The sequence below is a fragment of the Phalacrocorax aristotelis genome, chromosome 1 (assembly GCF_949628215.1).
Source record: "Phalacrocorax aristotelis chromosome 1, bGulAri2.1, whole genome shotgun sequence".
Classification (NCBI taxonomy): domain Eukaryota; kingdom Metazoa; phylum Chordata; class Aves; order Suliformes; family Phalacrocoracidae; genus Phalacrocorax; species Phalacrocorax aristotelis.
The window spans coordinates 31,562,945-31,686,915 of record NC_134276.1 but is presented as its reverse complement, the minus strand read 5'-3'; the positions used below and the strand labels follow the sequence as shown (position 1 = coordinate 31,686,915).

The window sequence follows — 123,971 nt, the reverse complement described above, 5'->3', positions numbered from 1 at the left end:
CCACATGCAGGACTTTGCACTTCCCTTTGTTCAACTTCAGGGCATTCCTGTCAGCCTGTGCCACTGAGCTTTGCCAGTCCATCTGGAGCTGGCTCAAATATCACTGATACCATTCTGTACCGTGCCGTTTACAGTTAAAACTGCTATTTTTAAAGCAAGTTTGAATTTATTTTATGTGATTGGGTTCTTCGTAATGGGAACTCTTGTAGGGGAGAGTGCAGGGTAAGATGTAACATAATGCCTGCTGTTTTGAAGCTGGTTGCAAGAAAAATTACAGGAGAGGGAAAAAGGGAGTAACACTCAAAAACAAGGCTGGGAAGCCTCTCCCAAAATCCACTTCTAAGCTTCCATAATATGGGAACTGACTTGTCTTTCTGACCAAATTTTGAGTGTTGATTTATCAGGAAAGTTGGAAAGTTTAATGGAATATTTGCATATTTGTTTGCAATAAAATACTGCTTAAACCAATTTTTAAATAACGTGCACCATAGGTGTCCAAATCTTTTGTCTTGGGTTAATTCCGTCAAGAGGCTTTGAACTAATCTTATTTTTCATCTTTTAAAGGATCTTTTCTTAATATAGTAAGAGGATGCTTTACTGGGTTTGGAGCTATTATACAATTGTAAACATGCTATCCATCCAGCTTCCTGCTATTGTGAATGTTCAGACTGAGATAAAATAATTTGTTTTAAAGGAAGTTTCTTAAACACACAATACTTTTTTTTTTCCCTTCATCTGCATTTGGCTTCATTTACAGTTTAGTCTTGGTGTGTAGGTGCATTATATATAAAATGAAAAGTATAATTCTTACCTTCCGAGAGTTGGACTTTTTAAATCCATTCTTGACGGTGCCTGGCTCTCATGAACATAAAATAAAGCCTCACATAGGTATAGGTTAGGTGCTTGTGTACAAACTATATTTACATAGCTACGCTTTAGCATAGATGTAAGCAAGCTGGAAAATCTGGGAAAAATTTAGCTACAAACATTCAGGATGTTCCAATTGTGTGTTTGCAATGAAGGTCAAATATTTGTCAGGAAAGGGTTACTGGTGTGTACTTTGGAACCCCGTATGACGCGAGATTTGTGGTGAAGTACTTTTAAGCATGTTTCCTACCTTTTCTAGAGCGTACCGTTCCTATTTTCCGTAAATTAACATAAAACTTGCTAATTTTTAACGTTAACTCATTTGCAAAATAAAACTCAGTAAGAAATTTTGTGATCTGTGGCGTGTCCTTTAATGGAGACACCAGCAAATGAGGGTGGTGGAGAGGGGGAGATACAGATCTGTTCTTACAGAGAGGAGGTTTGTGTGATCACACTGCATGGCTGTGTCCCTGCGTTCTGTGTCCCTACATCATCCAACTTTTAAGCCTGTTGGATGGCAAAGGGAAATTCATTCTATCACTAGTGTGAAAATAATCGTGGGGAAGGAGGGAGCAACATGCACGCACTGAGGGAAAGTTCCCAGCATGCACTCGCATCTTATTGAGTGCCAGGAGTTTTGCATGGGAAGACGACCTGAAACACCCTGAGTGCAGGAAAAGCTCCCCTTGGAAGCTTCTGCCCTCTTGGAGAAAGTCAGTGAATCACGGGACACAAATCCATGGATAAAAAGAGCTCTAGGAGCTGCGTGGGCTTTCTTCCTTGTTTATTTTTAAAATAAAGAGTATAATAAACAAACATAGTTCTGCTATACCGAAGAAAAATACATTTCTAGCCCAATGAATTCCAGAAAAGGGTTAGGATAAAAATGACCTCATTGGACAATTATATTTGTAAATATTTTTAAAACTCCTTGTAAGAAGAAAATTAATCCTAATGCTGAGACACACTTCGTCACTGAAGTAGCAAAATCAAAGAAGTGTCGCTATCCTGTGCTACTGTATTTATTTAGGGGAGGGGGCTGTGTTGCTCTCTCGTGGGTCCCAAACAGCCTCTGACATTCGTTAGGGCTTTGCACATGTAAGGGTATTGTCACCAGGTGATGCGTACGATCTGGGCTTTCACAGCGTGATAAAAGCTACAAGTCTTCCCTCCTTCTCTAGTTGAAGTCTTGCAGCTTTAGTAGAGGGCCATGGGGCAAGTTTTGTCATGAAGGAAATACCAAAGGCCTGCAGGACAGAAAATACGGGAGTTTGGTCATCTGGTGCAAGAAGCAGCGGGGTTACCTGATGCAACGTGCACAGATGTGTTGCACTTGCAGAGACAAAAAGTAGGGGCCGGATTTATTTGTTTGACGAAGATTGTTTCCAGCTGAATCAGTACCGTGGAACCCAACAGAGGTTCTTCAAAGCCATCAACTGAGAGTAGTGTTGCCCTCTGGAAAGGTGGGTACGTGCTTTTGTTAGTATGAGTTGCGTGGGAGGGTGGAGGTCTGAGGTGGCTGTGTTTGCCGAAGGCTGTGGTTTAGAAATATTAGCAGAGCTGTGCTCTTACTGGCGGTGTTTTTCTAGTTGTAGGAGGATATTTTACTGTTACGGGGGAAGCAACATAAAAGAGTCTATAGCGTTGTTTTCACACTATGAGTTTTGCTGGAATACTACACACAAATGTTTTCACCTAATTAGGGTATTCCACCGTCATGCCTTGGTAAAGAATGTCATCATCTTAGGCTCACTCTTAAAAAGAAGAAAACCTGAGATTACAGGTAGATTTAATTCAGACAAATTCCTGCCTGTTCACTATAGGCTACAGTTGCTAATTTTTAATTGGTTTTCAGGTTGCCAGTTAGAATTCATTTGATTCCTGAGAACTACTTCCAGTAGAGCCTATTCTGCTTTTTGTGGGAAGAGGAGGCATGGGAAACATCCTCGCTGGGGAGACCGCCAGCAGCAGGACAGGGTGTTGCCCGTGTCAGAGCACACTTTCTCATGCGGAAAGAGGAAGCAGAACCTAGGACTGAGCAGGACGGGAAGGGAGGGTTTGCAACGGGGTCACAAATGTGGCCACGTAATTGCAAGCATCAAGAGGGTTGTGGTTTGTTTGTTTGACCTTTATTTCATGATCAGTCAACAGTACCAACCAAAATGAACCGCCCTGCAGTGGTGGCGCAGGATGGCCTGCACACACCAGTGGCAGAATGTGTCTGGGGTTAGAAGCACTTTGCCTGCTGGGGACATGGAGGATGGTACCCGTGTGACAAAGCACATGGTGTGATGCAGCTGTGCATGCAAAAGCATGTCTTACACTAATGTCCAGACATCTTCCACAAGCAAGGAAAGCTGTACCAGGAATGATTAGGTTTTTTGGATATAATTGCACTAAGGCTTCATTTGATAAACTGCATCAGTCAGGGATTTTATTTTTCAGGACCCTGGTCCTCCATGCTAGCACAAATCCAGGAGTTTGCCTGTAGGTGGCATGTACATGTAGATGTTTCTCCATCCAGCAACAAATAGTCATAGTGTACTTTCAGATCCCATTAACAATTTGGTCAGACACTTCTTCATAGGAGTTTTCTTCCTTAAACTCATCACTGCAGTATCTGAGGCTCCAGCAGTGCACTACGTAACGCTCTGAGAAGAGCAAGTCACAGAGGTGTATAAATGTGAAGTGAAAATATTACCTTTATTAATAATCATAGAATCATTAAGGTTGGAAAAGACCTCTATGATCATCAAGTCCAACTGTCAACCCAACACCACCACGTCCCCTAAACCATGCCCTGAAGTGCCATGTCGACATGCTTTTTGAACACCTCCAGGGATGGTGACTCCACCACCTCTCTGGGCAGCCCGTTCCAATACCTGACCACTCTTTCAGTGAAGAATTTCTTCTAATATCCAATCTAAACCTCTCCTGATGCAGCTTGAGGCCATTTCCTCTTGTCCTATCGCTAGTAACTTGGGAGAAGAGACCAACACCCACCTCGCTACAACCTCCTTTCAGGTAGATGTAGAGAGCAATAAGGTCTCCCCTCAGCCGCCTGCAGGCTAAACAACCCCAGTTCCCTCAGCCATTCCTCAGAAGACTTCTTCTCCAGACCCTTCACCAGCTTCGTTGCCCTTCTCTGGGCATGCTCCAGCAACTCGATGTCCTTCTTCTAATGCTTTTATGAAGACAGAAGCTTTGAACTGTTGGAGGAGGCAGCTTCTAACAAATACCTCTGTTTAGAGAGAAGTAGGTTGAGGTTTGTCCCTATAGGTTTTACATCACTGTAGAAATATTAATTTTTAGAAATGTTTTTTATCCTTCACATTTAGAACTGTGTCTCTATGTAGGATACAATGATGTTAGGGGGCAGGCTTGCCCAGAAGGGGTACAACCAGCCTGTTTCACCCCATCTCACCAGTAAACCATTTCCAGCTTCAAAGGCGGAGCTGATGCCAGTGCAATTGCAAGGCAGCATTACCAGGGGAGGTTTATCACCAGGGAGTGGAAAAGGTCCGGTTCAAACCATGGCCTTAGTGTCCCTGAGGCACTCTTCAAGGGGGATCGTCACAGAATTCTGTCTGGTGGTCCAGGTGGTGTTCCAAAAAAGTCCTTCTTACAGCCTGGGTTCTACAGGGCAGCGCTGGAGAGAAGCTGGCCCACAGGGAGCCAGGGCCGGTCCATTACCTCCTCACTCCTGTTAGCGCTTGTGCTGGGGCTTTGAGAGGGACAGCTGAGCTCCAGGTGGCACCAATGGCACAGCTCTGGTGGCTCCTGTGCAGTGCAAGGGATGTCCATGTGCAGAAAGGCTGGCCGGGGGAAGTTATGCCATCCCGTCACTTGCCCTGGTAAATTCTGCCTGTTACGGGCAGGGAAATAAATGGGGTGTAACTTGGGGAAACATTTCCATAATCTGTGAATTTTGCAGCCTATGGGCTTTATTCAAGCAAAAATTCTGCCAATATTTAGTACCTAGACTACTATCCAGAAGCTCCCAATTTAGTGGTTTTAGTACATACATTTCTGCCATACATCTCCAGAAGAACTGATTTTGTTATAATTGTAACTTCAGTGGTAGAGGTCTGTGATAATGTAGAAATAAGCAGTTAGTGTAGGCAGGTCATGAGGTGCACTTAAATGAAGTTTCCTCATAACAAATATTTCATTTTTATGAAAAATAAAAAAAGTAGCAAGCTTCTATCATATCTGAGCAGTAAGAGTCAAAATAAAAAGGCTTGGTTTCATTTCAAGGAAAGCACAACTTCTATTCCCTCTGACAATTACCATGAAACTATAGCAACAGTTTTAAGTGAAAAAATTAAGATAATACAATTACTTAAGATTGCTTAGCAGCTGGAAACAATGAGTCAGGACTGCCTGACTGGGCAATGTTTCACAAACTGCCATCTGTCTATGACCTACACTTCAAAAGCTGATTTAGCAAGATGTTTAGAAAAAAGATATTGTCAGGCCAGATGAGAAATTATCATTAATACTTTATTTGACCTTGCAGTATTTCCTTTGTCTCTTTTTTTTTTCTTCCCAGTAAGAGCTGCTTTTCTTCTTTCCTTTGTCATTTCATTCCAAGGCTCCACTTAAATGCTTTAAAATACAGGATTACAACATTCAAATCAGTATATCTAACAGTGGGGAAAAAAGATGCAGCAATATAAATGTAATTTTACACATGCACGTGCCTTTCTTTGGAAGTATGTACATACACGTGAAGTGTTCTCACTGTAGTTTAGATGTAGTTACTCCATCTGAGGCTCTGTGATGGAGGATTAAAGGTTATTGTAGCTCGATTAATCTCCTGCCTCCCTTCTTCTCCCTCCAGTTTTAACTTGAAGCATTCTGAGATTATTTTTTCATTATACCTGCTTATGGAGGGGAGCCCTAAGTGCTTTGCTTGATGAAAATGTGCATAAAATTTGACTTGAGAAGGTGCTTGGCGCACTAACAATTTTAGAAAATTAGTATTCATGCTGAGGCTGGTTGTCAACTCTTTAAAAGGATATGATGTTCCCTAAGCACTAATGCACAGGGGGTTATGAGAGCAACATAAATTCTTTTGCCTATCATTTGGATGATCTAGGGCCTGGCTCTAAAAGCATGTTGAAGCAGCTGTGAGGGAAGCTACCCAGGAGGGTGTTTCCTTCTTGCTGACAGCTGGGAGGGTCTCCACTGGCTCTGACCAAGTTTTCTGAGATGCTTTCCTCTCATTTTAAATTCTTCTGTGCTCTTAAAGCCAGTTGTGAGGGAGGGGCAACAGACTCATCTGTGCTTTAGGGTTTTAGCTTACTTTTCCAAGCTGGTAGATCTGCCTGGTTGTCTGTGGTTCAACTGCAGATGACACGCAGTCCTAGACACTGAACCTTCCACAGCATCTGGTGTCATCTGATTAGAAGTAGTATTTTAAATGTGCTTAGAGGCAGGGTAAAGTTACTGTCACAATTTTACTAGAATCATAAGGAATATCCAAATCCTGCTACAGTCTCCAACTTAAACATTTTATTTGGCGTTTATGTACCTTGCTTTGCCTCAGAAATCCAATTTGTTCTGTATTCACTTTACTGTAATTCGCTTAATTCTAGTTATGAACCAGAAAAATGGACTGTTCTCCTGTTTTTAAATAAGTTAATGAATATAAAGAAAAAGATTAAACAAGTTAATAAAGTATGTGAATCTTAAAAATACCGGTGAATTTTTATTGTATACCATAGTTGTACTCATGTTTTTTTCTTTACATCCAGAAGTTTGACAGCAACCTCACTAAAACTGGTTGCTTTACAGACAAATGATAAATATGTGCATGCATTAAGAGTCATCACATACAACGATTTTGCTTTTTCTAACAAGTTGCCATCATAAAAATCTGAAAGGAAATGTGCTAATTTGCAGCAGCGAGCTGCCTTCTAAATGTGGATATACAATTGCAGACAACAGAGGAGATTTTTAAGATCTGTGAACTGGGGCACTGGGAGTTTGAATCTCATTGGTGTATAATCCAGAAGATCCCTGAAGACCAGAGAATTTCTTACGTTAAACATAACTGTAATGCACAGTGTTAAAGCAGCATTTTAGTCAGGGCTTGGATGGACGTCGGATTGAGAGAGAGCCATAAAGGATTTGTAACCTCTGTCCTCCTGTTATCTGTGTAGTTATTTTTATATATTGGTTTATGGTTCTTCCCGTGTCACTGAGAAGATGTATCAGCTGCGTCCAGCTTGAGTACCTGAAATGTCAGAAGCAGCCGGGCGATAGTCTCCGAGGAGACTGCAGGACCCCGGCGGATCTCCAGCGCCCCGGCTGCTCATTTTGTGAGGAAGCGGCGCTGACCACCGGCCAAGGCGTCCTTCCTCCCTCCCTCCCTCCGTCACCTGCCGGCTGCGGCGGCCGGACGCCACCACTCCTTCCCTCGGCTCTGACTCACTTCGGCTGTAAAACCGACCCTCAGCAGACGAAAGCCGCCGCGACCCTCCCGCCGCCGCCTCAGAGCGCCCGGCCCGGCCCGGCCCGTCCCCGCCCCGCCCTGCCCTGCCCTGCCTTGCCCTCGCCCCGCCCGCGAGCCAACGCCCTCCCGCCGGTTGCTGGGACGCACGAAGCGGAGCCGCCTCCTATTGGTTAGCGGGGAGAAAGCAGCGCGTTCATTGGCTGAGCCGCTGGCGCGGGCAGCTTCTTCTTCCGGGTTCCTAGAGGCGCCGAACCGGTCTGTGTTTCGGGGGCGCGGTCGCCGCTCCTCGCCCGGGCGGGGGTGGGGGGGGGGAGCGGCACCCGGTCCGGAAGTGACGGCAGAGCGGCTGGCAGTGACGCAGTTTTCCCGCGGTTAGGGCGGTGGGGAGGGGAGCGTTAGCCGGTGGCCCTTCGTTACTGTCGCCCGCGGCGGGGCCTCACCGGCCGCCCTCCCGCCCGCGCACGGGCCGCCATGCCGCCCAAGCCCCCCCGCAGGGCCGCTGCCGCCAGGAGCCAACGCGCCAGCCCCGACGGCAGCTCTGCGCCGCCCGCCGCCCCTCGGTAAGCGCCGTCCTACAGGGGCCGGGAGCCGCCGGGGCGGCCGGGCGGGCCCGGGGTGCTGGTGGCGCTCCCTGCGCCCGAGGCTCCGGGTTGTGCCCTGACCCGGGCTCTCCTGAGGGGTGGGGAGGTGTCACCCCGAGGCGCCCTTCAGCAACAGGGGGTCCCTCCGAACACCGCCGTCCGGTGAGTACCGGTGTGCCGCGCCGAGACCCCGCCAGTGATGTCTTCTGCTTTTCCTAGACTCGAAATCGGGGAAGGTGATTTCGCTGCGCTCTGCGATGCTCTGAAAGTGTCGGAGAACGTGAGGGAGAAGGCTTGGAAGACGTACGAGAGCTTATCGGCTGCGGACGGAGCTCTGGTGAGTACCTGCTGCTTGTACCTCAGACCTCTGCCCTGGTACCTGCCCCGTGCCCCTGCTTAAAATATTAAACTGTAACTTTGCTGGCCTAGGGGCCAAGTGTCTCAAAGCCTGGGCTTGTGCGGTGTGACTTTCTTTTTTCCAAGTGCAGTTAGACCAAAGTTGGATGTTACTGTATGTGTGTCTATATAAACTACTTTCTGTATATCTCCCTTTTTAATAATGTTTTCCAATAAAGGTATGGACTCAAGAATTCTTTTAGATTACCAATAAATGACAGTAGAAAACAACACCATATGATCAACTAATTCTTCAAACCGCAAGTTATTTCAAATATGTCTGAGTCAGCTTTATATGGGTCAGCTCATCGTGTGTTTCTATGTATTTCTTCCTGCTGCATCCCTCTTTATGAGGCTGCAGAAAAGGTCTGGAGAAGGCTATTGCAGAGAAAGGGATGTTTGTGTGTTAAACTCTTTTGTTTTTCTACTGCCTAATCCATACGCGCTTACTGCTAAGGTATTTCCGTTCAAAATTAGTCATTGGGCATGTGTAAACAGATTAAAACATTATGCCCTTTCCTGATTTTTTTCCCTCCCTTTTCTTAGTGTATTACTGCTGTCTCAACAAGCTGACTTGGAGAACAGCTACAATACAATTAAATCCTGATGGAAGCTATGTTATACACACCTGAATTAGATTTAAAATACCTAGCTGGGTAGCCCTCACCACTGTGTGGTGTGTTTGTTGCTGCTCTCCTTATTCTGCAACTTGAGCTGGCCTGCCACAGCTATGCTGTCACTAGTAACATCCTGTCGCCTATGGCTTTTAAACCACTGTGTGGGTATACCAGCTCTTGATGTATTTGCATTTCACAGCGCAATACAGTAACAGCATGGGAGAGAGACTGTGTATGGCTCTTCTAGTAACAGATGCAATTTCTGGCCATGGATGTTCCCAGGGAACATTTACTTAAAAGCATAGTCAGGCTCCTCTATATGAGCTGAAACAGGAGTAGTCGGTTCTATTGAGTGTAAAAAAAAAAAAAAAAACCACAAAATCCAAAACAAGGCAGGTTTGAGTATAATTCTGTAAATTTCCCTTAGAGGTGAAGTTTTCTTTTCACTGATCATTAGCTAGGAGTGGCCAGATAAGGCACACAGCATTTGCAGCCCCTCTTTTCAGCATCTGAAGATGACCTCTGTTATGTATTCAGAAGAGTGTAATGACTAGATCTTCATAATGACACCTAGCTAGTATTTATTGTCTTGCAGTTAAGACCTGTGCTAGCAGCCCTTCAACGTATAGAAACAAGTCTATATTACATTGTGGTTCAATCCAAGGCATTTTCCTCAAACTTTCTGTTCTATCAGTGAGGTGTTGAAGTGAGGAAGCTGGCAAGCATGTGCCTCTGCAGGGATCTGGCAATCACTGGAGTTCCTCCAGTCCAGTGCAGGCTTCATTTGAGTGTGAAGTCAAGCAAATTAACACCCTGGATGATGGCTGCTTCTTTTTCCAGGCCAAGGTGTTGTTATGGTGAGCAGGTCTTCTCAGGGTGACTGTCTGGTTCAGGTTGTAGGGACTCAGGAGAAGGCTGTATTTGAATGCCCACTCCTTTCTCCCCTGTGGTAAAGGTTGGAGGGGCTGTCCCAGGGTTTGTCCTGGAAGTACCAGCTGTGTATGTTTTAATCACCATGGTTCAGTGCTAACCTCTTCAGTTCTGAACTGGAACAGAAGCTGGTTATGTGGCAGCTTTCTGTCCTCAAGCAAAAAGGGAAGTTGCAGGACACTGGTTGAGATACATACCTGCCAGAAGACTTCTGTATAACCCTGTAGTTTGACCTGAAGAAGGTCAAATCATCGAACTGCTGATGGAAATAGAGGATAGCATCTAATGATCCAACTCTCAAGCCATTTACAGAGCATAAAGACCTGAAACATTGCTTTCCCTGGCACATTGGTCTTGTTCTTTGTGGTTGATCCCAGAGTTGTGCCAAGCCTCTGAGGATGCGGAAGGGACTTGTAGTGCTAACTAGGAAGTGGTGTGGCCCAAACATAAGGTACTGTGGTAATTGGCAGAGATTCGGGGTGCAAATGCGGGCTTAGACATAGTCTGAACACCTGCTGTATCTTTACTCAAGATGTTTTATGAAAACATCTATTAGTACTGTACTTTTTGGGTCAATGAGGGTACATGTAATCATGTGCAAAGAGACTCTGCAAACAAGGTCTAGGCAGTTTAAAAGTATAAACTAATTATTTTTGGCACATGCACACAACAGATAGCTAGGATGTAGTGATGTATCAGCCTAAGCGTGCCTGCACTTCAGTGAGACACCTAAAGTCTTTGCTGGCCAGGCAGGCATCAGCCAGAGGAGGAGAAAGGTTGGTATCCCCTCCTCCCTGGAATGAATTCTCTGTGCTGTTACCTGCTGAAGCCACTGGCACTGCCAAAACTGGCTGATTTGTTGCTTTTTTTCCTTCAGGATGTCACACCTTTCCACAGTGATATTTTTTGTTTTGCATCTTTGAGCTACTAATGATCCTACTTCTTTCTGAAGTTTCACCTTTCTGATCTTAAACAGTTCTGCACTGCAGCTTTTCTTACAGTGCTCTCAACTTACCTGTTTCTGCAGCAGTTTGAGTCAAGGATATACAGCTATCACAGCTGGGCCTTGAATATTTGAAACAGCTGAACGCCTGTGAGAGGTGTGGAGGAGGAAGGTGACAGGAGATTGATGGTTACATAGTCTTTCTGGAAAATTGAGGCTGACTTGTAGTTGGAAAAACTAGACCTGCAGAGAGAGATTGTTCAAACCACTACAACTGTCTGTTAAATATGGTGGTAAAGTTTTCGTCTACGATAGCCAGAATTTAATTACACTCTTCTGCAATAAAATCATAACTTGAAATCTCTGAAATGAAACCCCAAACACTGGTTCCAGAAACATCATACTGAATCAGTGCGGTTGGTGTATGGTGTGAAGGAAGGTACCTGATACATGACCAGAAAGGTGTTTTATTTTAAAATTCTTTTTATATCTGGTGAACTCCTGCATGAATGTATTGTAAACACAGAATTGTATACATAAATAAGAGCTTTTGCATTAGTGTCATACAAAGACTTTTGTTCTATCATTTTCTTGTTTACAAAACCAAGCAACCTAGGTAAACAAAGTAATTTTTAGAGTTGTCCTTTTTAATCTCTTAATTTCTAAATTCTTTCATACCAACAGTTGTTGACTTAGAAAATTGGCTCTGATGCTTGCTTCTCTTGTACTCCTTATTTTTATTGTAACTGTCCTGAAATCTGTATTATGACTCAGTAGTGCCTGTAAACTCTAGATGGAGTAAATATGCTTAGTGGACTTACTAATGTACTTTGGCGAGCAGCATGTGATTGTTGGTGTAGGAAAGACTAGGAGAGGTCCTGGAAGCCATGCTAATACTGCTAGCAAAAAGTTCAGGGTGTTTCTTATTTTCTGCTAGTTTGTTTTGGTAAAGAACAACAACATTAGAACCCAAAGTAGAATATCGGGCGACATACGCACGAAAGAGAAACTTGAGTGAATTGTTGCTCCAGTTGAACTGATATGAGGAACAGATGACATGGTGACTAAACTGGAACTGAACTTCTGTAAAGAAAATTGAAGTGGTGTAGGAAATTGGTAGAAATTGGAGTCTGCCAAAGACCTTGAGGCACAGGGTCTGGTGTGCTTCAACCTCATCAGCCCAACTTGCTGTAGTATGTGGTGTGTGGGTAGGAGCTTCATTTTTTGTTTGCTGTTCAGGAAATGTGGCCCACTGTTCTCTTGCTGCTCAGTTGTTCAGACTCATGAATTCCTGAGTCACTTTTTTATCAAGGGTCTGTCTAACCCACTCTTAAAGAATTCTGATGAAGAAAGATCTACAGTCCGCATAGTTAGTCCTTCCTAGTTTAACTTTCTTTGCCCGTGATTTTTCCCCAAATACTACACTAACCTGTTTCTGTAATAAGTCAAGCCAGTGTGATTTTTCTATACCCCATGGATATGAGAACGTATTATGGCTGCCTTATTCCCCCTCAACCCCCCGAAAGACTCTAGCATATGAAGATGCTTCTGTCATCTTTTCTTGTTTCTAATTGCTAATCTTACATTCTGAAATGATCTCCAGCTGGTGACTTGCACTGGTATGGAGATACTACAGAACACTTGACTTGCACAAGACTATGTTCTTAGTGAAGAAAACTTAGAAGATGAACTGTAGCTTAAGTGGAGGAATGAAATAATGAGTTCTCTGTAACGCTCTCTATAGAGCACCCTCTATACAGGTTGCTCTGTATAGACCAAAAAGTTAGTGAGCAGGCAGTCAAATGTTCTCATTCCATAAAATTTCACATTTAAATGAAATCAGTTCCTTTTTTCTTGTAGCTTCTTATGAAAAAGAAAATGCTGTAGTTCGTAAACTGCCTTGTCCTCATGTTAAAAAGCACACAGAGGCTTCTTGCTTTTGGCAAAAGCATAAAATGCATATGAAATAATGAAGTTTTTTCTGTGTAGTTTTGGCTCTTATTTATAGAACCACAGCTAAACTGAACTTGAATCCACTGAAACTTTGGGTGGATGAGCAAAATTACAGATATTAGGATCTTCTGCTATCGAACAAAAACAAAGAGCTACTGAAAATGCTGAAGTAAACATAAATCATCACTGTGGCCTGTTGCTGGTGATATTCAGTATCTTAGTAGCAGATGCGTTGCATGTGTGTTGTGCCCTTATACTTTAAAAGCATAGCTAACTGGCATATGGTTTCTTTTTTTTAACTCCTCATCTTCCCGTCCTGGGGGAAGACTGATAGTCCTGCCAGCCTTGCTACATGCAAGAAAAGTGTAATGGAAAGTTGTCATATCAGAACTATTTTCATCAGTTCAATACTTTCCATTGACTTCCATTACTTTCAGAGGGTATTATGTTTGAGTTTGATATAATCTCCTGAGAACTAATAGTAACCTTCCATTCCAGACAATGTTCAATAGAAAATTTAAAACTGCTATTGCTGAAAAATGGAGGATCTAACTGTCTTTACACAGAACCTCTTACATGCAGACAGTGGGTACAGTGTTCACTTTCAGAATTTTTTTCCTAGGAAATCTTTCCTACAAGTTTCAATTCTGACCAGTTTTCTGTTGTGAATGCTTCTTGATTCTTTTTCCCTGCCATCTTCCCCTGCTGTAATCGTTAACATATCTCTGAATAATTCCTGTACCGTCTAGCTAGTTCTCTATATTGGTTGGGGCATTGTGGCTGAGGTTTTAGTAAGCCAAAAAGTTCCACATCTTCCCTTCCAAAAACGAGGTTTTTAGTATTTACAGTGTGACATCCTATACACCATTTGGTTCAAATACCCATCTGTGTTTGCATATTTCTCATGTACATTTCTCTTGACCTTCTTTTACACAACATAATTTGAAGTTTCTATTTCTGGATCACTTTTGTAGGCTGTCATCAAAACTGTTATCAGTGTTGGCAGAATAATAAACATCTCTAACTGCAAAATAGAACTGAGACTTCCTGTGACCATCTCCTCCTTGTGACTGGTTTAGTACTGGAGAGCCTCTTGAAGTAGAGAACAAGTTATTTCTGTTAGTGCCTTTAACACCTTGCAACAACATCTGGAAAGAAAAGAGGCAAAAATCCCATTTCACAATAGTTCAATCTGAGCATTTTAAGCCTATGACTCTTCCAGGTGGTTTTCACTAGATTTAGGTAAATTGATGATCTGCTAAAAATAGATTAAATGGTAGCAATAGCTGTTGTCCTGCCTGTTTTCTGTAGTGGTGCTGTATCAACAAAGATCTTGAGTCAGACTGTGGTCAAGAAGAAAACCCTCAGAAATTAATTTCTGGCTGTGAATTTGTCTTGCGTCCATTCCCATGCCCTCAAGTCCATCTGGGATGAATTGTCTGGCTTTGGCTATAAACAACCGTTAATTTGTGTCATAGGACTGGCTCCCCTGGAGTTATGACACTAGCAAAATAGTTGAATGGGTGATCCTGCTGCATTTTTGTTTTGCAGTCAGCTTTAACTCCAGGGCTTAGCTCCAGGAAAGACTTGAAAAATGTCTGTGATCTTTGGGAGGGGAAGGGGTGTGAGGAGGTGAATACTCAGGAGTCTGACTTGCAAGGAAGACCTCTCCCCTTTTCCTACCCATGATGTTTATATTTTATGTATTAGAATGACTAAAATCCTCATGCATGAGTATGGGCAGATCGTCTTATTTTCTGAGAAAAGTGCATTTTACCTGCATCTTTGGATGTTTTAACCAGCAGTAGCTGGTGGGATAGGCTCAATCTGGTGTTCTTGCATGTTTTCCCCTCCTCCCTCATGCAGCTGGTGCTAAGAGGCAGGCATACTCAAGAGCTGCTCACCTTTTCTTTGCCTCTAGAAAACAATCATAGTCTGTTAGTTTATCCTGGGCCAGCAGTCATCCAACATCTGTCTGGTTGAGAAGGTGCCCAAAGCATCCTGTAACACCAGGAAGAGATAACGGGGTAGTCCTGATACTAGAGTTTGACTCACAGTAATGGCTTGAATCTGGTGGATTGACAGGCTGCCTCTGAGGCTGCTGTCTTGTTTAATGGTAGAAATAAACAAGTTATTACACCAAACCATAGTGAATAAAGAGTTTAAGGATTGTTCTTGCAAAACCAAACCTCACTCTTACCAAATAAACCCTTGGTATAGCCATCAGGCATTCATCCTCCCAGGGTAGAGAGCTAGGCTTGTTTGGATAGGCAGCAAATGAGGAACAATTTCACCACTTTCTAGCACTTGGTCCTCCTGCCCTGTGAGATGTATTTACAGAACAATGTCATGGTCTGAGGTTGCAGGAGCATGAAGTGAAGGGAAGTTACTTATTAAACAAGGTCAACCAACTCCAGTGGCAGTGGAGTCCTCGGTAAGTGAGTAGTTGTCCTACTTCTTGATAGGTCAGTAGCTAGCCCTAACCTGCAAATTTTTTTCCAATTTATCGCAGACATATTAATGTAGGAAAATAGTCATCCCCATCCTACAGGACATTTTTTGTTCATATGTGCCTGGTAGCTGCTTATACCTGTCAGCAAAGGATTGTTGAGACTGGCTGAGATGGTGAGAGTGCATCTTTTAGCAGGGCCTTTCTTCTGTGCAAAACCCCCTCAAGCATTTTTTTTGCCTCATCTGTAGGTTGCTGGCGGTATACAATGGTAAATAAAATATCTAAAGAGTGAGGGTTTCCAATAAAGAGACTGACTATTTGATATTAATATCCATTCCTTTATGTATATGTTTATGTATATATCAAATGCATATCAGTCTGTTAATAGCTACTTTTAAAACAATTTTCTGTTGTACAAGGTTTCATGGTTCATAGAGACGCTCAAACAGGAATGCAGGAAAAAGAGTAACTTAAATAATGGGCAGTTACTACATTGTTGAAGGTGGCTGGTTACTTTACCATTCAAGCCTATACTATAATTTTTATCAGTTGCACAAACCAATTAAACTTTTCATTCTTTGGAGGAGGCCCCAGTCAGTCTTCATGGATGTATAAACACTGGTCCCAAGAAAGAAGCAAAGCAATTGAGGAGCAAAAATTGTTGGCAGTGTTAGTGAAAATTTTTATATAATTTATGGGCATGGCAAGCTATTTGTTATGGTTACACTGGCAAGTAAGTAAAGACGCAAGCGGGTGCTGAGGATGCAGAGCCTTTTGGGGTTGTTTTGGAAGACCACGTAAGATGGAGGGAGCTAGGTCTGGTGCAGTCTTATTCCTATTGCCTTTTGGGAGTATTTTCTAGGGTGAACTGGCCCCTGTGGTTCACATTGGTGTTGTCTGGGAGGCAGCTAGGTAGAGATATCAGGGAGGGATTAAAAAAACAGGCCAGGGAGCAGGCTAAAACTAAGCAGTGTAGAAGAGCAGGAGTTTGGTTATTTTGGCTTGCTCTCTCCTGGAATCCATTTCACTTCCATCCCCTAATGGATGTCACATCCAACCTAGAGCAGCTGAGGGATGCACTCAAATTCTGCTCTGTTGCTGAAGGGGCATTGGACACTTATTTACAAGGACACCAGATGTCCAAAGAATATTTAATGAGTTTGCAATTTTAGAAGTCTTGCAGGGCTGCACCCATGCCTGGTTCTGTCTGCAAAACAGATGTTTCTAAAACCTGTGGTATACCTGCTTGGGTTTTTTCTTCCATACTTCTACAAAACATCACTCTTCAGAGGTTTTCCATTGAGATGCTGTTTTGGTGGAAGGGTACTGGAGTTGTATCTGATGCCCAGCCGGCTGCAAGTGACTAGCTTGTGAACCATCAAGAGTGAAGTGCATGTAGATGGCATGTCTCATTGTGGGATGGCTTTTCTTTGGTAAGGGGTGATTGGTTACACCTTGTACAGAAGATGGGTACCTTAAGTGTACATGTAAGGTAGGAAAATGCCTGATAGTGCTTGTTATGGTCATCCTTTACTAAACAAATAGATGGGTTTGTGGTTCAGTTCTGATAAGTGGTTGAGATCCAGCTGGAGAATAAAGTTCATGAGCATTCATTGCCTGTCCTTGTAATGATTGTATGTTTCTTTGTCTTACGCCTACCTTCTTTCTAGGAAGGAGCAAATCCTTCTCTACTTATTCCTTAACCTTCAGTGTCTTGTTAAGGTCAAATATAGTTTATGTATGTAACTTAAAAAAACCAAAACAAAACCCAAAACAAAACCCCAACCCAACACATGGCTTCTGCCTTGCATAAACTTTCAGCGGAATCAAGGCTTCTATTTTGAAGCTTTACTGACTTTTGAGTGAAATTGATCTTGTACTTTAGGAATAAGAGTTGAAGTGCTTGGTCTTTCATCTGCAATGTAAAACATGTAAGTTTTCAGTTATCAAATAATTGGCTGTCATAGCCAAATGTTTGCCTGAGGGTGTCTTGTTTCACCATTTATAATTTAGTTTAGACAAGTTAATGCTTTCTATATATTACCCACTTTTCTTGCATAATAAAAATAAAATCCATTTTGTCTTTTTCTAAAAGGCTTATAACAAAAAGAAAAAGGAAACATGGGGAGTCTGTATCTTTATTGTAGCAATTGATCTGGATGAAATGACATTCACTTTCACAGACCTTCTGAAAAGTATAAGCTTAAGGTAAGTTAATATAAATTTCAACCATTAATAAGGCAACAAAATATTTTTAAAGCAATCTTTGTGCCTGTCAGGCTAGTTGATTTTGAAAGTGAAGGTTACTTATGGGAATTGTTGAATATTTCGATAAACTAGGTGTCTTGCTGTGATATTTCAGTTGAGGGAACAATGATACTTGTTTGATTCAACTGTGATTTGCTTTTATTGTATCACAAAGCTAATTCTTGTTCATGCTCAACCTAAAGTCTTCATCAGTTTAACATGGTTTATATTACACTTACAATATTTTCCTTTCTTTCCCTGTCTCAAGATTTTCTGTAGGAAAAAAATGGTACTCTTCAAATATTTTGCCAGCATGCTGCTCTTTTTCAAGCATTTTAATTCCAGTCTAAATTTTGTACCTTTCCGCATGCTTTTTGTGAAGGGATTGATACTGTCATATTTGTATATTCACTAAGTTTGTAATACAGAAATTAAGGTTATAGGGCAATATCTATTTTGAAGGTAAATTTAGGTGTCACCAGCAATAGGTGTATGTATGTTAGATTCTTCTAAGGAACAGGATTCCAGTGCATCTGCCTAATAACTGTGCTGTGTGTTGAAAGGCTCTGCTCCTGCACGTGCTTTGGATGCTCTAGGGCAGGAGACTAAAGCAGAGCGCCAGGCACATAGTGGTGGTAACCTCAGGCTTGGGGTTAACTATCCTTTTTTTTGTAAGTCATCAGTTATGATTAGACTTCTCCATGCCTCTCCTAACTTGCCTTGTTTCCCAGAGCAGCAGTCGGGTCCTATGCTTCAACTTAATCTCTTCAGTCTTGACTGACTTGGAACCGTGTGGATGAAATCTAATTGCAGTTGTGCAGCCATGTTCAACGTGTTCCACCTGAGTACGGACCAACTTGTGCTGCAAACTGAAAGAGACTTTTTCCCTTGGGGTTTCAAAGAGTAAGCTCTTACTCTGCCAGTTTTTATTTTAGAAATACTCAATTGCTTGTTAGCCCTGGGCTTTTTGTCATCTATAAGGTCAATCTGGCAGAGATTTCTAGCAGTCATCTTATCCTCTAGAGCCACACAGATATATTGAAAAGATTTTTCATTCCACAGTAAATGAACTCCCAGATGAACTTCTGGCTGTTTTTATATTATGTTTTTCAATCTGGCAAAGATCAAAAAACTTCCCAGAACCCTATAATCTCATAAAGGATCAAAATATATTTGATATAGTTGACATAGTTGAATATATTCGATAGCTTCCTCCTCTTTAATTTTTAGTAATCTGCTCATTTTGGTTATGAACCAAACAACAAAATGCTTTCTTGATGGCCATAATATTACATCGATGAGTAGGCAAAACTTTGCTCCTCTGTATTTCCAAAGGGTGGGGCTGTCCTTGCCCCCAGTTTGTGTTGAAAGATTTGGAATTCCATATTATTCAATGCATTCATCTCAGTTTTCATTCCTAGGTTTCTTTAGCATGGATGGAGCCAAAGTTCCTGTTCTTAAGAGTAGTAAGAACACTTCTGAAGTAGAACCTCTAGCTAGAACAGAAGAGTCGAGATGACTGTTGGATATTTGTGGTTTTACTGGCAGAGCAAGGAAGATGTGTCTAGTTAGCAAATCCTGACTTCCAAAGTCAGGATCTGTGCTAGCCAAGAAAGTTCTCTTTCTGTAGTAGAGCCCATATAGTGAGAGGTCTGTGCTACCTAGTTGAAGAGTTTTCTTACATCTGGAAAATGTAAAGGTGGTATATGGGGCTCAAGGTAAGCAAGTAGTGTTTTCCATAGCAAGGTTCTCAGTCACTGCTAGTTGTAGTAATATGCTGGAGCCTAGTGAAGTAAGGTGATGCGTTTTGGTGGGGGCTTTAAAAAGCTATTGCGTAATGGTCATTCTCACTGACATATTTTTCCTTTTTTTACAGTGTATGCACATTTTTTCAGTTTCTGAAAGAGGTGGATGTTAACATGGATACTGTAAGCACTAAAGTTGATAGCACTGTATCAAGGCTGAAAAAGAAATATGATGTATTACTTGCACTATACCACAAGTTTGAAAGGTAGTATACGTTTTTCATTTTAAAATTATGAATTCTTTATGGCTGTCAACATTTAAGTGTATAGATTTTTTCAAAATGTGTATTAGAAGAGCAGGTTTAAACTCTGTGAGCTAATATTTACAGAACAGTGAAATGGAGCTGTTTACATGCATTGAATAAATACATCTTTCATTTTATTCCACAACTATTACAATGCATTGTTAAACAGTTGCCTTGTTGCAGTACAAAAAAGAGTAAGAGCAGCATAAGTGGTTTCTTTGTTAAGCTATTTACAAATATATGGATTGGTTTACTATCTATATTTTTTTATTTAAGGGACTTCCCATTTCTCCCTGCCCTACCCCTTCCCAAATCCTGATCCAAGAGTTTTTCTAAGGAGTTCTGGAAAGAAACTCCCAGTCTCTCCCAGATCTGGAACTGAAGGCCTTTTGTTCCAGTGTCTAGGGTTGTTGCAGAGCCTGCCCTATTAGCAGTTCTCCCTTGTAATCAAGGTAAACCTTCCCAAGAGGTATAGCTGAGTGACCATACAATGAAAATTGAGGGATGTTCTCTTTGTACGGAATAAATTGAATGTGCTTATGGCAGAGTGCTAAGAGCTTTCTGTGAGTAACTTGAAAATCAGAAGATTCTCAAATGAGTCCTTTTTTTGAGTTGCTGTTACTCCAAGGTGGTAAGTTGCTGCTCTCTATGCTTTAACATGAAGACAGAGATAATGAAGGCTTTAGATCTTTTTACAGGCTAGTGTGTGCTAGCATAGATGTGTATTGGCATGATCTGATACCCTCTGAGGTATTTTTTAAACCAGTCTGTGAAATTCTCTATAGCATATACCAGTAGAAAACTGTTTCATGTTATTAAACATTGAAGCATCATTCTGATGCTCCTATTACTTGATTCTGTTGCTTCACAGTGGTGTGGTATCTTTCACCTACAGGAGTTTGAGTCACTGTAACATTTTGCCTCCCAAACAACAAAACGCTCTCAAATATACCTTAAATGACCCTTGAAGGGGGTAGCAGGTCACCCCTTGGGAGTTTATAGAATCAAGGCACAAATGTGATAAAAGTTTTGTCTTTTCAAAGCCCCATCAATCACACTTACCATTAGCTTGAATGATGTGTATATCAACATTTTTGTAAAGTTTATAGTTGCCTTAAAGCTATAAAGTTCTATGAAAGTTGTAAGTAATTTGTTTTTACCCATTGCAAGTCTTTTCTGGGCTATAAAAGTGTCGCTGCAGATTTACACAGGCATGTTTTGGTTTTTGTCCTTCCTCTAACTCTTCTTCACTTGCTTACTTTTTCAGAACTTGAATTGCAGTAACAATTTTTAAAACAGAAGGATTTGAAATTTGTGGTTTTCCCCTGTTTTCTTTTTGAATAAACTGAATTTATTTCTTGAAATGACAAATACCTAGAATAATTAGGAAGAAACGTTATGCTGCAAGGCTTGCCGTGACACTGCAGAGAGTAACAGGACATTTTAAAACCTTCATAGAGTGTTCTGGGCAGCTGTCATATATACTTTGTGTTTTACAAGCCACTGAGTAACAATGTACATACAAATTCTGGCTTCCTGGAAGAAAAAAATACAAATTTTTATTATACAGAATTAAAATTGTTCCGCTATGCGCAAACTTTGTCATAAGCATGCAGGCAACAATGTTATTTCAGGTCTGGCAGGGCTCTAGTTGGTCTGTTGTTAATCTGTTGTCCAACAGTCAACATTTTTTAAAGTTAGAATAAAGTTTTGTAAACTGGTGTATTTTTTACTACATTGAAGTCAAAGTCATTACAGAGTTTGTTTTCAGAAAAGTGTTTAAAAATAAGAATTCATTTGTATTTTCTAGGACTTGTGGCCTTATTTATCTGGAACAACCTAGTAGTGAGTAAGTTTGACTTTCCTAAATTGTGTTTGTCAAGATAAGATGTAAAACATGTCAGCATTTTTTTTAACGCATTGAGTGACCTAAGTCATAGTATGTAATGTGTTTAATTTAGATCTAGTGGGGACTTTGAATTTCAGTGAGAGATGATGAAAGCTGCAGAAGTGATATATATATTTGATCACTTCCTCTGTGAAGGATCGCCACCCAATGGCGGGTGACTCGGCATGGTGGAAATGAACATTTGGAGAGTGAGCGTCCTAATCATAGCAACAAATGAATGGATGAAAAGATGCCTTAGCAACTCCCAAATGAGCTTGGTTCATGCTGTGACTGGAGAATAGGGCATTAGTCAAAGGCACAAGAGAGAACAGCTCGTAACAGTTAAGTGAATTAAGTGAATTATCCACATTCACTTTCTTTTCCAAGGATGATATAGATATTTTCTGATTCTTGAATGGGTTTACAGAAATTTTTTTTCAAATGTGTAGTCATAATTATTTAGGGAATGGAATAATTAATAAACCTAGCTATATGGGAAGTATTGCATGTTGTCTTAAATTGTTTCATAGACAGAAGCATGTTTTCAGAAACCATAGCTTAAATTATTACAGAGCTGTTAATGCAAAGACTTTATTTTTGTGTCTCTACAGGATTTCTGCTGAACTCAGATCTGTATTAGCCCAAAAAACTTACTGGATTACTTTTTTGCTGGCAAAAGGTGAGTTTTGATTAAAAGACAGTTATTTCAATTAATATTGTTGAAGTGAGTTTATGGGTTTGTTTTGTGTCCAGTATGAGACTGGCATCCTTATTACAAATGTCCATAGTACAGGCCCAGAATGTTTTGACTGTGTGGCTTTTGTAACTACTTGGTAACATTTCTTTCTATATAATTTTGCCATTTTAACTTCTGTTACTTCCTGTGTATATAAATATATATTTTTTTAAGCTTTTAAGATTTTTGTATTTTGAAGGTTGATATTCTGTATTTGAGTCTATGCTGAGGTGCTTTATAATCTGCCAATATTTTAATAATGGATGAGTACCTGAAAAGACTGGCAGAGTTTTTAAAATAGGCTTATATATTAATAATTTGTAATTTTTATTTATAATAAATACTATTATAAGATAGTAAGTCCCTGAAATTATGTATACTACAATTCTTCCGCTTAAAGCTGAGTAATGAAACAATTACAATAGCCTATGGACTCCTGTTTCATTGTACTATTCCTACAAAAAGGAATGAATCATGTACCTTAATTGCTGCTTACTCCAGGTCTGTGCTATCAGCGAAGCATATGCACCTTTGCCATTGAAATTGGTCTTGGATCAGCTGAGCTTTGTGGAGCTTTCTCACTAGAATTCTCCAAGCATAAGCATAAAGCAAAACCCACAAAGCTTCTCTAGCCTGCCTTTTCACAGAGGAAAGCTACAATTTACCAGCAAATGGTTGAAGTCACAGGAGAGCCTGGGTGATGCTTGCTAATTCTGATAGAAAATAAATTAAAAAATCGCATGTGTAAATAGAGCACAAGCAGTGGTCTGTTAGATGTTCGGAATTGCTATTGGCTTTCCAAATTTTTCGTGGTGATGCATGCCATCTTGGACTGGCCCTGCAGATCTTCTCTGATATATGAATCATAATTTGGGAACACCTAGAAAAATGTAGTTTTCAAAGTGCTCTTCATACTAATGTTAGTGTGACTTTTAAGTCATAAATTTGACAGGCTGAGCGAACAGTGTGATAGTGTGTTTTGAGTTTCTCTTCGTTATACTAGCAACTGCTTTCTGAATATTAGCAGCTTTCACAAAGCTTGTGTAAGAACATAGAAAAGAAAGTGAGGAAGAACTGCACAGAAATAAGAGGTACATGTAGGTAGAATAGTCTATACAGTTACCTCACTATAGTAAAATGAAAAAAGTCAGGAAGGAACACTGAGAGGTAGGAATTTTGTGCACAGTATATTTATATGTATGTTGTCTCTAAAGTAACGAACCTCTTAAGAACTATGAGTTTTAAAATCAATAGGCTTTAAAGACCACTTGCATCTTGTATGATGCTTTCTGAATTCTAATTGTAGAGTTTATGAAATGACCTTCCAAATCTTTTTTTTCAAAATTACTTTTTAAATTAAGTCAAACATCTCACAAAGGTTTTCCTTACCTTTTTAAATGTTTGCAGGTAAAGTTTTGCAAGTGGAAGATGACCTAGTGATTTCTTTCCAGTTGTTGCTGTGTGTCTTAGATTATTTTATCAAACTGTCACCACCTGCTATGCTCAAGGAACCATACAGTAAGGATTTTAGTTTTTTGTTCACTAAAGTAGAAAGTAAATTGGTTAAATCTGTATTAGAGTTATGCTAACATTCATAATTAACATAGTAAAACTTCTTAAGCTTATTAAAATTGATTTTTTTGTTTTAGTTCAATTTAGGCGACAATGAACTTGAATTGAATTATAGGAATGTGGCAGCCTGTTTAATATAATACTTTTTTTTTCTATTCCTACCATCCATTTACTACATCCTCTGCTCATAGAAGTTGTTCAGCCGCTTGTTAAAATAGCAGTTTTACTTTGGCACAAGAATTCAGGTTCTGGATAGATGATGACTGAAAGCTATTTAGGTTTACTTTGAGTTACAAAAGGAAAAGATGATGCTATGACTCTGTTATTTCATTGTCATATAATAGTGTGATGACAACAGAAACATACAAGATATTGGACTATACAGACATTTAAAAAGAAATATATGGTAGATAGAAAACGTAATTGCAGTGGAAGCTCAAAATAAAACAGTAGAGGTAAAATGTAGCTAGCTTTGCTTTTATTATGTCCCCTTTGTTATTAGCGAGTGTCTCTATTTTAAGTAAAAATATAATGGGTCTTCACTATAGAAACTTCTGTTCAGCAGTAACTTCTTGTATGTTCAGTTTTTAGACCTAAAACCTGGAAAATATCACTAAAAAGGCAAAGAAAGTTAAGCACTTATGGTAACTTTCAAAGACAGAATTCTATTTTTGTTGAATATTTTCTTCTGCAAGCTATGGAATTGATATACTGAAGTATTTGGAGCCACAGTATATAGAAAACATTTTTTTGATACTAACTAGTTTATCCTCTGCTGGGTTTGGGTTTGACACTAGTATTTATAGCCTAAATCTACTTGCTTTACTTCTTTGTTTCACCACTAAATATCAACTTGGGTTTTAATGTCATAAAATAGATGATGTATTCACTGCTATATTAAATTCCATGTTTTGGAGAATATTTGTCTGACCTAGTAATTATTTTTTGCAGGGAAGAACAAATAACCTTGCTTTTATTCTAATGCCAATAGAAATAAAGGGTGGGAAAGGATGGGCCTGTGACAAGCAAATCCCTGCCCTCTTCTGGTACTATTTTGAATTAAAATTTGTCCTTCATAGTAGGACAGACATGCTACTGATTATTTCAGATGTCATAATGCAGATCTTTTTCAAAGAACCCTGAATTGAAACTACCTGGTTTTGAACTCTGTGTTCACACTGATTTATTTCTTAATGAAATTATGAAGACTAGGAGTTCATTATTAGAAACAATTTGGTTCTGTGCATTGTCTTGCAAAGAAATGCTGCCACTTCCAACTAAATTGCAAATATGGGTTTCACTGTCATAAGCGTAAAGCATTAGATTTCTGACTTGAAGCTGTGTGATACGTTCAGGTGCTGTGTAAACTGTCAAACAGTGCTTCATTCTTTTAGCAAATAACACAATGTATTGTTCAAATCCTCATGACCAGGAGGCTTCACGTTGTGCTAAATGATGTCATGCTTTATGATCTGACTAAGGCTGAGGGGATTAAGATGCAACCACTCGAGCAGTGTAGTTTGTCAGATTTTCTCAGAACAGTTATCAAATATAAATGAAGTTACAGATGAGAAGAGCATGCTGATTAGAGTGGCAGTTTTAAACCAACAATATTTAATGATATTAATATAATTCACATAGTTCAAGCTGATAATATGGAAGCCATCTACTTTGAGCTTAACAAAATGAAATATTTTTACCTCATTGAATTAAGGTTTTCTGTTAAATTCTTCCAGGTGAACTCGTTTGTTCCTACTTGTTTGCCTGGGGTTATCTGGGGAAAGGAAGAATAACTTGCAGAACCATATTCCAGGTTCCCACCAGCACTTAAGTCTTGCACTGACTTTATTAGCCTTCAGACACATAGAGTGAAGTTACTCTTTCAGCTCCTTGTTTTACACTTCTGTAAAAAATAAACAAAATAGTTACTCATCTGTGAAAAGTTAAAGCTTTCCTAGCTTTGCAAAACAGATGCTTATTCTAAGCTACTTAGAAAGGTGCTATTACATTGTGTTGAATTGCTTTTTAAAAAACAATGTCCAAATACTGATACAGGAATTTAAAAATTAGTTTTATTTTCATATGGGTTTTCTGTAATGGAGGTCTGTTACCCTGCTGAACAGGGAAATATTTAAGATGACAACCTGAAAAATCATATAAAAAATTTTCTTTTAGATTTAAAAATTTAAATCTCTTCTTTCTTAAGATGATTTTAACTCCGATGGTTCTGACTATCTTTCCAGAGTCTGCTGTGACTGCAGTGTCTGTTAATGGTTCAGCTCGAACTCCAAGAAGAGGTCAGAGCAGGAGTACACGTACTTCAAAGCAAATTGATACAGATACAAAAGTTATTGAAGTCCTTTGTAAAGAGCATGATTGTAATTTAGATGAGGTAATGCCTGTGTTTTAAAGTCTGTTAGATCTTGCTGCTAAACCCCATCTGGAATATATATTTATTTAAATGGTCTTTTCAAATCTCAATACTTGTGCTTGCTTAACTGTTCTCCCAATGTCAGTAGTGGAGGTATTCTACCATTAAACAAAACAAAAACCCCACAAAAAACCCAACCCCCCCAAAAAAACCCAAACCAATAAACCCCCCCAAAACTCAAACAAAAAACCCAAACAAAATAAAAAATACCAAACCCAGAAACAAATAAACCACAACCAAACCTTAAAACCCAAGCCCTTTGGTATGGGTGTGGGCATGGGCCAGGGAGATGGAACTGTGAAGAATGCGGTACAAAGTTATAGGCTGATCACAGCATGTAGCATGTGGATGCAGGGCTGCTTTGATGGGGATTCACAGCTGCATCCCATGATGCGAAAATGTACACAACAAGCACATGGCTTCTGTGTGGGATCTTAAAGATCACATTTCTTTTTTCCTTTGCTGATAAATCTATTCCTGTGTAAAAAGGACTGATTTCTGAATATCCAAGACAATGGACACAGAAATATGAAGTCTGGGAAGAGTGCAGTTCTTTTCCAGTTTAGTGATTTAATGTTCCAGCAATGGATAACACACTGCATGGTTACATATTATGTTTTGAATATGTAAGCAGTTTCATTTTTGCTTTATTGAAAACAAAACACACGTGCATTACAAAAGTGTCTTGTTTAGCTTATTTAAATAAAGACATGAAAGCAGTGTATGCATGGCTGCCTCTCTACATTGCTAATGTTACTTTTTTCTTCTTTTTAGGTCAAAAATGTGTATTTCACAAGCTTTATTCCTTTCTTGAGTTCTATTGGTATTGTAGCTTCAAATGGACTACCAGAGGTAATCAGAGGAATTTAAGACAGTTCAAAAACAGTGCTTTACTTCATGCCAGATAGCTTCAAATTCCCTGTACACACTGGTGAAGTTGTAATAGGTTCTATTAAAATCCAGCAAAATGATTTGTTTTTCAGGAATGTGGCTTAGCAGGGATTCCAGTATTCATGGATTATATTTAGCTCTTACATTTGAATTTAATAAATTAATTTCCTGAGGCTGAACCAGGGCTTTTGCTCAAAGCAAAACATGATGTAGGAGTTGCATATCCATGATCTTGGTGAGGCCGTTAATCTAAAATACAACTATTAGAATATCAGGTCTCTGAAGTCAGTCTATGAATGCATACCATCTTAAGTTACACACCTTCATTTAAACTATAACTGAGACATGCTAGAGAGATATCCAAAAGATTAGGCTCAGTGTCACAACTGGCAGAGTTTGGACTTCTGTGTCTGTGCAGAATTACTTTCATCTTAATGAGTTGTAGCCTGGATACAGCAGACTACCTCTATGTAATTGCATGCAGGAGTGTGCCTTAGTAGGTAACTTCTTGCAATGTATTTACATCCGTCATTCTTAAGAGTAGGTTTAGCTGTGTGTCACCAATAGATGCCGTAACCTGAAAATAAGCAGCTCCGAAGCTTATCAGACTGAAGGTCTGCAAGATTCAGCCAAGTATACGTTCTGTTCATTTTCACAGCATGTTGGGTGGGGGGCAAAATACAAGACCCACTGAAGATCTTAATCTCTTCCAAAATTAAATTCAGGGTATCAGCAGTCTGTTTAGACTTCTTAATTTATGGGTGTGTATATAGTTGGAAGCCCTGTCTGAGCTTCCAGGCAAAGGCCATTGTACAGCTTATTCTCAAATCAATGAGGGTTCTTACCCAAGACTGCTCAATTTAAGCATAGTATCAAAATTACCAGTCTAAGACTCTGCTGGTGAAAATTCTGTAAAATGATGCATTTAAAAAAAAATCCAGTCATACAATCTTTGCTCCTGAAACTTGAGTGCCTGAGGGGATGTTCTAAAACAAAGCAAGCTACAGCTATATTTCAGAGGTAGTCAGTTCTTATGTAATCCAGCTAACCATCGATCATAGCTGAGATCATCAACACAATAGCTAGTAATATGGGACATTTAAATTTTCATAAGAAACCACTGAGCTTTTGAAAAATTTTAATGTTGTTTCCACAAGAAGAAAAGCTTTTGAGGCTTAATATTCATATTTAATTTGTCTTCACTGTGTTTTTGATGGGCAGGATTTATGAACTGATGAATAGGTTGATTCAGAACTCTTATTTTTGGCTGAAGGTTTCTTCCAAGTTGGCCCAGTATAGCCATTTTGTCTAAGAGCTGCTGGTTTTTGCAGTGAGAATCTGAAATTTTTAGAAACTTACAAAAATACTGAAGTATTTTAGACAGAAAGAATGCATAAGGCATTAGGAAGATAATAAAAATGAAAAGATAATGAACTTTTTTAAATTAAAAAAAATAGCAATAATAGGGATTGAAAGAATAATCTTTGATTTAATAGTGCTCATCTCAAAGCTCTAACCATGAGATCAGTTTGGAGCAAATTCATTTGGCAAAGGTAAAAGGAGAGGATGAAGAGCAAAGCCGTGTAGGAGGTATTTGCAGCTTAATTTTTCTTGGGACTGGGAGGTGACCAATTTGGATTAATATGCGCTGTTGCCTGTTTTTCTAGCAGGGATTTACCAGAGCACAGCATCTTTTAGTATGTTCAAGAGCTCAGGGAGCAGATAATTGAGGTGACTACCTACTGCTGCAGGAGCACAGTGGCAGATTTGAAGTGGAGGGTAGGATCCGGCCCTGATTAAAAAAAATTCCAGACTTTCAGTTAATGTTAGTCACCTAACAAACAAAAAACACACAAAAGCCAAAACCAACAAAATTTTCCTTGCAAAATGAGATTATATTAATGAGATCTAATCAACTAAGAAACTTTTAACAGTAATTTAAAAAAACAACAATGTGGATATGAAATAATTGTCTATGTTTTTGTTGAAATAGGCATGTCCCTCTAAGAACTACACCAGTACAAATGTTAATATGAAATGGGGAAACTCTTAGAACAAGAAGGTTTGAGTTTGGGTCTTGGCCTTCATCTCTAAACCAGCAGAGACAGGGACTGAGCTGATGACCCAACAGCTGCTTTAAGGACAATCGTTTTACATTTCCTGCTCCTGGAGACACCTCTCTTTTATGGAAAGATTTAAAAGCATGGAAATGTTAGTTTGATTTGCAGGCCTGTGTCTCCCAATCTAGCTATTTTTAGCTCTTTTACAGTGTCAAGACCTACATTTCTTCAAAAAAGTCTCATAGTCTTGGATTGCTTTCTCTTATAAAAAATTATCTTTGTTTGCGCATGGGAATGATAATTTTCCTCTGAGTAGGTTTCAGCTGTTATGTAAGAATTGACTTTGTGAGCTCCAAGGTAATTCTCTCAGCATTTCAGCATTGTATTCATGAGGTAGGACTAACTTGTATTATTCAGTAAATTGTCAAATTTGTTCCTGTAAAATAAAGTTGGTTTTTTTCCAATATTTTTAAGGTTGAGGTTCTCTCAAAACAGTATGACGAGCTCTATCTCAAAAACAAAGATATAGACGCAAGATTATTTCTGGATCATGATGAAACTCTACAGCCTGATGTCATAGCATGGTAATATTTCAATTTACTGTTTTCATTTTATAATAGGAAACATGAACTTGCATTGTTTTCCACCCCCTCATGTTAGAGATTGAGATCTCTGTATCCTGTTGATCTCTTAGGTTTCTAGTTCAGCTAACATATTTCTGGCATCACCAGCCTTGCTTTACATGGTTGCTTAAATGATTAGAAAACATATGACTGTGACTCCACCAGAAATGATTTGGAAGCTCTACTCTAATTCTTACTCTGTGCGAGCCCCTGTCATCCAGGGGAAGCTGAGGAATCAGGAGGAGGTGGCCAAGGCCATGTCATGCTAGGTGATTAGATATGCTTGAGGCCATATTACGGTTCTGGGGCCATCTGGCATGGAATGGCTTGGGTCCTCACTGTCCAGATCCTCCTCCTGAAAACCAGATACTGGCATTTGGAAGCTGCGTGCTGGGAGTGGCCCTCAGCCAGTTCTGACTTCTGACCTGTACCTGCAAATCGTCTGGGGAATGGTAGTTTACATGGGACAGAAGTGCGCCACAGATGGTTTAGCAGAATAAACAGTTGCGTGCCAGTGCTGGTACTGGTGCTGTTCACTAATACAGATGTCATGGATCTGTTGGGGCAGGTCCAGAGGAGGGCCACAAAAATGATCCGAGGGCTGGAACACTTCTCCTGTGAAGAAAGGCTGAGAGAGTTGGGGTTGTTCAGCCTGTAGAAGAGAAGGCTCCAGGGAGACCTTATTGCGGCCTTTCAGTACTTAAAGGGGGACTATAGGAAAGATGGGGACAATCTCTTTAGCAAGGCCTGTTGTGACAGGACAAGGGGTAATGGTTTTAAACTAAAGGAGGGTAGGTTCAGACTGGATATAAGGAAGAAATTTTTTACAATGAGGGTGGTGAAACACTGGCGCAGGTTGCCCAGGGAGGTGGTAGATGCTCCATCCCCAGAAACATTCCATGCCAGATTGGATGGGGCTCTGAGCAACCTGATCTAGTTGGAGATGTCCCTTCTCACTGCAGGGGGGTTGGACTAGATGACCTTTAAAGGTTCCTTCCAACCCAAACTATTCTATGATTCTATTTTTTTTTTTTAATTCATAAGCTTAAATTCCATTGGGTCCTGGCAATTCAACATTTCCATAACTTGATGTGAGCTCATGATGTGAGTCTGTGACTTCATCTATGCTAGAAAAATACATTCATTTAAAAATGGATTAAAATAGAGCTAACACCAGCTGTACATATAAAATAAGCTGTTTATAAATAGAATTCTATTTAAAAAAAAAAAACTTGGAAGGGAACTTTGGAGGTTTAGTCCAACATCCTGCCCAAAGCAGATCTACTTGGGAATTTAAATGACGTTGTTCTAACAACTGGAGTGGTTGGACACCTAGACCTTCTAAAAGTCTGTTCCACAGTTTTTGTCTTCAGAGTAATAAGTCTTTATAGAAAACATTCTCTTTTGAATTATGTTAGTTCTTCATAAGTTTGTTTTCCATTTCTGTAGCTCACAGTTGGAAAGGACACCACTAAAAAACAACCCAGATGAGGAACTTAATGTAATACTTCCACAGACTCCTGTTCGGTATGAGTTTTTCTTTTAATCTGTGTTCTTTTGTTTAATAACCTAACCTGAAATATTAATCTTTAGTTGTTTTCATTTTAAAGTAACTGTTTGTTTGGTTTTCATAAAACAGACTGTAGTTCTGGTCACTGATGAGCAGTGAGCATGTACTGAGGGGTGCTGAGATCCCTCAGTTCCTGATGAAGCTGTTGGATAACAGGGAGAGCTTTTTACTTAGTTGTCTCAGAAATGCAAGATGTCTGTAAAACAGATTACTGTATTTGTTCTGGTAAGAACGCAACTTCATACTTCCGCGGCAGTACTTTTGTCTGCCATACTTCCATCTTCCTTTCTTATCTTTACCTCTATATCTTCTGGCTTCCTCTCCTGATAGCAAATTGTATATACACACACATTTCTTCTCCCATAATCTTTTTTTTTCTTAGTATTGTTTTCTTTCTGCGTGGGAAGGTTAATATTTCAGAGTGCCAGCATTCTCCGCTGCCCCCCCCATATTAGGAAGATTAATATTTCAGAGTGCAAACATGTTTTGGTTTATCGGGTAAATGGACAGATATGATAGAAATATGTTAACTGAAGATTGATCTACAATCATATGCAGAAAAACTGCAAGCTTTAATTGAGTTAACCAAAGGAAGGGAGATACGCATGTTACATTTTTCCCTTGTGCCACATAGTTTTTTGACAAAGTCAGTATGTTTTTGCCTGGTGGTGCTTAGAAACTCCTGAACACTCAAGAACCAACCAGCTGTGTCACTGCAATGCGATGTGATATGTGGACAAACAGAGAAGTGTCTGCACAGGTAGTCATTCTTAAGGTGTCAGGTTTAGTAAAATTGGACAGTGAAATTCTTGTTCCATGCTTGCTGTATAAATGCCTTTCATTTTAGCATGCTGTAGAGATGAGAGAAGTTAAAATATTGTACCTTTAATTATTACTTTAGCTTTCTTAAATAAGTAAAATAGTTTTTATTAAAAATACTTCTATAGTCTTTATATGCTTGTGGAAGAATGAATTAGACTCTGGGATCATGCATCCACTGTAACTCTACTAAATGCCATCTGCAGAAACGAATTGTTTTCTAGCCAACAGAGCAGCAAGGTTCTGAAAAGCTTCTTCATAAAAATAATAAAAGGAGACATGCAGCTGAGGTAGATGTTGCTCAGTATATGAGATAACTTTTAATTGCCTGTGACTGCAAAAGGCTGTATTGATTGCCTTAGTGGTCCCTTTTAGTGTTATGCTTCAAATATTTAACTGCCAGTGATGGTTTTTGTTTTAGCCATAAAGGCGTCAGTTTGCCTTTCAGTTCCCAGACTGAATGTGCGATATGAGGAACTAGACCATCTATAACGTGCAGTGTATTTAACAAGGTCATTGACAATAAATCTTATTTTTGACAAATATAGAGAGCTATTGACACTTTTCAATTATACTAGAATTAAAGCCCTCTAACACTGTGAAAGATGTTTCATTAAAGTTCTTGACATAGAAGTCTTATTAAGAAAGTCCAGGAGTACCAAGTTTCTGCATTGCTAAAAATTTGAAATGTGCTAAACCAGCTTTGATCTTGAGGAGAGGTCTAGTGAGATACTTAGATTCTCTCCATCCCCACTTGAGCTTTTCTGAGTTTTCCAAAACTGATGCCATTTAAGACAGTTGAAGTGAAGGCTTATTCACCAGCAGCGATTTAGGCTGCAGTAACTGTTTTAAAGCCACAGAACCATCACTAGATGGCAGTAAACCTTTGATCATCAGGATACAGTGGAAAGTGTATCATTAACTCTCCCTGAATGCTGAAGGCACCATATTTATTACTTTGAATCTTCTTTTAATGTCTTCTTTCTGGACTTGGACACTTAGGATCTGCTCTAAAGCCCCATGAAATTGGTGAGAATCTAATAATTTTCGTCACTGGATTTGCTTCTGGTCATTTATATAGAAAGCAGTAGATAAAATGGGTATAGTACTAGTTCAGAGAATAATGAGAATGGGTTGTGTGTTTTCATTTTATTTTTTTCCACTGTCCTTATGCTTTTCCTTATCACTTGTAGAGTTCTGGCAGAAGTGATTTTACCAAAACCTTTTAAAAAGTAGATTAAAGAAAAATGCATCTTTGCACCACTACAGTTGTAAGGATTGAACATATTTTTCTTTTCTCCACTTATATTGAGTGATATGAGCCAAATGGAGGTTAAATAGCACAAAAATTTAAAACAAGCAAACAAAAACACCCACCAAAAACCAAAAACCTCATGAAACATTCAGAAAGTAACAATACCACTGGAAGAATCAAACTGTTTCTTAGATGTTAGGTGAGAAATTAATACACTAAGTTTTCTAAAAGAATAGGAACTTAACGCTATTTTGTAATACACAACTTAAAATATGTTTTTTTAAAAAAAAGCCAGGCCACATTAGTACTTGTGGATATACTGGATATATTATTGGTTCTGTATGTGTGTGCAAATAATAAAGGCAGAACAATACATGATATCTCCAAAAGTTGGAAATGTGGGCTGTTTAGATGCTAGCTCATGCACGTATGTTCTCATCCTGTATGACAACATCGCTAGTGTTCTCATTTTCCCATGTATAGATATTTCAGTTGCCTCCTGGATAATACATGCTATTTGAAAAGAGGCCATGCTCTGTTATCTTAGAATAATAATCTTTTTCAGAAGGTCATGAAAAATGTTTGTCATCAGGGTTTCAGTTCTAGAAGGGAAACTGAAAAATGCTTTCTTCAGAGAGATATGCACTCACCTGAACAAGGCATTTAACTTCATCTATGGAATAAATGACAGGATCTTATGCTTGTCTTCAAAGTATTCGTAATTCTTCAAATTACTACAGCTCTTCTGAAATACTGGTGTTAATTGGGTTAACTTTAGTACTTTTCTACGTTAAGACATTGGATATGAATCAATGGATATTACTTGTGGTTTTTAACCTGTTTTTAGCAACAAGATTCTAGGCATTAAGTAGAGATACAAGTAGTTTTGATGTCAAGTTTTTTTGGTGGGTAAAATAATGCCAGTTAGGTTGTATATGGAGGCATGCTTTAGTACTTCAGTATATCCAAGTTAATAAAATGTTATTCATATTTTTCATCTACTTTTCATCTAAACAATAAAGAATTTTTGTTTTACTTTTTAAGAAGGTACTGTTTGTTTTTCTTGGGAACAAAGAAAAATGAAAAATTTCTCTAATGTCCACCTCCTTTTTACCACCCATAAAAGTTAAGAACACTTTTCACCACCCATAAGAGTTAAGAACACTTTATATTTAAGATCCTCCTAACCTAGCTAAAGAAACAGCAGGTAGCATAAGGAAAACAGGATTTGTAGCCTTTCTATTGGAAAGAAAAGCAATTGGAGTTAAAGTAAGAACTTAAGTTTTAACGTGACTTTTGGGTTCAGATTCAGGGAGGGAGAAGAGTGTGTTCTCATGTTGCCAGTAGGAATGTTGACAGCCCTGCCTCTGAAAAATGTGGATTTTTCAAAGCATCCGTGTTAAAAAGGCTGTATTTTCTTGTGTCTGCCATATTTTAATACATTTTACTTACTACATTTGTAAACAGGTGACTTGAAACATAAAGCTGTCTTCGTTCACCAGTCTTCTGTATTATTTTTGTACAAAAGCCAAAGAGTTTTTTGTTAGGGAGTTGCTTGATTTAACTGAATATTTTCATGTACAAGGATTGCAATTCCACCATTTAATTGCTTTTAAAAAGTACTTGTTAGTGTATATTACTTAATAATTTATATTCTTTTGGTTATTTACTTACAGATTGTAGTAATTCTAATTAGATAAATTAGATTATTAGAATTCACAATGGTTAACACAGTACAATAGTTTTTCCCATCAGGTGGTTTAATAACTGGGGTGAGAACTAAAATAATGTATTTTTTTTTTTGTGTAATTGGGGTTCAGTTTCTGAAAACTGTTAAGCCAACCTTAATGTTTATTATGCATGTTATTGTATTTTTCCAGAGCTGCAATGAATAACATTCAGCAACTGATTATGATTCTAAACTCAGCAACTGATAAACCATCAGATACTCTTATCATATATTTTAATGTAAGTGTCTAGAAGGATGACTTGTGAAAGATTCTTGGAATCTTCTTGGTATATTTTATATTTTGTAAAATACACACCTATAGGTCTGATGCACATGTTTTGGGAAACTCCTTTATTAACAACCATGATTTTGAAGAAGTACATTTTAATTGGGATGGTTTAAATATAATTGCTCATTTTAGAAAGCACTTCTATCTAACTGAGGTGTACTGGAACCTTTTAAGTTCTTAAATCTTTTTGTTACTACACTAAATATTAAGATTGATTTATGTATGTATCAGATGGAAAAAGAAGGGGATATAAAAGGGAGTCAAATAAGAAAAGGAAGATATACTCCGAGGATCTCTTGTGCACGTTCAGTAACTTAAGCATATTTCTAACTCTAAAGGCATTAGTGTCGATGCTACTACTGGCGTATTAGTTGGGTTAGTTGAAGCTAGTTGCATGTGAGACATGAAGTTGAGGCTACTAGAAATTGTTGAATATGTACATTATTCTATCTTTTATTAAATACTCCATTTTTATTTATGCTGAGGAGCTGATTGAGAGGTGTTACAAAGTGAAGCAGGACTAATGTGATTAAATCATTAAAATGTTTTTGAGGTAAAATGTCCTTTCTTTGCCTTTCCTTCCCCTGCCCTCCCTTTACTTTTAGAATTGCACAGTGAACCCCAAGGATAGTATCCTGAAAAGAGTGGAAAGTCTTGAACACATCTTCAGAAAAAAATTTGCTGAAGCAGTTGGACAGGGATGTGCTGAAATTGGCTCACAGGTAACTAGCATTTTGGTTGAGTATTACTCATTTGAACTCTGTTGGCACTAGCTAATGTGAGACCTGACTTACTGACTGTCCTCCATCAGTGCAGATCAATAATGGTAAAAAGTAACAATATTCTTTTCAACTTGAGGAATGGACAGGTAAAGACAGTATTCATCAAATTATTCTTAATCTATAAGGAGCTACAGGAACTGCATGGAAATATGGTGGAAATACTTTAATGAAGAATGGGAAAATTGCTGGGCAAAATAGATTTAATGGAAAATATATTTGCGATCATTAAGGTAACTTATCCTAAAACCGCAAAAGGCGACTCACTTCTTTATAAAATCAGTAGTCCAGCTGTGCTTTCAACAGGAATTTTTGAAAACAAATCCAAATAAGTTTGTACTTGACAGTCTCCCATCTGTCAGCCCTGCTTTTTATCCTGTTAGCTGTAAATCAAAATAAACACTTGATTAAGTCTTGATGTGGTTGGGGTAGTCACAAACCTTAGTAGTCTTTGAGACCTCTCCAGTGCTATTGGCAAATGGAAGCAAGGACAATGGCTTCTTTATAGTGGCTCTTCCAAAAACAGAAATATTCTGAATTGTTAAAACACATGAGTCTGTTGTAATCTGTTAAAGCTTCTTGTAATATTCTTGATTTTCTTCTTTTTTAACAGAGGTACAAGCTTGGAGTACGTCTGTATTACAGAGTAATGGAGTCTATGCTAAAGTCGGTAAGTTTAGGACTGGTGGCTTAATACAGGTATTGCATTTCAATACTAATTTAATTTAATTTAAATTAAATATTAAAGTAAAAATATTAAGAATATTCACAAGTTTGGTTTGATTTATGCATTTCAGGAGGAAGAGCGCCTCTCAGTGCAAAATTTCAGGTATGTGCCCCTAACTTGTTATCAAACGCTGCTATTGTAGTGTTAGAACAAGTATTAATCACTCTCTTTTTTCTTAGCAAACTTCTGAATGATAACGTCTTCCACACATCTCTTCTGGCGTGTGCTGTTGAGGTTGTCGTGGCTACATATGTCAGTAAGTTGAATCTAAAGTGCTAAACAACATGTTAGTTATTGATAATTATTGCCATCTGTTCTAATATGTAAAATACAGTAAATAGTGCAAAAAAAAAAGTGCTCACCGAACTAGCAATGATTCAGTAAATACAAATAGGAAAAAACATCAGAAGTGAAAGAATGTAATACTCTTGATAATTTTAGTCCGTTTTCCCTGCAGGAAATGCTTCACAAAATGATGGTACCTGTGCTGAAACAGACTTGTCTTTCCCATGGATTCTCAATGTATTTGATTTAAAAGCTTTTGACTTCTACAAAGTGATCGAAAGCTTTATTAAAGCGGAGCCAAGCCTAACAAGGGAAATGATAAAGCATCTAGAACGCTGTGAACATCGAATTATGGAGTCTCTTGCTTGGCAATCTGTAAGTAATGCTTTAAAGTAGTATTTGTCCTTGTATAACGTGCTTATCTAGAAAAAGGAAATCATACCTAACTCTGTAAAGTAAGTTGTGGTCTTGCTGAGATTTATTTCTAGCAAAATAAATTACAGAAGCAAAACAATTTTAGTTTTGGCATGTCTTCAAGTTTTGGAAAAAAAGGAGTACATCAGTGGAAGAAGTCGATGTAGCTCTGCTGATTTACGTGATTGTAAGCCAACATAATTTTGCTAGTCTGGCATGAATCTTAAGGGTAATACCCTTAAACGGTATTCTGGTGCCAAAGACAAGGCAATAAATTCTGTGCTTTTATTTGTAAGTTAATTTTTATCTAGTTGCTATTCCCTCTTGGCAATAGGGCCATAGTTCTGTGCATCTGATATGTTTGTTAATAATACTTAAAATATTGATTCATGTTGTCCTTTGCATTTCAGTCACTTTAGTATTTTTAGATGCCATGAAAATAAAATGCTGGTAGGTTGGGTTGTTTTTTTTAGGCTGGATCTCAGTAAATCAAATATTGTTTCTTTATATTGTAGATTACTTATAAACCAAAAAAACATGCTATTAATGCCACAAAACAGGAGACTACAAAGACTGCTGGTTTTGACCAGAGAAAAATAAAGTGACCGTTTAAGAACCTATCCCATACCTTATAGTTCTGGGAAGTTAAACAACACATAATGCCATAGCTAATGGGATAGCGTAATCATGAATCAACTTATATTTTCAGGGTAATCTGCGTTTGCTTTCTCTATGACTTCAGAGTGAAAAGTCAACAATTTTCTAGTACAGGTGATGCTTTACTAGGCTGTGGGGTTATACTCCTGGATTTGGGGAACACTGTTGTGCCTGAGCAGCAAGAGCCCCACCTGTGTTCAGGTTGCTAGCCCAGGAGAAGCACGCTGTGCCTCAGGGGTGTGTGGAAGCAGTTGCCGTGTTTCACATTGAATCTAGTGGACCACCTTGTGCCAACCAGCCCTTGCCACTTGATTTCCTTTGCCAATGCAGTCAACGGGCACATGTCAGGTGGCCCCCTGAATAAGCCCTGTTACGGACATGACCTTTCCACTGGTGGAGCCAAGACTTGTGTATTCACCTCCACACTCATCACCAGGGTGCTCTGCATGCCCAAGGGTTTCTGGTGCAGTACTATAGAGTGCAAATTTTTCCCTCTGTAATGCTTCTGCATGTTTGTTTGGTGTCTTGGGAAATGCATGTGACCTCTCCATTGCTGTATGAATTTCATTGCGGTTTTGCCATTCTTTGAATAAGACTGTCTGAAAGTACTTGAGGCGGAAAGGTTTTTTTTACTAGAGCCTATAGAAAGAGGGAAAATGAGGCAGTATTTCAAGAGGCAGGCAGTATTTTAAGAAGCTTGCAGGCATATAGAAAGTGCTTATTTGAAAATCGTAACATTCGGAGGACAAAAGGCAGAGGTACAGATGCCCAAGTTTGACTCTCTTCAAGCAAAAAATGGCTTCTGCTACCTTCTGCAAACCAGTTTGAAGTTGGCTTACTGATCAGCAATAAGTCATACCTACCAGTTTCTACACAGTAATTCAAGCACCACATGCCTGAATCAGGTAATCTGATTTGTACTTGGGCTTTCAGATTGGAAAATCCAAAGCATTGTGTTTTCAAAAATTATGTGTATAGCTGCAGGGTTTTGTGAAACAAATTATAATGTCAACAACAAGCACAGGGTTATTTCAAGTTTTCCGAGTGTTCTGTTTGAATGTGTTTTAATGTATTGAATCTATCTTCTTGAGTTGCCAGAGGTATATGTTTGATACTGGTTTGGCATGGCTTATATAGCTAATTTGAGTGTTAATTGAATAGAATAGTTCAGTTGGAAGGGACCCACAACGATCATCTGGTGCCAGTGGAGTAGAGCACAGTGGAGGGGTAAAAAGAAATGTGCAGTACACGACCCAAGGACCCTTCTGCTTCTTTGACCTGTGCATCGTGTCTCATCTGGATCTCCCCAAGCGTGGGACAGTCTCTTGTTGCCAGAGGTTTGTCACTAGAGGGCATGGCAGGATTTCCTCAAAAGCTGAGCAAGCTGCGGCAGCCAGCTATGGGCAGTTGGAGCCAGTGTGCAGGCACCCTGTGGCTCTGCACTGGCCTCCATTGCCTCCTCCAGCTTGCCCATAAGGGAAAGGCTGCGGGTTGTAAGCAGCAGACTGCGTAGTGGTGGCTCAGGAGACAAGAAGTGTAGTGAAACATCATGTGTGCTAAAATGTCTCACTGAGTCTCTGAGTCACTGCAGTGAAGGACCTGAGACCCGTACATCGTAAGGCTGCATATAGAAATATAAAGCCATGAGTCCTCTAGTGCAGGAAATCCACCCATGCCTGACTTGCAAGCCTGTTGAGGTCAGGTGTCCCAGAAGGGTTTAGCTGGTGAACAGAGGAGTTGTTTACCATAGTCTTCTGCAGTTCTTTACCCTGGATATTGTCTCACTACTGGGATGTCATCAGCGTGTAATGGTGTACAAGATTTACAAAGTGTCTGCTTTAATTAGCAATTCCCTCAAGAAAGGGTAAGTAATTGGAGAAGTGCAGTTCATACCAGTAAATGTCTTACCTCTAAACACTCTACAAAGGAGGAGAGAAAAGCCAGATGACTGTTGCTTAGTTATAAAGGGTATCTCACCATAAGTGATTTCTTTGGGTTAAGTCTAAACAAATTACCTGATAATCCAAAAAAAGATGGAAACTCAAGAAGATTTACGTTTCCTAATATGGTTAGGCAATGTTGGGTTTTGGGTTGTTTCCCCCCCCCCCCAAATGTTAAAAAGAAGAAAAGCATGGAATGAATAAAGCTTATGCAAAAAATTCTAGCTTTGTAAATAAGAATAGAAACATATGCAATACATTTTAAAAAAATATTTGCATAATCCAACTCTGATACCCCCAATTATTTAATCACAAGGCTTTTCTGCTCTCTAGAAAGTCAAGTCTGTACTTATCCAGTATTTCCGCATCCTCCTGACTGTTTTAGGAAGCAGGACTTCAATATGAGATTTAAAAGGACTGAGCAATTGAGTACAGAATAGCTTGAATTTACTGAAGTTTTACTTGTCACAGAGTTTTGTGAGGAGAAACACCTTGCATAATTTCTCTGAACAAAAAAATCTTAAGTGCATCTGATCTTTATCTGACTTTGGAAGCTGTATCTAATGAATGTGAAGGATTCTGTTCCTTGCTGGTATTTGAAGATAATATATCACTCCTTTGCTAGTCATGGTGAATATGTGCATTGCTTTTGCATAGCTAGCTGATTTAGTCATCTTTACTTTAAGATGGAGATGAAACTTTTCTAGGTCATCCTTTCTTTTAACAAAAAAAGCATAGCCAGACAAAATAAAGGGTGGAAAAAAGTTGGTTTCTTCTCAATAACTCTTAATTTTGAAATGGGGCAAGTGTCCATACTGCCTAAATCATGTGAAAAATACTTCCTTTTCCTTAAATATTTATTGAACCCTGAAGGTAAAAGCCGCATTTATCCACTCAGATATTATCTACCAGTGAGGTTATCGTGCTTCCAGGTGCAGATAGTGTGGAGGTCAGTTTAGAATATGGTAATAATGCTGCATAATTTTTATTGGCAAAATAGAAATATACCGTACAATATTCTTTCTTTACCATACAACATCTGTGCTTCATCTCACTGCAATATTTTGGGCACTGTTTTAGTTTTGTAACTTTAAATACAGGGAACTGAAATTACCTTAGACTCAAAAATAAAGGTGACTATAGCCTTTGATGAATTTTTATCATATTTATATAAATGCGATTAAACCCTGGTGTAGTTAAAAATTAGTTTCCTATTAAATGGGGATAGCTTGTTACCTGCCAGCCTATGAGTTCATGCTCAGCCTTTTTAATTCTGTCAAACTGATCCCTCTTGTGGCCAGTCAAAAAAATAGTTGTTTTGAATATCTCAGATTAAGGTTGAGTGAACAAATTCCAGAATCTCTGAATTTCCCTTAGAGAAAGCCCTGTCAGCTGCCATGTCATGAATTTGACTCAAGTGTAACTGCTTCTTGCAGTGTGTTAGGAAGAAGTAGGGAAGAGCAGGTGTTCAGTGCACGTAAATTGAATACAAAGTCTATTAATTTTTATGATCAATTTTAAGAGCGAAACATCTGCAATACTTGAAATGCATTTGTTTCTGGGAACAGCATGACTTGGGTTTGTGGTGGGGGTTTCGGGGGTGCTTTTTGGGTTTGTTTGGTATTGTGTTTGGTTTGTTTTGTTTTTTTTTCTGTCATTCAAGAAAGTAAATACCTATGGAGTGTTTATTTGTTTTTTATTTATCTATCTTTGTTATCTGTATCTGCAAAGCAATCCAGTGATATTTCCCTGCCTCTGCTTTGCTCCTAAGCTGTGAACAGGGAGGAACAGGCTGGTATTAGACTTCTTTCATGCTGCTGCTTAGGGAATGCACTTCCTGCAAATGTCTTTTCACATGTACAGTAAGTGAAGAATGTGGAGTGTACACGTTCTTAATCATCCCATTTGGCATACTTAAAATAGTTTGGGCCGTGCTACAAAATACTTTTTCTGCAGGCCAGCCTTTGGGGGGCCAGAGATGAGATGTATGAAGCCCTTCTGCTCTGTCAAGCTTCAGCTGCCCAGTACTGGGGTAGTGGAAGGGTCTTGTTCTGCACTGGAGTTGCAGAGCAACTGCAAAGATAAGGTAACTCATAGCAGCCCAGTAAGGCAGATGAGAGAAAGAAGCGTGGCCACTCTTTCCTGGTTAACTCTGCAGATGGCAAAGTGTTCTGCTGTTAACCTTTTAAGTCACCCACGTGAGCGCTAGGAGTTCAGTTTTAAAAGGTTACCTGGTAGCTTTTACTGTTAACAGGGACGAGAGGCAGCTGCGTTGCCTTCTACAACCCCACAACAGCCCAGAACAGAATGGGAAGGTGCGTTACGGCAGACTAAAGTGAGTTCTTTTGCAGTCTGATTTGTTCTGCTAGCTTCAACTGTTTTTTTTTTTGTGTTTATGTGTGAGGGACAAACAGATGTTGAATCAAAGCAGTGCTCTGTGCTGTAGCTGTTGACACTGTAGCCTTCTTTGGCTGTATTGCTCTTTAGCATTTGCTATCCTAGTTGGTGTTTGTATTTTTCAAAGGAAGAAGGAACATTAGTATTGATATGTGTCATCCAGAGTTTTAATGCAGTTTAGAGTTTTAATGACTGATGCAAGTTGAAGATGGTTCTACAAGGTTACTTCTCTTAATGGTTAAAATCTGATTAAAAGTAGGCAAGTGTACTTTACTATGTCTATAACTCCTTCCCTCTAGCATTGCCTAACCTGTGCATTGTAATGCTTCTCCTTTATCAACTCCTTCTTCTCTGTGGTTTCTATTGTCAATTAAACATTTGCAGTGAAATCTACAGTACTGTTTTATGATGTGTCATTGATTTAACATAACTCAATGTTTGCAATAAGTATTTGTCAACTAACTGTAGTTAATGTTTATACTCAGATATCTCATCCCACACCAAAGACTTCTGTTGGTTTTAAATTATGCAGCTCATTGTGGCAGAAATGCCTTCCAGAGGAAAACTATGTATTCCCAAAGTATATATTTTATTGCATTAGTATGACAAACTCACTGAGCTGGAATAACAGCAGATGTACTTTAATCATGCAGTGAGGAGAAAAATATTAAATAGGTATGTTTAAGATTTGCTTAAAAAGTGTTAGACAAATCCAGGTCAGGGTAAAGCTGTAAGAAGTTATGGGTAAGCAAGTACTCCTTAGTATTTGGTATAGTACAACCTTAACTGTGCAGCCTCCTAGCCTTTTAGTGTAAAAGGACACAGTGATTGTGGAGTTCACCGTACTTGAGTGCTTGGTGCCTGTTTCCTTGGATGCAGCGTATAATTTAAAACTAGGTTTCTGTGCTCCTTGTAAGGAGGAATGGAGCATGTAGGAATAGGAGTTAGTATATTTTGTTTTGGTACAAATCCTCAGTAGTGTTTTCTATTAGGTTTATGTCTGAAGTCCTACGCTTCCTCTAGCGGTAGGTGTTTACGTGCAGTTTGAAGTCCTCTCTTTGATTTTTGACATCTTAAGTAATTCCTTTTAAAACTGGAAGAAGTAGGAATCGTCATACCATCAACGTTTTATACAATAAGTTACTAGATAATTTGTTTCTGTATTAGAAGAATGACTCTAAAACCTTGTTGATAGGCAGTCAAGTAAGGCCAGGTGGCAAGGACTGGGTATAGGGGTTGTGTTGGTACTACTAGCCTCAAACAGACAATAGTTTGGGCTTGAGTGTTGCCCCACAATCACTGGTAGTCATTTATCAGTAACGTGTTCCCTGGCATGTTTTTGCCTTTGTCAGCACTCCTCTGGACAGTGCCTAGGCAAGATTTGGGGCATGATGCAGCTCAGGGATTATTTTCAAGTGCTGCTATGGATTAGAAAGTTTAGCTGTGTGGGTGCAAGCTGTGCTTTGCAACTTGCCCTCAGGGCCTTAGGACAGGCTGTGGCTCGTTGCGTTACTGACTACAGACGTAGTCATGGGTTCAACCACGTGAGTGACTTCAGTGCTGGCAAATGAGCCTTGGTTTCCTTCACTGTCTCTACTCTGGGCTCCAGGAGACGTACGTGTTTCTGCACAGCAGCCAGTTCCTCTTAGAAAAGCTAGTGCATGTCAGACATGCTCCTTTCATGCCTACTAAATTTTATCTTTCCTTAGATATAGGAATACCTACTTTGTGAATGAGGGACAACCTTAGGCATAAAAAAATGCTTGGCTTATCCGGAATGACAGCATTTGCAAGCACGCTCACTGGCAGGATATGAACCACCATGGGAACATCACTGGTGTAAAGACAGGCACCTCAGGAATTGCAGGCATCAGATTGCTCTTGCAGACATCACCCATCACCTGTGATCTTCTGGATTTTAGGCACCTAGTGTCCTGCCTCAGCATGGAGATTGCTATGGACATGATTTCTAATGTGGAATTTTCTAGGGTTTTTCTTACAGGGGAAAGAATGTGCTAAGCGTAACCAAACTGTGTCATTTCATGTGCTTGTTATGCTCCTTTCGAAAAAGTTACGTTAGGAGGGTGCTGCTTTAACCTTAAAGAAGGAACTGAGAATTGATTTGAGGTTTCCTGCCTGTACATACTAAATATATTTCTGCTTGCATCATGAGCGTGTTCCAGAAGTGTGTGTGATGAGTGAGAGGTCACTGCTACAACTGCTGCCTGGTGTGATGGCACTAAAGGATCATACTGGTTCTGCTGCATGTGCTCTTTTTTTTTTTCTTTTCTTTTTTAAGGTCATGAATTAGCTCTGACACTTCAGTTGTCACAGCTGTGGCTGGAAAGCCTTCTATGATTTTGCCTTTATGATTCAAGGCATGTTTTTAGAAGCGTGTAAGATGGTTGCTTTTTGGGTATTTGTGGATATATCAATAGTATCATATAAATATATATGTGTTTGTATGTTCTTTTAGTTTGAGCATATATAGTTATACAGGCTTTTAAATAAATGCATAAATAAAATACGTAAGTTTCTCCCATGCCTTTCTAGTACTCCTGAAGAGTTTCCTTTTATAGAAATCGTGCTGTGCCTTTTGAGGCTTGAAACTTCTATGTGCCTTAACAGCTGAAGGGAAATTGAAAAACCAGGAAGAATACCAAATGATAGTCTTCACTGTCTGCACCATCACTTTGAAAGTCTTCTCTGCCACTCCTATTTATCGTGAAGATGACTCAAGCTGTTATTCATGCTTGGGTGTTACCATCCAAGCAAATCCTCTAGGCTACTGGAAGAGAAACCAGAGAACTTAAAGCCAAGGTCCTGCATTTCCTGATTTTGTCTGTGTTGGCAATGTTCGCTTCTTGGTAGGCACTCAGGTTGTAAGGTACTGGTTATGTTAGCACAGTATTAATGGATTTATCTGTTGTGGGTATACCAAGTCAGCCCAACCCTTAAGATGCTATTTTGATTCAAGTACAAACATGACCAAATGGATTATATTGCCCAATGTCTTGGTGGTCATACCACGGCTGTAGTCCTACTCTATTTCTAGATAGTTTGAACTTCAGCTTTTCATCCTGCAGCATTGCAATATCTGCACTGCAAATACTTGGTAGGATTTTTTAGAAGTTGCCCAAGAGAAAAAAAAATATTAGAATTCAGGGAGGATATACTTGCAGTTCTGTAATTTTGTAAACTCTCGCTGAATTGGGGCAAACTTGATGTGGCTGCCTCCTTAAATACAAAAATAAATAATGCTTGGGTTAATTTCTGTGGCTGTATCCCTCCTTGGATGAGATTATTCTCTCTAACTTTGTAGTTTTGTAAATCTTTGTAGTGAAATAAAACTGGTGAAATGGGTAGAATGAAGGTTTGGTTTGGTTTGGTATTTGTCTTATTTTATCTGAGCCACAGTCCTGAATAACTGGCATTGCTCTTTCCAACCTTATCACTGTGTTATTTGAGCTATACCATAGTCAACTTTTCTATGGAAGATAGAATTAGCTTCTGTTAGGAAGCAAAGTAGGTGCCAAACAAACATTCTAATGTGGGGATTTTTTTCAGCTGACATGCTCAATTTTCAAGCTCTTAAGGGGATAACAGTATCTTGTCAAACTCAAACTGCCAAGTTATATGTCATTGGAAGTAGGTTTTTGTCTCTGCAGCATTTTTCTTTAAGTTATTGCATGCATAAATGTATGGGGTTTGTTTTTGTTTTTTGTTGGTTTTTTTTTGTAGTCCAAATAAGTGCTTTTGTGCCTGCTTTTATACTGCACAAATGTGTGGTATTTCAGTTGTATGTTTATCACCTAGTGTATGTCTTACAGTAACTTTCCAGTAATAAAAAGTCCTTGTCAGGGATGAGGATCCCCCTGTTTACAACTGTTGAGTGGGCATAGTGTTCACCATCCTCCAGAAAGATAATCCCTCTAGGTTTTATTGAAGCTCTTCATTTGGGTTGGGTTTGCTTGTCAGAATGGGTTAGCCACAGGCTGGTAAGTGCCTCTGGAACAGCTGAGCACTATGCCACTAACGTTTGGACCTGTGTGTGTGGTGGTGTCTTGAACCCCTGAGATGCGACTTCAAGCTTACCCGGTTAGAGGCTGTACCTAGTCTGAACTTGGCTTGGGTAAGTACCTGAACTGTCATCACCCTGTCCTTCCTGTTTGGGAGTTAGCCTGCCCAGAACTGAGTGTTTGACATGCTCTGTGCTTGACATGCTCTGTTGGTGTCAGTTCTACCTTGCAGCGGCTCAGAGGAACTCACAGATCTTATCTGAACAGAAATAGCTGCTGATTTTTTTTCTTTTCCTGCTTTCTCCCACCCACATGAAACGCATTATGAGCATTCAGTATAAATGGTAAAGCTTCTTTCACACATAAAAAGTGTTAAATAACTCAGGTTAAAAAGTGAAGCAAGTGTTTGACATTTGATTTCATTACTGAAAGATACTTTCCAGCTGAAAAGGCAGATATTTTTGTACTTGCTTGACCATCTGTATTCTCAGTTTTTTTGCAATGTTTTGCTATATGCTTAACAAATTTCTCCATTAAGAAATATCCGCGATGCTGTTAGTGCTTTTTTCATTAGTTCGTAAAAGCATCGAAGTTTTATTATAGATGCTTCCAACTTTAGTCAGGTGTAGTTCTTGATGCTGTGACGAATGGAAAATTTTTCTAGTCCAATATCACTCATTAGTGACCAGGAGTGTCTTCAATTTTTATTACACTGATAGTTGCTTTTAGAAAGTGCTTACCAGGACAAGCTTCCAAAAATTAGTAGATCTGATGTTGCATAACTTTACAGAAGGGTGAAGACTTGCAACTAACGTGTATCATTTTCTTCCTTTCACAAAGCAGTGATTTTTGCAAAATTAATCTGAAAAGCAGAAGATTTAACATAGCCACAGTTATTTTTATGTGAGATAGACTTAATATTATTCCCAAGATAATGGCATTAATTTGGGGTGTCTACTGTTACTAGCATCAGTATTTAAGAATTTTTTTTCTTCAAGGCAGTAACTCATTGCTTAAAAAGTTGGAGTTAGGGCAAATCTTAAAGCTATGTGTGTGTAAAAGTATTCTTTTATCTCTTAAGATATGAACTTCTTGTTAGAGGCCTGCCTTTGTCATTGCTCGTGGATTGATTCTCATGTTTAAACTGTAGAAAACTTACCCCTTCTTAGTGCAGGACAGCTTTTAGTTTTATTATAACTAGAGTGGACAGACTGCTTGTTAAGTAGAAAAAATAAATCTTAGGTTTAAGATTAAGATCTTAATTAATTTAAATTCAGGATAAAGTTCTGTAACTTTTCGTTTTCCAACAAAATGGTAGGTTTTATAGAAGATCAGATGATGTTTGCAGGGTTCTTTTTGTTTGTTTTAATTTTGTGATAATTTCAGTTTTCTTAGAGGAAAAACTGGGCTTGCTTTATAAGCAGTTGTATAACAGGAACTGGATAGGGAGGAGGTGATAAATGTGAAGGGCTACAGATTGCTTCAGAGTCAAAGCAGAATTAGAGGGTTAGAGCAAACTTCTCCATCCAGCTTCTTGCAGAAGTATTAGACTGTGGGAGTGTGGCTTTCTGAATTTGCATTCATCTTAAATGAGCACTATTGAGTACATTATGAAAACATGCTAATTCAGTGATTGTCAGTTGTATTTATACGATTTTTTTCAGCACTCTGATAATTGGATAACAAAAGCAATCCAGGCATTTACAACTTCTAGAATTAGAATAATTCTGATTTACATTTTGCTTTAGCTTTTGAAATGTATCCTCTTTCATTTTGTCAGTGACGCTCAAATGCCAGCAACCCTGGGGTATAAATGATAACAGGCTAGCAAAAAAAGGTAACATGTCAGGATTTACAGGTCTGCCCAACTGCAAGAACCCTATAGTATTACATTTACTGCTGGAAAAGTATGAAAAAATTGCTCTTCATTGATAAAACCCCTAGAAAATAACTTGGAAGAATAAATAATAATAGAAGATACTATGCTGAAGTAGGATTTTCAAAATATCAGTCTCAGTGAACCTTGCTGGGTTCACTGTAATTTTAGTTCAGTTCTTTTATTTAATTCTCAAAATATCATCTTTGATGATGATGGTCGTTGAAATTACAAATGCAGATCACTTTTGAAACTGCTGGTTAATTATCTAGCTATCAATGGCTGCCTGCCTTGGTTTAGAGAAAAAAAATATGCTTGGAGTCAACTAAATTTTTGCTGCTTCTGTTGTTATGGTAAGCGTGCAGTAGTTGTACTCTGTAGATGAAGAAACCAGACTACAAAGAACAAATTTGTAAGTTTTGGTGCTAAAACTGAACTCCTAACTCCCCCCCCCGCATAAGCATATGAGTAAAAACAACGTACTTTTAGGAAGTACCGGGTGCAACACATTCAGATGCTCAGGAGCTCTGACAATATAAGCCATATTTATTTGAGATGCCTAGGCGTGACTTAGGAGCGTAACTCATCTAGATTTAAATTTTGGCATAAGCTCTTACCAGAGAAACAGAAGAGTTGGTATCAAAGGCAGGAGCAGATGGAAGGAGTGCAGCTATTCAGGAATGTACCAGTGAAAACATTGCTCTATCCACAGCTCTCCAGGATAATCTTGATGCAGAACTGGAAAAGGTGGAGAAAACTTTGTCCAGTCCTGAATAGCTGGTAGCTTGGCTTTATATCTGCTTGTTGTGGGAGGTACAGGTTCACTCCCCCTTTTCTGAATCAGTCACATCAAGGATTTCTCAAGTAATGATCAGGTCCTTTATATTATAGACGCTGCTTTTTGGACTGTGTTAATTTTTTGGGGGTTATTTCCTGCGCCTGCTGCTCCCTGCCCCCCACCCCCAACAACAGTAAAGTATGTTTAATGATAAAAAATATAAAGCTTCCTCAAACAGTTTCAAGAAATCAAACTCTTAACTGGTTGAAAAGCTGTTGTTGTGTCTTGCACTACGCTACTGCAAAAAGCAGAAGCTACTGCCCTGGAGAGCGAGTGCAAGGCAGAAAGAGGTACTCTCCATCCTTCTGCAGGCTCTTTGAGCTAATATACCAAAGAAAGTCTGGTTTAAAGGGGATTATCCATACATATGACTTTATCTGCTTGTTCTGCTTTTAAGTCAATGATATTTTCTTTCTTCCTGTGGTTTCATAATCTCAGAAGGAGCAGCTTCTCTTTACCAGGGTGAGGCTCTGGGGTGTTCATTGCTGTATTGCAAAGGCATTGCTGAACAAGTTGTCACTCAACCGAGTAACAGCTTTGCCAAGCTCGGGGAGAGTAGTAGCCTAGAAACATAGCCCATCAGTGACATTAAGGGCTTTAGTCTCAAAGTCTTTGGAGGGACTCTTTAATATTAAACAGGCTTTTTGGAGAGAGATGCATTGAGACATTAGACATGCATATCTGGCTCTTGAATTTCAGATGTGTCAGTAGCACACAGTAAACGTGCAGATTTTCTACTCGTTCTTGGGGGTTTCATGCATATTTTTTCTGAAGTCAGATATGAATCAGAGCGTTTAGGACTCCAACTAAGATAACTGCCTATTTTCAGGTATTATGCAGACATCTATATCTATGCTATCTTTGTAGCTTAAGCTCAAACTATTTTAATTTTCCTTTCATAAGTTGTGTCTGTAAAGATTTAAAATGCTGTTAAATTTAAAATTCAGTTGACATTAGTTTCTAGCAGTCTTTGAGTAACTCAGTTTTCCAGTTCTAGTAGGCAACATACAGTTGTTTTAAAACAATTAAGCAAAAGCTATGCAAAGGTAAGTAAACTCAATCAGGTAAACACATCATATGCTCTGACAGCTCAATATGAATTTTCTCCAACGTTGATTTGCGCTTCAGTATACTGCCCTGAAGTAAAAATGCCTCATCGCCGTATCTGTGTTGCAAATGACTGCCCTACATCTAAAGTGCGAATTCATTTTAACTCAGTCCTTATTCTTGACTCCATTGTTTCTGGGAAGGAAAAACCAACACTTACTACTTACTTTTACCTTTTAAATATTTATTTAGTTTTACAGCAACATGAAATAAATTTTGAGGAAAATTTACACAATGTTCTAATAGCTGGGAAACATACATAGCAGGGTGTTTTAAAGCACTGTTCTCTATATATTCCTGTTTGTAACAGTAACATACGTAGATTTTTTTCCTTTTACCTGGCTTTGACTTTTCAAAGTGTCTCGATTTTGCCAGCATGTAGCCCCAAGTAATTTATTTTTATACTTTATAAAGTTTGCAAGAAAATAGCATTTAAATTTTAAATGCTTATGTTAAAAATACTTCTAGGATGCAAAGATTGAGAGGAAGTTTAACTCTAAAAATTAGTATGTCTGGAATTTCGTTATGGGACACCAAATAGTTTCCTAGAAAAAATATTTGAGTTGGTGCATGTGCTCATTTCAGTTAGTAGATGTCATGTTTTTCTTAGAAACTGCTACTTTGAGATTGAAGTATTTGGAGGATGTTACTTTGCTCAAAAGTTGTGTTAGGCTGAAGAACTTCTCACGAAAGAGTTTAATAAAGCAGTACTGTACCTAAAGCACTAAATTCAGTCATTGAATGTTATTTTGTTATAATTACACAGACATCGGAGACAGAGGTGAGAAGAAAAACCAGTTTGTCTGAGTTGTTTCCAGATGCCCTAGACTACCAGAAGATTTAATTGCTTTATGGGGGCCAGGCTTGTGGAGAGAGCATATATTTTGTCAGATAAATGTGGGAGAAACAAAGTTCTTGTAGCCTATTCATTGAAGCCTCCCATGAACGTAATGGTCCCTAAAAGGGAAGGTGCAGGAGAGAGGAGTAAGATAGAGAGGAGGAAACCCCAGAGGAGGCACGATAGCTGAAGTGATACGGTTAGTATGGTGCTGTTTTCCTCAGCAACTGGATTCTGCAGTGTAAACCCCTGGTTTTTACTACTGAAAGGTAGTTTCACCCCTGTCCTCAGTAACTTAGAAACCTGTATCATTATAAAAAATGAGCAATTGTTTTAACTTCAGAAAAAAAACCAGCTACTTTTTCATTTGTTTTTGACTTGACAGACAGTCTTTGGTCTTTAGTTAATCTAATCAGGAATCAAAAGTTCATTTCTAACATACAATCTGTCAGGACAGACATCTGACATAAATGCTTAAAATGCTTTGTGTTTTATTATGCTTAATACTTTTACAGTCTTATAAACTTTTCTGCTGTGAATGAAGCATAACATTTACATATCAGAATATACGTCCACAGCTGAAGAAATGTGCAGGCTTCTAATTCTACTTTAGTCCCAGTAGTCTTTTAATACAGTTTACATTGTGGAGTCACTGTCAAATATTTTCATTTTTATGGTCTGAAGGCTGTGTTGAATGAAGTTTTCCGAAACTGGTCTTTCGGAGAATGTGCAGTCCCGTGGTCTAGTGGACCGGTTCTTTTTTATTGAATTTTGAATTGTATCCGATGTAAAGTAATAGACTATAGGGTCAAAACAGCAGTTTGAAACAGCGATGCACAGAGTGATGGGGTACATAGTCCTGACTGCAGTTACCAGTGAACAATTAACCCAGGTCTGTGTTCTCATAAGGGAGTAAAGTATTAAGGTAATATTATAAGGCACAAAGCAGAAGCAGAATATCGCTAAATGGACAACAATCATTTTGAGTACCTTTTTCTTGCTTAATTTATTACGACTTAATGTGAGCGGTTTGTTCAAAGTCCGTAAGACCATAGTAGAGCAGGTCACGTTTAAGATGAGTGGAATAAAAAACCCAACTATTTCAATGAAGATAACAATCCGGGATAGGTAGGTTTTCCATATGTTCTCTGAAAAGTTTTCGAAACATGTTCTTTGAGTGTCATTAAGGCCATTTGTAGACTGGAAGAAGCTTGCTGGTGTGCTGCCTGCTAACACGGTTATCCACACTGCAGTGCAGACAATTTTTGCGTTCCTTTTGGTTCGGAGAGTCTTAGATCGAAAGGGGTGTACTATAGCTAAAAAGCGATCTACGCTTATGCAAGTCAGAAATAAAATGCTCCCATACATATTTGTGTAAAAGAGGGTGACAGAAATCTTGCAAAGAATGTCTCCAAATGGCCAGTTTCTCGCTACAAAGTAATAAATCCTGAAGGGTAATGTAAACACAAAAAGCAGATCTGATATTGCTAAATTGAGCATGTAAGTTGTAGTCTCGTTTTGCACTTTTAATGTACAAGCAAAAATATAGATAGCAACACAGTTTGCTATGAGGCCAAGAACAAACACCATACTAAAGATACATCCATATAAAGTATATTTAAAGGAGTCCTCAGTGGAACAATTAGGGCTTACCATTATAATGGTATATTTTAAATTCCTGTGATTTGCAGGTTTCTCTGGTATTTTTCTTGCAACTTATTTTAAATTCCAGGAGAACTTGCAGCTGTGTTTGAACTGTGTGCTTTGGTAAGTTTGTTGTGCTGTAAAGCTTCAGAGGAGAAGCACAAGCTCTGTAGCAGGGGAGTACATCTCCGGCAGCAATCACCAGGAGGTCACTCTTCTCTTCCAAGGGCTATTTGTAATCACATAACCAGTCTTCAAAAGTCAAAAAACATACCATTTGTGGCAGATGAGGTCATCCCAAAGCTCGCTTAGTTCCATTTCCCCCCTCGATTCAATGAAGCCGTTGTAGAACTTTCTGCTTATCCTTGTCTGCAGATCATGACGGGGAAGTCTTGTCCATACAAATTTCCTGGGAACGTATGCTTTAGAAATCGATTTCCCAGATGCTGCAAAGTGGCGGCACTTGCTTTTCTCCCTCAGCCTTCTTTCTGTAAAACGAGCTTTTTAGCTCCTGGGAGCGCTTGCTCGCTCACTTGCCCCGCTGGCTGGGAAGCAAGCTGCTTGCTAGGGCAGAAACGGAATTCCAGAGCATGTTTGTTCCTGCAGAGCACGGTCCTGCGCCCCGGCAGCCTCTCGCCAGCCCAGCACCTTCTGGAGAGGAGAGAAAAGATCTCAGGCAGTTTGTAGTGTGACATCACAGGATCACAGGAAGAAGAGGTTGGACTCGCTGAAGAATGGTTTCAGTTCAGTTTGTTTTCCTACCCCTAATCTGATAATGTGTCTGCTGAGACTGTACCTTGCAGGCTGCAAATGGTCACCAGCTGATTGCTGCTGCAGCCTTCTGTTAACTCTTTCCCTACTCCCTAAAAGGTCCTGTGTCAATGTTGCTGGAGTCCAAAATCTTCATGGCAAAAATCTTTTTCTTTAGTTATGAGGAGACTTTTCAGTGTCTGAATAAGTCTTGTGCCTTAAAATTCCTGTTTTTCTTTGAAGATAGTAGTAATTGTGGGATTTTACGTTTTATGTAGGATTGAACTAACAATACTTTTTTTGATAGATACCTTTGCTTGTGATAATATGCTAATCATCAGAAATCAGCTGAGTAGTTCTGTCTTGATTGCCTCAATACCCCACTACAAACTGCAGGAGGGACAAAGTAACATTAATAGGTAATTAAATAATTTCACCAAATACTTACTTAGAGAGGCATAAAGATTATAAACCTGTGGGTTGCTTTTGGATACTCCCAGGACTGGGATGTGTTGCAGTGGGAAGAGAAGTTTTTAACTTGGTCTGTATTAGAAAGCATATGCCAACTCTATTTCTACTCAGAAAGATGGTTCTTTTTACAAAAAAATGCTTCAAGTTTTTAAAATTTTGTGGTACAGAAAGCATTTTCTTTAATATCAAAGCACAGAATTAATGTACCAAAATAAATACTGCGCTATGCAATTGTTTCTGATAATTTAAAGGGGGCCAGTTATTGCACGTGCATAAAATACTCCCATTAGTCACTGATTAATGAAATGAAAACATGTTGTAACTAATGAAATTGTTAAGTAAATGTAAGAAAAAGCAGCCCTTATTGCCTTTAGGGGTAGATATAAGATAAATCTCAGCTTACACAGACTAATTTATTTAACAACAGCTTGGATAGACTCACTTCTGGCATCAAAACCAGTCTATTTCTAAGTCTTAGAATAACAAATCTCTTCATATCTGGCTGGGTGGCATGGTTCTTTTGAACTAGGTTTTAGTCAGTTGTACCTAAGCAAGGCTCTGGGCAAAATCTTTCTAGTCTGCTGCAAAGGAAAGTAAATAATAGCACCTCACAGGGTTTTGGCATAGTTTCTTAATGTCAGGTATATCAGACAAAATTCAGAAACATGCAAAAATAGGTCTTGCTTATTTTATTTCAAGTTTTTATGGTAAGTTTTTTCTGTGAAACTCACCTTGATTTTTGAGATTAAATCACGCAGTTTCACTTCAATAAGCTATAACCACAAGAAATCTTTTTTACTATTTTTGAAATTTATGCTTAACCATAAAGAGTAGTGCATTTCCTACTTCTAAGTAAGAAATGAAAACATGAGCTTGGCGGAGTCTCTTGTGTGTCCAACTTAACTCGTACATTAGTGTAAAGTTGCCATACCTGGCTTTCCTCACAGAAGCAGTTGTCACACGTGGTTAAATTCTGTTTCTATTCCTGGCAGCCTTGCATGGTGGAAGTGGGGTTTTCCTGCAAGAGTCAATGATTTCTGCATCGGGCCTTGGGAGCTCTGAGCTCAGTTTTCCTGCTCTGTCTTTGCACAGGAAGACTGTGTGGTGCAGGCTCAGTTACTGGAATGAAAATCCCTGAAGTACAGAAATTTGACGTCACATGTCAAAACCTCAAGCAATAGTTCATGATTAGAGAGAGGAATGAGTAGAAACGAGTAGGTCTCTCTTACTCATCAGTACCTGGATTTTCCTTTGGGGCAAAGGTGTGGGTGCACAGAGACAGGGTGGGGGTGTCTGACCAGGGGAACTGTCCATTTTAACCATGGTAAGTGTACTTCAGAGCAATCATGAAGGTGCATCCTCAGCCTTCAGTTTGTCTGTCGGAGCCCCTGCCTTGCTGTGGCCTGTGTTATTGCTCCTGTTACAGACATGGGCATTACTCAGACCTGTATTTTAGGGGCTTGGGTATATGCTTCTGCTGTCTTTGGGACAGCACCTTTTTGGTGCAGAACAGTACATGCACCTTACACTAATTGATAAAAGAACTAAGTGATATTTGTACGCTTCCACAAATAGCATTTAGCTGCAGGTTTTCTCCACCTGCAGAAAAAAATTTGAAAACCTCACATTGACAGGTTTTTATTTATATTTGTTTCGGTGAGGAGGTATATGACTGAGCAGGAAAACTGAGTTACCTTAGTGTAAAAGTGTGAATGGCAAAGGTGAATTGCATACCTGTTTTCTTAATTTAGACATGGCTGATTGTTATCAAGCAGTGTGTTAATTTATGTGAGCTTCTCTGAGCTGAAGAACCTATGTTGGTGCACCGCAAGCTATGGGAGTTGTGAGCAGCCTCCCTTCTGGCCGGGCTTCAGAGCAAGCAGAGAGGAAACTTCATTGCATGCTTTCTGTTTGTTGGAACACGTTTCAAGACGTTGGGCTCTGTGCCATCAGATTTGGAAAAGCCTTCAGTAAGCCCCAACACTTTAAAAAATAAAAGAAAGTTTATCAGTTATTATGGAAGAAGAATTGACATGGTGCTGACCTTGCCTATGCTCCTTAGCCGTGGGCACATTTACCTTTGGAATGGGGAAGGGGGATAGGCAGGAGGAAGCAGCTGCAGGGAGAACCCTGTATGCTGAGAGGTTTTTTTCCTCCAAAGGAAACAATGCTGCCACTGCAGGGAGATGCATATGTAAGTCCATCTGCCTTTTTGCATCAGCGACAGGAATGAGTTAGGACCTGTCATTTGTTGCTAGTGCTAGATTAGCAAAGACTTCATTTCCATCAACAGGCTTCCTGTGGCACTTGAAGAGGCATCAAAGGCAAAGTGAACACAGGCTCCTTAAGAGCTAAGAGCTGATGAGCTTCTGGAAATCATCTCTCACTTCAGCAGTGAACAGATTTCATATACTCCTTCAGTCAGTTACAACTTAACTGCTTTTATGAGTTTAGGTACCAGAGTTTAGATATCTAGGACTCTTTACACCCTTGAGTGGTCTTGGATTTGTGTGGCAAACTTATTCCAACATTGAACCAGGGGGTCAGAAGGAAGAGTCCTTACAACTCTAGCAGTGTGCTAGTAGAGTGGCTGTAGGGGACACTGCCACCAAGAGCTGCTGCTTCCTCCTACCCCTAGGTGCCAGAGTTGGATACTTGCTGTCATTTAGGACACAGAGGCAGGATCCCTTAAATTCAGAAGTCCAGGTTGAGTGGTAAAGAAATATTTCACTGAAAAAAGACAAGTAGTGGAAGGTTTTCCAAGCCTCCAGCATTGTTTTGGCCAGTGTTGCGTGTTCCTCTGGTGTTGCCCTACTCTTCATTGCTGGAATTGAACGGAAGTTGTAGTCAAAGATGAAATGAATTTTGAACTTGTCTTATGTACCACGTTTAGTCTGGCGCTGATGCTACTACTAAAAGCTCTTTCTTACTTTAGAGGAAAAAAAGAACTTCAACATTAATAATGTTGTGATAAATTCTTACAGTGCTTCCAAAGCCAGCATATGCGCTGTTAAATGAAGGTTGTCAGGTGCACAAAACACTCTATGGAACTCCATTATTCTATAACTAATGTTGCTGCTTTTAGAGGCATAACTGATTGATGGTACAGCCGTTTGTTCTCACTTGTTAAGCAAGCTTATGCAAAAGAACGCATTATCTGTTGCAGTGAAGACCAACCCTGGCAGGGCACTATTTTCTCTGCCCTAAGTGTTACTATTTATCCAAACATTTTCATGGGTTTTAGCATTTTTAGTCTGTTTGCTGGAGTTTCTCTTTGAGCATGTCTGTGTACAGGAATGAATTCATTATGGTTGCGACATACGGCTGGGAGCCTGGAATTTTGTTTCTGGCTGTGCCACAGATTTTCTGTTCCAATCCTGGCAAAGTTTTCTATGATGTTGTGCTTTAGCTTCCCTCCATGTACGAGCTCGTTCACTTCCTCACTGGGATGCGAGGCCATCTTAATTGTTAAATATAATTTGAAGTCCTTGGATGGAGAACCCTTTATAAGAGATGATACTGACATAATTAAAGTGGCTAGAAAATGCAATAAAAATGTAGGAAGTTTAAAATTTTGTATTTTTAAATTAGACTCCTGCCAAGCAAAAGGAACTGTTAGGAGACTTGACTTGATTCAACTCCATAAGTCTGTGGGGAGGTAGGTACAGAGAAAGCAGGGCTGGAAACTTCAACTGTCTCGGCTACTTTTCAGGAGCTGCCTGCTCAGAGACTCCTAAGTGTCTGAGGTGTGTCTGCTTCTGGTAAGTGGCTTACTGCCTTCTTAAAATGCAATGATGGCATCCACCTGCAGAAAGAGTGTGAAGTAGTTAGCACACTGAAAATTCCCTTTTTCCCCCCCTTAAAAATTTTCCAGTGTAGTAGGCAAGTCTCTAAATGAGCTTTTATAAGACTTATGGTGAAAAGACTATTTTTATCTAGCCAGACTAACCCTGTTTGATTGTTGCATGGTTTGTTAAAGGCTCCTCCATATCAGGAAACTTGTTAGCTTAATGCAAATGAAACTACACATGCAAATTACAAGTAAAAGTTAAAAGAAAACTCTAAATATTTCCCATGGAAAGTTTGACCAACCTTCTAGAACCAGTTTCCCTGATCAGTTTTGTTTTACTAGCTATCTTGTAATACATAGCTGCCAAAAATCTCTCAAATATAAAATTAAAAAAAAAAGGCAAGAGAAGCTAAAGTATTTGGGCTGTGAGTCTATTAGGTTCTCTAAGTTAAAAAAATTTATCTATGTGTGTAATTGCTTAAAAAGGGAAAAGGAAGCTCAGAATAAAAAGAGGTTCTTCATTCCTGTGCATTTGAAATGCTTCTCTTTTGTCTTTAGATTTGTTTCGATTTCCTTTATAGGAAACACAACTGCTCCTTTCCTGCTTGCAGAAAGAAGAAAAAACTTCTGTCTTTTTGGAAAATTTCCATCTGCTAGAGTCCTTTTTTTTCCCTCTACTCTTGGATTCACAAAGAGGAGGGCTTTTTAAACCCAAATATATGCATAGCAAAGATATTTTGTTGTTGCAGTCTTTCTAAATAACTTGAGAACAACGTATTGCTTTGGTTCTTTGACCTTAAAAATATGTGCAATAAATATGACAATCATACTTTAAGAAATGCCACTTTTAGTCAAATTCTAGTTCTGAAACAGTTCTTCACAGTAGTTGTCGTATGTCCATGCACGAATAAGCAGTTTCTTTGACCCACTTCAGTTACTTATATGAAGTCCCTTCCTTGCTATTTCCTATACTGTCCTTGAATACCTAATATATTTTAAAGAGAAGTGGACTACAGAGAACATGTTTTTACTTAAGGAATACTACATAAAAGCTGATATAGGCAGAAAGGAAAATGAACGTGTGTTGATTAATAATTTTTAAGCAACTAGGAGGCAAATGAGTATATTCTGTTGCTTTCCTAGCTGGAACCCTCTCCTTTGAAGTAGAATTTTGGATCTAAAGTGCTGCTGTTGGGACTGTGTTCAGTAGTCACAATAACCCTGAGCATAATATAATCCTTCAGAATACTAAAAAGTCTACTTGAGGCTCTCTAAATCCTCTAACTTATGGGGGAACTTCTTAAGAGAATGAGAAAATGGGAGAATCTTTAAAAACGCTACTAATTTGACATTGTTTCATTCTGATTTTGCATAGAAATTTATTGGAGCTGGGTTTTGGAAAAGACTTCCTGTGCACAGCGATGGAGAAAAGTGCAGAACTGTGTCCTGAAGTTTATCGTACAAGTTCTGAAGATATTTTTAGAACGTTTCATTTCAGAAAACATCATATGAGCCCTCTGCTTACATTTTAGAGCTTGTTCTTGGCATTATTTGGTTTGTTGACCACAGTAGTTGAGACAGAGATTGAAAATATGGGTTTAATATTTTAAAGCACAATATTGCAAATTTGTTAGTAATTTTTGTGATAGCACTAATAGAAATGTGCAGTGTCTAATCATAAAAGCAGCTTTGTTATGTCAAAGGTCCAGTTAATGCTAATGGGCACATCTGGCTTACCTGGAGTTATGCAAACAGTATCATGGAATATGCAGATTGGTTGTTTGCATTGTGAATACACAAGCGGTTACAGCAGTGTTGTAGGCCACTAACAGATGACTGATAAATACTTGCATGAAGGTTCTTGAGTTGCATTTTTTTGTGTAACTCGTGGAAAGTCCCAGCAGCAGCTTTTGCTTACATTCTCAAGCGTTCTGATGTGTAAAGGAAATTTTTCTGGGAACACAATTATAAAGATATCCAGAGGAAGCAAGCAATAATTGGATAAGATATTATCAACATGTCCATCTGTTAAATGATGCATTTAAAATGGTGGCCCCCAACTCACTCTAATATACGCAGCAAGAGCAGGTAAGAAATGCCACACCTACTTACCCCTCCCTGCAGCCTCACCTTTAAATTCTTCATTTTCTGTAGTTATGAACAGTGTGCGTGTATGTGTGTTAGGGGTTTCTGATTTAAGCCTATGACCTTTTATGTAGTCTCAGTTTAAGAGAGAAATTACTTTGCACAAAGAACAAAATCACAATTTCCATTGCATCTTTGGAGTAATTTAATGAGCCCACTTGGCAAGATAGGAGACTTTTGAAAGAGGATCGAAAATGGATCTGCTGCTATGTAGTACAGTGTTTCTCAGAGGCCCTAAATATTTATGTATGTGTAGTATACATTGTACAGTATTTGTTAGGGACGGTGACATGGAGAGCTGGCAGTTTGTAGCAAGTATCCAGATACATCCTGAGGTGATGTTCAGAGTTGCACTTTATATACTAATTCAGGAAAACTTCTTTAGGTATACTGTAGTGTATACCCTGGAGGAGAGGCAGCATGGCATCGTGCATTAGAAGTGTATGTTATACATGAGATGATTGACGTATAAGGAAGTCTAGTTGATTTTACAGTAGGCTGGTAGTGGTTAGGTGACATGGAATCTTTTTGAACTTTAATCTATGGATTCAAATCCAGATCAAAAGGGATGGACTAAAAAGCAGAGTAAAAGATCATAAAGATTAAAAACTTCAAAAATGGACATTGACATTGTTCAGAGGGAAGGAAAATGGAAAAAGGATTAGTAAAAAATCTTAGCAGCATGGTTTTTAATGGATAGGAATAGGATGAAAGGAATTTCTAAAATATCAGGTAGGAAGAGAGATGCCTTCATTAGAACAAAATACCTGAGTTCCTGTACTCTCATTTGCATTCTTTAGAACTTCAGAGAAATATATGTGTTTTCAGTCACTCTGCAAACATGATTGAAATAATGTTAGTATTTGAAATTTCTCTCCGCCTTATATGCAGGGAATAAGTCAGATGGCTTTCTGTAACGCTGGCAAATTCTGGCTCTATTCAAGCTTATACTTTCTAAATCATAGGATTACAAATTCAAAGTTTAATTGAAGAAGTTGGTAGAAATTTTCCAAATGTTCCATGACTAAAAGTTCTTATTCAAAATACTTTGCAAGGGCAAAACATGACTGTTTTATGAAAAAAAAAATCAGCTGCTGTAGCAAGCAAATGCTATGAATGATAGGAAGGAAATGGAAGAAGCTTAATGAATTTGATTCACGAATTGGAAGCTATTCCAAACATACGGGATGAAATGGGTTAGCGGAACAACTTGTAGAAAGACATTTGTAATTGTTTAGTTCTAAGGTAATTTTTATTTTCATACCTTTAGTTTAAGGTTTTGCCCAATGTGTATTCTCTGGCCAGGACTGAGGTAGGCTGGTCCCATGTCAGGATTACTGGTGTTTATCCATGTAGCTCTTGAGAACGTATTTCACTTTTACGTCAAACGACTTGCAACCACTCCATCAAGTGCTTGCAGCCTCTTGCAGTTTTGGCTGAATGAGGGCCCCTGACTTTGTACAAGAGGATTTTAACGTCTACTTGTCAGAGACAGCACAAAGCCAGCAGTCACATTCCTATTCTCATTTTTATAAAGGATAACATTATGAAGAGATTGAAAGAATTTACCATAGTAATTCAATAAGAATTATGTGAATTCATGTAGTTTAAAAAAAACCCCAAATCTGTGGTAGTAATTTGGTTTCCTTCACAAAACGGGAATGCAGGAAGTTAGGAAATAAAACAAGTTTCCTAAGAGTTGTTCAAGCTGGTAAGCTAATTAGTATAGGTAAATCCTGACACGAAAAAGCTTATCAGGGGAGAACTGCTGCCAAAACACAGAACTTGGACTAGATTAATGTTAAGAACTATTACTTTCTAAATGTTTAAGTCAGCAAATGACCTCTTTAAATTCTGCATCGTAAGATTACCTAAATTATTATTTATCATATCATTAGTACTGGTAAACAGCAATTACAAGTACTTTAGCTGACTTCCCCTCACAACTGCTTTTTCCTTCCAACCCATAACCTGAAGTTTTTTGAAACTAATTCAGTACATCATGAACTTTTTTATTACATTGTTGACCACATTTAGCAGTTGTAATTTCAGTGAGGCAATCAGCTAATACCTAGAAGGTAAGAAAGGAAATGTCAAAACTTTGGAGGAGGGACAAAGGACATGCTTCTCGTGTGATATTTTAAAATTTTCTGCTCAAATCTTGGAAGGAACGGAGTGAGACTTTCAAATGCAAAAGACACAGTGTACATTAGGAAGGACAAGCCACTTTTCCATCAGCTAAGCTTCTACAGAGATCTGAAGGTTGGTTGAAAGAACATTTCTCACAAATGAACCATTTTCACTTTGAATCTGTGTTAATAATCTTCCTGGAAAGGGCAAGGCATTTGTCTCAGAGACATTGGTTTGACCTTGGCAAGAGAAGGGAGGCTGGAACCCACACCTCACGCTCTGAGCAAGTACTCTCGTTATGAGGGATTTCTCATCCTTTGCTGTAAGAGAGTGAGTCCTGTGAAACAAGGCGTTTAGCCTCATAAAAGGCACTACATTTGAGAACAGAAGCTTTCCCTTGCAGTTTCCAGTGAGCCGTCTGTACAATAGGGCTATCCACAATAGTGATATGGGTGGAAAAAGTTAACCTTTGGCTGTGCAAATCCTTCAGATCTGAAGCAGAAGCAGTAGTATTGAAAGTCATTAGCTTTATGTTCCAGTAGTTATCACTTACATCATCTTTGAAAGAGAAAAAGGAAATGTTGGTTGATTTGAGGCAGGGGATAATAGCAGATACCCATTATTTAGGAAAGAGCACAAAGTTCCAACTCAAAGTAATCCTACTGCTGTCCGTTCAGGACTGCCTCTCTGCTTCTTCCCTTGTGCTGTGTGTATGTATGCACTCAGCTAAATGAGGTGAACTATTTGGTTTAAAACTAATCCTAACAAATACATAATTTCCACAGTCACAGCTGTGCTAACACTAAAGCAAGGGACAGAGCAGAAAGTGCAGATGTGTAACTTAGGGAAGTGCCAGTGCACTTAAACTAGTTTAAAGCCATTGTGAGGCTTTCAAATCTTTATTGTATTGACTTTTGGTGAGACATTAACTTAGTATCGGTTAAACCATGTGAAGTTGAAAAGCCTCTGCAAAGCTCAAGTGAGATCTACACTTCTAGTCTACCACCCTATAATTCCTCTTCATGTAAGTGGTTTGAAATAGTGATATTTATAACATATTAAAAAAGAGCTATGTAAGCCTGATTAATTTTTCCACAAAGAAGGATAAAAATGAGTAGTAGTAACAACATAATTTGTATAGTTATGCTTCCCTTTGAGATGAATAGCAATGATGCAGGATGACAGCTTTGTAAGGCAAATATCCAATATGGACTCCATTGAAGATGCTGTAAATTTTTTTACTGACTTCAGGGTGTTGGATGGTTTGTCATGTTACAGTCTAAAGACTCATACCAACAAATCTAGAGAGTTAGAAAATCGCAGACAAATATGCTACAAGTAGCTCATGTTGCCTGCAGTTGAAACAAGATGAATAGAGTCAGGTAGCAGAGAGATAAATATAAATTCAGTTTCTTTGAGATCGCAATTTGTGGGTCTAACTACAGAAATGCCTTAATTTGCAGATTCTTATTTCAGTGGAAGTGAATGGTAAAACCTGTCTGGTTTTTGCTATGGCTTAGTCATTGATGTATGTGCTTCAGAATAGCTATCAAAAATGCCCACTGAATGACAAATGAGGAACTTATTAGATACTTAAGTTAAAAAAAAAAATAGAGAAGTCTACTTAGAACTCCTACTGATGGATTGTTGCATCTGTGTTGAGGTGTCTTGTACTAGCTTTTCTTAAACAGGGACCCTTACATGTAAGGCTTGTGTCTGCTGTTTTGCTGTACTTGAGATCTATGAAAAGCTAATGCTGTTTAGAATTGTTTCTGGTATGACTATGCAAATCTACAGTTTGTGTTTAGGGAGGAGTGAAATCGGGGTGGGGGTGGGGGCAGGGAAGCGATAACCAGAAAAAAAAGCCGGGGCGATAGGGAGATCACCACTTTTTTTAGTAGAATGCCCTGTAATATCGGCCTCAGAACTAGCTGCAAATCTTTGAGAGAAAACAGTAGGAAAATACTTAGTAAATATTAAAATACTAAATTTGTAAAATTACTAAAAAGTAATTATCAAATGGGTGTAACACCAAAAAATATAGATACTGGTGCCTTCCAAGTTTTTACTTCAGATATGTTCAGACAAGTTATTGAAAAGTTTGGGGTGTTTTGAGTGATTTTTATACTGTTCTGTATCACACTGTCAAAATTCAGTTATTTATTTTCAGTTTGGGAAAAATGTATTTTTTATGAAGACTAAATAATAGCCAGAGACTTATTTACTTTTCTCTTGTTAATCTGACTTCCAGTGCACTACTCCTTACTTCTATTATACTGTATTTTGCCTGATTTTTAAGCAACTGTTTGTGAGGCAGAAATGTTTAATTGGAGACATCTTGTAAAATTCTGACAACTGAGCACTCAGAAGCTCTGCATATGCTTCTGCTCTGAAAGCTGAGCACAACACAATGACTGCCAGGTTTTGACTGCCTTGAGCAAATACTGGGTATAGACCGACGTAACTGAGCTTGAGATAATCTGTAATGGTAGTCACAGAAGCATTGGCTCAAATTAAGATCAAAAGTTTTGATCTCAAATTGATGGGTTTATGCTCAAAATGTTGTTACACTGATAGTTTTGTTACAACTTTAGGGGTGTTTATTCTTCTCTTTGCCATATGTAGTTTTCTCCGGGTTGAAATATTTTCTGAAAGTAGTGGATAAATCCATTGCATAAAACAGTTTTTGTGCTCGTGTTTCTATATTTTGTTATGAAACATGGCATATTGTCTTTGGAACTCCAATTTCTTTGTCCTGTTTTTCTCTTTTAGATTATATGAAACACATTGTAAGGTACAGTCTTTTTGCGTTTCAATATCATAGAGCAGCCTGCTCTTAATGGTTTCAGGACACATACCATCCCCTAGCTAATGTTACTTTTTCTAGAGAGTTGGTCTTTCTGTACGTGCTCATCCACAACCTCTGCGCATTACCTGTTGTACTCTTTTTTGTTCAATTCATAATTCATTGACTCCTTGGTTCTGTTGGTAAGAGATACTGTCCTGCTCTTTGAGAAACTGCTGTCTACAGAGTCTGCTGGCACATTTACCACTTTTAGCTGGATTAAGGGAATTGTTGGTGGTACATTGTACCTAAATCTGTCCAGTTTATGAGAAACCGGAAAGAACATGAGACTTGAAACTGAATTACTGGCTTTAACAGAAAAATCTCAAAGTGGTGTGTCGTTGTCATGTCTCCACTTGTAGTTGGAAAAATAGTTCCTGGAACTGCTCTGAATTGTTGTTCTGGGAACTTGATTTGTGTAAATCAATTAAAAATGAAACTCCTAGGAAGAGTGATGTGGTACTGTGACAATGTTTGATTGGTTGTTATAGTAATTATGTAAATAAATTATTTTTACTGAGATTGGCATTTTGTGACCCAAAAGTTCTTTTGAAAAAAGTGCTTGAGTGCTGTGTTGCTCCTTTGCCTTTTAATATATGGAAATAACTATAGAAGTGTTGCTTTTAATACTGTGTGATGTTAGTTAATGTAATGGTCCTTTAAAGCATCTCTTCTCTACTTCCTGTACTGAAAGTCTTAATACTCCGTAGTGTTTTCACAGTTTAAGGTTGATACAGTTCTCAGACTCAGGATTTTTGGCAGGGTATTTTGTTGCTGGCTGATATAATTTCTGACAGTCAAATGGTTCACGTCGAGTGGGTTTTAGTTTATGTATTGTACATGATTTCTTGTGTGGAGAGGGGGTAAAACTGGTATCAGTGGAGTTTGTCTTTGAGACCTTTGGCTTTCACCTAAAAATCTTGAAGTAGGGTTTGTCCAACAATTAGTGATATTGAAGCCTGGTTACACCGGGGAGCTAGGTAATAAATATGCTAATCACTTCAGATAAATTGTTTCTGTAGCACCACTGCTGGTGCAGAGCACAGATCTATCTGGAAGAGCCTCATAGCAATTGCTTTGGGGAAAAAAAACATGTGGAGGACAAGCCTACAATGCTATTTGCTTGGATAATGTTCTGCAAAAACCCCATTGTAAGGATTATTGTATTCTGAAGTGCTTTGTGGATCTGGTGTGCAGTTGTCTTTTGAAGCAAAGTGGATTTTCCACATTCACGTTTTGTAGCAGTTACTTCCACAGTTGAGCTGTACAATGAAGTAGTTGGTTTTTGCTTTCAGTCCTGTTGCCTGGTAATTTAGTTTGGTGACTCTGATAATCCATGGGCTACTCTACTGGCATAACGATAACTCTGTTCTGTTATTTTGCTAATAATTCTTTAAACTGACTTTTGAGCTTTGAGTTGGTGCTTTCAGAATGACACTAAATTTTTTTTTTTAAATAATGGTAACGTTAGAACCTTTTTTTTAAAAATGTAAAGTTAAGGTCATTTTCTTCTGATCATTATGTTTGCTTTTATCATCACTGACTTTTACAGCTTTTTTATCATCCAGTCATTGGAAGTCATGAGATTTTTTTTCAGTGAGTTTTTTTTTTCCTAAAACAGAATAATTTTGTGCTTCTAGCAGCCTTCTCTAACCTGCCTCTGCCACATTTCCCTGTCATTTGTGAATGTTGAACAGCAGTAGTCCCAGTAGAAAGCATGAGACTTCACTGATAACCTCTGTCCACTGTGAAAATTGGCCATTTTTTTCATACTTTCAATATCTCTCGTTTAACCCGTAACTGCATTCCCATCTGCCCTATGGCAGCACTTTCTTTATCTGAAGAGCCTTACCTAAAGAAGCCTGTCAGGAGCCTCTGATCTGGAGATCTTCTGCAGGATGACCCCATTCAAAGATGTGTTGACTGCTTTAGCGGAGAAACCTGGGAATTTGTGAGGCATGACTGACTTCCCTCTCTCTGCCCTGGTACTGCCACTGAAAGATGGTGTCTCATGTCATCCTCCAGCTGCTCATTTCTGTCTCTTGATTTGACAGAATGCAAACACTTGCATTGCTATAAGATGAACTGCATAGGGGAGTTGCTCTGAATGTAGAATTAAGGCCTCCCCTGCCAAATGTGTTTACATAACACAACGAAAAACCCCTTCAACTAAATAAAACCAATGACACCACCACCTCAGTTCCCTGGACCAGATCTCTAACTCTGCTGACACAAGAGGCATTTTGGGGATGATGGGGAGGAAGGAGGGAGAAGTTTGGGACTGTCTTTTGTTGGAATACCGGCTTGTACCGACTTAGAGTATCTGTGTAGTTAAGGCTTTAATGTGCTGAATATTAACTCCTTAGTTACTCAGCGAGCCATTCTTTTTCTTTATAAAAAGTGCTGTGAGTTGTGTGGATCTTGAGCAGAAAGAGCCTACTGCAAGCTGCGTAGCAGCAGTCTTCCCAGGGTCATCCTGAGTTGTTTAAACAAAATAGTTGAATAAAAATGTAGTTCCGCTCATAGACTGTCTTTCAAAACTCCTTTCAAAGTGATTTTTAAAAAGTTAGGCTCACAGGTCTGGCAAATAGGAGCAGGAGTCTTTAGTAGTCAACTGGCGATTGGTTTGCAGAGCTACAAAGCAATAGCAGTGTCAGTAGTTTCCCTATTTGCAAAGCGTTATCATCAACCTGTTTAATATTTTTTAATATACCAATAGTATTAGTCACTATCTTAACACAGGAAGTCTTTAATCTTTATGGCTGGAATTTAAACACTGCAGAAAAAAAATTACTGGAATCCCTGGGTCATCTTTAAGTTTGTTTCACTTTTTAATTTAGCTTGAATTTGCTGCTCTTTTTAAAAGTAGCTATCACTCCAAATATCTCATTGTGCCTGTTGACTGTTTGTGTTGCTGTGATACGCGTCTTGAGTTGGTTGGTGGTTTTTTGTTTTTGTTTGTTTGTTTTTTGTTTTGTTTCTTTTAATCTGTCTCCACACTTCCCATAAATTCTGGGGAAGGCATGTGGTGGACCTCTCGGAAGTTTGATGGCTGTTTTCACATGCATCCTTCTCCATTTCTAAGAAGCATATTTTGATTATGTTCTTGTATCCTGCAGTGAGGTGGCCCCATGGACCTTTACTGAGAGGCTCTGTAAAACATAGATAATTGGTTAATACAAAACCCTCTGGTGAAGAGCAACTTTGGTTGTGGAGGGGTTGAAAACTGTGGTATTGATTGTTCTGAAATAATTTCTGAATTCTACCAAGATTTGCCAGGTCTCTCCAGAGGCTTTTGAGGAAGCCTAGGTTGTTACAGAACTGCAAAGAGAATGGATTTGCAGCATTATTTAGAGCCACACAAGTTTAAGATGCATATACATGCTGTGGTGACCTGCCTATCTTTCTGTGACTGAAGAGATTTGAACTCCTTTTCTACTAGGCCTTCAAATAACTTTTAATAGGAAATCTCCATTCTCCCATTATAGATGCTTGATTTCATATTAGTATGTGTATACACTAGAGACCACCTAAACTGGCTCCACATTTCCACAATGGGTCCTATTTGCCAGAGCAGAGAGCAGTTATTCTTTTTTTTGGTACAATAGATATTTTATAAGAAACTGGAACATGAGAGAACTGAACTTGAAAACTCCTAACAGGCTTGAGGCTAGGATACCTGCTTCCAGGTCAGCTGCTCATGTGCTTTGTGTCGAGGACTTCAGGTAATCAGAGTTTTTAAGATTTGGATGTGTACCAGTATGTCCTTGTCAATTCCTCTGTAGTGAGTGTCTAAGTCTCTTGTGTGAAAAACCTGTCAATATATTGTTCTCCAATGACCAGAACTAACTAACAGTCACTCTTTCTTTTATGCCTTTTTCCCCCTGTGCATACTATGCATTTAGATAAAAGGAGATCCTCACAAAGCTTGATGATAATATTATTTGATTTTAAATGCTGGAGATCAGTAAGGTAGGAATAGGATTGGTATTAAACATATATTTGCTCTAAGGAGTTAAAAGCAGATCTGACAGTATTCTTACCTGAATTAAACTGTTAACACTGCAGTTGCTAATGTTTTTCTTTACACATTTTGTAAGAACGAGCCCTAATAGGATCATTATTTATATAACACAACTCATGTTTGAACTTAAAACACGGTCCTTTATCTTACTGTGTTTTCATTTTAAATACTATTTAAATTTAGACTGTGAAATACATTTTGTTTTGGCAGGCCTAAATTATTTCAGAAATCTGAATATTAATTTTCACATGACGCTTCTGAAAATACAATTGCAAACAAAAGTCAACAATCTGAGTGTGCAGGTCTGTCATGGGAAAGAGGAGTGGAAATAGCTCGTGCCGATCCAGTCCTTGCACTTCCATTCCAAAGCTGTCAGTTCTACATTGGCTTTGTTTTGCCTTGCAAAATCACAGCCACCTTTTAGCATATTATGAAGAAGAACATTTCTTAATGTTATGTATTGTGTTGACTGATTCAATAATCTGAGGTGGTGTTGATTATAAATGAAGAACCAAAAAAAAAAAAAAAAGGCAACCAAAACCCAAAGCAACAAAAAGGTAACTGCAAGGGAGCTTGGCATGGAGAGATATATATTGTTTAATAGTAAACACTGCATTAACAGTTATTGTGGACAAATAACTAAAACCTGGTAATTGATTAGCAAATTATGATTTCCTGATAAATGGTGATTGAGGAATGATGAAAACAGTAAAGCAATAGAAAGCAAAGACAAAAGCAGTTTTAAAATACTGCGAATTGCTGATTAGCGCGGCTGAGAGTAAAGCTGCTCAGGGACTTCCTCTGTAGTCAGTGGGCTACACCCAAACCCCAGGGTAGCTGTTGTCTGTATTTAAGGATTTAGCTCTTTTGTTTAATCTTTTCAAGGAAACCGAAGTCCAGTTAAACACGTTGTTGGGGAAGAGCTGATGTAGAGATCAGGAAGCGGGGAAGCACCTGTGTGTCCTGTGGTTTTACTGTAGCCAAACAAAGATTAGCCAACAAGAAATTCTGCCTCTTTTGTCCATAAAAGGAGCTCTCAGATTGGGGGAAAAAATCACCGCAGGCGCCTGCGATGCGGGTGTTGGTGCAGGGAAGCATCCTGCAGAGGCTCACTCGACAAAGTCCGGCTTAATTCACAGAGTTTAGTGTTGCAGAGGTATAGTTAGCACTGGGTAGTGTGAGAGGGACTGAGTCAAATTGCAGTCGTCGTCTTCATTCTGATGCCAGTGGCTGTTTGATCCTGAGAAATTTTAGGCCTTAACTGCTTTCTCCCTTTTCACACTAATAAAATGGGGCTTCTCTAGCCATTGCAGGGAAGTTTCAAAGGAAAAGCAGCATTTCACTTAATTAGTAAAATTTATTCCGTGGCTTCATCTAGTAACATTAATCACTTACTGAGCATTAAATTAAAGGAAAAGCTGTGCAAAACTCCTTTCATGTGAAAGGAATGCATTGGAGTTGACCTGTTGACCTGAAATGCTGCTTAAAAGCTTTAAAAAAGCAATATAAAATTTGCAAAAGATAGTGTGAATAATGCCACTTTAGAAACACGTTACTGATAAACATTCCTGTTCGATAAAGCTGGACCCAGGGGTTAAAGTTCTTTTGTGACTACTACTTAGAGGACTGGTGATTGTCTGGTTAATGACATTATATTTCGCTCGTTCGAGTGAGAGGTAGATTGTTGAATACCAAGTAGCGGGACTGAAGCTGAACAGAGTTTGCCCTGATAAGCTTGAAAACTCCCTGCAAGCTGCAGAATGCATTTTAGATTTGCTAAATAGAAGTCTGTTTTGTGTTTCATATAAAGAAAGGAGGTAAGGTTGTAATTAAACCCATGAGTTTTGCAGGGTGGGTGTAGGTGCATTTGAGAAAACTTGCTTCTGCATGTTTCTACATTATGGCATTCTCTGGGGTGGTTTTTTTCTTGTTTGTTTGGTTGTTTTTTGTGTGAGGCACCAGTCTCATCAGCATAGCACCTACTTCTGTTCTCCAACTTACATGGCTGTGCATTTGGAAGGCTACCAGCAAGAGTGGTAGGGGTCCCTGGAGAAAGAGCGCAGAAGGCTTCATCTAAAGCCCTGTCAGCTGTAAGGTGGAAGTTGTGATCGGCAGAATGCCCACCTTAAATTTCACCAGGTCTGAAAACTAAATAACCTTTTCCTGCTTGTGGAACTGCAGCGCTGACAAAAGTTTTTGCAGTCAGGGTAGGCAGCCCCACCGTGCTTTGCCCAAGGGCATGCGCTGAGTCAGTGCTTTTTCACATACCTCCATTGCTGATGCTGCTGGGGACCAGCTGGGTGACAAAAGAATCACAGAATGGCAGGGGTTGGAAGGGACCTCTGGAGATCATCCTGTCCAACCCCCCTGAATGAGCAGGCACACCCAGAGCAGGGGGCACAAGAACGCATCCAGGCAGGTTTTGAATATTGCCAGAGAAGGAGACTCCACAGCCTCCCTGGGCAGCCTGTTCCGCTGCTCTGGCACCCTCACAGGAACAAAGTTTTTTGTCATATTGAGGTGGAACTTCCTGTGTTCCAACTTGTGCCCATTGCCCCTGGGCCTGTCATTGGGCACTGTTGAAAAGAGCCTAGTCCCATCATCCTGACACCCACCCTTTAGATATTTATCGGTATTTATGAAATCCCCCCTCAGTCTTCTCTTCTCCAGGCGGAACAAACCAAGGTCTCTCAGCCTTTCCTCATAAGGGAGATGCTCCAGTCCCCTGATCATCTTGGTAGCTCTCTGCTGGACTTGCTCAAGCAGTTCCCTGTCCTTCTTAAACTGGGGGCCTAAAACTGGACACAGTGCTCCAAATGTGGTCTTACTAGGGCAGAGTAGAGGGGGAGGATAACCTCTCTTGATCTGCTGGCCACACTCCTTTTAATGCAGCCCAGGATACCGTTGGCCACCTTGGCCACAAGGGCACGTTGCTGGCTCATGGTCACCTTGCTGCCCACCAGCACTCCCAGGTCCTTCTCAACAGAGCTGCTTTCCAGGTCAGCCCCCAACCTGTACAGGTGCATGGGGTTGTTCTTCCCCAGGTGCAGGACCTTGCATTTATCTTGACACCCCATTTATCTGGACACATTTTTAACCACAGTGCCATTTAGTGTTTGTGGGAGCCAAAAAGATATATTGGGCTAGTTGCATGTTGCTACTTGGTCTCTATAAGAAGATGTTTCTACACAACGAATATTCTCTTGCCAACTGTAGTTCATCTAACTGATGGGAAGCAGCAGGAGGTTTCATAAATTCCTCTAGGGTAAAGCTTTGCATGCCAGTCAGCTGATTGAACACGTCGTTGTCAGTTAATATGGGACATATGGTACTCTCAATTTTCTGCTCTTTCCTGCTTTGCTCCCAGCCTTTGCAGTGTTGCTGCCCTGCCTTTTCTTAATGCCTGTTCCGGTTTTACTTATGGTTCTCTGGAGAGCTGGCTTAAATCTGGTTTTGCTTTTTGTGTTAACTTTCTGCTGGTTTAGTGCATTGAATTGACCTGTGCAGAGGTTGACTGATTGTCAGGGCTGGCAAGTAGAAGAGGAGGAGTGGAAATAATGCAAAAGTAGGCAGGCCCCTTCCATAGGTAGCAAGCTGCTGTGTCCCCATGCCTTACCTAATTGAATCACACTCTGCGTAGTGAAAATAGGAGCAGGGTTGAGAGAGGGCCTCAAACTGCTCTTCTCAAGTACTGGCTTCAAAAATAGTAACTTTTGCTTCTATTTCTTGACCTCTCATTCCCCTTTACCAATCCCTTTTCTTCCTACTGATGCTTCACTGAAAACAATCGTTTCTCAGTCATTTATAGCTAAAATGTGAAATTAATGAAGCAGGATTCACTCTTAGTCAAGGTATCAATAAATATTTCAGCAATGAATTAGGGATTGCTCTGGGAAAGAAACTTGGATTCTTCATGGCATAGTGAAATGCTGATGGGAATAATAAAAAGGAAGAGTACAAGTGGCCAGAAGAATGAGAAATGGAGAAGGTCATGTCTCTATTTCCAGTAAGGGCAGTGCTGAAAGGAGCAAGTGAGAAGTGTGCACTCCTGAGTCCAGGGAGAGATGATGCAAAGCAGCCTGAGAGCTGATCTGGTTGAGAAATGGAGAAATAACTATGTGGTTATGAGTCAGTAACTGATGTCTTTCTGTTATGGTTGAGACAGCTCCAGTATTGCCAAAATCATAATGTAAATATTACACAATGCGAAAAATTGTAAATCTCAAGTCACTCTCATCTTAAGGTTCTGAATTTCTAATTGCTGCACTTCAGAAGAAAAGTGCTCTTTTTTTTAGAAATAAGGCTAAATGAGGAAAGTCTTAATGCGAGTTTTAATTTTGGTAAATCTAGCCTAGTTTTACTAGGCCGCCTCTTATTGACTTAGCCAGGTGATGTGGCTTGCTTTACATGTGTGCTGTGCTCCTGTTACTTATTGTAGCTACAGATTTGTCATCTGTGCCATCATATTTTAACACTGGTAGCATGCCTTTGTAGGATCAAACAGACCGTGGACAATCAGACAATGCATTACATACAAAGTGTTGAGCTGAATGATTTTACTGCTGTCTTTTGGGGGATCATTTGGAGGAAAATGCTGAATATCTGGTTTTGCCGACTTCATTCCCAGTCTTACGGACACTGCTTTCCCCCCAAGAAGTCAGATAATTGCTAATCAGATGTTTTTCTGTTGCTTCTGGAGTTCTGATGCTACACAGTTGGAAGGCAACATTGTGCTCAAGGATGAGTCTCCTGTTTAATGAATATAAAAAAACCCAGAAGCCAGCAACCCTGTGTTTTCAAAATTTTTTATAAATATGGTACCAAAGTATTTTCCCATGCAGTCTTGCTGTTTAAGCATAATTCTACTCTCTATGTGACACACAAGCAGCAAAAGCCTCAGGTTTTGTTTCTGCAAGACTGCTGTTTATTGCTCATGTCAGCAGTAGTACTAATGTTGCTTCAGCCAGAACCTCCTCCGTTCCACTTACATCCTCTCCTCTCTGCATCACCTCCTGCCTCAGGCTCCGAGTAGGTTCAGACGTATTCCAGCTGCCTTGCCTAAAGTCCTGATAATTGACCTGAAATCAAAATGGTTTTTTGTTTTGGGCATGAGGGCAGAGACTAAATGTGAGGGACTATAACTTTTGCCAGAGGTGGCTGTAGGGATCTGAATAGTCCCTGCTGCAGTTCGATGAGTTATGATTGCATTGTGTATATTATCACTATTGGGTAGATGTTGTAGCAGAAATGGATTGACACTAGATACAGCAGTAACTTTTAGTCACTGATATGGGTTTGGTTTTGTTTTGGTTTGGTTTTTTTCTGAAAATGTGATTTATGTGTTTGCTTGTATTGCTTTTCAGGAATGGCTATTTAATAGGAAGTAATAAGAGACTCTAGAATACAACTGTCTCAACTCTGCAGTTAGGCTATATCTAATGGACTGCTATTGAAACAGAAAAGCATTTGGTATATTTAATAGTTAAAATTTATCGGTTAAGTAGTTAAAATTTATCTAGCAAAATATGAGTGTTTCGAAGTATTTCAAAGCATTAATTTTCTGTTCAGGGTCATATTTTGGGGGGTTGATTTTAAAGAAGGAACCAAATCTGTCAGGCGTGGTTGTCTATTCTCAGTATAATGTAATGTTACTGTCGTTTTTCTAGGGGTCACCTCTGTTTGATCTTATCAAGCAGTCAAAAGAACGAGAAGGCCAAACTGATCAGCCTGAGCCCACTTCCACTCTCAATCTGCCTCTCCAACATAATCATACCGCAGCAGACCTGTAAGTAACGTGTGTGCTTGAGGTCTAGTAAAATGTGAAGTTAATATTGCCCTTAATACTTAAATCCACTTGTATTCTGTTTTCTTACTTGTTAGGCTTGGTACTCAGGTTACGTTGAACTGTTATATTTGCTGCTGCTTATTATACATATAAATTTAGCTAAATCAAATTCTGATTTTTTTTCCCCCAAGCCCTATCAAACTTGTAATTGCAAACGGTTTTCTTACTTGTCTAGGGATAAATAAGTTTCTTTATCAGGTATTTAATCAATAAGTGGAATTTTTAATTCCTGATATGGGAATAACAGGTTACAGTAGCAATTAATTTCTTCTAATGGGGGGAAGAGGGAAGAGTTCCTGCAAGTAGTATTCATGTAAAATTGTTCCTCTGTCCTGTGACGTTGAAGTGCTTAATATATGTTGAATCTCCAGCTATCTATCTCCTGTGAGATCTCCCAAGAAGAAAGCATCTGGACCTCCTCCAAGTGCTACTTCCACTCCAGATGCTCAGCCAGCTGTGACCCCCCAAACACAGAAACCACAGAAATCTACCTCCCTCTCTCTGTTCTACAAAAAAGGTTTGTTGCATCTGTATGTGCTGAAATTGCAGTTCTCTCTTGTTATTTATCATTTTGGGGATTTGGAGCTTAAGATTTCTTAAAAGATTACAATAGAATCTGTAGAACACACCGTGCGAACCCTCGGCTGCTGTTGGAGGAAATGCTGAAGCGATGCCAGCAGTTAATGCGTGTGCTCCAGCCACTGCAAGTTCGAACTGAAAACTTACCTATGGATTGTGAGAATGGCCATATGGGCTCACATGGAGGGTTCTTCTATCATTGCATCCTTTTTCCAGTAGTGACTATGAGCAGATGTCACAGGAAGCTTAAGAATTGGGCAAGCATATATGGTGCTTCTCCTGAATGCTTTCCCAAGCTTTGACTCTCTCCAGCTCGGGGGTTTCCCTGAGCCTTTTGCAATGTGTCCGCCTGGTAACTCTCACTAGATTTGTGTTCCAAATGCTTCATCAGATATTCTTTGAATCAACATAGTCATTTGCGTGCAGCATTGTTTGGTGTGGACTTCGATGTGTCTGCTACCTGTTGTATGAAGAATTTTTTCCATTTATTTTGAACCTGGCTTCTGCTACCTTCATTTGATGGCTCATAGTTCTTGCAGCAGGAGACAGTGAATGTTCAAGCGCTGTCCATCTCCATCATGCTCCTTTCATTTTGTGTACCCCTATTATTACCATTTCAGTTTATTTTCATTTCTCCTTCTCAAGTGTATCTACTGGCCTATCTTCGACTACATACCCTGTTCTTTCGGCTTCTTTCCGAACATCCTGACCTGGAACCCTTGATCTGGACCCTCTTCCAGCACACGCTGCAAAATGAGTATGAGCTTATGAGAGACAGGCACTTGGACCAGGTAACATTAACAGAAAAGTTTTTAAAAGTTTAAAAAGACTCTCCTGCACAAAATATTCATTATACATTCCTTAGCCATTAGAAACTGTAATCTGAGTTTTTGTTTCTCTATTGATCACTCAAAGGAGAAATTAATTTAGAGTGAGGTCTATCACCTTGGTTTTTTTTTTTCAGTACTGGCAGTTGCTTACTTTGGGACCTTTAAATACCATTTACAGCTATTTTCAAAATAATGAAGATACCCCAAATTTTCTAATAACTTGTATAAGACAATACTGATTTTCTTTGGAAAGACAACGTGTGTGGCTGATAAATGTTTTGTTATCCTACCCTAAAATTGAAATGCATTTAGGAAGATACATTCAGCTCCAGTTAGTTGATTGTCATAAAGAAACAGAGGGAACAGTAGTTGACTATATTCTGGAAGTTCATATGAAGTTGGGTTGCATTCTAACTTACAGAGCACTATCAGTAATAGAAAGCTCATCAACTGATTTCTTATCTTGAAACGAAGAAGCTGAATTAATTTGCTGCATTTCCTGTTGTCTTGTCTTGTTTTTCTTTAACAGATCATGATGTGCTCCATGTATGGCATTTGCAAAGTAAAGAATGTAGATCTTAGATTTAAAATAATAGTCTCAGCATACAAGGAGCTTCCCAACACAAATCAAGAGGTATGGAAATTCTTTAATGTCGTCCCTCCATAAAAATGTTTCTCTCTGTCTAAACAAACAAGAAAAAACAAACTACACTTGAACACACCAAAGAAAACTTCTGCTCCACTGCATCTCCATTTTGTGGAGGAGAAAACTGGCTCTAATACTAAATGTCTCTTTAAACATCTCACACAATTAGTTTGGTAACTCAGAAAGCAAGCTTCATTCTACCTTTTCTACTTAAAGATACTAATAATGGGTTATGATTCTATTGGAGGCTGGACGAAAGATTCTTGTCTGGTGCTAATAGGATTTTCAAAGACAACCCAAGTTCTTTTAAGAGTTACCCGACTTAGCGTTAAGGGGAGATAAGCAGATAACTTTCTGTAGAAGCTTTCAATAGAAATAAGACCTCAAATAGGTATGTACGGTTACATATCAAACAGCTATGTATGTATTAAAGTTGCAGGCTTAATTCTGACACTAAGAAGTTCCTTTCTCTGTAAGGGCCCTGCTGTACTTAAACCTTTGCACAAAATGATAATTAAATCAATAGAAAATCCAGCAAACAATCAGTTAATTGAACTGCAGGCATTGTTTTAGTAGCAGAATTTCTCATAGTGTATTTGTGCATCTTGGCTAAACTCCAGACTTCTGTCTCCAAGCTTAAAGAACTATTTTATCCACATCAGGTCAGTAATGGATTTTTTTTTTAAGCCTTGTGAGGTATGTACAGCTGCGAAGCCTTGTTTGACAATTGTATGTGTGAAAGTAAATGGAGCTTAAATTTGGAAAATGATGTGAAGTACTAATGAACTGCATTCGCACTAAGGGGCTGTGCCAATTAATTGAGTAGGTGCTTTTAGTGATGTTCGTACAAGTTTGGAAAAAAGAAACAATTTAAGACAGTTCTAAATAGTAGTTACAATGGCTTGCATACGATACACGTGCCGTCTTGGCTTGTATCTTACACAGATTTTTTGAATGGCTTCATGAGTTTGTCAGATGTAATATTGCCTTTTTCTTTTTTTCACACTGTGTATGGTTTTCTCACCCTGTGTAGACTTTCAAGCGTGTTCTTATCAGGGAAGAACAGTATGACTCCATTATAGTCTTCTACAACTTAGTGTTTATGCAGAAGCTGAAAACGAACATTTTGCAGTATGCCTCCAACAGGGTAAGCTGCTAGTTGTGTTCAGTATTCATTATTTAATAGAATAGGCATATATAGACAGTAAAACCTTACGATTACTTTATTACCTTTACAGCCTCCTACTCTGTCACCTATCCCACACATTCCTCGCAGCCCTTACCAGTTCTCCAACTCTCCTCGGCGCGTCCCTGCTGGCAATAACATCTACATCTCACCCTTGAAGAGCCCATACAAATTCTCTGATGGGTTTCAGTCGCCCACAAAGATGACTCCAAGGTCTAGGTAGGTTGTTGACAAGCGTTTCTTTGACTAAATCTAAGGTACTTTGAGGATTTTAGTGGAAGCAAATTAGAAAACCGAACAGCCTGCTTTGTCAATATCTGTGGTTACTATATCTTTTCTGGTTAAAAATTCGTGTCCTCTATTTGGAATCTTTATTAATCTTTGAGCTCTTCTCTGTTTCAGTTGAGTCAGTGTCCTGAAGGAATTTGGTTTTTTTTTTCTTTTTTTAGAATAGTCACATCCAAGGGGGGTTTTCTGACCTAGCTGTTTAAATGTTACTGGCTTTGACTGTGGATCACACTCCTGAAACACATAGATGAGCTTTGTACACTTGTTTAAAGAGAAAATACTTTTTTGGAACAAAATGGTTCAGAGTACTTAGTCAACCGAGCAGAACATTTCACACTGTTGGTTGCTGGTTCTCGGCAGACGAGGATGACAGCAAACATGCATGTCGCTAGTGGGTTTTTCAAACTAGGGTCAAGCAAGTCCCATTGCACCTGGCCCACGGTGTACAAAAGTTAAAATATTATTGTATATTTTAGGTTGAAGTCCTGCATGGTTTTGATTAGCAAACATCTAAAGGCATCGATGAAAGGATGATTATCTGGGTACCCAGCGCTGAAGTGTCTTCCTGCTGATAAGGGACAGACTCTGGGGGGCCTCTGATTCTTTCAAGCCACAGTTTCTTTTCTGTCTGTATGGTACGGTTGATTTGGCAAGTCAGCATTCACTGGCCCAAACGGAGACGTGAATGGTCTCAGCACAGTGAAATGCAGTCTGGGTTTGCACTGTTCATGTGGAGAGAGGGGAAGAGGCTTTGTTCGTGCCTTATGCTAAGCTGTGCAAATTAGTGGATGCGTCTATCAGTGTTAAGTATAGCTTAACCTTAAACATTTCTCTTCTTCATTTGGCAGAATTTTGGTGTCAATTGGTGAATCATTTGGGGTGAGTTTTACTGTTTTTAATGTCTGGTCTTGAAGGCATGTAACTGTTGAAGGAATGGGGTAGCCTGCTGACACCTGCCTGTAAGTTAACATAGGGTTTTATGGACAAAGGTTACGGGGGTGTCCTGTTAACTGCTTTCAGATATCTAGACTTCACTTTTTAAATGTTTTGCATTGTATATTAGTTGCTTTGGAAGAAGATAGAGTTCTTAAACTGCAGGGTTTTAGAACTCTTAATTTTCTTCTTTTGCTTTTAGTGGGTAATCTGTAAATTTTGAGTAGTTTCAGGATTTATTGGCAAGCCTTTCCTTATTTTCTTGTAATTTCAGACTTCTGAAAAGTTTCAAAAAATAAATCAGATGGTGTGTAACAGCGACTGCCAGCTAAAACGCAGCGCAGAAGTGAGCGCTGCTCCTAAGCCGCTGAAGAGGCTGCGCTTTGATATAGAAGGGCAAGATGAAGGAGATGGAAGGTAAGAGATTGGTCTCAGCTCTTCAGTTAACTTAGTATGTTTGGTTCTCAGGGCCTTCCATCCTAAATTCTTCCTGACATCCTAACTTCCATTAATTCATGAACTTTAGTAAATATATTAAAGGAGAGATGGTGGCATAATATTCTCAATTAGATGCTTTGATGTCAGAGGCAAGGATTTACTTGGTGTCTGTACATCCAGCGTCCCGGCGTTACTGCTGAGTGCTAAACCATGCTGTCGTCTTTGGTCAGTCTTTCAAAAAACAAAGCCCAACTTTTTTAGACATAGGAGAAATCAGGCAACTCTTGAGTTTAATGGGGAGGGAAAAAAGAGTTTGCGTCTTTGTAAGAGAAGGCAATTGCACTGAAATGAAGTAGCCTTGATTTAAAGTTTGGTTATGAGGATAAAAAGTTACCTTTTTTTTTTTTTTTTAAACTTCCACGTAATCACATGCTTTTTGCCTGCAGCAAACACCTACCCCAGGAGTCCAAGTTCCAACAAAAGCTTGCAGAAATGAGTGAGTATTCTTTTTTTTTTTCATTAACTGCGCGGCAGCAAGTGCCTCGGATAAAGGAGTTTACACCCACTCAGATAAATCATTGCTCAACATCGATGTCATTTTGGTAACTTGCTTAATTTTTTGTACTTGCTGCATTTAATCTTGAAAATGCAGATTATAAAACGGAAATCCTCGAAAGCCTTTTTGAGGATATTAAATGACACAGCGGCACAGAGGATGCTACATTACATGGGAGTAAGAAAATGAGCATGACCTGTTCTTCCTAAACACTGGAATTCTTGAAATGGATTTAAATGCTTGCCAAGGCTTTCCCATTTGTTCCAGTGACAGACCCTTAGCTGAGAGCTTGCAGGTAGAAATCGGTAGTAATTGCAGCAGCGTTTAGTTGACCCAAACACTTTTTAGGCGATTACAGTACGGTAAAGGAAGATTATATACACAGGAAAATTGTATGTAATTTTGTATGTCGCTTTGCTGGCTTTTGTACTAAAATGCCTGCGACTGCTTTTTCTTCCACTGTGGATCAGCATTTCTTTCAGATTTTATGGGATCGCTTTCCTGGTTTTCAAGTGAAACTCAAATCTAGCTCATGAAAAGCAGAACGGCCCCACCCCCACATCTGAATTGTGATTTCCACTCCCGCGAAGGAACACACTTGGTCTGACCAGGCATTCTCACTCTCTCTGGTGGAATCTGAGCTCTGTAGCTGAGCGGATTTGCCCATTAAAAATTAGTGGGATTTGTTTCATTTAGAGTAGTGTAACTCAATTCCTAGTGTCATTACCAATTTTTACAATAAATAATCATGCCCGAAGTAATTCTGAAGAAAGGATTTAACTTTTCATTCCCTTTTTTTTCAGCATCTACTCGAACAAGAATGCAAAAGCAGAAACTGAACGACGGAAATGATACCTCAGCCAGTGAAGAAAAGTGAGATTCTTCTCAGGACCGGGGGCTGCACTGCAGGCCCTCTTAGCTTGTTTTTGTTTTACAGCCTTCATTAATTGAGTTGCTTTTTTAGTTGCTTTTTATTCCGAACTGCTAGTCAAAAGCATTTGGACTTTTAAATTTTTTAAAATGTTTTTTCATGATACTTTGCCTTATGATGTAGCATAAATACAATGTAAGCCACTGAATTTAATTTATATATTTTTTTGAGGATTTTAAAAACAGCCTTGGAAAGGTGTCTTAGTTTCCTATTGCAGCATTACTGATTCAAGCCAGTTCCGTCTACCTGGATTGAATTTCTCCGTCGAAAGACAAAACGTTAGCTAGAATGATTTGAAACGCACTAATTTAGTTTCTTAGATTTCATTTTTAGATTTTCATTACTTGCAAATTTTGAAAATGAGGGGCCAGATACTGCAAAGATTTCTGTCTCTGTATATAATTAGCGCATCAAATTCCCATTAGCTTAAACTGCACAGCAGTCACGGACCTTGCGGAGCCAGGGCCTCGCATTAGAGGTACAGCCCGCATTCGAAGTGAACTCGTTGTGTAGCCGTACTACTGAAGCCAATACTCAGCGTTCTGTAGTTTTCCTTCCCCAGCTCTCGCCCCGGTGTACTTTCAGAGGGCAGTTACACTGTTCATTGGTTTGAATTTCACGGAATATGAATCCCACAGAGATTCCTCCCAGAAGGTGAAGCTTCTTCCCATCTGCAGAGTACTTGATGTGCACTTTCTTATCTTGGAAAAATCTCAATTATTTAAAAAAAAAGAAAGGGAAAAAAGAACCCCAAACCTAAAACCTGGAACACACAAGATTTCAAAATTCTAATGATGTAGAATTTTCTTGATTTCTTTAAATTTTCACCTAACTGGGGCCAAGCCAAATAGCTTGAGAAGCAGGCAACAAACCTGTTTCCTATACCTGAAAGCTGAGTGACTCCAGTTGGGTTCCGGGTAAGAGTTGCCCGGTCTCGGAAAGCACAGGGCGTGTCCCGTGGGCCTTGCTGCAGCGTCTGCACAAAAGCCGAACCTGATGAGCCCATGCTGGGAAGATCAGTCCACCTTATTTTACTGAAAAGGCAGAGTTTAACAGACAACTCTTGAACTGTTAAAAACCCAAACCCCAAAACCTTTTTCAGCTCCCGTGCTTGAAAGTCGCCGATTCAGATACTGGAATTTTCTTGCAAAGATAAAGGGTTTGCAAAATAGCCAGTTGAGGAAAGCACGTTTTATTTCCAGTGGACTGAAATATAGCTACATAAATGAAGTCCTGCTTTAAAATTGCCCATTTTAATGAAATTTAGCTTTTGCAGCTACTTAAATTAAAACAGTAGAAAAGCATGCTATTCATTACACAAATGTTTTAAAACAACAACTTCCCCGGGCAGCTTATTTAGAAATTGTTTAGCTGAACCTAGAATCCTTAACACTAGCACATTTTAAAGATCAGTTCTTGTGTTGAACGGAAACTAATCCTAGAGCTACTAAAAGTCAATGAATTTTAAAATAAAACGGAGTTATTTTATTAGTCTTAATACGGCTTCAGCTTTCTTCCTGAAAAATGTATGGAAATGTTAAAGTACCTTATGTTTACTTTCTCATTTTTTGCAGTTTTACAGACAGAATATACATTAACATTGGGGAGCACTGACTGTAAGCTCTGTTACAGCTGTTGAAGTTCCGCCATGATCCTTTGGCTGGAGGGGTAACATTACAGAGCCCAGTACCGAAGCAGATTGATTATTTTACTGTGACAATGTCTTTTGGTTTTTTTGTTTGGGGTTGTTTTTTTTTTCAGACTGGAGGCTTTACATCAACCATGTGATACTATTTTATACAACTCAGCAGTTTCTCTCCTTTCAAGATAAATAAAATAGCTTTTAAAAGATTTATAGTGGGTAATTCTCTTTTATTAGATGAGAAGGCAACTTCACCGGTAACGATGTCCTGCTATATCGCATTTCTACCATGATTCTGCAGCTGGCACAAGCAGAGGTCACTCCCTCTCTGGTGATTCCCTGCTGGTGCCGAGGTCCAAATAGTTGCGCTGTGGGGCTCGGAGCTACCTTCCGAAGGCGCCATAGGATGCTCTGGAAATGTTGTTCTCGCCAGGCTCACCGTTGGTAGCGATTCTGGCGGAGGCAGGCCCGTGTCGTGGTCTGGGTCACTGTCACGGCCCTGGCAGAGGTGCGTGAGGCAGTCCTGCAGAGAAGCTGGTGTCCACATTTAGAAGTGTCCCCATCATTTCACCACCCTGCTTTTCATAATCGATTCTTTTGCTTTCAGAGCTGCTGAAAATGGCCCAGGATGTCAAAACTTCAGCGTAAGCCACCCTGGCTTTCTGGGCCGGGCGTCTGGCTGTAGGCGCCTCAGCCCCGCAGGCTCCCTGTCATGGCTTTATTAGAGTCCATAGGTGCCTTGTGACTCATAACTCTGCTGAACTTGCAGTCCTATTTATAGGACTGGTGGTTATAACAATGCTCAGAGCACAAAGTGCACTGGCTGACATGCTGGTCCCTGCCCCCTCTGAAAACACGTTTTCAGAGACTTATTTTTTTAAGCAGATACATATGCAAATAAATGTGTATTGAAACCATCGACTTTTTATCAGATTTGAAAATCTTGCTATGTTTGCGAGTACCTTCCTTATAGTGAGACCTTGTTGTCTTCAAAATGGGCTAAAATATTGAAACTGTTTCAGGAAAAAAGAAAATTAGAATTCAGAGCCAGTAGAGTTGGGACAGAAAACAAGACGGCCGTTCCAGGTGCCTAATGGTAAGGATTGTACTGCTGCTGAAACTCTTGTAATCGCAGTGGGGAAGCGTACAGCTGTGGAGAAAACTTATCTCTGCCTAAGCTGTATGTGTCAAATGAGGTCATGTGAGATGCATCCCAGAGTCGCCTGCTTCTCTCCCTTGACGCTAAGGGGAATTTCATCTATCGGCTTGTCTGCGTAGCCAGCTTGAGACAGCTGAGCTGACTCCCAGCCTCTATTTGCAGTTTTATACCTTAATCTCTTGCTGCTGTCCCCTGTTTACAAGCACTGTTTTTTCTTAAATGTGTCACAGAATGTGTAATCTGCGTGTGTTCGGGTACGGGAGTGGCTGCAGGAAGATACGTGTCAAATGTGAAACACCTGGAGAAGATTATGGCTCTCTGATACTGGTGCAAAGGACAAGCTCGTAACAAAGTGTTATCAAATTTGTGACCAGTAACAAATAAGCTGGTCATAATGTATGCTTGCTTCAGAAACAATTCTTGGTGTTTTGAGGACAGTTTTATTAATCGTAAGTCACTAGGACATTAATGCCTTTGAAAGGTGGAAATACACTTGTGCAAATTCTCCAGCTCTTTTTCTGCAGACTCAGTTTTAATTCCACTTACAAGTACTTTATCTGGTGGCGGCTGTTTCCTGAAGAACACACACAGTCTTTAAAATCTCTCTCTGAAATATCATCTCTCTTTTTTTTTCCACACCACCTACTACACAGTCAGCTCAGTTTACGAGTGTCAGACTTGCTTCACTTTTTCTGAAAAGAAAGGAAAAAATCCCACTGGTAGTTTTTAAATATTATGGCAATTTTATTAATGGCCTTGTTAAAACCAGGCAAGTTGATCGAGACAAGAAATCAAAACATAATTTTATGTTCAGACTACAACCTTTCTGCATCGTTAGGCGGTAGCCAATGAGCCCTGTCTACAGGGTCATGAAATACTTTGCTTTACAAGGAACGCCCATGGAAATGATCCAGATCATATAAAAACAGCAATTTACATAGTTATCAGGCATTGTAATAAAACGCTAGAGGTGGGTACTAGATGACAATGCAGTGCTGGCTCTCAGCTGCAGTAACTTAAGAGAGCCTTTAAATGACCTTCCCGTCATTTTTTTTTCTTTCAAATTCATTTTGATTCAGAAAGTTATCCACCTGGTTGGTTCCCTTTCTGCGAAGTCGGACACCCCTTGTGATTTAAACCCCAGATACAGTTTATCTTCACCTTTTAGCAAATACCTTTTTTGTCTATGGTGCCCTAAACCAGAATGATACTTATATACTTAAGTACGTCATAAAGCATTTAACCTGCAAGATCCACAAGCCTAAGTTTGTTGCAGACCGTCTCACAATGATAAAAATGCCTCCCTAATTTCTTCTATACTGTCCCATGATTGGGTTTCAAGCACATGTTTATAGACATGCATCAACATTTAACCACCTAAGCCAGTATGTTTTTTTAAACATTGACCTTTAAGTGCCAAGGAAAGTGCATGCAAATGAAAGATTTTTTAAAAAATCAATAAATAAATGTCTCTATGAATGTAATGCTAGCCCATCCATACCGCCTGGACACAAGCCCACACTGACACACTGGATCTTTAGAATCACCCTCATTCAGTCCAGAGATGCTTTTTCTCAAAATTACAGGCTTTGTCAATTACTGTGACATTGCAACTAGGCTTTGATGTGCACAGTATGTTGAAAATTATGAGCAGAAAGGAAATAAATCAGGAAAAAAAAGGGTGCTATTGGTTATAGTAAATGAAAAATGCCTTGCTAAGAAAGCATGCCAGTCTGACTCCAGTAGTTGTCGAACTGCTGCATTATGAACTTGAGCCAGCTTAGGAGAGTGCTATCATGCACCAGTGATAGTTGCAGTTTTGATTTGAGTATTTTTTAAAAAGTAAAACAACAAAAATATTTCGAGAGGCCCTTGACAGTGCATTTCTTGGGAAGGCCAGGGTGACCGAAAGGCCACTGCAAGTGGCGCGGGTGCCCAGCTGGTTCCATTGCCTAGTGAGGCTGACTGCGTGCCAGCGCAATGCCGCGCGTGTGGGCTGCCATCCAGTACAAGGTGCTACCCAAAAAGCTGGCCTGTGGTGGGTACACCCTCCTGCTGCGTGCTGCTCCAGCTAAGGAAATGCTGGCAGGTGAATCTGGCGATCTTGAGCCCAGGTCTGAAAGGAGCAGACGTCACTCCAGCCATGCCCGGCTTAACCAGAACATCTAGAATTATCCAGCCTTGGCTTACGTGGAATGGCGTTGCGGCTATGCATTGGCACGCTTAGCGCTGGGCTGTAGCATGAGGTCTGCAGTAACCGTGTGCCCTACCACAATACCTGGCTGCATTAACTGTCTGTGTGCCTGAGTCAAGTGCTTTTCAACACAAACTTACCAAAACTGCTGTCACCCCCTGCCCCAGGGAAGTTGTGGTTTTGATGAAACTGCATTATGCACTGGAAAGGTTTTTTGACCAGGTCTGTTTGAGTACAAAAGTACTGACAAAGCTGCTGAAGTGTGGACTTAACGCTGCTCGAGGAAGTTGTACTAACCACTGAAGGGGTGGCTAAAGACACCTGTTAGCAGTAGATGATCCAATCTATTTCTAGTGAGAGTCTGAGGCAAATGCCTCAAACACAAGTAATTTTTTACCACAGCATTTTTCCAAAATAATTTGCTTACGTCCCGCTTCGTAAGTAAATTCTGCTGTCTGTATGCCTCACCCTTCTGCTCACATCCACAGGGACTGCTGTGAAATGAGGCGCTACTCACTACTTCTCATCATCTTTTCTGAGGACGTGCTTTTCCTTTTCTTCCTCCTTTCCTTCTCCTCAAGGAATAGGACTGTTTGAGAAATGATCCTCCAATATAATAAAGAACAGTTATTTCTACTTTAGAAATGAGAAAATGAGGCTGCAATCATGTAAGGGAATTAGGTTCTTAGAAACCACATTTGAGGATCAGAAGAAGCCATCGCAGGATGCTGTGGCACAGCAAGGCTCTGAAGGAAGGTCGCGTGACTCATTATGTTAGTGTACTGAGCCTGGTCATCCAGCCTCTTGCCTTCTCCATTTGTAAAATACTACAAAAGGCACTTAAAGCCACTTCACCCAATTAAAATTTTAAGATAAATAATTTCTCAGGGTTAATTCATAGTTGCCTATTAGAAAATTCAAGTAAATGCTTCAAGAGAAAGTAAGCATCTACTCTATCACAGCCATCCGGTCCCCTCGATGATCAGTGATGAGAGAGAGGCGTTTCCAGGGAGCAACTCCTCTCACCTAAAACAGGCATGTAAGGTAAGGGGTGTGGTTACCTCACGGCACTGACCAAAGGAGGACCTTAAACAATGTATTTGGACAAGGTATCCTTATTGCCACATGGAAAATAATATGAGTTTTGCTCCTATGATTTAACTGTAAGACCCATTTTATCACTTCAAAAACATCTTTTTCACTATTTCTCTTAAGATGATCTATCTGCAGATAGATAGTAAGACAGGAATAAACAAAACTCAGGTGGAACCTCCCTTTCCTTTAGATTTTGTTTGGGTTTCTTTTTCTTGGTAACAAGAAACCAGATGTTTTCTCAGTACCAAAACACACAGCACAATAATTCTCACCCAGCCAAATACTGTGAATGCTTCCTGGCCCGCTGGGATGCCAGGGAATGTACTTGGTGTAATGGAAAAGAAAGATTCTTTTCATTCTGTCTAGAACAATGGACATAAGTGTCAGGAACTCAAAACTAATATCCAGCTCAAGTTCTTCATGGCTTACGTATTTACACTCCAAATAAACACCAAGTGAGACATATCCTCCTACCAATCAGAAAGCCTCTTGTCCTAAAGAATTTATACTACTTTATCATACATTCAGAAAAACAAGTTTGTATCTCCACTGGATGATAAACCGGGCAAAAAGAAGCCCACTATGGCATATTAACTTAGTTTGGTGGTAGAAGTATACCATGAAAGTTTAGCAGCAAACAGGTTACTGTCCCATAAAATCCAAATGCAGGTTGTTTTTAAAAAAAGAGAAAAAACTCAGAACAGAGAGACGAGATAACAGTAGCTTAGTTTGCTTGACTTTAAGTGGGGAAGGGTAGTTACCGCACTAGATTTTTGTTGTTAAATTCTGACTGCTGGCAATGAACTCTCACCGTACATCTACGCTGTAGCCATCTTCACAAAACCTACATGTTAGCGGACTTTCACACATTTCCTACGCTGATGGACACTCAGTCTTTCTTTCCAAACCGTTGCACATTCTGACCATGGATAAGTTCTCCAAAGGAGAAGTATTTCCAGGAGGGAAGAGGACATGCTCTTCAGCTTGGTGGTAGTCAGACCTCAGTTTCGGAATGCTCCCACTCTGCTTGCTTTGCTAATGAAGTTTTTCAGGAGGTCGTGGTCCATTTCTGCAAAGCCTTGAGTTTGTGTAACAACAGTTAAATGGTTTATGCAAAATCTGAAGCAAAATTCTTCCAAGTCCTAGGAATAAATTGAGGTAATTTGTAATATGAATGACTGATAGCAAAATAATAACTATTATTATTAAAAATAATGATGTTTCAAATCTGTCATTGAATTAGCAGAGAATATACCAGATTATTCAAATTACCAAGCCCTTTTCTGATCAGTTTGATTACATCACAAATGACAAGATGATATTTGTTCAAAAAAACCATTCAATAAACCCTCTCTGAGAAAACAGAAGTAGCCACCTACATTGGCTCTAGAACTCCATCACATTTACTGAGCTCATAAGAAAAGTTACTAATAAGTGAAACCATCAGCTTTCCCCACATACAACTACCAGAGCATCAGTAACTCCTTTCTTTTCCCCCCTGCACTGAATTCAGTAGTGGCCCAATGAAAAACAGCAGGTAGCCTAGTCTTGCTGAAAATAAAAGCAACATAAGACGTAACATTTCATGATGCTCACTGAACAAACTGGATGTTAGGATGGATACATGTGTCTTTCATGGTGAACTTAGGAATTGCGTGTCCCTACCTAGGAACTGGGATTCCTAGATAGCAAAAATGGTTCTGTCTCATCCTGGCCTTGCTGTAACAGAACGTTCAGATGTCCAGCACAGGACAGGTACCGGCCATCAGGCCATACAACCCTGATTTCACACAGCAAATTTTGCCCACTCGAACTCCTCACAACAGTGGCAATCCTTCTCTCCGTGCACTGCGTCAAACCCCTTCAGCTGGTTCCTATGCAACAACTTGCTCTTGAAGGAAAGTTAATTCCTTTCTGCAGCAAGCAGAGCTGGAGCCAGCAGCAAGGCAAGTGTAAATTGGCAGTATGATCCATGATCTATAAGCTCCTCAAGGGTTACAGCAAAAAGAGGTCTCTTAATCCATGCCAGTTTTATTCTATGTTAACTACACAAACATTGCAGCCAGGGCTTAATAGTAGAAAGAAATTTAGCAGAATAGCTTTGCATTTCCCTTTGAAACCTTTTCCTTAGAACAAATTTTTCAAGTCTATTGCCCCGTCAAGATTTACCTAAAGCTTTAACAGAGGCCAAGCAGCATAAAATATCCTTTAAAAAGAAATAAGGTAGGAACAATGCACAGAAGTAAATTGTATCTCTCATCAAAGAGTGCTGGAAAAGCAAGAAAAGGAACGAGAATAGAAGAAGAAACAAAAAAAAACAACAAAACAGAACAAAAAAAATGTAGAAGAAAAATGTAGAAGATCAAAGACACTGAGAGCTTAAATTTCAGCGGACCTCTGAAATGCTACTGCCAGAACCTAGGTTACTGTACAGTTAATGTGCAATGTAAAAACATTAAATAAAATGAACAGCAGCTGCCTTTTCTGGTACCCATCTCTGATGAGGACCATAGATATCACAGAATTCTGATCACTAATTTTGCAGTATCAAGAAATACTGGCATTTAATTGTTATGTAGAAGATTATTAATGTAAAATCTGCTAAGTGTATTTTAGAAATACGCTTTAAAATAATTTGTAGCAGCAACTATTTGTATTTTCTGAGGATAGGACAAAATATTTTCAAGCATTTTTAATCCTAACATTGCTTGCAGTACATGATGCATACAGTAGCCAATTCAGTCTTCAGTTAATTTGATATGTTAATGGCAGATGACACAGCTTTATAATCTTTCACTTGCAGTGTTCACATTTAATGACAAAAAATTGAATTAATTCTATCTTTTCAAACTTCCAAAATATCAGGCCTCTTTCATAATCCTTCCTTGGACGGTTTTCTACTGAACTGCTGATATGCTGAACATGGTTCTCAAACCAATTTTTACTATATTAATGTAGTACGCTAAAAGATCCTGGCTTACTTCATGATTCCTTAGACACAGACTATCCTTCTGTAAAGAAGCCTTTGCTGCGCTTCTCTGGCGCAGTTCTACTATATCCCTTTCTGATCCGTGGATGTAGGGAGGAGAGCAACAAGGCACTGCTGAGTTTGACACATGCTGCACCCAGGGCAGGTGAACCAATTAATCATCCAATGATCGTGTTAAAATACTACATGTTTTGAAAGAATACTAGGTATACAGAATAAAACACTGAATCATAGAAGGAAGAGGAGGAGAACATACATTTAGTCATCTAGCCAATCCCTTTTATTGTGTCTCAGCCATTATAAACTAGCACTTTGTCCAGGCATGTTTCACTACTTCACAATACACCCAAAAGTATCTTTAACTACTTCACCTGACACAGGTCAACTAAAGGTAATTCTGCTCTGGAAACGTTCAAAACTGTTGAAATGCTTGTAAGAGGAGAAACTCCAGAGTAAACTTTTAATGAAAACTTCTGTTGGGAGAATCAAATCATTTGGTCCTCCCTTCCTGTCCAGTCTTCCCTGATATGCGGGGCTTCTACCACCACAACACATTGAAAGTACAATTCCCCTCTGCCTCAGCTGTTCATGCCTTCCCTTACTGATAACCTTGGTTACAACTGCCTTGTAACTGGCAGCTAAGATGATTATTATCTACTAAACCTGATGTTAGCCCCTCTTTCAGTTTACAAAAATCACTGACTTCTGGCCTCCTCTTTACAACTCCTACACAAATTCCTCTCATCTAGCACGCTGCCTGTACACAGCACAGGCTACTGCAACATTTTAAACTCAGTTTTTGTTTCAGTCCCTTCTTTCCACTTGCTTCCTGTACCTGGAATTGTTTATCAGTCCATCATATTACACTTCCAGACTCTCCTGCTTTAAAACATGATCCTACATTTCACAGCCAGGCAAAAGCAAAAAACAAGTATTTTAAAAAAACATTGTTACCAGCTCTTCTAATAGATAATATTCTCTGTTTGGCTATATCAATTTCATTCTTACAAAGCAGAAGAAATCTTCAACAGAAGGATGAGGACTTCTCAACCAAGATGCTCAGTTATAACAATGGCTACCGTCTACAATACATACAGACGTCTTGCATAATAAAACCTACCACATCATTATTTCCACAATCAGCATAGCACTAAGAAGTTGAGAAAAGGAAAACATCTTTAAAAGTATTTGTCTGTTTACAAAAAAAGCGCTTTCAGTACTGCTGATAACAGCAACGGAATGGTGAAACATTCCAGAGCCACGGGCAGACCAGATGACAGGATATGGGGAGAGGAATAACAATAGGCAATTTGTTGCATGTCAGCGCGATTCCATTGTAAACAACATGGCAAAAGTAAAGTTTTGATATAAGCACAAGTATAAATAGGGAGCGACTTTACAGTTACATTCTCCCACTGCCTGTTAAAGGCGGTGCTGGAATCACTGTACCAGACACGGGCAGACAAAAAGACCAGGTGGAGAGCTCAGGAAGCTAACAGGCAAAGCAAAATCCTAAGGTGGAGAAATAAATGGCAGTGAGAAATGTGCATGCCGTGCCGTGCCAGATGACAAGGCAGGAAGCAGATTAAGAATCCTCACTCAAAGGTGCAAGCCAAAAGGACAGGAAGAGAACACCAGCAGCTGCACTTTTTTATAGCTTAAAAAGGGGAAAACAAACGTCTGGGAAGCCAGAAAGGGAAATGGCAGTAATCATGCCTCATCACTTGAATGGCGTTATGTTTATATTAAACAGTTTCATTTCTCAGAAAATGACTCTTTGTCTGAAAAGAAGTTCTCCTTACCTGAGCTTCATACTTGACAGCGGCGGAAAGAAGAGCAATGGCATTCTCTTCACAAATGCCTTGTTTGATCGTTTGCTGGCAAAGCTTTTTCAATCTGTTTTCTCTATACAGTGTTGCCAAATCTAGCAGTCCTGTGAAAATTCATACAGCTTTAACATTCCTGGTGCAAAACATATATATCTCTTCAAACTAATCAACTGCCCCATTGTTTTTGCTGAATTAATCAAAGGCTTGTTCTATTTGTTTTCCCTCAGATGATGCGTGCATTTTTAAAGGTCCTCAAAAGACATATCAAAAAGGGGCTCTATTATTACTATGCAAGCGTTTGGTCTTCTTGCTCACTGTATTGTATCTCATTCAAGGCATCAATAAGTGACTTACACCCTCTTAAATTCACGTGGGGAACAGCTCCCTTTTCACTCATGATCAAATTGCCACAGCTCATCAAACAGAAAAGTTTTAGTATGGCATTACTGCCTTCTTAAGGAAAAAAAGTTCTTAGTGTAAGAAACAATGAGTTCCTTTTAAGCATTTTGTATCTTTGATCTTACTGCATCCCCACCACTCGTTCTCCTCGGGCATGTTTCCTGCTACCACATCCCTTTTTCCTGAGACCTGCCAAAGTCAAGATTCAAGTGTTAATAAAACTTACTAACTAACTAACTAACAAGCCCTGCTTTCCTTACCCTGTTATGACACACAAATCCTACTTTTCAGAAACAGCAACCTAGAGTTCATGGCAAATACCTATCGCATCTTCAGGAGGGAGCCTAATGTTGTCTGTATACAGGTATTCCAGGAAGGCTCGATAAACAGGGTAAGAAAATTCACTCATTTCTATAATTTCGTCATCGTTGTTCAGTATGGAACGAAAATGTTCACACCTACAAAACATGAACAAAGATACAGTAAAGATTTAAGCCTGAAAGATGAGCTGCAGCAAGAAACTGGTAAAAAAAAAATCAGTCATAACAGACTGAATACACAACCACAAACTCCAGCTAAGTGATTTCTCAGTTTGAACATGTTAATTTCTTTAAGCCTTATAAATATAATTCAGAATTTTCCTTTTTTTCCTGTTATCACTATTTTATAATTGGCTCCATTTCTACTTACAATAGCTTTTGACATAATTTTCTTAAATATGTTACATATTAACTATGAATTTTATTACCTGGCTTGTAACAGATAAAGGTTGCAATTAAGTTAGACAATTCTCATATTTCAACCTGCTTTGTCCAACATGATCTAGTGAGGAGGGAAATTCTTAACATTTTCAATAACATTTATTCCCGTGTCAGAGTCCATACACAGTTTAGTGTTAGATTTAATCATTATACTCAGAGATGAAAATATTTAAAGTGAAGACACTCTCACCCAGATCTTTCATCACCTTTTTCTTATAAGTCTGAATACTTTTGTGATGGACAAGATACAAACAAGGGAAAAGCACTGCCTTTGATAGCTCTACTTTACAACTTACAGTTCATGATAACTTACAACTCACTGTAACTCACTGCTCCCTAAGAAACATCTTGTAGCATCTGACTTGTCTTCAAAATTTTTGCTAATGGAAATGAACATCACCACCTCAGGTAACTTTTCCTATAACAGCCACAATTTCATTGGACTCTTTTATACTACACTACTTACTTTCTAACTCTCCCACATCAGAATATTCTTTTCTTTTACTAAAACTTTTGCCTAAGAGGTAGGTTGGTTTCCTTCTAATGACACTGGGACAAGCCTACATTGTAAAGACAGCGTAACTTAGGTACAAATGAAAAATAATTATTTATTTTAGCACTTATCTTTCTGACTTTACTTGTTAAGTAATTTTTTCTCAGTATTTTATTTTTTAATAAAATAAACAGTGGCAAATTAATAGAAGAAATTAAAGAATTTAAAAGTCATTATCTAGCTTCTGCCACATCTTGCACTGCATTCTGGCATCGGAAGAAGCAGACCAAACCCTATGTCTTTGTTTCCTTGAGCCTCACGTTAAGCGGTGGTGACCATCCAGCTGTGGAACACTTTAGGAACGGTCTGTTACCCCAGTGGCACCACATAAAAATAAAAAGTCAGAAAGAAGGTGGTGCACATATCTCCCTTAAAAATAAATAAGTAAATAAATAAAAACCAGTTGGTACTCAACCTTCAGTCACCAAAGTACCTTGGAGTGCCTCGTCCTGTGGAGCGCCTCTCTCCCTCTCTCAGTAGAGACAGACCAGACTCCTAATTTTGGCTGGCTAAATGCAGGGCAGACAAATGCCACCCACATACCCATATGTATCTGTTTCTGTAGGCAGTATGCTGCTTGGCCAGCCTCCCACTGAGCTGGGCGTTGCCCTGCCATTTCACCCCGATCACAAGCTAACAACCACCAACAATATGATCCAGTTCAACAATAGGCATAGAACAAGATGGCAAAAAGTCTTCATAAGTGGTAAAGAAAAGACTGGATAATGAAAAGGAACTTCTACCAGCACTGCATTCATGACAACACTCTGGAACATGCTGAATGCTGCAAAATGCCATGCTAAATACATTATCCTCTGTTCCAGTTGCATTGTGAGACTATAAGGCTTAAAGAAAATATTAATTATACAGACTGTGCCTGATGCTTTATTATATTCCTGCATATTATTTTGATAATGCTACACATTTAAATCCATATTAGAATTAGACACATCTCTGTCCCAGAATGCCATATAATCTGAGAAAAGTAGAGCAAGAAAAAAGAAATAAGGACAAGTTACATATAGTCTGATTATCAGGAAAAAGAACCTCAGAAACATTTTGGGGATACACAAGATTTGAAGCAGCATCTGATGAAGGACACGTGGAATTCCAAACAAAGAGGGTACACTATAGGCACAAGTGTAACGTACAAGTAAAGAAACCAGTAAAGGGAAGAAAATAGTAATACAGGTAGTTGGAACAGTAAGAGCAGAGCAGAAAAGACCCAAAAAAGGGCAGGCAAGAATTAACAAGGAACCTTAATTTTATGTAGTAACACACACAAAATCACTAGCGGGACTCAGGAGCAAAAGTAGGAAGATGAAAGCGGTGATAAGCAGGATAAGATAGCCAAGCATTTTGAGAAGAAAATAGCAAAGAGAAAAAACTATTGGATCAATGAGGAGGATGGAGCAGAAACAGTTAGCAAGACAGAAGAGGTCTAAAGCAGTGTCTCTAGAATATTCTAGCAGAAACTGCATCAGCAATAACAAACTAATCTCTGCATACTAATAACAGTGTGATTATTCTGTAGATCTGTGTATGTCAAATCTCATTGTAAAGTGGTGTTAACTTGCAAAAAACTGTAGAAACAAAAAGAGAAGCCAGCTTAAAATTCAAATTCACTGATAAGAAGGCTTAAAACAAGTAGGATAAGAAATCTGACAAAAAAGGGGAAAAAGGATAATGTGAAGACCACCTACAGAAGTTGATGAAACAACTGAAGGGTCCTGTGGAAGGAAAGAAAGAAAGGCAAGAATAAACACAAACCCCTCAAATCATTCCAGTGGTGGAAACCAAGTGTATGAAGGAGTTAAAACTGATTCAAACTACTGGGAAGGCAGCAGAAAGAAGTGAGCCTTCTCCTGAGCAGGAAAAGGTCAGAGTCAAGGCCATTTAGGTGGCACAAAGGATGGAGGAAAGTGACAAAAAGTCTGGTAGTAAGCAGCATGTCTGGTAATTATAAGTAGCAAGGAAACAAGGAAAAGTGAGTAATAATGAAGAATTAATTCCATGGCTGAGGGAAAAAGGAGTCTTTAAGAATAAGTCAAGAATTTTCAGCAGTAATTACTCAGCACAGTGGACTACACTATCAGTTTAGTTTATATTAAACTCTACAGTTTGTGCCTTACCTAATTTTGAGAAGAACTTTATGAACATGAATGTATTTTCCATCCACTAGAAACTTCAGGTCTGCTGTTTCAGGGTTGTCAAATTCTTTCTTTAGTGACTGGGCTACTGTTAGATGGTCATCAGGCTCTAGAATAAAAAGGGGAATTAATAGTAAGTAATACAAGTACCTCTCATGATAATGTCCTCGGTATCTGTCAGCAATTAACACTCTTAACAAATACGACATCTCTTTAAGGCTAGTAAAAAACCCCGCCAGACTATGTGTATAGTATGAACCCCCAGAAAAACAAAGGGCAGCTTTCTTCAGTCCTTACTAGTTTCCTACTCCAAACAAATATCCCTATAAAAAAAAAAAAGTCCCAGTCCTCTAACTCATCTGTATAAGGCCAGAAAAAAAAAATTAACATAGTCTCAGAAGTTTAATGCTGCACCTGATAGCAAAGGCCATCCGTCATTACTGGGTAAATTATTCTAAATAAAAAGTTTTAGTTATTATAAGATACCCAAAAGGACACTAAAAACCACAATAAGATTTTCTAGAATACTCCCAGGAGGAGACATTTTCTTACAGCAGAAAGAACGCTATTTCATAACCAACACATTGATTGCAGTGAAACTGCCCAGTACAATATCCCTAAACAGTTGCAATATCCCAGCCAACAATATCCCAACCAAGAGTTAAAAGTCTATTCAAAAAGTCTTCTCCCTGGACTTACGGTGTTAGAAACAGTCTGTGTGTGAATGTCTGCATATTCCTGTTTGTGTCATATGCATGTACATCCCACTGTGCACGTGACACTTGCGTTATAACGTTACCAGACAGACTTGAAAAGTCATCCATCGTCTGCATACGAATTTGTATCTCCTGAGCTGTTTCCAAATCTCCATCATATTTGGTAGCCTCAGAGAACTACCTTCTTTAATACTACTGAAAAATTAACCTCCCAAAACCTCATTCTTAACCCAGAAAACATACTGTCATCTTACCATATAAATACACATTATTGGTTTATACAAATTCTGTAGGTCAGTAATAAGCTGTTCTCTACAGAAAATTACATAAATTCTAAGTCCTGTAACCTACCAAGCTAGAAGTAAGAATAGTATTCTGCTGGAAATGGGAAGACCTTCACCACAAGCTCTAGAAAACACTTAACACACAGAGTTTGATACTGTTACACCTTGTTTAGCACAATTATTTCCCATTTCACTTAGAGGATGTCACTTATGTCTATGTATACCCAGTTAGGGCAATAATTATCAAAGCGCATTGGATTACAGGTAGAAGGATTTGGGGAGTGGAAGCCAATGTTATGCTAATAAAAATCATTCTGAAATAATGATACTGTAAAATACTTTATTAGTTCTTATTTTGTACAATGTGGTTGTTAGTCAGACCTCTGCTGTCTGAATAAGTATAGTGATTTTAACATCCAAAGCAAAGCTGAAGCCCTACTGTAATAGTTCAAAGGATTCTGCATTATCCGGTGGTGAAGCCTGTCTTCAAAGTTTACTGGCAATTCAGATGTTCATCAACATGCATCTCCAGATGACTTCTACAGCCAGCAGGGGTAAGCTGAATATAGTGGGGTTCAGTTGTGAAATTCTTAGAGGGAAATAGGTGCTTTTATTTGTTACAGCAGTGAAGGGGCAAACTGAGGAAGGAAACGAAGAGGCAGTTCACACTGACAAGGCACAAAGCCAGGAAAACTCCTTAGCAGTCAGTGCTAAGAATTGTAATAGAAATGTCAGAACTGCCACGAACGGGGAACGCAGGGGAATGCCTGGGTGTGGAAGCACTGTAATATAACAGATGGAAAAGATGTCAAGATCTTAGGATGCAGCTGCCTGATGATTCTCACCACCCCTAGATCAGGAGACAAACAACAGTGAGTCAGTCCTGATGACTTGCCAAGATGGGACATGACAGAGAGACGAGTAACTCTCAGCACCCAGAGCATGCAAAAAAGGCGCATCTGAAACCAGCACTTGGTCAACTAACTAAAAGGAATCCAGGAGACAATGATGAGGGCCTAACAGCCAGCATCCCTTTACCCTGTGTCAACTTAGTGAACCCTGCTCAGACCACCTGAATACAGATTTTAGTGCGAGGATGCAGGCACATATGAGAATTGGGGTTTGAAAGTGCAGCTGTAATTAGTTTTGTTTAAAAATAAAATAACCTTTTCCTCCTGTAAGGTTTCACCTTGTGCTTTGGTACAATGTTGCAACACTGTAGCAACATTATCTCCGAAGGGACCAAGAAGTCAAGGTCAGCAAATAAAAATAAAACGAGGCACCACAGTCATGACTCCCAAGGCGTGAAGCAGTGCAGGGAGGCTGGGTGTATTGATCATGGTGACAATGAAGGTGGTGATAAAAGATGTGTTGGAAAATAGTTCCGAATGTAGTCTTAACCAGACTGTGCTAAAGAAAGTGAATATCTATAAGTATTAATGAGAAATATGCTTATTAATAAATCGGTTACTTGGAAGTCTTCAGCATAAAGGTGATAATTACACAAATGATCATACATAATCCCACTCAGGGCTCTTTCAGCTGACCTAAAACGGCATTTCTGACCTAAACCAGCATTTATAAAAGAAAGTAAGAAAAGGTGAATTTGCAGAAAGGAGCACTGAAAAACCGTAACAGAGTTTCAGAAGACAACAGCAGTTGTCTTCTCTGTGAGGAACAAAATAAGGGAAGAAGCAGGTTTTCCTTCTTGCCTTCCTCCACCCTCTGAAAAGTGCCTCAATGCTCTGCACTAAACTGAGAAGAAAAGGCAAGAGAAAAAGTGGAGGGGAAATTCTGATAGCATGAAATAATATTTAAATAAGCAAGAAGAAATGGAAGCTGAACAGCCCCAGAACCCTGCTAATGTACATAAGAATATACATATAACTGAAGTATTTGTGATTAAGCTACATATGCTAATAATGTCCCATTTCCTTCATAGAATAACCGATTCCTATGGAAGAAAAAGCTGAACATGCTACATATACTTTTACGTAGAACTTACAACTGACAAACTGACATATTTACATTGAATGAACAACCCCATTGCCTGGGATTTTAGTGCAGTAACACAATTTACATCTAATGTTAGGCAAATATTAAGAATATTAAGGATTTCCACAGTAATTAATCATATATCTTACAGTACTGACAAGCCACCCTAGAAAGCGCAACTGTCTCACCCTAGAGCAAATGGGGCTCTTTCGACTGCGCCCTAAAACATGAATTTTGGCAAAGCAGTTTCCTGAGAGCAGGATTCTCCGTTTAATCCCCTAGCCTCTCCAAGCTGAAATACGAGTACTGTTAGCATAATTTCCTTACCTTGGCATCCAGAAGGCACCAAGGGAGAAAAGAGTGTTCTACAATTGTCAGACAAAAGCATACAGCAACACAAAAGCAATTATAAAGGCAGTACAGAAGTGGAATGGAAGCATGATGGACTCAATACAGTTCAAACTACAAATTAACAAGTTGCTGCTTCTACCTTTTAGCTTAAGCTCCCAGATGATACCTACAGACAACCCCAAGAGTCTCATCTTTGATTAGGTCAGCAAAGCCAGTAACTATTAGCAAAAAATATGAGATTGAATTTCTAGCTGAAGAATGTTTAACGTTCTCTGTTAAACAATGCTATATGTTTAACTCTTTCTAGCCAAGGTCAGCAAGACAGACCTTAATGTTAATCAAATATCTGAGATCGAGCAACTTGTCTCTTCAGAAGTCCAGGTCATGGTCACTTGTGCCTGTGGCCAGTTCTCAACATGGGAATTTGGCTTCCTCACTCTTAGTAGTCTACTTAAGGACATCAAAGAAAGCTTCAGGGTCCCTAATTTGTTCTGCATGGCTCCCTCAAGTGTCCAAATTCAAACTTAGCTTCTCCACCCATGGCCATTGTACAGTAACATCCAGTGGTGTCATGGTTTAGCCCCAGCGGGCAACTAAGCACCACACAGCTGCTCACTCACCCTCCTCCCTGGTGGGGTGGGAGAAAGAATCAGAAGGGCAAGATTAAGAAGCCTCGTGGGTTGAGATAAGAACAGTTTAATAATTAAAATATAATAATAATAACAACTACAACGATATTAATAGAAAAGGAAAACAACAAAAAAGTGAGAGACGAACAAAACCCAGGAAAAACAAGTGATGCAACTGCTTGCAACCCATTAACCGATGCCCAGCCAGTCCCTGAGCAGCAATCGCTGCCCCCCAGCCAACTCCCAAAGTTCGTATACTGAGCATGATGTCATATGGTATGGAATATCCCTTTGCCCAGTTGGGGTCAGCTCTCCCAGCTGTGCCCCCTCCCACCTTCTTGTGCACCCAGCAGAGCATGGGAAACTGAAAAATCCTTGATTAAGTACAAGCAGTACTTAGAAACATCTAAAACATCAGTGTGTTATCAACGTTATTGTCATACTAAATCCAAAACACAGCACTACACCAGCTACTAGGAGGAAAATAACTATCCCAGCCGAAACCCGGACAAGTGGTTACACAGAAAACCCCCTCCCCAAACCCAAGCCATTTCTCCACAGAAATAAACCACGTCAATAAAGCAGACAATCATTTTGCGCTGCCATCAGGCCTTAGCAATTTTTTTACAGTTTCGTATTACCATTTACACATATGTTATATATGACTATGATTTTGCTTCCCAGCATAAATTTTTGGAGGAAATTAAGTTTAGGCTTCAAATACATGCAACTGTTTTATGCACTAATGATTCTATTTAGAAGATGTCAAAACAAAAAATATTTAAGCTCACCTACTGACAGAAGACGCCACATAACAGCAGGGGTAGCAAAGCAAGCAAACACGTCATCAGTGCAGGCAAAGTGAGTGAGGTGGGGAAGGATCACTGACTGCCCACGGCATTGGCCCCACATGTACACCTGGCCGCTCTGGGTCTTGGCAGCCGACGTGTGAGCAGAGTGGCAGGCTGCAATCTCTATAACTCTGAATTTACAAGCAAAGAAAGAAAAAAAGCAAGTCACTCTCGTAAGAACAAAATGCAGTGAAGCAGCTCACTACCTCCTGTCTTTCTCTGGTGCAAAACATATGTGTAAGCATGCATGCACTTCCAATTGCAAGAACGTTTTCCTATCATGCACAGCAAAATTAACAAAGGGCTATCAATGTTTCTTCAAATAGCGTGCAGTCAGAAAAATTCTTCGCAAAAAAACATCTCGGGAGTGAGGAGACACTTGCAGCAGAGCAGTATATCTGCTGCAGCACATGCTCTGCTGACCCCCTTGGCTCCCTCAAACAACGCTATGATGAGTTTCAAGTCTCTGGATATCCTTAGTGGGGCTGGGCAGTGAGGTGAGTGGCTGCATTAAGCTGTAGAGATGGGGAACTCGGAGAAGATAAAGAAAGAAATGAGGAGGCATTTGAAAAAAAAAACAACCAAACAACAACAAAACAAAACAAAACCCCAACTTTTTCCTGCTTGTTAATTGGTAAGTTATAAACCAACAATTTAAACACACTTGTTTTAATTAAAATACTGAAGTGTCATTACTCAGACATTACTTATATTTAAAGGCCTTTCATTTTGAAAATAAAAAAAAATTAGAACCAAACAGCACTAAAAGTTGTTTCTAAATGTATTTTAGCTATGTTAGGCTGTCTCACTAACCCTGAAGTTGATTTAGGATTTCAAAACTCCCACTGTGTACAACATTACACAATCCACTGTTTTGCAGTCTGAACTACTGCTTGTTTACTTGTTTTTTCAGCTGCCTGGGGAAAATAGCTGGGAAACAACTTGTTTAAAGCTGTATGTACAAATCTTGCAGGCTTTAGGGAGGTAATAGTCTCACTGACACCAGGAATGCATATTCTGGCCAACAAAAGGGCAAGGCAGCATACAACATTAAAATCTTTATTAAAATGTAGTAACATTTTAACCGCAGCCAAAGTGTCTGGAAAAAAATCAGTTACATTTTAAACAAAAGCACAAATGCACATAAAGAAATAGCAACGTTCAAAAACAGGCCATGTCTCATCACCAGAGACAAGTTGCCTTTCCTTACAAATAATGTACAGAGACACAAGTTTAAGAGGGACATCTCACTTTTCTTATTTTTACAATAGGAGGCCAAAATGAAAACCTCAATAGTAAGGAACAGATTCTAATTTCTGGCCACATATATACATAGCTTTATATTAGCAATAGAAATAACTGCTCCACTACCCTTCAAGGACTTACAGGAAAATATTTAACTTGTAAAAATCTAAGATTAATTTTCAGGCAACAATATCAAGAAAGAACTCCTCTTTTTCTCTCTCCTGGGTTATGAGCCATATTTAACAGCAGAAATAACACAAACTGCAGATGTCCACTCTTCACTTTTTCTGTGTGTACTTCTCGTCAAAAGTAGCGTATTAAAATACAATTTATATTCAGAGACAATAAAGCTTTTATTGTTGACTTCAAACAATGAAACTACACCACTGAAGAGAAACTGCAATTAAGGCCTATAAAGTACAGTGTGAACCAGAGCAGAAAATGGCACATTTGGGGCTACTCAGAACATACAGTTTCTCTTTCACAAGGATCATTATGGGGCGGATTCAAGCACTTTCAGTGAAAATTCTGTTCACATTTAGCAGAAGAACCATTGCAAAAAATTATAGGCTATTTCTTCAAAATAGAAAGAAATTTAAAATGCCATCATTTTCTGTAGCTCTTCTGAGAGTAAGCCAACTAATGTCTGACTGCTAGACGGTAAGTATTACCTGTCCTTATCCACAATAACTGTTGTAGGGTAAGACTGGTTACTTTTATTCCCAGTACCTAACTGGCCATATGAATTGGCTCCCCAGGCATAAATCTGACCTTCATCTGTTAGCACTAATGTATGTGCATAGCCACAGGCAACCTATAAGGAATAATAAAAAGAAAATCTCATTTTTATGTAACAGTAAGTTAATACAGACAGATACATGTTATTCTATATGTTAATGTCATTGATTCCACACCAGTGTAAAAATTAGAAAAATTACAAATACAGGTACATTTATTAAACAGGGGAGCAAAGTAGATGAGTTGATTCTGAGGAAAAAATCTTATCAGTGAGGAACCCTACCAGATAATCTCAAGAATACAGCAAAAGAATAGCTAGAAATTGAGAAAGAAGGAAAGCTATATGACAAATATGACCAGTATGCAGATAAAATGCAGAAAAAGGCAGATGGTCTTGCAGTGACCTTGCTTTGTGTGCAACTGATCCAAGGTGAATAGCTTACCACTGTAAAAACAGGCGAGGTCTCCCTATCTGTTCCTCTCCTCCCCAGCTGCCAGCCACATACAACTCCCCCTCCCTTTGCTAATTCTAGTGCTCACCAGACCCTCTGCTGAGATAACTTACACCACTGGAAGGAAACTCTCCACAGCTGGGCCTGAGGACCACCAGTGCCCACAGTAAGTGTCCAGTAAGCAACAGGAGCAGCCAGCCAGGAAAGAGAGGTAAGAGATGAAACTTGCCAACTTGATGGCAGCACACAAGTGCATCAGCTCATACCCTCTTGTGGAAACCCACTTGGTCCTGCTGAACTGCCTCCTCAGGCATGTATTTTATATATTTATATGTTTTATATATAGGTGTTTATATATACACGAGTATATACAAGAGGCATAAGGTTGCTTAAATATCCACTTTATAATCTATATACGTAGCACATGCCCCACATACAGATACACAGTGGCGAAATTACTAGCAGCAGTCTTGCTCTGCATGAATTAATATAACCTATTATAGCTAGATCGTATCAATAACCAATTTACGTTGTTCAAATCTAGCTCACATATCTTTATATAATCTGCAAAGCAGATGTACCATAAGTACATGTAGTCCACTGCCATCCATGAAGCATGTGATGTGCTTTAAACGAAATAAATCCTTAAGTTATTTACTGATTGGAGGTCTACAACTTGGTATTAATCAATATCAAGCAAATGAAGTGGATGGAGAAAGGATCTCAGTCAAACTTACTGGAGTACTCATACTTTTTGAACAGGAGAATAAATACAGGGGAAAATAACATTCACTTTATGACAATATTCTCCAACAGCAGTTGTTACCAGCCAAGCTACTGTCTACATCCAGGAACTGAATGTAAAACTAAGTAATTAAATGAGTTTATTTTAAAAGATTTAAAGAATCCGTACCTTTCCTGAGTAAATGTAATAAATAGGAACCAAAGTTCAAAAGGCTCTTGTAAATTTCCACGAGCTTACAAACCAATGTTTTCTAGAGGAATGTATCATTTTCCTGACAGTATCCTCTATTTTGGATAAATCAATTAGAAACTTTCAGTATCAGTTCTGCAGTTACTTTAAATATTTATCAGTCAAAAGAAGTTATCAGTTTGCTAGTTACCCTGATGGCAGCCCAGTTATTTGGTAAAGTGCAATAAGCACCCAAGATCAATACCAGTCATGGAATCATACCAACTCTTGACCAAAAGCAGTTGGAGACAATTTGTTCAGACTTCAAACATCACTTAGTCACTGTGGGCAAACTGCAATTCGAAAAGTGACATTCAGGTTCCAGTAAGACAAAATGCCAAACTGCAGCATTTTCCCAGAAAAGAAGACAGGGGTTAATGAAGGATGGCTTAGCCTAAGATTTTTTTATTTACTAAAATGACAGGATTTTTTAAAGATTAAGTTTCACAGGAAAAAAAAGACCAAACATTTCTAAGGCCCTCATCTTCTTTAAGTTCAATCCTGACCTCACTGAAGCCAATAGCAAAACTCCCACTGAACTCCGCAGGGTCACAGTTTCTCCCCTGCTGACAGAGGTCCATTTTAAGATACATGTTTTTATTCTGATAAACGGCATTTTAAACAAATAGATAAATGTAGTATATGCCTTAGCATATTTTCAGTTGTTCATAAAGGGTTTGACATGGAGGATCACAGACATACCCGCTGTACACGAATGCCTTGCAAAGCTGCGATTCGGCATGGTGTTGGCTGATTGCCGCTGCTGCCCAGTCCAAGCTGGCCGTTACCATTGTAACCCCACACATAGACCTTAAAACCAGAAACACAGATTTTAACTGTTTGCTACCATCCCCTTCTTTTGAAAGCAATATAACTGCTTCAGAGTTACAATAATAATTTTCTTCAGTATTTCCTATCCTTACAACCTAGGATCTGTACTTTATATGTAGAAACACACACACATATATACATGCCTGTCTAAACACAGATATATATACACACACACATATGTTTTCCTGTACCAGAAAGTTTGGATGCTGCTTCTGTTTAAAATACCAACTGCATGCTCATCTAAAATTCTAAACCTCCATATCCATGTTGCACTTTAAGAGTAAGATTATGTAAGACTACAATATTTTAATATGAAGAGTTGAAAATAAGTGATTCACGTGGCAGTTTCCCAGCATAGAGCAAATTCAGCATGAATACTTCCCTTTTTCAAAGAGCTCATTTCTCATTCAAAAATCCTCTAACAGAAAAGAAAACACACTAAAACAATAATAAACTGGAAGCTACGCACAACAGCTTGAGTAGGTTGTTAACAGCTTTAAGCTGAACATTAGCAGAAGGGAAAATACTGAGCTCTGATAATTTCAGTGACACATGTTCCACTGCAAACAGTCAACAGCTACTTAGGTCTAAACAGAAATGCTTGGAGCGATGGAGCTAGAGAGGATGTAGGCTGCCCAAAATCTTCAGCTCATAGGAACTAAAACAACAAGAACACTACAACCTCTTTGTATCTTTGCAATAAGGAAAAAAAAAATATGAGGGGGATTCAAGGGGTACTGCAGTAGAACAAATATATGCAATGTACTTTTATTTCCCCTGTTTTCTCTTGAGATGAAGTGTGCATATATGAGCACTGAAATTTAAAATAGTATCCACTGATTATTCTCACATTCTTGATACTTAAGAGTCTATTACAGACAATAGTTTATTTTTCTATGAATGCTAAAGACAGTAGTGGGATAATGCATTAATCAGCACTTCAATTTTTGCTAGAAAATAATACCAGCTTTAAAATTCACTAAATCAGTGATACAAACTTAGTTATTTTTACATAGAGAAAATGAAGCTAGCATGAAATGCTAAGTATACATATGTAGATTTGATTATTTAATCCCCAAATTTCTAAAAATCTCCTGACCTTTACAATGCTATTTTTACTTCAGAATTGTATTTTCAAGTAAATTTGAAATTTGATACTTGAGTTCCTTCAATTCAAAGCCAACTTCAATAGCCAATACAAAGCAATAGCTGCTAAACTTTATCAGTAATCTCATAAACCAAAAAGCCGTAAACCAAATGTCAGCAAACAATTTCCCCTGTTTCACTCTACCTCCTTTCTAAAGAAGAAACCATAATCAGCATAAATAGGAAGATGTGCTTACGTATGTCAGACTGTGCAGGACAATTTATGACAAAGGTTTTTATAAGCTGTATAAGTAGGCAGATTTGAGGGAGTTTGGAAAGGTATACTTGTTTTCAGAGTAGTAGCTCATTACTGACAGGTTTGAAATTATCTATATCCCATGAAATTACGTAAAATAAAATTCAGTCAGAAAATGCACTTAAAGTTTCTTACCTCTCCATTTTCCACCACAGCCATAGAGCACATCTGTCCACAAGCTATATTAACTACTATTTTATTTTGTAGGCAGCTGGTAACTCTTCGAGGAATTGGCTGATTGGCTGTTGAACCAGATCCAACTTGGCCTGAGTTATTATAACCCCACGTGTATACCTGTTGTAGAATTGTCATAAAAGAAGGCTACATAACATACAGTTCAAAGTACATATTCAAGACAAAAAAGTTACATGCATAAAAAATTTACATTTTGAGTTCAAGTGGATATATTATTTTAAAGATCTAGGCAGATATATAGGTTTACAATTTAATTGTTTCTATCAAAAATATGGCACTTATAATATTTATATATTCAATTCTTTCATGTTCCTCCAATCAAAGGTACGAGGCAACACGACAGCTGCATTAATGCTGGACAAATTCATTGCTAGTTTTCCAGAACCCAAACTAGAATGGCTAGTTGGACACAAATGGCACCTCAAAGTAAATGAGAGTAAACTTTTTACTTTGGTGGACAGAACTCCTTACATGAATGTGATTTATATTAATGTCAGCTTTAACATCATTAAGCACTTACAGTAGAGTATAGCATAGAAAGGAATTGGCTGCCCTTTACAAATAAATTATTATATTTTATTACAAGCAGATGTGGCACAAAAATCAATGTTCTGCATGCACTTCAAAGCAGCTACACCCTAACAGGCTTTCCGCTTTTATCAAAAATCTGTGTTGCATCAGCACTGTGAAGACAGCAAGAAGCAAGGCCTAATGCTCTAGAGGCAAAATATTTTCCTGTTTTCCACAGACGTGAATTTCATTAAAAGAAAAGAGAGATTTATTCCAGCTATTCTCACCTCTCCATCAGATGTTAACACCATAGAATGATGAGAGCCACAGGCAACTTCAATGACTTTCTTGTTCACCAAGTTAGTAGAGACTTGACAGGGAATGAAACCATGATTTGTTGTACCATTGCCCAACTGACTATAAGCATTATGACCCCATGTATACACTTCTCCTTCTATAATAAAAATGTAAAAAGCTGGTTTAAAATCTCTATTTTTCCAATGAGTACACAACATAAAATTACAAACTGAAAAGTCAAATTCAATAGCAATATATATAATTAATATATATATGCCCTTTGGGGCTCTTAAGCCCATGGACATACCATGCTAGCGTCACACAGTGTTGACCACAAATCCAAAAGGACAGTATCACCGTAATCTTAGTAAAGGAAATCACATAGCAAAAAGAAAGGAGGTAGTGCAATACAGGAAAGAAAAGGATGAAATGACAATCAGGAGTCCCCATTTAAATTTCTTTATTATGCACAATCAATCAAAATTTCTTGTCTATGCCTCGTCACTGCTTCTCGCTTTGGAAAATTCAGATAACAAGCTTTCATTCCTTTACAATACACTTGAAGATGCTTGTAAGAAAAACTTGTTATTAATTAACATACTATTCTTTACTTATTATTTAAACATAATATTCTGTATTATGAGAAACATGTTAGTAAAATTAAGAATGCAAGAAAGGTCTGGGTTAGACCGATGGTCCACCTGGTGCAAAATTCTGTCTCCAACTGGCAATATAAGAAAGCTGCTGTTTAAGGGAAACATGAGCCTGGTCACTTTTTGCAGCTCCCAAGCATTTACAATCACTAGAGTACAGGTATTACCAGGTATTTCTGATTCTCTTTAATGTACATATATTGGCCTGTTATCGATGAAGCCAATACCTTTTCATACTCGCTTCCTTTCATCTGTTTTAAATCAAGCGTCCTCTAGTTACAGTCATGCAGGACTCTAAGAATAACTGTCCTACATTCATTTTGTCTATCATCATCACCATCATTTTCTAAACCTAAATTACACCATTATTGCAGGAGAGCTAGGTTTGACACACAACTCCATCAGATTCCTAAAGAGATCACCAAACTCCTTATCCCTAAGAAGGGTTCCCTCAGAACTACAAAAGCAAAATGTGCTACGCTAAATCAGTATTCCTCTACAGTAACAGGTTAAATCAAATTACTTTTTCCTGTCAAAAGCAAACAACCTTCTCTTTCTTCTACCAACATGAAAATACAAATTTCAGTGAAAAGGTGAAACAGCCACATAGAAACATAAAACATAAATTGGAAATGATAGTAATTAACACAAGAATTGTGAAATATGTAACGGCTGTCTGAAAGGTACGTTAAAAGAGGCTGTGTCAAATGGAAATTATTCACGTGAATGGAGTTATAAGTAGAAATCATCAAGGATCAGTTCTGGACCTGTTCTTTTGCAATACTTCAGTTCATAATCTGGTCAAGGAGTATGAGTGTGTCAGTGAGATCTGCCAGCAACAAAGCTCAGAAGAATATAGATACACATGTAAAAAGCATCCAGAATGGTTCAACCTGAAGACTGGAGAAAATGGTGGAATGTAATTGAGGAACTGAATTGAAGAGTTGAATAAAGAGGAATCACACAATTACAATTCCCCTCACCTACCCTTTGTCATCTAAACTAGACTATTCAAAAAGATTTCTTCTCATTAAGGGAGAGACAAATTTTAACATCATCGGTCAGGCTCTAACAGAATCTCACTGGGAACATGGTATTAGCCATTTGCCTTTGAGAATAATGTACTTGATGAACAGAAGGGCACTAGCATGATGTGGATAACAGCGTGTCAGCGAGCCAACAGAAAACAAGGCTGAGAGGCAATATAACTGGTCTTTAAAGCGCATCCGAAAGTAGGTACAGGAAGGAAAAGATGCATTTTTGCTAAAGGACAACATTGGCACAAGAACATATGGGCGTAATGTAGTCACTAATGCATTTCAGAAGCAATCAGAAGTTCCAAACTTAACTGCAAAGTAAAAAAAGAAAACTTCCAAAATTAGTAACAAGATCAAAGCAGAGCTTGAAAAACTTTTGCAAAGAACCAGCTATGAACAGAGCTGGCTGACATGTCATGTTCATCAATGAAAATATGTTGAACTTCATAGCCCAGAATGTCTGTCCCAATTCCAATCTTACGTTACCAGCACAGACCTTTCACACTTGCCAGACTAATGAAAGTGGATGTATCTGAAAACCCAATATTCAGATCATACTTTACCTTCTGTAGCAAGAACAACATGAGGGCCACTTCCATAACTCAGACAGGCTATCTTTTTGCCACATAGAGAATCTAACCTCCTTGGTTCAATCGTGCTCTGCATGTCACCTGTTCCCAAACACCCACTGCAGTTCATGCCAAGCACAAAAACCTGTTATAAAAGAATCACAGAATCATCATTTAGGTTGGAATGGAGAACCTCCAAAGGTCAACTAGTCCAGCTCCCTGCTCAGCAAAGGTCTAAAGAGATCAGTTGACTTAAGACCATGTTCAGTTGAGTCTTGATCACCTCCAAAGACAAGATCTCACAACCCCTCCAGGTCTTAACCACCCTCATTGTAATTTTTTTTTCCTAATACTGAATCAGAATTTTCCATCTTCCACCTTGTGTCCATTGCCTCTCACCCTGTCACTATGCACCTCCAAGAAACATCTCATTCCATCTTCTCTTTAACCTCTGATTGTGGTAGGAAGCCATTAATTTGAATTGAAAATGTTTTAATAGCAATCAAAATGATCAGGCACTTTTGCATGCAACTTTTTCTAGGTATACTATCATATTACTGGCTTTCAGAATAACTTGATACATAAATGACTAAATCTGTCATGTTCATACACACCCTTGGACAATTACCTCGTCATTTTCAGTTGCATACAACACTTCATTACCAGCACTGCCAAATACACAGGCTTGACGAATTAATTTGAGCTCTTCTTGGGAACAGAGAGAAAAAATTGGCCATTTCCCAACATCCAACATCTTCAGGGCTGACAATAATGTTGCTTCCAAGACCTGATATTATAAAAATTTATATCAAATCCTAGACAGAAATGCATACCTTTGCACAGTAAAAAGGATAAATTTAGAGAAACACCACCATCTCCTTTCTCAACCACAAACCAGTATGTTAATTCTAGAAAAATATATAGAGGGAAGCCATTAAAATAAAGAAATAAACTATATTATGATCCAGAAGGAAAGGATCTGTATGCATGGGGAAAAGTATCATACAAGAAGTTCAATGGTGTGATTGTATTTTCACTATATTCATACAACATAACCGCTAGCTTATAGAATTCAATGGAGAAGATTTTAATATAAAGGGTAAAGTATACATTCAAAACTTGAAAATAAGTTGTGTGTTTTCCTCTGGTGCTAAAATTACTGTTAGAAGAAGAAATCATAAAAAATTTGCCCAAGATTATACTTATCTTTGAAAAATATGCACATTTGTTTTCATGCATTAAGAAAGGAAGTTTGAGAAAACTTGAGAAACTTTTTCCTTTCTCCTTTACTTCTGGAATTTACTTCTCTGTTTCAACAATTACTGAATCTTTGGGAACTTCCTAAGAATATGTGCATTTTATGTAAGTAGACATATAATAAAAGAAAAAAGACAAATGAGCATTTTCTAGCTTAGCCAAGGACAAATTACAAGTTTATAGTTAAAGGAAAAGAAAAACAGATCTCTCCAGACATTAAAATTAGTAAAGCTAACGTCTGAATCTCATGCAACATTTCTACTGCTTTAGTAGAGCATAAATCAGAAAAATGTTGCAGTATCAAAATTTAATAGGAAATTTTGCATGGGGCATGCATGAGATTTTCATTACTGAAATTAAAACAGGCTCTGGACATGAAAGAAAAGCAGCGTTACTTGCCACATCAGAGGGTAAGCAAGAACAGATTTTGCCTATCACAGGCATTATGTAGCTCACCACGTGAGGACTGCATCATTAGTTTCTTTCTAATAAGTAGCAGACTTACAAAATTATGTGTTCTAGAATATAATTTTTTCTAACTCTGTCTGAAACAAAGATGTGAATAAATTCTAGTTTGGAGTCTGAAGCACATTATGTCAGTCATAAGGATATTGCTTTTTTGATTAGTATCACTTACTATGAAAAAATGTACACAGAAACGTACATAATGTTTGAAGATAAAGAAATGATCCCTAAATTAATCCTGGATTAAAATCTCCAAACAAATACCAGTTACTCACACATTTCTTTATCGTATACTTCCGAGGAAGGGAAAGGAGGGTTGGTCATCTTCCCTAAAGAAAAGCTGTGGTTTTGATCACACCAGTTCTTTCCCCATCTCCTCACATCAAATAACTGACCAATGTCAGCCAAATTTGCAAGTGAAAGGGAAGTAAGATTCTGCTGATGCAATCCATTTGGCAGTAGGCAGCTGGACAATCAGATATGTATGTTATGAAATAAGTTAGCAAGCAAGTAGGTCCAAGCTAGTCCTAGCAAATGCTGTCCTCCATGACACACAGCAGGGTTATAAGGGACGAAGGACACGAATCCATATGGAATCAGGCTTCATTCATCTGCTCTTCACAGAACAATTTGTTTTCAAGAAGCTAGCATTAATTCTATGGAGGACTTTAGGCACTTTTGAAATATGATAATGAATACAGAAAGCATCACAGACTGGTCTTCCAATTGCTTCAATAAAAACGCACCCCACTTTTGCTCAAGACTGATGAAGCCTCAGGTTCAAAAGGATAGCCAGGGTGACTTTCAAGTGTACAGATTCCCTTACTGGAATTACATATTGGCTTCTTTAAAAAGTGGGCTCTAAATTCCAATTGCACACTGGATCAGAACGCATTCACCTTAAATAGAAAAGGTTTTTTCTGTAACCTCCTTCTGCAAAGCATCTGTGTTCTACCCTCACAATTAACGGTTAAAAAAAAAAAAAAAACAAACTGTAGCACTTCTTAACACTAAAATAATACATTGAAGGAAAAAAATCCACTATTATAAAAAGCACTTAAGGAAAAACTTATGATACTGATTTTTTTTTTAACAAAAGAAATAACAGCAAACTTCATCAGACTAAAAAAATATCCATGATCTAAATCCTGTCCCAGGAATTATTATATTCAACTCAGTAAGAGATACTATCTCACCTTTCAAGATCTCCCCTCCCGCACCTCTCCATTATATTTTGTTCCCAAAAGAGGAAAAACAGCTTGAACTGTCAGCCTGCCAATATTTATATTCCAAAAGTGATCAGTTCCCCCATTATATTGCACAAAGTCATGAAGAGTTAGACCAGAATTTGAGATTTCATATGGTCCAGCTACCTATCCCAAAGGTATATTAGTTATGTCTCAAGTATTCCTGAAACTTCTACAATTCATTTGACCTCAGCAATCAGTTTGAAAGCTGGTTATTCAGTTTTATTTGTCACACAGATCACCTTAAAAGCATCATCATTAAGCTCAAAATCTGAATGATGCTTCATTAAGTTTTACATGCAGAGCGTTTAAACAAAATAAAAGAGGAAAATAGGAGGAAGTTTATACATCAAATTACGCTACAAAAGTTAAATCTAACAAGTTTATGTTGTTGAAACATTAGGCTGGAACATGAAACTTTTGAACTTAATACTAAATTAAACCAGCCTTGTAAGCCAAAGGAGCAATTCAACCTAATTAAAATGAATGTATTGTTCTTCTCATATTTTGTAGATCATATAAGCAATATTTCTTTCGCTAGTGTCATCTTCCTATCTATAGTATTGATTTTCTGTTTATCTTGAAAGCTACTAGCATGTACTAAGCTACTGCTAAATGGAACCAAGCTTATTCCTTTTGAGTAGAGCAGTACAGAATTCTCAATACAAATTCACACTCTGACCTTGACACTGACTCCTTGAGAAGGAGGAGATTCATCCTCCATATGGATTTGTGCTTGTGTCCCCCTGCAGAGAGAGAATTGCGGTTAAAATCACCATATCATACTGCAGCAGCAATACACACTTAATATTAAGTCAGAACTATTTGCTTCTGTGGGGTGAGAAAAAAATGAAACAGGAAGCTCAGTCAATTTTGGTTTCATATTCAACTCTACAGTAATCAGTCAGACAGACTCTGCCCTTTTGTATTCTTAACTAAACAAATAATTCTTGGACAAAACATTTTTTTAAAACAAGTAGTAAAATTAATCAGACTGTGTTTGGAAGGAAAGAAGTTTTGTTAAACGCAGTACTCCAAAGTCTTTTTACTGCAGTAAAAATAAATGTAGAACCTTGCTGATGTAATTTTTCAAGACATTTCTTTCAGCAAAGTACACTGGTTGGATATCTTTTAATTTCCAGCTTAAGCCTTCAAATATTCAGTTCCGTTCTGAAAACCAATGTTAGAAAAACGTTTGGGTCTTTTCAGGTTTACTGAGAACTGTTAACTTATTCACTCTGTTTCAGAAAATACTGCCAGCCCTGTAAATGACTTGTATAATTTCACCAATAGAAACAGACTTTCAGATCAGATGTTTCTTGCCAAATAAATATGCACAACTCTACTATCCTTGAATTATTTCCTAACATAAAGCCATATAACTCTGTTTTCAGTAAAATGGCAAAAGTGAGTAAGCAGCCTTGAAACTGTGCAAGCTTCTTCTATTCAACAAGTGAGAAAGTTGTACACATAATTTTCTTTGAGGTACACTGGTTCAGGCAATGCAAAACATCTGTTTACTTTTCACTGAAAAGTTAAAATTCTGTGAAATTCTGACTACAGGCAGAATAACCTCTAACAAACAAGAAGTTATCATTTTCCTTACTTACTTCTCAGATGCATACCACACCTGAAGAGAAATACCAGATGACCTTTATAAAACTCCTATCTTACTACTAAACATGTGTCTTACATAAGACTTCATGCCATAAGAGCTTGGCCAAGGACACAGAACACATGAAATTAATATGATTTAAATATTATAAATTATAATTATGTAACAAATATGATCTAATTTACTGAATAAACAAAAATATTTTTATTTACTTTAAACAAATAAAAAACCAAACAATTGCTGCAGCTCAACTATACTGAATATGCACCCTGTTAAACTTATGCTCCAACAAAACCCAGAAATCTACATACACACAGTCTATTTTATACATTTAGTTTGAGACATTAAATGATAAATTCAGCTCATGTGTGAAAGTCCGACTACTTTCTTGTCCATGTTGACTGCGAGCTAAAGGCTCAAACATACAACAAACGGAAATAACTTGTAGCTAAGTCATATTCCCTTTCAACTAGGAAAGGCTAAACGGCTGATTCAGTTGCCAACGCATTAGCACCTACTGCTATTTGAGATGACCTTGGGGATGCCTGACACCAAACGGGGGTGGCAGATGTAATGCAGGACCTATAGCATATCCATGCCATGCTAGAGCAGCAGCTAAGAACTGAACAGCGCTAGACAGTTACACACGCACAACTGAACAGAGCCCTGAATAAGCACACATGGCCATTTACCAAGCTTTACGACTTAACAGATACAGGTCAACTTGTTAAACACTTGCTGTTACATGATTTATTTTCTTATTTTCTTCAACACACTTACTTGTTCAAACAACAAGAATGCAACCAGTTGATTTTGTGTACATTACTTAAACTAGAAATAACTCACCTAATTATGGCCTTTGGCACAACCACAGCTTGAGCAGGACTGTATTACTGAACTGCAATTCTGAAACATTTAATTTCAAGCATGTGAGCAGCTCTACTGTAGAACTGAATATCAAGGCTATCCAATATTTTGCAGCATCAATTTCCAGCACTCCCTAGCAATGCTGATATAAGTTACCCACTTCTTGGCCATCTTAGCCTACACTCAGCCCACAAGGCACACATGTTCCCCAAGAGAATAACTATGATTTTTCTAACTTAAGTAAATGCAGAATTCTGCATTTCCTTCCTCAAGCCATTTGAAACATAACTGATATTCACAGTTCTTCAACTTCTAATATTTCCATTCAAATGCTTCTGTTTAGACAAATGCAGAGTTTGACTTTAAAAGCAGTTTGTTAGTATAAAGAAAGGTACATTATGATGGACCACTTCAGTTACCTAACGAAAGGTTCTCCAGCCCAGTACTAAGTCCCACAAACATGCTGACAGTTTTGCACTAACTTTTCAAGAACAAAGATAACTTAAATGTCTTCAGAAGCCAAAAATAATAACATTTTATCTTATATATAACTAAGAGAAAATTACTCTGCAACTCCATTTTTCAAGCTGTACTGCAAACATAGACACCTTATTTCTGAGCAGCCCTACAGGGTACATGGTACGGCTCAAATTACACCAGTTTATTCTTTATTTCCAATTTATGTATTCTAATAAAAGTACATACTGATTGCCAAATGTTGGCACCCGCAAAGATGTTCTTTCTAAAAATCTGTAATAGATTTAAGAGTACATATTCACCCTGGGATCCTGAAAATAAAGACAGACAATAAAAAAATATTAAGCCTGTCTAAGAATTATTAAGCCTGTCTGAGAATCATTCTGATCTGTATAACTTTAAAATACTAGAGATTATTCATATTTGCCTACTTGTAGGAATTTTCCCCCCAGAAAAATAACCGTTACATATACAGAGTGAAGCAAAGAAAAAACAGTATTTTCATCAAAAAAATAGATAAAATCTGTATATTTGGGTATTTCAGGTACAGAAGAAAAACATACCCTAGCTATTTCAGACAAGTTATTGGGGTTGTTCATCTACTAAATCTTACAATATGCGTATCATTTCTAAGAAACCTTACTTTAAAATATCTACCCACTACATTTTAAAAAAATGCAATACTTAACTCAGAAAGTAAAAAGGTAAGCAAGAAATATTTCTCATGTATTAAAACTTTACATATGTTTTCACTAGCTGTGTTTCAAAAAAAAATTCTGAAGTGCAGATCTAAAGGAGAAAACTTCATCATTGTAAAGATTCATTTCTTGAGGAAGTTCACGGCATTTTAATAAAATAATATTTATTTTAAACTTCCACAAATCTCTTATCTGGAATCCGAGTACCATTTAAGAATCCAGACAGCATATTCTGGCAGTCTGAGTTTAGGTCTTAGAATTTGAAAGTTCTGACCCTGGTTCCAGTCCAACCATGGACCAACCATCTTTGGGTAAGGCACATATGCTTCTGTGGTGCAGGTCAGCTCAAGTTAAGGAACACAATTACTATTTCTATTAGCAGTCTAAGACCACTTAATCTTAAATATTTAAACAGGTTCACTGACTCATTTGAATGTAAACATTCTTGCAGATTGTCTCTGTAGGAACTTGGCAAGCAAACAAAAATTTTCAGAACTCTGCTAAGTATTTCCTCCCACTTAATTTGAGCATTTATGAATCTCAACTACTGAATCAAAGGTCTGTCTGGAGGTTCTTCCCCAAGGACTCTAACCACAGGCTTAGGAAAGATTAGGAGGAAAAAGTCACATCAAAACGAGATTTGCTGACACCTTTAGGAAAGGAACCTAACCTTCTCTGATATTCTTGATTTCTCAGCAGTTTCCTACTGGAGTAGTTGTGAAATGATGCTAACTTGTCCAAGCAATATTGCAGGAGAGGACAGACCAGTAATACTGTCAATTATTCCTACCGAACACATCACATTCCCTTTCTAGGAAGGTATGAGTCTATCTTCAGAACTATCTTCCTTCTTCATGTACAGTGAAATACCACTACTCCATCCAGTTCTGACAATAAACTGACAGAACTCAGTTTGTCATTCATTCTTCCATTGATGCAGCATTTTCCATTATCAAGAAACTGCAGACCTTGAGAAACAGTAAGTGATTGTTAGAAAAACTGCTATCTCCAACTAAAGCACACTCTTCTCTTGTTCCCTCCTTGTTTCTTGGCACCAGACTGTGCCTTCTCGGCTCCCAGTGCAAGCTCTGCTAGCTGCCTACTAATAGCAAGAGCAAATCTACTTACTTACATTTTAGAGGCTAGATCCAAGAAACTGTGAAAGACTGGAGTATTTACAGTCTGAAAGACTGACATCCTTGGACCTTGCAAGGCAGGCAACTGCTACAGAAATTTCTAATTGAAATGATCTGAGATAAGACAGCTTTATTGTCTCAATCTCCAGAAAAAAAAAAAACTTTAGCCAAAAACATCTTGTCAGAGGCCACCTCTCATTTGGTGACATCCTGTTCCACCTGTTGGCTCCAGGGATGGACCTCAAGCATGATCCCACTGAAGCTATCAGAGGTTCACCTACATGCACTGTGCTGTATTGGAGCTAGATGCCTGAAAGCTATTTGCAAACGCCTTGTTTTTCAGTAACATCATCACCCCCAGAAAAAACTGGTTGCCAAGAATGAAAGCAGTGAAGGATAAGATGCAAACAACACACGAAAGAGAACATGGGCACATGAAAAGCAAAGAAGATAATGGGAACACTCTTCGGTTACCCATGCTTAGCAACCTTTGATACAGGTTCAATACTACTGCAATAAAGAGCAAATATATCAGGGAAAAATGTTTTTAAAGAAGTGAGAAGACAGGACAGAACACAGGGCATGATTTTTCAACTCTCCAATGGTTTAAAAGCAAGTGTTAGGGTCTGGTGCAAAATTTCCACCCTAAGTGACAAAACTGCTTTGAAAAATCATATGTAGATTCCCAGGACGCCTTTCGCTCACCTCCAAAATAAGACTAATAAGTCGTATTAGCCTAATTAAGCCTCTAATAAGACACTGAAATGTCAAGGTCAGCAGCTAAAAGAGCCTGATAAGAAGGTGCCAATCAAAAAATATTTTCACTTTGAAATATTTACACTTCTTTCTACAAGTGCAAAAATACCCTTTAAAGGCGTGCAAGAACTACCTTCAGTGCTGAAAAGCATTGTAGGATGACACTGGAGTAATTTTCACATAATTAGTGGTTTACTTCTGCAGTTAAAGAAAAAAAATATGATCATTATCTCCAGACCTTGAGGTGTATTAAAATAATCAAGCATTTTGTTAGACAGTGTCTTGGGAACAGGATGTCATTCCTGTATCTAAATCTAACCCAATGTAATCTAACGTAACCTAAATCTAACCAGACATGCTGTAGAAAAACATTTGCTCAATTTTTTAATGTGGTTGATTCAAGATTTTCAGAAAATTAACTTGAAAAGCTCCTTCTCTTTGCTGAATTGTTAGCCAAACTCTAAACACACTTCCGTTCCTGCAGTCCATACATACACACAAACATAATAAAATACAACCAATGCAGTTGTTAGCTTTAGTTTTAAAGTCACGTAAAATTTAAGTTACCATATAACTGATTTGGTAGAATTGAAACTTATACTGATTCTTCATTTTGACCTTCTTGACACAAGAGTTCGAGGAACTACATTTAGGGAAACAAAAGTATTCCGAAGATTTGGTTTTGAAAGAACTTTATTAAAAATATTAACCGTGCAACTGAGCAAAAGAATTAAAAATAATGCAATAAATACGTGAAAGAAACAGCTATTATATTTTTATAAACTTAAATTCTTAGAGCTTTAACATTTTCTGTACTAAGATTCTTTAAGAAACGCTAGCATCTCAGCAAGTTGTTCAGGACAAACCATGTACAAGCTTCAGATGTTAGGTGGCATCGCACCTGCAAGTGGGAGCCTGACTGGACACCAGTTCAGTGCCATATGAACACCATGTCAGGGAAGGACCCTTCCATTACTATGTAATCATAAATACTATACTGCATCAACAGAAAAACAGCATGCAAATGCAAGCATTTTGTTATGCCCCCTCTAAATAGATCTGACCTAGCCTAAATTTTTAGTGTCTGCTGTTACCTGATCCAGCCAAATGTTGAGCAATATATTGGGTCTAGCTGTTGGATCTCTGACCTCACAGTCTGCTCTAACTGTTAAAGAAGAAATATTAGCAGCTTCTATAGCTCCAACCTTTAATCACTTCCTTAGATGTTCATGGAAGGTCATTCAAGCCTCATTTAGACTAAAAGCTTTAATTTATAAAATGTATCTTCCAAAACATTCTAAGCCTTAATAAAAAACCTAAACAAGCCCATAAGCCCTATTAAATGAAACCTGGCTTTCTCTTCCACATCAGTTTAGCACAGTCTTCCTGCACATCAGAGCCTTGGTCCATGATAACGGCTCCTGCTGACAGATAAGAGGGCTACATGCTGGGTCCCTGAGGGAAGAGTTTTTTCAAGATGATGCCTAGCACGGTTCCAGCATGAATCAGGCTGTAGCTACACTTCCCTGTAACACTGGGTACTTGCAAGAGCACTTCCCATGAACCCAGCATGCAACGCCTGGGCAGGTGGGAGGATGGTGCAATCTTTCCCTGACACAAAGTCAGAACTTGCCTAGGTATATACATCAAACACATATATATAAATGCATATCTAAAAAATATATATATACACATGCACACATACACAACCGGTATTATATACCTGGAGTTGAGAATTCTGATAAACTTTTATAGTTACAGCTGTCTGCATAAAAAGATACCATATGTTATAGAAGAAAGAGGTACGACAGTAAATAGAATGTGTATATGAAAGAAAGTTAGCCCACTTCTATGAGTAAATGACTGTGTAACTGTCCATTTGGGTATTTTTTTTTAACAGTCTTCTGATACTGGAACTGACCAACGTTAAGTGGCAAGAATATTGGATTAGATGTAACACATAGAGGTTTCCCAACTCTTAAAAAATAATTAAGAGACAAAATGTTATTCTTTGTGGTATAAGTTTAAGCATCTAATATTAAATCTACCCACCACAGTAGTCTCCTTCAAACTGCAACAGATTATATGCATCATGATGCCAAGGTTATTTCACCTCAACTTTATCACTCAGTGAGTGGTCTTACTTCTATTCTTGGTTTTACTTACATGATTAAAGAAGCTTTAAAAAAGAATTGCCTATAACCAACTCAGAATTACTATTGTCAATTGTCACTTTAGAACTGCACTTTATCTCTTATATTTTATTTTGCTTATCCGCCCTTTTTCTAGCCTTTATTCCTAAAATCCTTTTTGAGATGCATAGAAGTTCTTTTCGATGGACCTCTTCTCATTTTTTTGATATAAATTCCAAATAGATTCTACCTTTGGCATAAAATGGCTTCATACCTTCTTTGCTTCTAAGGCCCTCAGGACTCCAGTGCAGCTAACATTAGTAATTAATCCTCTTAATTTTTCAAAGTTTGCCGCTCTAAAATTGAGAATTTCAAACCTGTTTGTTTAGTCCTCGATTTTATTTCTATGTATTTAATACAATTAAAAATGTAATCCAAGATCACAAGCTGACTAATAAACCAGCTCTCTCAGAACTTTTCACCCGACTTACTGAGAGCAAATCTAAAGCAATTCAGTGCTTTTTTCGTAAGCTTGCAGCAGCGGTATGTATGTGAGAATAACTGGATCGCTATTATGTACTTCCTAAATGATGCTGTTATCTATATCTAAGACACACATCTACCCGTGACATAATTCCTGGTAGTATCTCCCAGTAAGCGATATCCTTATCCAGATCCAACTCTTGTGGTCTACAGCAGGCACCATCAAAAGCTTTTACAATTTTCTTTTCTCAAAGCAATGATACACTTGACTCCTTTTTTTATCCACACCATCTCCTCCTGTTACTTTACAGTCCATCACATCATTCACATCCACTGTCATTCTGTCAGATTTATTTCCCGTACCTGGGTAGTATTAGCTTTCCAACCCCACATTCAGTAGGATGATTATTCCTCCTTGTTTCACTTGCTCCATGTCTGCTTTCACATCCTTCACCACTAGTTCAGCCCAAACGGTTTCCAGTGGTGCACAAACACAACTCTCTACAGGCCTTTACTCAGGCCATAGCCTGGAGTAAAATCCCTTTGCTGATCATGCCCTCTCTTTTTATCCATCAATATTAGAACTTGCATCTCCACCAGGCAATTCAACGCAATCCTCCCATTTCCCACACATTAACAATCCTTGGTTTCCCAAGTATCCTCTCTCTGCATTAAAACTGTGACTGGCCATCAAGCTAAGCTTGTGGAACGTGCTGGAAGCTTCACACTCCCCCCGCACACCTGCGGACAGAGCTCTCCAACACTACACAGATTTAACCCCAGACACAAGATGCAAAACCGCCGTTATCAGCCATTTATAAACCAGGTGCCTGGGAAGCATAACCCAGGGGGCCCTCTCCCGCCTACGAGTGGGGGCGGCTAGCGGGCAGCCCGGCGGAGGAAATCCGCCTCGCTCCCACCCCTGGAGAGCTGCGGGCCGAAGCTGGCGCAGGCCGTGTGCTCGGCACAGCCCAAAGGCCGCCGCCGGCCCGCCCCGCCCCGCCTCACGGGCACAGCCCACGGTGGCGGCGGCGGCTGGGCGGGAAGCGCTGGAGCGCACGGTCCGCCCCCCCCCCCCCCCCCGTCCCCTTCCCCCGCCGACGGCGGCGGGAGCGGGGCGGGACGGAACGGGAAGGTCCGCCACAGCCCAGCCTCACGGTCTCACCCACCGCCCACCCGCCTGGCGGTTACAGTGTGGCGTGCGGCGCCTCAGCTCTCCTCAGCGGGGAGGCGCGCAGGGCTCTGCCCGCGGAAAGTGGCGGCGGCCATCCCCTTCCTCCGCTGCTTACCTTCCCCGCAAGCGGCGGCGGCGGCTCCTCCTCCCTCCCAATGAGACAAGGGAAGATGCCGCCGCGCTCAGCCGCCCCCTCAACGGCGGAGGGAGGGAAGGAGGAGGGAAGGGGGTTAGCGCCTCCCCGGGACCCACCTACCGCAGCGGGAGCCCGGAGAGCGGCGGCCTCCCGCCGCCGAGCCCGGCGCAGGCACGGTTGGTGAGGGGGCTGCCCCGCGGGGCTTGGCCCGAGCTGCAAATCCGCTTGCTCTCCTGCTGAGCCGAGGCGAAGAGAGGCCAGGAGAACCCCTTCTCTGACAAGGCCCATCTCTTTCTGATGATATGGCCGCCCAGAGCGAGCGCGGCGCGGAGGGAGACAACACGGCTTTCCACCGAGCCTCAAGCTGTTGCCTGAGCCTAGATGCATGCGACACCACCACGTAGCGAGAGACTATGATCAAAGATGACTGTTAAGGGAATGTGAAACACAGTTAAGCTGTTCCAATGTGCAATCATTTTTATTTTTTTCCCCAAGGGAAGTAAGAGGATATAAGTATTCTATTTCTCCTAAGGTTCATGTTTAAAATTAAGCACTCCCAAAGAGGGCAGACTTGACCAGCTTTCCTAAAAAGCAACAAGCTGTCTGTTTTGCTTGGCTATGTCTCTTACCTGGAGTGTGATAATACCCTGTCACCTTGCTGTGGTACGTGTTTGGAGACCTTTTGCTGTGATATTCAGTGATACTGTTAGGTTGTTGCTGTGGGAACCTTATTCGGGAGGAAGTTTGCTCTGGGGCTAAGGAGCTAACTTGCAATCAAAAACTAATTTATCTCCTAGGGGAGGTCTCAGTTTTTCTTGTGGAAATCAGTCTCATAAGGATGTTTTGATATTTTAAAGATTTATGTTCTTGGATAACAAGTCTTTGAATGTACAAATGTGAGGTTTGTGTAAGTACCTAAAGCAGCAAGAGCTTGTCCTCCTAGTTACCAAAGGAGTAGAGGCAATATGTTCTCCATACTTGCTGTCTTGTATCACAGTCTGATGTGATACACTACATGGTCTTCCCTCCTGTTCTTCACATATATAATGCATGGAGCGCCTGTATTGCTGTATCGATGCTTTTTCCTAATGTGCTCCCCTAATGTGTGCATGTTCTCTGCCACTGACCATAATATTTTGTTGAGTCACTATCTGCTTTTAGTTTGTAAATTTTTTTTTTACGCTTCAGAATGCATTCAATTTCCTATGCATGCATCCTGAATGCATTGTAATCTGCAAAGGGTATATGTTTTCTCTTTTGTTGGCTCAGTCATTTTAGTTCTTCCAAGACAAAATTGAGAGTATTTTTTGGTAGGATTGGTATCTTAATTCGAAAGAGATATCCATAATGATTAGTGTAGAGTATGGGATGGAAGACAATGAATTTTTGGGACACTGGGCTCAATAAGGACTATATGTGGTGCCCAATAGTTTTGGTTTTTCTTTATATAGAATAAAATTATTACTTTATAACACAAAGCAACTTATTGTCTGTTACCATGTTACCTTCTTAGTTTTCTGTTTTCTTGAACACAGTTCAGGGGGAAGAAACTTGCTGGATCTCAGATGCATGTGTAAATATAATAATTTACCTGATAGTCAAGTAGACAGTGGTAAAAAGACCCAGTAGAAGTTGAAGTTATTCGTGTTCGGACTGGCAGTAAAGCAAAGAGTAATTGTCCCTAAAACAAGTTTCATCTTGGGCTGTGAGCTGTTTATTGATTGTTTAGTGCACATTTTAAAATATTGGTTATTTTTCTAAA

General features: G+C 38.9%; 3 protein-coding genes across 9 annotated transcripts; 1 reads left to right on the top strand and 2 right to left on the bottom strand.

Moving 5' to 3' along the window:
- Positions 1–7,649: 7,649 nt before the first annotated feature.
- Positions 7,650–83,120, top strand: RB1 (RB transcriptional corepressor 1). Its single transcript, XM_075086854.1, has 28 exons — positions 7,650–7,887; positions 8,128–8,245; positions 17,295–17,407; positions 19,323–19,457; positions 21,307–21,345; positions 21,996–22,063; positions 23,528–23,638; positions 25,936–26,084; positions 26,898–26,975; positions 29,549–29,658; positions 31,147–31,224; positions 35,222–35,309; positions 35,965–36,081; positions 36,752–36,808; positions 36,936–36,967; positions 37,045–37,121; positions 37,323–37,525; positions 74,702–74,820; positions 75,252–75,397; positions 76,105–76,250; positions 76,819–76,923; positions 77,969–78,082; positions 78,174–78,340; positions 79,258–79,288; positions 79,617–79,759; positions 80,227–80,276; positions 81,140–81,209; positions 82,842–83,120. Exons 1-28 carry the CDS (start codon positions 7,799–7,801, stop codon positions 82,879–82,881), a joined length of 2,793 nt encoding a protein of 930 aa, XP_074942955.1. The 5' UTR covers positions 7,650–7,798; the 3' UTR covers positions 82,882–83,120.
- LPAR6 (lysophosphatidic acid receptor 6) lies at positions 51,706–55,625 on the bottom strand. Its single transcript, XM_075086923.1, has one exon. The coding sequence runs from the start codon at positions 52,890–52,892 to the stop codon at positions 51,873–51,875; it is 1,020 nt and encodes a 339-aa protein (XP_074943024.1). The 5' UTR covers positions 52,893–55,625; the 3' UTR covers positions 51,706–51,872.
- A 1,668-nt stretch (positions 83,121–84,788) lies between the features above and the next one.
- Positions 84,789–122,260, bottom strand: RCBTB2 (RCC1 and BTB domain containing protein 2). Of its 7 annotated transcripts, none has more exons than XM_075086866.1 (13): positions 122,189–122,260; positions 113,418–113,481; positions 110,395–110,553; positions 109,761–109,911; positions 107,498–107,664; positions 106,641–106,799; positions 104,975–105,082; positions 102,781–102,923; positions 100,805–100,995; positions 96,021–96,147; positions 92,896–93,032; positions 92,149–92,279; positions 84,789–88,499 (listed from the first exon to the last, which is right to left on the bottom strand). In XM_075086866.1, the coding sequence occupies exons 2-13, from the start codon at positions 113,457–113,459 to the stop codon at positions 88,359–88,361; spliced, it is 1,656 nt and encodes a 551-aa protein (XP_074942967.1). In that variant the 5' UTR covers positions 113,460–113,481; positions 122,189–122,260; the 3' UTR covers positions 84,789–88,358. The 7 variants fall into 7 exon arrangements, with proteins under 7 accessions (XP_074942967.1, XP_074942984.1, XP_074942975.1 ...); XM_075086883.1 differs by having other exon boundaries at positions 107,498–107,580; XM_075086874.1 differs by having other exon boundaries at positions 122,069–122,193.
- Positions 122,261–123,971: the final 1,711 nt, after the last annotated feature.

Coding starts and splice junctions, on each gene's coding strand:
- LPAR6 (XM_075086923.1), bottom strand. CDS start 52,892: ATGGTAAGCCCTAATTGTTCCACTGAGGACTCCTTTAAATATACTTTA.
- RCBTB2 (XM_075086866.1), bottom strand. CDS start 113,459: ATGGAGGATGAATCTCCTCCTTCTCAAGGAGTCAGTGTCAAG. Junction 96,148..100,804: donor GTGGCGTCTTCTGTCAGTAG/GTGAGCTTAAAT, acceptor TTTTTATTCTAG/AGCCTGATGACCATCTAACA. Junction 92,280..92,895: donor CCCTCCTGAAGATGCGATAG/GTATTTGCCATG, acceptor GAATTTTCACAG/GACTGCTAGATTTGGCAACA.
- RB1 (XM_075086854.1), top strand. CDS start 7,799: ATGCCGCCCAAGCCCCCCCGCAGGGCCGCTGCCGCCAGGAGCCAACGC. Junction 78,341..79,257: donor AAGATGACTCCAAGGTCTAG/GTAGGTTGTTGA, acceptor TTCATTTGGCAG/AATTTTGGTGTCAATTGGTG. Junction 79,760..80,226: donor CAAGATGAAGGAGATGGAAG/GTAAGAGATTGG, acceptor TTTTGCCTGCAG/CAAACACCTACCCCAGGAGT.